At 44.9% G+C, this 114,027-nt stretch overlaps 3 protein-coding genes and 1 pseudogene across 8 annotated transcripts in view; all 4 read left to right on the forward strand.

The window, feature by feature from the left end:
- The first annotated feature begins 1,026 nt into the window (after positions 1-1,026).
- C2CD2 (C2 calcium dependent domain containing 2) lies at positions 1,027-37,409 on the forward strand. Of its 2 annotated transcripts, XM_027887395.1 has the most exons (15): positions 1,027-1,393; positions 3,321-3,419; positions 12,734-12,853; positions 13,243-13,344; positions 16,452-16,574; positions 16,805-16,925; positions 20,128-20,236; positions 22,958-23,019; positions 24,542-24,681; positions 24,937-25,108; positions 25,829-25,942; positions 27,850-27,977; positions 29,071-29,389; positions 31,115-31,151; positions 34,027-34,136. In XM_027887395.1, exons 1-14 carry the CDS (start codon positions 1,100-1,102, stop codon positions 31,138-31,140), a joined length of 1,929 nt encoding a protein of 642 aa, XP_027743196.1. In that variant the 5' UTR covers positions 1,027-1,099; the 3' UTR covers positions 31,141-31,151; positions 34,027-34,136. The 2 variants fall into 2 exon arrangements, with proteins under 2 accessions (XP_027743196.1, XP_027743195.1); XM_027887394.1 differs by lacking the exon at positions 31,115-31,151 and having other exon boundaries at positions 1,029-1,393; positions 34,027-37,409.
- Positions 37,410-42,946: 5,537 nt separating this feature from the next.
- PRDM15 (PR/SET domain 15) lies at positions 42,947-78,075 on the forward strand. 5 transcript variants are annotated; one of them, XM_027887388.1, is made up of 25 exons: positions 42,947-43,015; positions 47,276-47,321; positions 50,571-50,664; positions 54,742-54,895; positions 55,679-55,931; positions 57,020-57,142; positions 59,471-59,569; positions 60,360-60,584; positions 61,607-61,742; positions 62,848-63,029; positions 63,639-63,733; positions 64,621-64,708; positions 66,187-66,354; positions 67,588-67,682; positions 68,748-68,879; positions 69,318-69,452; positions 71,437-71,600; positions 72,307-72,386; positions 73,004-73,123; positions 73,829-73,960; positions 74,473-74,556; positions 74,738-74,913; positions 75,940-76,020; positions 76,359-76,571; positions 77,065-78,075. In XM_027887388.1, exons 2-25 carry the CDS (start codon positions 47,285-47,287, stop codon positions 77,542-77,544), a joined length of 3,546 nt encoding a protein of 1,181 aa, XP_027743189.1. In that variant the 5' UTR covers positions 42,947-43,015; positions 47,276-47,284; the 3' UTR covers positions 77,545-78,075. The 5 variants fall into 5 exon arrangements, with proteins under 5 accessions (XP_027743189.1, XP_027743191.1, XP_027743190.1 ...); XM_027887390.1 differs by having other exon boundaries at positions 74,741-74,913; XM_027887389.1 differs by having other exon boundaries at positions 62,851-63,029; positions 77,065-77,544.
- A 5,290-nt stretch (positions 78,076-83,365) lies between these two features.
- Positions 83,366-102,808, forward strand: LOC114059200 (annotated as a pseudogene).
- A 6,728-nt stretch (positions 102,809-109,536) lies between these two features.
- The window catches only part of RIPK4 (receptor interacting serine/threonine kinase 4), a 23,018-nt gene continuing 18,527 nt past the window's right edge, over positions 109,537-114,027 (forward strand). Inside the window, exon 1 of the mRNA XM_027887405.1 lies at positions 109,537-109,941. Within this exon, the coding sequence (XP_027743206.1) occupies positions 109,760-109,941 (182 nt within the window). The 5' untranslated portion in view covers positions 109,537-109,759. The remainder of the gene's footprint in view (positions 109,942-114,027) is intronic.

Consider the following 114,027-nt stretch of genomic DNA (forward strand, 5'->3'; position numbering starts at 1 on the left):
AGACCCATCTGTAGCCAACTCCTTGTGCCCACAAGTGGTATCAGAAGGGTTATTTATGTGTACAAAGATGAGCAGGGCTGTTCACATGGCTTTTCATTCCCATTTATTGCTTAGCGTGCAAACGGCACCACTCAGTGACACCCAACGCAAGGGGAAACCTTTTGCTGCACAAAAAAAACCAACAAAAAATATTGTATTTGACACCTGTGTCTTCACTCTCCCTACCGAAACTCCCCCTTTTGGCCCATCCTTGGGAGCACTCTTCTTGTCCTGTTCTGCCCAGGTTTTGGAGACAATCACCGGCCCAGGGAACACCAGCACCTGCCCCCTGCCCACCCCGAGCCCCTCTTACCCCAGAGCACCAGGAGCCCACCTAGAGCCCCTCTACCCCCGGGGCATCAGGAGCCCACCCAGAGTCCCTCTGTCCCCCTGGGGCACCAGGCATCCAATTTGAGGGCACGAGGCATCCATCCTGAACCCTTCTTACACTCGGGGTACCAGGCACCCACCCCGAACCCCTCTTATTCCCGCATCGCCAGGCGCCCACTCCGAGCCCCTCTACCCCCGGGGCATCAGGAGCCCACCCCAAGACTCTTAACCCCAGGGCACTGGGCGCCCACTCTGAGCCCCTCTACCCCCATCTACCTCCGAGCACCAGGCGTCCACCACGAACCCCTCTTACACCCAGGGTACCAGGAGCTCGCCCCAAGACCCTTTTATCCCCCGGGGCACCAGGAGCCCACCACGAGCCCCTCTACCCCCCTCTACCCGCGGGGGGAACCAGACACCCATCACCGCGACCCCATCACCACCCCCTCGTCCCCTCCCCGCAGGCACCGCCTGCGCCGGTCGGGGCCATCCCCGCGGCCGTGTCTGTGCCCGTGGCCGTGTCCGGGCTCCCCCCACGCCGCCCCGGGGCGGGGACTGCGCCGTGGGCGGGCGGGGCAGGCGGCGCGTCCCGGGGCATCCGATCCATCCGCTCCGCTCCGCTCGGGCGGTCCCTTCGCCGCCCGCGGGTCGAGCCCAGCGCGGGGCTGCGGCCGCCGCCGAGCGCTCCGCGGAGAAAGCTCCGGAGCCGCGGCCCCCATTATGCTCAGCCATGGCGTGGCTGCCGGGCGGGCTGGCCGAGCTGCGCTGGGGCGCGCTGGTCGCCCTGTTCGTGGCGGCGCTGGCCACGCTGGCCGTGTACCTGGTGCAGTACGCGCTGCTGGCGCTGCGGAGCCGCCGCCGCCGCCCGCCGCCTCTGCCGGCTCCCGCCGCTCCCGCTCCGCGGGACGAGCTGCTGGACGAGGGCGGCTCGGTGCTGGCCTGGGCGCTGTCGCGGGGCAGCTGGAGGCGGCAGTGGCGCCGGGCCTGGGTGGCCGCGCTGCGGGCCGAGGCGGCGGAGCGGGCGGTGAGTGCCGGGGATGCAGGTGAGGGAGGGATGGGAGAAGGGGAGGGGGGGGATGCCCGGCCGGGATGCTGCGGGCGGCGCCCCGCGCTCGCCGGGATGGGGGGGGTAGGGGGTGGGGGACGCGGCTCCGGGCTGTCCCCGCTCCTAGGGACGCCGCGATTTGCTCCGGGGATAAACCAGGGTGTTGCCGGCGTGCTCCTGCCCCTCCGTGTGTCTGTGTATTTACACGTGTGCGTTTGGTGGTTGCTCGGCGGGGGTTTGCAGGAAGGAGCCGGGCAGAGGCACGGGATGGGCGCACGCGTGGGAGCTGGGGAGGATGGGGGAGAAAGGGAAGCCGCGACCCCCGCAGCCCCTGGCAGGGGTTCCCACCGCCGATAACATTGTTCGGGCGTGGGGAGGAGGAAACAATGGAAACTTCCTGGCCTGGGCCTGCGGCCCGTCCTTCGGCAAATAATTCCCAGAGCTGGGCTTCCCCCGTGTTGCCTCAGGCCCTGCTCAATCCGTGTGTGTGTGTGTAGTGTAACTCCAAAGGCTGGCGTCCCTCAGACCTGCTGGATGGTGGGATGCTCAGGGTTTGGTCAGTTTGCTTTTAGCCTGGGGCAGGTTGGGATGCACGAAACGTGGCATTCCTTCCCATCCCAACCTGCCCTTCCTGCAAAGGGCACAGCGTGGGATCCTCCTGCTCGTTGGTGTGTAGTGGCATGCCCGGGTCTAAGAGGTGAAGAGCTTAGGCGAGGCTGTGGCAACCTGATTTCCTTGTCCTGAGGACTGAACCCTTGTCATGTCAGTGGAAAATGCTGAGGCTAAACTACCTAGGAAGCGGCATGTCCCCAGGTCTCCAAATTTCCTCGCATCCCTCTCCCTGGGGGAGGCCTCTTAGACCTGGGAGGTTCCGTTCTTCTTGCACGTCAGGGCAGAAGGAAGAGTGGGGCACCATGTGTGAGTGAAAGATAAGGGATATAAATTTAACACTTTCCGAGTTAGGGCAGCGGGAGGAAAATACTTCGTCCGCCCTTTCAAATATGCGTGCTGAGAAAAACACGGGGCTGTGCTGAGAAAGGAAGGGTTTGCCCTGCGGGTTGCGGGAGAGAAGAGCCCAGACAGCTCGGGCACAGGTGCTGGGAACTGAAAGTGAACCGGGCACAAGTGGCAGCTTCCCGTCCCCGAGCAGGGACCGAAGCGGCTCCGACAGGGACACGCACACCCTTCCCCTGCCCGAGCGAGCAGCTGGAGCGCCGAGTTCCCCGCCGGGCACTGCAGCGTGGCCGTGCTCCCGCTGTCAGGCTCCCAAAACAATGTCAGCGGCGCTCGGCCCGTGAAATTCCTGCGTGCGAAAACAGGGCCGGGTGACGAGGGGAGCGGGGAGCAGGTGGGGAATGCAGCGCTGATGCTTCTCAAAGTATGACCTCACTGCCAAAACGCTGCCTTCCCCTCGCTGCCTTGTATGGAGGCTGGGTTGGCTGTCAGCGCTGCCTGCCGTCACAGACAGGGAGGACCGGGGAGGAGAAGCCTTCTTTCCTCACCTCTGCAAGATGATTATTTGGGGCTTCTTAGTTTTGGCACAGCCTAGTGCGGCCGTGTTATTGGGCCAAAGCAAACAGGCCTTTTTAAACTGCAGCACTGATAAAATTCTTACTCAAGAGGAGCAGTTTCGCTGTTGCTTTTGCCCTGCACTGTGCTGTGCACCTTGGCGTTCTGCTGCGAAGATGAGTTATGATTAGGCCCGTGGTTATGTCCTAAGTATATGTTTTCAAGCTCTACCCTATATTATGTAGTGAGGTGTCGTGCAATTAATACATGGAAGTTTTGACATACATTTGCAATTCCAGGAACTTGACTGGCAGTGCATTTTTTATCACTTGTTTTCAAGCAATGGCTTCGTCACCTAATGATGGATGGTTCTTTTTTTTTTTTCCTTCTTTCTCAGGATTCTCAGCTGCTCACGTTTGAGGAAGATGACCCACCAGAACCACTTGAGCTGGCAGTTAAAGAAGTAATTAGTGTTGTAAAGTCAGCTGAAGAGAAGGTAAACTTTGGATTCCTTGTGTTCCATTGTACTTTGGGGCAGGAAACGTTAACTTTTATTAGCGTCAGTGGGAGCTTTATTTGTCAGTACTCCTGTACCCTTGACCCACGTTTGCTGAGGCTGGTAAGAGGCTGCCTCTCTTAATAAACCTCTGCATTGATTCACTTCTTTTGCAAGTCATGAGCAGAAGGTGCTCCAGGGCTTCTACCAAACGAACAATTACCAGGGTTATGCCAAATTTATGGGTACGCCCTCCATGAGCTAATAGAGCAGAGCCCTCTCCCCCACCTACACAGTCCTTGGGATGGCTCCCCACCCTGTTGTTGAAGAGTGGGGAGAGGACTCCACAAAGAAAGAAAGGGACATTTCTCCTGTGGGATAGGAAAACATCTTTGCCTGCCTCTTGTTGTTTGTGTGGCTGATGACAGGTTTGCTTCATAAGTGGGAGCTGGGTAAGGATCACTGGAAGAGGTGCAAAGTCCTGGGGGTGAAGTCTTGGCTGTGCTCAATCCTGTGAGAAGCAAGTGATTTCCTTCTTCCTCTGCCACTGCACATACTGGGAGGTGTTTTAGTGCCTGTGAAATTAAAACAAGGCAGAGTGTGGCTCTTAAAACAGGGCAAAAATGCATTAAAAGGAAAAAAAAGATCTATGTATGATTATTATTATTCTGCTTTTTTGTCCTAGTGGCTGTAAGTGCTGCTTACATCCGAGCTTGTGCTCAGCTTTAGGCACCTGCATCAAATTAGCCTGCAGCTTTTCTTTTAGTTGTGCTCTGTTATTTTGCTTTGCTTGTCTGATTTAGATGTTAAGCAGCTCTACTATGATTCCTCTGAAAACTATGCATGCTTATCTGCCTGATACACAACTCAGAGGCACACCCTGACTGGTGGCAGCTGGGGGATTGTGAACTTGTAAAGTTGTTTGTGCACTTGTTTTCTCTCTTTTTATTTGGTGGATTGTTTTTTGTTTGGTTGGTTTTTTTCCCTCACAGAAATGGGGGTGGAGAGACTGGATTTAGTGGGGCTGTAGAGGTGGCACAAGTGTTAACTCTGTGCCACTGGAAGACACCACGATGGGGAACTGTAAGGAGAGGGGGCTGCTAGGTAAAGCCAGCACCAGATCTGCTGCAAATAAAAACTGGCAGATAACAGCACAAGAAACTGTTGTCTTGCAGGCCAACATTTCTAAAACATTGCTGGAAATTGGGCAGGGCTGCAAATGTGTGTGCATGGGAGAAGGCCAGGAGGAGGTCTGGGCCTTCTGGCTGCCCTTGGGCAGTGAGAGCATCATTATCTCCAGGCTGAAACTGGTGCCTGTGTGCCAGAACCAAGGCACAATGCTGCAGTCCTGGATTCCCCTGAAGTCTTGTCATACCCAGGGAACGTTCTGCTGCAGTCCTCAGCTGACCTGGGTGTTGTTACCCTGTAGGTTCTGACAGCCATAGCAGGGTGTTAAGTCTTTTTTCCCCTGCTGTGGTGAAGTTTGGGCAGCAGGAAGGAGCAGGGGCTGACTCTGTGGCAGCCTGAATGCAGGGAACTTCCCTCTCTCTCTCACTACCTGTGGCTTTGGAATCCTCCGCCCTCCCTCGTGCAGTCTCTGGTCCTTCTCTCTGACCTTTGGTTGAACCATCTGAGCATGTTAATCGAGCTGTTGCACTGCAGGCAGCAATCTGATGAGGTTTCGAAGCAGCTTATATTTAAGCACATTTAAAAATTTATTCGACTAAACCAGGTTTGCTTTCATCCTCTGGGTTGTTCTGAACTGTTCCAAAAAACCCATTTCTATAGCCTTGTGCACAGCTGCTGGAAGAATTTCTCTAAAATATTCTTACTCCTTCAGTTAAGGTTGCAACCTCAGTATTTATTTGAATTTCAGTGTACAATAACCTTAGAGTGGCACTCTGGTACCTACTTTCCCTTCTCCCTTAAATGCATGCCTTTCTCCAAACACCTCAGGAGTTCTCTTACATGATAATTGTCTCTTACATATTCCTCAGGTAATATCAGGGTCCAAGGGGGTTTTCTTGTGGTGTTTTCTTCCCCTCCCCTTGCTCTTCAAGCTCTCGGTATTTGCATGTGAAATTGAAACATCTCTTTGCAGTTTGTCCAAACTGAAGCTTCTGGTACGTGTTTGTAAGTTCTCTACTGGTGCGACTGGCTCTGGATGCAGTTTGTGACCACGTGCTGTGTGTTTGCCAGTGTTGTAGCATCCCACAGAGCTCTGCACTTGCCTGAGGCATCAGCTCACACAAGACTCTCTTCCTGCAACCTGTTCAGCGTGCTGCTTGACTTGTGATCTGTACGGCAGGAGCGTGTGGGTGCCCTGGCTCGGCAGCCGGGGTTTGATTTACTGCGTGTCGTTTCAAATGTGGCTTTGGCCTTGCATCAGAAGGGCCGTGGCCACCCAAGGAAGCAGAGGATTGAGGGTGAGGGGTCAAAATAGCAGTAAACATGGGATGTGCAATGCTCTCATGCAGCTGTGTGCTGATAGAGGCTTCTATCAGGTGGGTGGTCCTCTTGTATGCTGGGCCGTGGAGCACAGCCAGGTGATGAGCCTGGGAAGTCTTACTCAAAAAAAAAAAAAAAACAGCCAGGCAGGCTGTAATTATTATATTACTCCTGCCAGCCCTGTTTATGACCAGGACGTGGGCTGACCCCCGCAGTCCTTAGGTATGTACCCACCGTCCCGGCCTTGAAGAAGCTGAAACTCCGTGGTGAAACTGCGTGTGCTGCACAGTGAAATGCTGCAGACATGGCTGGAATGCTGCTGCCTCTCAGCTTGGCCAAAGCTGTTGTGGTGGGAACAGAGCTGCTCTGTGGCTGAAGGTTACACCACGCTGCTCCTCGATAAAGCCTCTGTTTATGTGTCGCCTTCACTCCCAGTTTTGGGCCGGAGCCTAAACATATAGAATGAAGCGTCCTGTTTTTCATTGTGTGGTATTGGCTGTTTTGTTTTGATAAAGTAAACATTAGGAATATTCTTAGCTGTTTCTGCCAGCCTTTCCATGAGTGCAGTCTGTTTTCAGAGGATTTGAACTTCTCAACAGTGACAGCGACAAAAAAGGCAACAAAAAGGAAGATTCACTTGCTGGGGACTTGGCACAGAGGGTTTGGATGGAGCAGGCAACCACAGAATTCTCCTTTCTTTTTCTGCTTCGTGCTTAAATGGAAAGGGGTAAATTTTCTTCAGAGTGCCATTCCTTTAATGAGTGATAATAAGTTGCTATATTGTCTTTTACCTTCAGTTTTGCTTGAAAAGCTGTCCCAGAGCTTTGCTGCTTTAATGACTGGATGTTTTGTTGTTTTGGGTTTTTTTTTACAAACCTAGGTGGAATTATGGCCCATGCAGCTTTTATATATATATTTTTTTTTAAGTTTCTGTAGTAGTATAACCTTTTATCCTTACTGTGTTTATTCTTCTTCCATGGTTCTTGCTGTCAGTAAATGTATTATGAAGGAATTATATTTCCTTCCAGCTTTTGTTTAACTTTGCTGCATAAGCTGCTTCTTAAGTCTCCTTTCACGATGTTGTCCTGGTTCATAAGTCTCTCCATTCTCAGCAGCAGCTCCAACTAAATCCTTGTTCTTGAACTTGGTGACTGAAGTGACACAGGTGAGGTCTCACTGTGCAAGGAGACAGCTTCTTTTAGTCCCTGAAAGTACTTTCTTGAGGGGTTTTAGGCTCCAATCTGCCTCTCCTGTGGCTTCTTCACACTGTGACGTCTGATTTGTTGCATCCAGGTCTCTCTCCCTGTGGTGTTCTCCCAGTGATAAGATGCCCTCTGTATGAGGAGTAGTTGTTAATTCTTACACAAACACACACGCTACATATTTTGTATTGCATTTCTTTCCTGCATTTCAAGGTTTTTTGGCTCTGCTGTGCGATGTCCTGGTTTTTCTTTATGTTGCCACTTCCCAGCTTACTTTCCTCAGCGTCACACTTCCTTTCAGGTTTCTCCTGAGGGATTTTGGATGTTAGCTATGCGATAGGTTTGATCTGCAGGCTCCTTTGTAAATTGTTTCTAGCTTTCACCTCCCTGCTTGCCGTCCTCTCCCTTTGAAAAAAAAACCATCCCCATTCCCCTTAACGTGGGAATGACAGACAAAACAACACGGTGATCCAAGATAATTCAGAACTGGGTGTCTTGTCCGAGGAGTACATCAGGGTGGGGGCTTGTTTGCTTCCCTGGAGATGACACTGGTTTTGGCACTGTCGGGTAGCCTGTCCTGTCTTCCAGTTGCTACTGCAGGTGTGTGTGGGCCTCCTGAAGGCTCGTGCCACATCTCCTGGCTTGGCACAGGGATCAGGGATGCCTCAGCACCCCCACACAGGTACTTTCTGTCTCTGCAATTGAATTGCTCTCCAAGCTACTGTAGCACAAACTGGCAAACCTCTCTGTTGTCTCCTGCTGGCCCCCCTGTCTTCAGCTGTGCTGTCCCTCAGGTGGTTTGTGAAGGCTTGCACATCAGCAAGGCTGAACCAGCAGGTCTGTTTCTGTTATTTATTTATTTATTTATTTATTTATTTATTTCCCCCCTTCTGAAGTGTAAGGACTGCTCGCTGTCCTTGCGCTGTTTGATACTCACTTAACTTGATAGGTGGATTGAAAATTCTTCCTGACCCGTTTCCTTGTACTCCCTGCTTGTTTGTTTTACCCCCTCTCCCCTTCCCTCCCCCCCCCATACTTGAATCTGTGTGTGTCGGTCTCAAAGGAGTGGATAAATTCACGTTTTATCAGTTTCTACCTTGTTTTTGTGGCTGAGATGGAAGCTCTCTCTCCTGCGCTCGTTCCATCACTCACCCTGCCTTCACCGTGGTGCTTACCACCGGCTGGGAAAACTTACTTGAGGTTGTCTCATTGCATTTGCAGGCAGATTCACTTTGATACCAGCTCCTAAAAATCCACACCCACCCGTGCCTGGGCTAGACACTGCATTTGTCTCCTCTCCTTCATTTGATCTGTGTCACTTGGTAAACTGGGTAACGAGGGGTTGGTGAAGAGGCTGGAGAAACCCCTCCCCTCAAGAATTTAAGGCATTGGCTCTGGTAAACAAAGGAGATCATGTAATTCTTCTTCTGAACAGCTGAGTGTTAGTGGCTATCAAAAGGCACAAGTTTCTGACTGGAAAAATTATCTTGTGGTGAGGTTTTAAGCCAGGCACACGAACTCCGTGTGGCCGCTGAGAAGATAAGTTTTCCGTGCCAAAAAAGAGCCTTCCGTGAGTAGCACTCCGGGAGAAATTTGGGAAATTGTGAGGATCCTAAATCTGATCCCCTGCAGCTGAGATCAAGGCAGCTTTCACTCTGTGGTTGCCTCATGGTGAATACTAATTTGCCTGTGAAAATGTTAAATATTTGTGCTACTTACATACTACTGAGTAACCTCGAGTAACCTGTTCTTTCTGCAAATAAACACCACGTGCTGTAAAACTGATTTCCTTCCAGAAAACAATCAAGAAAGGCAATCGAGGCCTGTACTGCCCTGGGGTTTTACACACACATGTGATGTGGTCAGGGCCTGGGGAAGGTGAAGAACATCTTCCCCATCAGAGCTGTCAGAACTTCCCCCTGAAGTCACAGCCCTTCAGCTCAGGGAGGGAACCTGCTGCTGTCCTCAGAGAGGGGAGGGAGGAGGAGTAATAAAGAGGGAACGTGTAAGATTGTCAGGGTGCCAATGCCAAAGCTGAAACCTCAAGGTGTGAGGAACAGGGGCAGTGTGATGCTTCTTGAGATGCAGCAGCATCTGTTGCTACTTCAGGAAGGAATAAAAACTGAGATTTTTGCAGCTCTGTCCAGAGGAACTGCAAAGGGAATATGTTGAGATACAAAGGGGGAGGGCAAAGCAAGGGGAAGGGTTTTAATAGCTGTGAGTACACAAGTTTGGAAACTTGAGTGTCTAAGAAAAATAGTCTTGCTCCAACTGCAGTGCTTTTTCAGGCTCCTTTGTTCCTGCACTTGTTTATCTGGAAGAGAATTGGTTTCAGGATAATTGCACTAACAATTTTAGATACGTGTAAGCAAGTTGTGTCACAGCACCTGCAGGTCACTGGGGGACAAAGCCCAGCTGGGCTGAGGAGTTTTGCCACCGCAGCTCACCCCCAGCATGGGCCAGTGTGGCCAGGGAGGGAGAGGGGAGGCTGGGGAGTGGTGAGGAGGCAGCAGGAATAACCCTGGCACGGGGGTGATCATATGCCAGGAGTCAGCTGGGTGTGGGAAGGGATGGCAGAGGACTGAGGAGGAGCAGAGGGAGATCCCCAAAGCTCATGGAGAGACCTTGGCTGGTGATGGGGTGTTTGTGCCAGGGGAGGTGCTGGAGGGGGAAAATACCTTGGCCTTGGTTTATTTGTGCTTCTGTTTTACTTCCTTAGAAGATCTGTCTTGCCCAGATGGAGGACCACAAAAGAGAGCTGGGAGGTGACCCCTCTGGGAGTCCAGAATTAGCTGGTCCCAGCTTAATTTTTAAAAAGCAGTTTCTTATAAAATATGGAAGGTTTTCTAGACTCTAAAACACGAAGTGCTGATGACTGGGGATGTCCCTGGTAAGTGTGGTGGGAGAGAGAGATGAGGTACATAAATGAGGTTGAAGGGCAACTCTCTTCCCATTCAGGTTCCTCTGTTTTCTTGTGGATGTCTATCCGTCCTCTTTCTCTCCCCTGTTGACCGGAAAGGGATGCTTTGCCTGATCCTCCCTTCTCCAGCTCTTCATCTGTGCAGAGAAAATGAGTTTGAGGGAGCAGGTTGGATTGGGATATGGGGAGGGAGAAGGAACATAGCACAGAAAGCTTCCCTATTTGTCTTTGTGTGACTGTCCTGGGGAAATTGGCCTTTATGTTTCTGCTCTGGTCTATCAAAGTCATCTACACTTCTAAAGGAATGTCACTTAACGAGGGAAACAGCAGTTGTGGTCTCTTTAATCAACTTCTCACCACTTGTGGCAGGATCTTAAATGGAAACAGAATCACTTTCTCTTCAAATTCTAGCCCAGAATTCTGCTGCTCTCAGTGTTCTGACCCCTTAATCCATCCTGATCCCAGAACAAAGGGATTCACCTGATATAAAGATATATTATTTTCCATTTACAAACATGGAACCCACTCCTTTTTCTGATTGGATTAAAAAAAATAACACTTCTATACCTGAAGACCACAGTTATTTTACTAAAAGTGAGGGCAGAAGGGGAGTAGGACTTAACAGATGTCTTGGCAGAAAAATAAAAGTACAAACCCTACTGGTTTGGGCTTTGAAGCTAAAGGTAAAAACATTTTTAAAAAATAATTTAGCATCTCTTGACGAAGTGTAGAAAGAAGAATGAAAGTTTCTGCACTCTGTTTCCCTGCTTTACTTGGAATTAAACATTATTAAGAAACAAGTGGCACATAAACTCTCTGGCCACACTTCTTTGTTATTTTTAAAGCATTAATCAACCTCATACCTGGCAATCTGGGCTCCTAGACATACAGAAATTCCAGATGACTGGCTCTGCATCACATGTGCACCGAGTCCAACTTGTTTTGAATGCACTGAACTTCCCGTGGATGTGTGGATGAAATGTGCATGGATGATAAACCACTGCATTTAGGACAGGCAGGTGTTGGCAGCTTTTGCATCAGGCCTGTCCTTTTTGCTCATCTGCCCTCTAAAAAGAGGGAAGAACCTGTTTATTTTTGAAGTCTTCCAAGAGCCAGTCATGTCAGTCCACCATGAGTGGAGTGATTCTGTGTTTCAACTGAGCTACAAGTGAAATAAGCAGTTGAGCTCTTTGTTCTTGTTAGCTATTAAAAATGCCTTAAAATCCTTTATGTTTTACCTTAATAATGGATGTTCATGTTGATTGTGTGGGATTAATGCCAGAAATCACTTCTGAAGGCATTTAGACTTTGGGAAAGGGGAGAGGTGGGGGAAAACTGATTTGTCCACTTCTAATTTGCAGAAGACAAACACGAAAAGGCGAATCTTGTTGCTCGTGGGTGTGGTTGGGATTTTTATTTGTCATCTTTGCCCCACCCCCCCTGCTCCTTTGTGATTAAGTCTCTACCTTAATGGATGTGCTCTGAAACCCTTGCTAATGCTCTGGCCGTCCTTAAAACGTCCCCTGGAGAGCCCAGGGAGATGAAATATATTTAAGGAGAGGCCGACAAGGATCTTCCAGAAGGAACGTGATTCACTCTAAAGCCTTCAGCTCCAATTCCAGTGCCCACAAGCGGAGCAGGGAGTGCACAAACACAGTTTAAGAGCGTCGTGCAGAGTTTCCATCAGACGAATCTCGCGGCGAGTTAATTTGTCTGCGCATTGCATTGACCTGATTACCTTTGCCTGAGTCAGTCTGAGGAGGGCTCAGCTGTCCTTTCCAGTGGAGCTGTGGGGACAGTAACCACAGAGGAGGGACAGCGACAAGCAGATGTCTCCAGCCAGCAGGTCTGGTTGCAAAGTGAACGTGTCTCTGTGGTGTAATGAATGTTTTCTGACTTCTGTCCTCGGGGGCTTTCCCTGTGCCGCCAGGCGCTTTCCTGCACGCTTCAGGAATTTTTCCTGGCAGCTCCAGCACCCCAGTCAGTTTGCAGCAGGAGAGGGAGGGGAAAACTATTCGGTGTTTGTAAACTCAGTGTGATAACAAGTTAAATTGCTGCTCATAAAAGTGAGGGAGTGGACTCAACAAAGCCTGTCGCAGTCAAGTGGCATACAGAGTCTTCCCAGATGCTTAGTTTTGTCACCAGATATCAGGACCTTTCTTGGTTTGGCCAAAGGCTTGAAGGCTCCTTTTTCTTCCCATTCCCCTGGGAAATGGAATTACTCAGGCAAAATCCTCTTCTGTAGCAGAAGGGTTATGCCAAAGTTTCACATGTGTAGGATACCACTAAACTAAAGATTGTTTGGTAAAACCAGCTGCCCTGTGTCAGACTACTTAGTTCTGAGCAGAAGAGGAAGAAGAACAAACATCTTTGTCTCCCCTTCTGCAAAATTGCCTCTTTGAGCTTTTAGTATCTAGATATATGAAACTGAAAGGAGTCAGGTGAGGAGTTACTTTTGAATTAGGTAATAATACAAAAGAAATTTTGAGAAACACCATAATTTGCAGGCCTTAAATTTCATGTGCAGAACTGAACCCTTGAACTACTTTTTTTTTTGGAAGAATGTACAGAAGGAGGTGGGAACATTCGCGAAACTGATGAGGAATTTCCCACCTGTGGAATTTAGCATAATTCTGATAACTTAAAGCCCTTCCTTAGTTCCTTTCTTACTTTTCACCAAACCTTCTGAAGACTAACTTGTTTCTCTCTTCCTTTGTTTCCCCTCACCCTTTTTACTTCTCTAGGTGATTTCTTGCAACGTTGTGGGAGATTCTGTAAGGTTTGTTGTCGCTGTCTCTGACCCTTCGCCCACAGCTGCCGAGCCTCGGTCCTACAGTGTGAAACTGTCTCCACTTCACTTGCAGGTAAAGGGTTCCTCTCTCTTCTCTCTGTTTTGTTCCATTTCATCCTGCAGCCGTTTGCAAACTGCATATTCACTTTGTGTTAACTCTGGTAAAACACTTAGTAACGTTACGCTTTCCCTCTGGGGCAAGTGGTGGATTCATAAATTATGCCGCCTCTTCAGGAGACTGTGGATAAATAACGGGTTGGGTCGAGTAGCTGGATGTATAGAACAATTCCCTTTTTTGACTGGCATACACTCTCAGAGATTAAGCACCTTCTGCCTTCTTGGATGGTTGCTTTGAAGTTACTTATAACATTCTTCCTTTGTCAAGCCTCAGTATGGGGCTCGGCCCACAGTTTCTCTACAGAACACCAGAACACTCTCCAATAACTGCTTTCTTATCCACAGCTCCAGCTCTCTGTGAAAGACAAAGGAGAAGATGTCAAAGTTGAGTGGTTCCTCATTAACACCAATGAAATCAACTTTGAAATCCAGCCAGCAGTGCAGGAGGTCAGTCAGTAAGTTTTATTTGCTGTAATGGTGGAGAAGATGGCTCTCCATCCCTTAGGTCCAAAACACAGTGTAAAGCCTCTGCCATGGCTTGGTCACCAAACCCCTCCATCCCTGAAATCTGGGATCATCTACAGAGATTACTGAGCCATTAGGGATAAATCAAGTCTGTGTTTGATGGATAAATAACTTGGCAAACATTTTTCGTCCAAATTCAGAAGTGTGAAAAATGTCTGTTCAAAAATACCTTCTCTCAGAGCACTTCTGAAATAATTAAAAAAAAACCCAATTGTAATGGTATCCCCATCAAAGCAATTGCAAAGTTGCTCCTTCCTTAGTTTAAACCACTTTTGAAATCTGGCAACGATAGTTCAGAAATAGCTGTGAAAAAATTCAGCTGTTTAAGGAAATGATGGACAATCTGAAAATATTTTGATGCTTTGAGAATTGCACCTTATCTTTGTACATAAACAACTGATTCGTTGGGGATTGTTTTACTGGGACATCCCCTGAATGAGTTTCTTCATGACTGAGATTCTCTTCTTGCCTTTGACCCTTCACAGTTATATTTTTTTGGCATAAATGTGGTGACTTAAGCCCATCTTACAACGGAGGGTGAAGACTTGCTTGTGTTTTGTGAAGTTGCTTTTCAGGCTGAAGGCCTCGTTAAAAAATAAGTTTATTGTGGAGCTGCTTCTAAAGACCTGCACTGAATGCCCTCATTTATTACCACAGCTCTTGTACACAAGTATGTGAAGCTCATAACTAAAGACAGACGAGTCTTTTGAAGTGTGCTTTAATGTGGATTTTACTGTGCACACGTAGCAGTGTAAATGACCTTCACGTGCTGGAGTGACAATGCTGATTATCCACATATTGAACAGTCACTAAATTATTCCTGACAAACACAGATGACTCTACAGTCACTGGACTTCACAACTGGCTTTTTGAGAGGTACCCAAGTCCAGCGTTGCAGAGTTGCAGCTTGTTATGCTTTGCCCACGTTTTTAGAATGAGCCTGTTAAGTTCTTAATAGTTAAGGGATTTATTTTCCCTTTGAGGTTTCTATTAGCACTTAGGGAAGAGGGGAGGCAATAAACAAAGATCTAGAAGCTATGAGCAACCTACACCTCAGAAATTGCTTCAGCTCCTAAACTCGAGCGTCAGCTTTTGTGTCCTGTTTTTTTCCCCTCTTTTGGAAGCAAGGCCGTGTGTACAAATAAATACCTGTAATTACTCGTGATTATCTACACGGTGGTTTTGTCATCACACAAGCCTGGCATAACAGCCCCATTTTCTGCTGATAATGGCTGGGTGAACCTGAGTGGTGTTTGGCAACCCGGCTGACTCGTAGGGCTTGGGTCTGCCTGGGGTGACTTCATGTGGTGGTGTGCCCCAAGCTGGCTGTGGTGACTGGCTGTAAACCCCCCCCAGCCCACGTCAAACCCAAAGTGGAAACCTGCTGGCTTCATCATTTTGGGGTGGCAGTTAAGCCATTATGGGTTGCCTTGTCGAGGGTGTCGTGGTGGAGCATTTACTTTCTGAAGAAGGATGGCTAAAAATGAGGTTGGGCTGACAGGAGGCTCTTTAATTGATCTCCTTTCCAAGTAACTATGGAAACAACAGGAAATACCTGTGGGTAGAAGTCCAGTGACTGTGTTTGTTGTTGTTTCTTTTAAATAACAAAAGTCAGAGAAGGTTGATGGCAAAGCAAGTGGCAACTGGGATTTTAGAATTCGATTTGTTCATCAAGCAGTGTTAAGGTAAAGGCAGGGGAGGGAAATTACCTCCAAAACAGTGAAGGCTAACCACAATTTATCTGCTTATCTAAATAACTTAAGTAATGAAATTGCTTTAAACAGCCTAATTTACTTAAATCTTTTTTAAAGTAGACAAGTATTATCTGCAAGTTGCAGAGGTGCCTCTTTCCTTGGCGGTTGTTTGAGGGAGCACAGTGTGAGCACAGCAGAGTTTCTGTGGGACTGGCCAATGCTGTTGTGTGTTTTGAACCTCTCCTCGAAGGCCAGTTGGGTAAGAGGGCAGTAAAACAGGAATTCTGTACACGGCATTCCTGGGATTTTTATGAAACACCCTAAATGTTTCTGTAACACTTGGGTAATTGGGGAAGGGCTGTTACTCCAAATCTGTTTGGCCTCTTGTGTAACCTCACAACAGTAAAGTCTCCCAGTGTGGTATCAGATGGGGAAAGATGGATGGGTCCTCTGTTTTTAGGTCAGATATTTGTCTCCTACTTCAGTCTTTAGAGAAGAAACTTCACTGAGATTTCTCCTGTGCTGCCTTCAGAGCTGTTGGGTGTCAGACTGTCCCTTCTGGGAAAGCTTAATTTAAAAATCTGCTCCCTGTAGGTAACTGAGCAGAAGAAAATTCCTGAGGAGCATGCTATGGGAAGCAGGCACTCTCCAGGAACACAGAAAGGGCAGGGGCAGGTCACTGTCTTTATACACCTTCGAATTATTCATGTGAAGCTGCGTGTGTGAGCAAAAGCTGTGGTCTGTTCTGATCCCTCAGAGATTGTGGTGCTAAGCACAGACAGCCATGAGATCTTTGAGTGGGCAAACTCCCTACCTGTCCTTGCAGTGCACCTTTCAGCAAGGTTGAAGACTTACAGGAGATGCTATAATATTTTTTTTTTTTTTTGTCAGTGCAGCACAGGATTAGTTTCTCCTCAGCTGCTGCAGGCTGGCATAACTCCCATTAAATCTGTGGAACGGTGCCGATCTGCTTATCTGATGACCTGATCTGCTCCCTCAGTGGAGTGCAGAGCAGCACAAAATCTTTAAAACACCCATCCTAAGATAAAAGCTGTTAGTGAAACTTCTGGTTTTGTGGCTAGTAGTCTTTCTAACTCTCAGAACAGCATGTGACCTTTTTAACTGTTTAATTCTAGTTTTCCTTTAATGCATAGTATAGAAATTTAAGTAGTTCTTTGCATGATCTCCTGTTAAATTCTGTTGCTGCCAACAGAAACCGCGTCCCCCTCTGACAAAGTTAACGTTTGATAGCTTCGGTGGCTTAGATACACCAAATTTAATCCTGCCTTAGCTTCTCCCGAGTTCTGAGAAGCCTGATGGTTTGTTTCCTCCCAGGGACAGACAGCAGGGACATGTGCAATACCTGAAACGCTCAGAGACGTCTTGAAGCACCTCTTTAGCTCAGCTTCTCCATCCGTGGTGTTGAGTGTGAGGCCTGCAGATACAAAGGAGGTTCAGGTAAGCCTCACTCCTACCAAAATCCCTTGAGAAGCCTCCCTCTGCTCAGTGTTTTTATTACATATTCACGACTCACAAATGAGTGGGTTTAACACCCTTTGGGTGATCAGAAACAACCGGCGGGGATTCTTTGAAACAAGGGCATTACACCTCGCCTCTAAATCAGTGTGACACAGGTCTGTGGTGTCCTGACGTGCACAGCCCCTCTTGTTCTGCTTACCCTTTTGCAGAATGTACAGAACACAAGCCTTCTCCCTCAGGGCGCCAGTCCTCCCAAACCTCCAAGGGCTCACGAGCTCAAGCTGCTGGTGAAGAACATCGCGGTAAACCCGGCCCATCACCGTGCTGCAGGTAACGCGGCCCACCGGGTGCTGCTCGTGTTCAGGCGGGGTTGGGTTGTGATTGTGGGTTTGTTTTTTGGTTTTTTTTGTTTTTTTTTTTTTTTTTATCCTTTTGGGCGAAATAATTTGGAAGTTCTGGGTTACAACCTTCTCTCAAAAGAAATTGCTTTGCTCCGAGAAACAGACTTCATGGAATCGCGGAACGGTTTGGGTTGGAAGGGACCTTAAAGATCATCCAGTTCCAACCCCCCCTGCCATGGGCAGGGACACCTCCCCCTGGGCCAAACCCCACCCAACCTGACCTGGAGCGAGGCATCCACAGCTTCCCTGGGCAGCCTGTGCCAGTTCTGGCTTAGTTGCTGGTGCAGGTTTTGGTTTGTGCTGTTGGCAGTGACATTGGTTTGATTCAGCGTTATCTTATTTTTACAGCTGCTTTTCTTTACTTCTGAGCAATTTGCTGGTTTATCTGAAACTCTCCTCCTCTGTGTAAACTCTTCAAAGGTGATCTTTTGTTGTCAGGATTTCTCTCCCTAAGGAAGTACCTCTGGGGGTAGGAGTGGCAGTTCCTCTTGCAAGTGGAGACTGAAGCCAGAAGGGAGGTCACTGCCTAGTTGAAGTCTCTGTGTTGGTTTTGGAAGGAAGCACCGAGAAGTATTCAGACTTCTCCAAGTGCAGTCAGGCCTCCGTTGCTGATTGAGGCAGAGCAGGAACATTTCAGGTTTTGTCATCAGAAACACAAAATTGAGGCTCTGTTATTCGCAGTCACTGAACAGTTCTGTAACAGTCTTTTTAATGGAAGCTTGTGGCTGCTAAATTAGGCAGGGCACAAGTTTTGGATAAATATATCCTACTTGCTGTACTCCTTTTTTTCAGTGAGATGTAATAGGTTTCTGCCCTAGACTCTTGCATAATGCTGCTTTGCTCATCCTGGTTGGAAGTGATTCCCCTAAAATTTTCTGCAGGCTGTTTTTTTTCTTTAAAAAAACAAATTATTTTTAAAGCAGTTCTGGAACTCTGTGCTGTGAAATGTCCTCTATAAATAATACTGTGCTGGAAACTGCAACCTGGTCTAGTGGCAAGTGTCCCTGCCAGTGGCAGGGGGGTTGGAACAAGATGATCTTTAAGATCCCTTCCAACCCAAACCGTTCTACGATTCGATGATTTGTTATTACTGTGCAATTTTGTAGTGCAAATTAAGCTTTCCAAAAGAGCAGATCATTTTGACTGCATTTAAAAGTCATGAGATGAGATACCTTTATGTGCCTGCAGTTCATAGAACAGAAGACTGACCTTATGAGAAACCTCTCTGCACCTTCCCTGAAAATGAGAGGAAGAGTGGACAATTACTGTGCTCTATTCTGGGAACACAGATGTTGGGAGGCAAAATCCCCATTTACTATTGTCAGAGGAGATGGAGGGAATTTTGCTGGTTCCCTAGCAACTCTGGGAGTGCAAACATTTGGAACTGAGTATGAGAAACAAAACTTCACAGCGTGGTTTAACTGGCACACTTGAAATCCAGTGGAAATACTGCACAGCTGGAAAGGTGCTGTCTGCTGGATGTAGCTTGCTGCCTTTTAATTATTGTACCCTTCCCTTTTCCTGGCCTTATCTTGCCATAATTAATTATCCTGTTGGAACTCTGAGACCCCATAAGAGTGTGCAGTATTTCAGGCCAGCCTGCACAGAGGGTTGGAGAGCGGCAGTTTGTCTGTCTTGACCATTTATCATCCATGATAATTATCATAAACCATGGATGATTTATCATAAACCATAGATGCTAACATGGTTTACAGGAGCTTGTGGCTCTCCTGTTGATGTGTTAGTTCAACTGGTGAATAACCAGTAGCAGAGCTGCTCTCTGCTTATGGGCTGTGCCCATTTTTATCTCCTTGGTTTGTGTATCATAAACAAAGATTACCCTAGATTTTGGACTGCATGGTCCACAGGGGATCATCCGGGGCAAAAGTGATTTCTGCTGTTAAGGAAGAAGTTGCTGGTTGTTCCCAGCAGGGTGTGCAGGGCAGAAATGCTGCAGTCCCCTGTTGGGTACGGTGGGTCAGGGGCTGTGGTTGTGGTTTCAGGCAGGTGTTTCTGCCCTGGGCTGCTGAGCACAGGACAGGCTGCAGGGACATATGGCTGGGTGAGCAGAAACCACCCCAGGTTCATTAACTCAGGCTCAGCTCACTGGGAAAGCAGCTCAACTACTTACTCCAGGGTCAGCCTGGATTCCCAAATAAGCTGTGTGTACACGGTGCTTTGTCTCCTCTAATAACCTTGCCAGGCCCAAGCTGCCTCTGTGCCTGAGATAGGGATGATCCACAGCCCTGAGTCATCAGCAGAGGATAACTGAGAGCTGATGATAGTAAATATAAACCAGTAAATATTCCGGAGAACTTGGAGGCAGCATCTTTTGTTTGCTTTGCACGCAGTCAGTACTGAGCTTTTTTTTTTTTTTGGTCACTTTCCTTGATGTTTTGGAACTCTGGGTCTGAAATTTTTTTCCCAGGGCTGTGAAAGCCTTACAAAAGAAATTGTTTTAAGAGGAACACATTTTGCAAACTGTTTTCCCCTTGGAGCAGCAATGTAACTACTCTAATATACCAATTTGCCACACTATCAAATTTCAAGATCAAGGCAGAGATAAGTCTGCAGCAATACTTCAAAATGCCACGAACTTGTTAAAAACCACAGTCCACAGAGCCATTGTGAATTAGCACTGCTGTCATCAGTTACTTGCCAGCAGAAAAAGCTTGTTTCCTTGTCCAAATAAACGGCTGTGACTGTGGTCAGTAGGGACTTTGAAAACTTCTGGGTTTCTTAAAGCAGCAGGAAGCAACTTTGCTCCCTCCCTGCCTCGCACCCACACCGCCACCTCCTCACTGTGCTGTCTCCCCATCCTTTTTGATCTCTTTGTGCCTTCCCTTTCTTGCTTCTTGCCAGAATTTAAATTGGGTTGTCGTGTTTCACGCTGTGTGGAGCAGCGCACAAGACACTGGTGATGCAATGCTGACCTTTGCCATCAATGTTGTCACTGTTTATTTACAAACCAAGGGAGGGAATTTATTCTGTGGGAGGGTGAGAAGGTGTTTGCAACAGTCTGCTCTGAAGTGCAGGATGCAGTGAAAGGGGTTCTTTGCTTACTTTTGGGCAAGTGGCCTCCTGCTGATGGAGTATTAATGACTGGGTATTGGTTTTTCTTGCCCTCACAGGCAGCACAGACCTTGTGTGTATAGCTCAGCTGAATGACCCTATGCAGAAGTTTTCCAGCTCTGTAGCCAAAAATGCTGCACGTCCCTTTTGGAAGGAAGAGTTTATCTTGTAAGTAACTTACCTACTGAGAATACTTTTGCACTAGAGCATCTTTTTTTACTTGAACTGTATGAGGGAAGAGTGGCATTTTGAAATGGGTCCAGTTGGGTGGCCTCAGAGAAATCTGGAGCTGGTGGGGACTTCAGGATATCTTATTACTCTCTGCATGGACACGAGATCAAGTAGGTCTCTAGATCATCCGTGGTAGATATCAGATTCTAGTAAATGACAGCAGTAACAGGCATAATAAATCACACTGTGCTTTCATACAGTGCCAAAACAAAGTGTCAGCAAGGTTTTGAAGTCACTTTACCGTGAAAACTGCATTTGAGGGAATGTAATGTCTCTCCATTCCCTCCCCTGAGTGGACAGAGTAAACGTGCAGAAACAACTGACCATCTCAAAGAACGGTGGCTGTGACTAAAAAAGGAGCGTAAAACCTACAAGGGTTTTTTTTATTCCTGTAGAGCAGAAATGGGACTTTTGGGCAGCCTACACGGTGTTCTGTGATTCACACAGCTGCTGTAAACAAGACCAAAAGGGAGCAGTTCTAAAGCTATTTTCACTTTCAAACAGCAGAGCAAAAATACCTGGTAGCTTCTGTATGTGTGAGTTTAGGAAGGGGGAATCACTGATGGCGGGGCAGGTCAGAGGATGTTCCTTTAGCAGCTTTAAGCACATGCACAGTCAGGCAGAAGCAGCTTTCAACGGGAATTGTGTACAGGTGCTGCCACGCAACATACTGCAGACACTGCTTTCTTATTTTTTCTACCAGATTATTAAGGTGAGAGGCACTTCACGTGCAGTAGAGTCTCTCTGGTTCTTTCTGTATCTTCCCTCTTCCATCTCAGTTCCATTCCTCTTTACACATATATAAAAAATACATATTTTTTTTTACATGAGAGTAACGCTGCGTGGTTCTGTGTGACGTTTTCCTTCACTGTCCAGTCACAGCCTGGCATCCACTGGATCTGTTCCTTCTCCTGCAAAGCAGAGATGTAGTTACAAGGAACTGAACCCGTGCCTGTCTGTGCTCTCTTCCTGGAGGAGTGATGTGCTTCCCCTCACCTTTGATCAGTCATCACAAGTTGCACAGGGCTTGGAGAACATGTGCAGGGGGTGATCAGAAGTCTAACTACAGTTAGCAAAGAAACACTGATATTGTAGAACAACACTGGAAGGCCTCCACCTTTTCGTGTGGCCTGATGGGAGGTGTGTGCACCTGGTTCCTGCTGTTCAGTGGAAAACCAGCCAGGAAGCTTTATCCCTTCAAGCACCAATTTGTAAGGCCTGATTTTATAGTTATGAGGAGCTTTTGAGGAAAGCCACAGGTCAGGCAACCTTCTTCTGTGACACTGTGCTGTGTTGCCACCGAGACCTAAGGATTTAACATGATGTGAATCACTTCAGCCATCTGTTGGTGGAACAACACCCGTGCTCGATGCTGCAGGGCAGGCAGGTTCCCAGCAGTTTTGGACAGGAAGTTTATAAGAATAATACCCTTTCCAACTGAAAGTGCAGGCAGAGGGCAGGCAGGATGTGATTAACTTGACTGGAATTTGGCCTTGACACTAGGGATAATGCTGGGGTTTCCACACTGCTTTTCAGAAGTGGATGAGGTAAGCCTGGGGGGACTTTTACAGATGAGTGATTAGGATTTTGGCAGGATTTTTTCTGAACTTCATTCAAGTTCATGGGCACACACCTCTGCCCTCTTCTTTCTTCACAGCCCAAAATATCCACCACTCTGAGGACCAGTGTACTGAACACCATGCCAGGCTCTGCTTTAGCTTTGTGGCAGAAGCACCAATAGTACCACCAAAGTGCTTCCTTTCAAGTTTTGGAGGTGCAGGAGAGGGTGGTATTGGCAGGGAAAAGCTTAAAATCTGCTGCATAGATGGTGTCCCACAGCATCTAATGGAGGTGGGATGTTGGCAACCAAAAAAGACAAAGCAAAATAAAATACATATATGCCCTTGGGGTTTTTGGCAGAACACCCACTGTGAAGGTTATAAAACAAAGTTTTATTGGAGGGTTCCTCAGTAGGTACCCAGTTTGCTTCATTGTCTCAGTTAGAGGAAAGGTTTTGTATTTGTTGTCTGGTCCATCTTGTGAAGTATCACATATGCCTGTAATTCTGTGAAGAGTTCACACTGGTTCTGTCACACAGAAATCAATTCTTGCAACTTCCTTGAGCCTTATTTTGGAAAACTGATACTGACTCTTCTCACTTAAAACTGTAGTTACTTCTATTTTCTTGCATCTATCTTGTTTTTGCAGGACACTTTCCTGCTTTGACAAGGGCACCCCACATCTTTGAATGGGTTTTTGAAAGAACCTGTTCCAGCATCTTGACTTACAAATTTGATCCTTCAGGGGTTAAAAAAAAGGCACTTCTTAGTGCTGTGGTGTAATTGTCAGACCAGGGACCAGCATCAGCCTGGAGGGCAGTGTTTGTCAGCTGCTGGGGAGAAGAAGAGCCTCTGAAATTTTAGGAAATTGGACCTGTACCCCAGTGGGGAGGGGAACCATGGTTTTCTGACTGTGATCCCTTTAGGGAGGGTTACCTGTGTGACCAGCAGCCTGGCAGTGCCACCTCCCTCGTCAGCAAGGTGCACTGCTTGGCTTGGAGAGGGCTGAGAAAAGACGGGGAACAGGCAAAAAAAAACTAAGTAGGGAGGAAAATCTGCTTCCCTGCAAAGACCTAACATGGTTTTGTTTACTTCACAGTGAACTAAGTGCCAAATCAAAAGCATTGGAGCTGCAAATAGTAGAAGATGGAAAGACGGATAGTAAGTATTAAGACTGAATTGCTTGGCATGATCAGCTTGTGAGCTTTGCTGGCTGTTGACAAGTCCCCTCTTAGTTCTGGGTGGCCAAACAAGAAACTCTTAAGATCCATCAGTAATCGTGGATGGAAGAGGGAATACACTGATCAGGTGCCTCTGTCCTGCTCTGGGTTAAGGTTACAGAGAATCTTTGAGTTTCTTTCTGGATTTTCAACATACTGAGTCTTCCCTGTACTGTTATCCCGTATTTTTCAGCCTTCTAAACTTCTAACAGATCCACTGTGAGCCTTTTTGGTTTCAAGTTAAGCTTTTGAGGCCTTTCTGTGGCTGAAGGAGAATCTTGAGTGTTAATCCTAAATCCTTCCTTTTCAAGCCCCAGAGGCTGCCTAACATTATCAGGTATAAATCACACTCGTTCTGATTATATTGGATTAAATGTAAAACGGGGCTGAAGCCTTTTTGCTACTTGATTCTGCTGTTGCAGAATTATTTTTAATAATCTATTTTAATAATCTAGATATACAGACAATATATCTTGCATAAGATCTGCAGTTATTGGAGGGATTGGCAAGTTAAATGTAGGCACAAGCTTGAAAAAAATTTCTCTGATATGGGTGCAATTTTTTTACTTTTAACAAAAATGTGGAATCTAGAGAGAGTCAACAATTGTATATTGTTTCTTGCACAAAGTTTAGTCTTGCCTGTACCTAAGCATCTTTAACAGTGGGTCTTGCAAGCACCACCAGTAATGTTCCACATCCTACTGAGGGTGTGACTATCAGCCTGTTTTCCTGAAGAAAAAGGTCCCAGTGGATTGCAATGACATCTGTCTTCCTGCCCTTCTCCCCCCTCCATACCAGCCTAGCTGTTGTTCTTCCCAAAATTTGAATAGGAGACTCAAAGTAGAATCACATTAATGGGCAGGGAGCTGAGTAATGGGAATATAATGTAGTTCTCTACTTGTCTTTGAATTTCACAGAAAAACTAGGATTTCATCTCTGAAATCACGCAGCACTTTTGCTAATAGTTTGCTCCAATCTAGTGGAGCTGAAAAAAGTCAGGAGAGGAACGAGAGAATTGCTGATCTGGCACTGAAGTTCAAATTGAGAAAGACAATGATGCACCAGTTTACCAGGAATCCAGGGTGTTCTCTGAAATGAAAGACGCAGGTAGCTGGTTATAGGGATGGCTCAAGGACCTAATAGGAATATTTCTAGTTGTTTTCTTATTCCCTGAACATTCTGCATATACAGGGAAGAATAATGGCCAGAAATAGCAGTAAATATTAGTAAATAGTAGTATTTCATGTCTCCATTCTTTCCTGTTGCACAGTGCTAGGCCAGGCTGAGGAATAGTCATAAAAAGGGAAGAAAACTGTGAAAAGTGCCAGGTTTCTGCCCCGTGGTATAGAACCAGTTTCTGCAATCAACTGCCTGTGCTCTTCCTCCCCTTTTCCCATCTTCTCCCCCTTAGGTACACTGACAGCTTAGGTGTGCGCTGATTTTGTTGATTTTATTTGTTCCAGGTCCTTTATCCGGGAAGGTGACTGTACCTCTGGACTTGTTCAGGAAACAACCCTCTGGCCAGCAAAGCTTTACCCTGAACAGTGAAGCCAGTGAGGGCAGTTCAGAGCCGGGGCCTGGGCTGGGATCCATCAGTGCAGAGGTACTGCTGGGTTTGGATGGGTTTGGGGTGGATCTTTAGCCTCTGGAAGTACATAGAAGTGCTTATCTTGTGCTTGTGGCTGAGTCAGAGTTAGCACACACTGATTGTACAGTGTTTGTGTCTTACCAGAAGAATGAGCTCTTGAGCTTGGCTCTTGAGCACCAGCAAAAAAATTAAAAGAAGCACTAGGCAGAAATATTGTCCTTCTTGCTTGGCTGTGCTTCTAAGGTGACACTTTTTTTTTGGTCTCCTTAGTTCTCATTTATAGAACCCAGTGAACTGAAGACAAGGCAAGTCTCTTCCCCAGTGCTGGCCACCAAGATAGAAAAGGATCGCACTGTGATGCCCTGTGGGACTGTGGTCACTACTGTCACTGCTGTGAGAACCAAACCTCGCCTGGAAGGGAGGGCATCTCCCCTCAGCACAGGTGAGGGCGCCCAGTTCTTCCTGTGCTCACCCACAGGGTTATCCACAGGCACCAGGAGAAGTGTTGTGGGGTGGGGTGTAAGGAGAGAGTTCTCTGATGTGTTGGAGTGGGGTTGCTGTTTGTGTCCTCTAGAGTCAGGTTTTTAATTTTCACAGAGCCTTGTTCTTCCAAGAGGGACAGTTAATGCTTCTTTTAATGCACACTGTAAAGCTTCACAGTAGTGTGATAATGCAGAAGACCTGGATTTTGGAGGATGGTTTCTCACATGGCAAACGTATCAGACTCTCAGGGTGTTTGCTGAGGACAGACCATCCTGTGCCTTCTAACCTTGACTGCATTATCATCTCTAATGCATCCTTTTCAGCATGTTTTTTAGGAGCAGGTTTTCCAATTCTTCTTGAGATAGATATGAAAGTAAAACCTGTCAACAGTCTTGATATGAAGTCTCACAAAGATGAGCATTATGTTGTTAAAGCAGATCTTTTACCTAAGTGGGTGTTGTCTAGCATATTACAGTAGAAGCTTTAAAAACAATAAATTCCTGCACTTCACAGGTGTTTTGGGGGTCAGGTTACCGTAGAACATGTGCTGAGAATTTGTATTAAACAGCTCTCTCAAACGCTTTATGTTTTGAACAGGCTCAACAGGTATAATAAATTCTTATTAATGTCGTAAAAAATGTCTCGAATGGTTCAAATAACCAAAAAACTTGGTCCTCAGATTCTCCTGTGAAAACTCCAGTTAAAGTAAAGGTGACTGAAAAGGATTTCTCTGTTGAAGCTCTCCATTCTCATGGTGCTCCAGTCAGCAAAACTTTGTCATCTTCAGACACAGGTAATTGAAATATTCAAAGCTGCTAATGAGGACATGTCTCTCTCTGCTGCACATGGGGATTAATGTGATCCTGTTAAAATAACAGCCAACCCATATGGCTGCTGCCTGTCAACAGCACTGAGATGTTTATGTTACAAAGCACTGTGGTTAAGGGATAGGGCAGTCTTGCAGTAAAAGTCTGGTTTTAATTGGCAATTTAAATTACTGGGTTTGAACAAATAACAATGAGCTGTGGTTTGGAGAGGGGAGGTGACTGCAGAAAAGCCAGGCTGTGTTTTCTCTTACTTTTTAGTGAAAAATTCCTCCTTTCATAAAGGCATGGGGGATGCTCCACAAAAGCAAAGCCCTGTGACAAGAACCTCTAAGGCCATTGTGGACTCCCCTCTGAAGAGAAGACAGAGGTTGGACTGGCATAAGGAAGACTGAATTCTCTTCCTAGCCCTGCTCCTGGGCTTTTTTGGGGGGCTAATGCAAATACCCAACCTTGCTGTGTCTGCTTGTCCACCTTCCTAAGTCACCTGGCATGCAGGTGCCTGCACAGTGGCATTGATAATAACTTCAACCATTTGGGAAATGTTGAGGTAGTGCAAGACTTCTGAGTTGACTCCCTTAAGTGTTTATGATATTAAAGATACAAAACACTTACTGGAAAACTCATCTGAGGGCAGCTTAGACCCTATTGGCACAGACAGTGTTTTTAATGGGAGTGCAGGGGAATTTCTGTGAAATGTTTATACAGTACAGCAGGAAGAATTACTCATTAGAAAGGAAAGGTTAAGCCAAATGAAAGAAATACAAAGAAGCTCTTGGTATGGCGGTAATTTGGGTAACAGTAATTATAAACATCATGGCAAAACTGCAACGAGCACTCTGAAAAAGGTGCTGTGTCTGTGCCATAGTTCTAAGTGATGACAGCAGTGAGAATTAACAAGTGCCTGGATGGTCTCAGCTCATCCTGGGGGCTTTGCAGAGGCTGGGGAGATGGAAAAGTAAAAGTTTGTGATGAGTGTGCAGACATGCACATCCCTTGGGCACACATATACTCTTAAATTCCAGGCCTCGTCTTTTTATTGCATTAATGTCACAGTAACAAAAGACACTGCTCAATTTAATTAACACTGGTGCTATTTGTTTTGGTTTTGTTTTCTGTTGAAACTCTTAGCAGAAAAGCTCACCTTTAAATGTGGGGATTTTTGTCTTGCTGACTTCTTTAGCCTGATTTGTTCCTAAGCTTGATGAATTTTGATCAGTGTGCATTTGCTGTGCCCAAAGTACTCTGTGTTACTAGATGCCAGTGTTGGCCATGCTTAAAAATAAACGTGTTTGTCACTAAAGAGCTTTTTATAAAGAAGGTTTTATATTCCTGTGCAATGTTTGGAGGGGAAAAAGGGGGAGGAGGGAATGCACTTTATAGGCTTTGGAGGCAGCTGATGAAGAGCAGAGAGACTGACTCCAATTTGGAAATGCTGAGCAAGGATGTCTGGAAAAAGAGCAAGATAGCAACCTGAGGAAGCAGCATCATGTGCCAGCTTTGCACCTTGTCAGAGCTGTGGTTCTTCGTGACTGTGATACCTGATACTCTCCCCACTGTCATCTCAGTGTAGCAGTGCATTGGAATAATTTGATGTGTTGTCTAGGCTTCCAGAAAAACTCCTTTGTGCTCAGGGAAGGGGTTTGTAAGTGCAGCTTCAGTACCTTTTTTCCAAAGAAAGGGTTGCAGGAGGGAAAGACAAGACCCAGTGACCGTGTGGTGAACGGGAGGATGTTTTGGTGTGCCTGGTGTTTATACCCATTTCTGCCAATTTCTATGAATTTTAAGTCAAGAACAAACTCTGCCTCTCTTTGCCCTGTTTTTTTTTTTTTCCTGTTTTTCCTTTCTTCCCTCTGAAATAATCCTTTCTTTCCAGAGCTGCTGGTACTGAATGGCACCGATCCTGTGGCAGAAGCAGCCATTCGGCAGCTGAGCGAGTCTGCAAAGCAGAAGCTGAAGTCTCCTAGAAAGAAAAGCACCATTATCATATCAGGGGTGTCCAAGGTAGAGCAGAAAACAACGCTTACATTTTTATGTTAGAAAAAGCCTTTGCTCCACCGTCTGTGGCATTAACATGGGCTCTGCTGTCTCTGCAGAATCCAGGTCTGCGTGCCAGGTTGTTCCTGTAACTGTTTCAAGTTGAGCCAAATCGGGGTTTTTGATTGTTAGTTTTGACAGCCTCACTAAAATGCAAGGTGTACGTGGATGGGAGTGGGATGATTAGGGATTTGGGAAAACAAATATGGGTGAGAACAGAAGATAATCAGTCCTTCTCTGTGTTTCACCCACGTAGGGAAGATGCACAGAAAAAGAAAAATGAGAGATTTCTCTATTTTTTTTTTTTTGTTCAAAGCTGTTAAAACAAAACCCTCTGGAAAACCTCCTGGGCTCTGTTCCAGAGAGAGGGCAAACAGAAGACTGGTTTTCACATGGCATATAGCATTCCTCCAGACTTTCTTCATCCACAGCCTCACTGTCCTATCTGATGCCTGCTGCCTGCCTGTAGTCCTTTCCCTGCAGGTTGCTCCATGGATTTGTGCTGTCAAGTGTTGCTGTTGGGCACAGGACCCCTAAAGGGCTCTGAGTGAAAGCCAAATCACTGGGCATGGATCCCCTCATCATCACTGTGCTGTGATGAGGGGGAAAATGGGGATCAGCAGCCACAGTGCCAGATGTATCTGCATGGTAAATGATGGCACTGGGACTGCCTGGATTTGGGTTTAGCTGATACAGCTGACAAATCCTTCTGTAAGGTGAAATGCTTTGATGTTTCTTTTCTTAAAAGGACCAAAATGTGTATGCTGATACTTCATTAGAGCAGCACATGCAGGAAGGAGTCTTACTGTTTGTAGTGGGTCCAGGGATAGGTGGGAGGCACGTACTTCATATATTTTTTTCATTTATTTGGCCTTAATAACATGAATAAAACTTGGTTACGTGCTTCTTTCCTTTAGTAAAACTAAGGAAGCTTTAAGGGTCTTTCTGATAGTCCTGAACAATGCAAGTGCAAAGAGGAGAAAATAGCTTTTGCAGGGAGGCTTGTTTTCCTCCAGCAGGATGGCTTGAGTCAGTGTTGTCTCTTATTCCCACTGGGCAGACCTCTTTATCTCAGGACAGTGAAGCTTCACTCATGATGGACTATGCTGCAGCCATGGACAGCTCCTGTCCCAAAGAAGCAGATCCACCCCCTGTGGAGGAAGCTGTTGCAAAACCCACCCCTGTTGAAAAGCTGCCATTGGATCCCTCAGAAACAACAGTACCTGACACTGGCCCAGGGCAGAGCACCCACAAGGCCTGGGGCTTGGAGAACGGCAGCCAGCAGTGGGACACCAGCACCCTCTTAGACCAGACCTCTGAATCGATATCTGGGAGCTCGCTGAGCGTTTCAGAAAGCGGGAGCATGAAAAAATCCAAAGGTACGTGATCCTTACCTTCCACCTCGGTGACTGGCTGCTTTCTCTGCATAATTGGCAGAGTCAGGCAATGCTGTAGTAGCTCATCCTTTCTTGCTGTTTTGGTTTTTTTTGGTTTTTTTTTTTTTTTTCCTTAAACTCCTTGTGATTGTGGTGTTGGTTGAAGCTGTCTCACCAGCAGCACAGAGGGTGCAGTCCACTGCTCTTGGAGCCAGCTCAGGCTCTCTTACACTGCCCTCAGTCAGAAAACAGAAGGGCAGCCCTGTTACTAACATGAAAATGGCAGGGCTCTCAGTTGCTTTTTATACGTTCCTTCTCCTCTTTCACGCCCCTGTGCTCAGGGCTCCCCTGCCCTCGCTAGACTGTGTGTTCAGGAAGCAGCTGAAGCAGAAACTGCCCTGTGAACAGTTTCCTCCTTTCTCACTGATTCTATGAATACGAAGTTTGCTAAAGAAAATGGAATAAAAGGTAAATTTAGTAAGTAAATAAAGCATCAGATCATTTTGCTTAGGTAGTTACACACCTGAATAGCTGCAGTTCGAAAGTGTCTTAGGATTCTTGTGTTTCCTTGATAAATCCATCAACCTCTGAGCACTGGTTTGTGGCCATGTGGTATCAGGACTATTAGGATGTCTGACACAAGGGCCAGTGCAGAGGACACACCAGTCTCATGGGCTGCACCTTGAAACTGAAAAAAAATCCTGTGTTTTTCACCCACATCCACCCCCTTTTATTGTTATTTTCTATTCTTTCCTTGCCCAGAGATCCTTACTACAAAACCTCGCTATTTCACTTGATTATCACAAACCCATCCCCCCCACTCCACGCAGGGCAGACACTGGAGCCCTTTGTCAGGGCCCTCCCTTGGAGCCTCGAGTTTCTCTGGCCTTCCCACAGCTGTATTGCTCCACATGAGAGATCAGGGTGGCACAGCAACAATCCCTGTCAATAGATAGTCAGGCACTGGGAAGTTTTGGGTGTGTTTGGGGTGGGAGTAAGGGGCTAGTTGTGAAGGGACTTGTCTCATTTTGGAGCCTGGAAGAGTTTAAGAAGCTGTGGGAGAGATTGCAAAACCTCTGGACTCTTCTTTAACATGTTATTCTGAAACAAGCAACTGCAAGTTTGCATGTGAGCTGTTGTCTAGTTCTGTTTTTTCCCTGTGGTGCATGTTACGAAGAGATCAGCCTTCTAAGGATCCTTTTCACACAATGCAGTGTAAGGCTGCTAAAAACTGCAAAGTATTTCTAATTTGAGAGAGTTGTATCATCTTAAAATAATACTTTAGGAAAACTGGCTCAAATCCTTTTCTTTATACACAGATGTCTTTGTGGAAGTCTTGAATCTCTGCTTTGTCACAGCTGAGTAGCTTTTATGGAGTGAGATAGGAAAACATTCCCACCCCCCTGCCTTCAGCTAGCTGTGAACAGTTCAAGGTTTCTGTTTGTCAAGTGCTTTCCCTTAAAAAAACCAAAAAACAAAAAACAAAAAACCAAAAAACCCACACAAAACAAAACAAAAACCCCACAAACATATAAAACCCCAAACACAACAACAAATAACCCAAACAAAACTGAAAGCCAACAAAACTCCTGCTTTAAAAAGCCTTATATCTGTATTAATGTCTTAAGGTTAGCACTGGTGGTTTTTTTTACTCTTGCATTTTTTTTATTTTTTTTTTTTACCTTTCTGACTTCCTTTTTCTTACCCATTCCCTTTTATAAACTTAAGAGGACTACTATGCCAGCCAGAATTAATTACCCACACAGTAAGTTGGTTTTGTGTATTTTTTTCCCCCCTAAGAAATTGTAGCTTTACAATGGGACGCTCATTGTAAAAACTGAAGCAAAACATAGTTTGGCACCTGTTTTCTTCTTCCCCCGTCCACTTCTTTCCTCCTTCCAAAATTACCTTCCCGTGCTCAAGTGTCTCAGCAGATTAGTCTGCTGCAGCAAATTATTCTCCTGGTGGTCGTGCTGTTCAGGTGGGTCACACAGAAATCTTGGAGGGGTGCTCTGCATTCCTAATCTCTCTCCATCTTGCCCATTCCTGTAACATCTGATAATCAGTCAAAGTCTCTGCTCATGCAAACCTCGTGTGACCCCATGACTGGATATACACAGGCAAAATACTTATTTTAAAACCTGCTGCTTACAGTTTTCCAGGTAAAGCTTTTCTACCCTAACTTGCAGAGCTACCAGGGCCTCAGCAGGTATCTGCAGAACCACCTGTATAAAAGCTGTTTTGGAAGTTGGGAAGGAATGGAAAGCGATCTCTGTTCATATCCTTGTAGATGTGGAAGGAAATCTTCCTTGATTAACAGAAATGGCACTCAGGAGTGATCATAGCCCCACAGGCATTTTCAGGACACCCTAAACTAGTGCAGAGGAGTCCAGCCAGCTGGTACAGTATGCTCTCTGCTCATCTCCTGGTGTAAGGGGCAGGGCTGGCATATGGATCCTGTTGGACTCGAGAAGTGAGCATGCAAACAGCACGAGCGTTGCCAAGCTGGGGATGTGCCCTGCCCTGCCCTGCCCTGCCCTGCCTCCCTGGCAGGGCTGCATGTCTCCACAGCAGCTGGAGCCGCTGCCAGGCAGCACACACCAAACTGGTGCGGACTGATGGGGATTTGTGGCAAGCTTCCAGACAGCCATGACCTCAGCACCTCCAAAAAAACACAGGGAGCTTTCACGCTGGGGGGGGCTGCTGCTTGTGCTGAGCCTCGGGGAAGCGCTGCCCACGATTTTTCAGCTGCAGTGAGTCGTCCCAGGCCACCCATTTTCGCAGCATTCTCGGTTCGGTTCTGAGACCCGGTACGGAAAATCAGTCTGAATCGTAGAATGGATAGGACTAAATATCTGCTTATGGATAAGCCTTTCTGTCCTGCCCCTGCTGGCACAGCTTCAGCTGCAGCTGCCAGGGCTGCTGGGCAGAACAGCTGCCTGCTCAAACAAGAGCGGCACAGCAGCGAGGCCTCGTGCATCCCCCCCCAGCCTTGGCATATTAAACACGACTGTCAGTGTCCTGGGGTTGAACACTGTTTCTTTTATGCTGCTGACAGCAGCTTGAAGTGGTACTGCCTCGCCAAAAAGATCGGTCAGAGGGTGATGGGAGGGCAGTCAAGACTCAAATGCACGAGTTCCAGTTGCTTTCGGCTGATTTCTGCTTCATCCCTGCGAGAAGCGTCTCGGCAGCCGGCAGGCAAAAAACACGCTGGAATATCCTCCCAGATGCTGAGCTCTTAAAGTAATAAACCCAAGCACATGTTTGCAAGTGCTCTGGTCTGAACAAAGCAACGTTTGGCTGCGTGCAGCGGAGCTGCCGTGAAATACCTGTTCTGCAGCTGTCGCCGTGCAAAGTGACACGGGGCCCATGCCTGGTCCTTGGGGGACAGACACGCAATTCTATCTGTGGCACAGCACTGCATGAAAGAAGTGGTCTGTGTGTTGCTTTTTGTGTCCATCTGCAACGGGAGGAAAAGCAGATTCAGGACCGTGCAGCGACAGGAATTAATAGCTGAGAAAGAATGAGGAAACCTGGTAGTGGTGCCGGGAACAAGGTGTGGAAGCTTTGCCAGGGAGAGATGACTGTCCTCACGTACTGGTCTGACTGCCAGAGGGCTCCTGTGTTGGCTTGCTACCTGGGTCCTCCTTTGTTCAAATTGGCTTCTGCCACCTGGGGCAATGCCAGCACCCAGTTCTGCACCAAACTTTTAATGTCCCCACACCAGGTCGAGTGTTGCTGGTAGCCCGGAGCAGTGTCCCTGCCAGCTGCAGCCTTGCAGGTCAGGCACATGTGCACACATGGAAAAAAAGGAAGGTGGAATTTGGCAGAACGGCTGCAAAAAAAACACAGTCCAGGCTTGCAAAGAGAGGAGTACTGGTAGCTGGTGCTGGCAACACGAGTCCCTGGTGAGGTGACAGCTGCAGTTGCCTTGGCTGCATGCTGGGTTTGACATGGGATCAAGGGAAGGAATACAGCAAAATACAGCAACTTAATTTGCCGCAGAAGGGATTTTGGGCGGATTGCTGAACCTGTTGGAAGCAGATGTAATATTATTTTTAATCTGCTTGAAGTGAGTTGCTATTCCTAACAGGATTTTAAAATAGCAAATGCTTCATGAGTGTTGCTGTGGGTGGTGCTGTCGAATTCGTGTGGAACACCTGCTGCCTGGCTCCTATGAGCCCACTGCACACAGGTTCACTGCCAGGTGCTCTTCTCTTTCACCTCAAATTAAAATGCCACCTTCGTGTGGTGCATCACGGGCTGATCTTTTCCTCCTTTGATCTCTGAAACAACAAAGAGTAGTAACATTACCTCCTCTGTCTCATTCTTTTTATAAAATACTTTCTCCCCTTTATTGGCTGGGAGGATTGGCCCTGCCTCTTGGACACGTGAGAACCCAGTGTACAACCCACACCAGTGGCTGTGCATGTGTGTTATGACCACTAATGCAGCTTTGAGAAGAGCATTTGAAGCTAAGGATGTGTAAGGAGGGAAACTTCCACAAGATGTGTGGATTGACTTTAGAAGCCGAAATCAAAGGTCAGCTTTGTTTAGTGGGGCTGCCATTGAAGCTGAGCTTCAAGGTGGGGAAAGCAGCCTGTTCTTTCTGAGGTGTCCCCTTTTCTCCCTTCCCACAGGTGGGATCCTGAAAAAAAGCGCGAAGCTCTTTTTCCGCCGGCAGCACCACCAGAAGGATCCAGGAATGAGCCAATCCCACAACGACCTCGTGTACCTGCAGCAGCCCCTGTCAGAGGAGACCCGCAAGAAGGGAGGCACCCTCTCACGGATCCTGAGCAGGAAGCTCCTTTCCAGGAACAAAAGCAAGAGCAAACTGAACGGTGCTCCGGGAGAGCCGTACATATAAGAGCGGACCCTCTCTGCTGGGATACTTGCACATCAGTTGAGCATTTTGTTTACAGAGCAGTGCTAGAGAATACAAATAATGGCTGATGGCTTGCATAAAAGGATGTTCACTAATACAGTGGTCTTTTTTCGTTTGTTTTTCCAAAAGACGCTTTTTCTCTCTGATGATGAAGTTGCTCCTCCGAATACGAGCAGTGCTACATTAATCATGAAGGCTTTGGAGAACCATGTGGTTTATTGTGGAAGATGAGGGAGGATGGGGAATGGTGCAGGTGGGGACCAAGAAGGCCGCTGGTATCCTGGAGTGCATCAGGAGGAGCACTGCCAGCAGGCCCAGGAAGGTGATCCTGCCCCTCTGCTCAGCCCTAACGAGGCACATCTGCAGTGCTGTGTCCAGTTCTGGGCTCCTCAGGACAGGAGGCACGTGGAGCTCTTGGGGCAGATCCAGAGGAAGATGCAAAGATGCTGAAGGGATGGAGCATCTCTGGGAGCAGGGAAGGCTGAGGGAGCTGGGACTGTTCAGCCTCCAGAGGACACGCTGAGAGGGGACCTCCCCCAGGTCTGTGGGGTCTGCAGGGAGGGGGCAGAGGATGGACCAGGCTCTGCTCGGGGGGGCCCAGCAATGGCACAAGAGGAACAGGCAGGAACTGATGCCCAGCAAGTTCCACCTGGACACAAGGAAGAGTTTCTTTGCTTTGTAGTGATCCAGCACCGAACAGATCACCCAGAGAGGGTGTGGAGTCTTCCTCACTGGGGATATTCCAGAACCACCTGGACACAATCCTGTGCCATGTGCTCTGGGATGACCCTGCTTGAGCAGGGAGGTGGGACCAGATGACCCACTGTGGTCCCTTCCATCCTGACCCACTCTGTGGGGAGGACCCACGTGTGAGCACCCGGTTTTACGTTAACAGGGAGCTCAGAACTGAAACATCGACCCTGGGTTGCATGACTGAACTACTGCAGAGAGAGAAGACACCACTGTGCTCCCTCACTGCAGCCTGCAATAGTAGCAACGCAGGGCTCAACTGATTTTTCTAGTCAGGCTGAAAGGGAAAAAAAAAAAAAAAAAAAAAAAAGAGACCCAGATCCAGTTTTATTGTAATGTGGAAACGGGTAAGTTTTCAGAAGCAGAAGGAAAATGCTGATTCAGATATCCTACTGTAATAACTGTAGCCTGCTGTAATAACTGCTCGGTCCATGTAGGTGGAGAGATGCCTTTGATATTAGCCATAAATCAATAAATTATGCAAATATCTGTACTAGCATATTGTTCAATGTTCTGTGCAGAATTTATGCTTAACAAAACAACCTTTTTTTTTTTAAAGTCTACTTGAGTCTACTGGCAAACAACACATTTACCAAGTCTTATGTATAGCTTTCCTTCCCTGTGTGAGAAGCTGCATTGCTGATGCAAAAACCTGTCTTAGGCGCTCTAACTCCTTCTCCCAAGTACTTGTTAGACAAGTATATTAACCATCGTATCAAATGCAAAGCTAGGAGCAATAAATGGTAAATAGAGCATAGTTAACCCTACAGTGCTTTTTATTAGACAGCTTGTTTTACTCGCCAAACACCGAGATCTTAGAAAACACAGCTGTGAAGAAAGCTTTTGAAACAATAATAACCATTCCCTTAGCTCACTTTCAGTTTCTAGGTCTGCCAGTGTTGTCATGTGATTGGTGAGTGGTTGGTCAGATGAATTTTTTTAACTTTTTCTCCTTGTTAAATATTGCAGCCGGCTCTTTTAAATTAAAATGATGGAAGTAAAATCATAAAGGTTCTTGTTTTGGCTATCAAGAGTAAAATGTCAGTCTTTCATAGGTGCCATCTTTCGTGTTTACCTGTACTTTTCCATCATCTACATTCCTGCTGAGGACAAAGGACCAAGCCTGTTCTCTTCAGCCAAGAAAAACATCCATTCATTCCACCTAAATTACTGAAATGAATGGATGATAGATTGGTGCCTACTTTGCCAGTAGTGATTTTCCCCCTGGCCCCTTTCCTCCCCTTAAGCTGTCCCAACTCTTTGGCAGATATTTGGGCTTTCGATTTAAACGATTCATCAAAAATAGAAAGTCACAGAAGAACAGAAACACGTTTTAAATCTTCTGATGGACTCAAGATTCTATGGCAACATACTTATACAATGAATATCAAAGTAGAGGGGGTTTGGTTTCTTTTTGACCAGAAAAATATTGGAGGAAATGAGCTGTCAGAATCCTTTAACTGTGTAAAAATACTGTTTACGTGTAACCTCCAGAAATCACTGTGGTAGTACAGCAGACCAGACTATCAAATAGTTGTATGTTTAAGGATGCTGCTTATCATGAAAACACTTGAAGGCATTTTAATGTTCTGTATTTTGAAAATTGGTTACAAATGAATCTTCTAGAGCTGTAATGTGCTTAGAAATCCCAGTTCAGTAATACAGGCGTGTCCAGCTTGAATGTGCTTGAACGCTTTTGTTTATTGTTAATTTAATACAGAGTGGGTTTCTTCATTTCCATCATACAGTGGTTCATAGTATGAGCAGTAAAACCCCTGATGTCCTGTTCTCTAAACATCCATTTTTTTCCCCTTGATTTTATTTGGAGCTCTCTGCATGACAGGGCAGGATGGGGATCAAGTCCCTGCCAGGTTTAACTGCTCGGTCTTGTTTGCTGAAGGAGAAAGCCACAAATCAAAGTGAAACTGAGCTCCGTGGGTAGCAACACCCTTACACTAAAGACAAAGACCTGTGGAACTGGGAATGCAGGAGCAGTGACACTACTTCAAGTCTTGCTGAAGTTGCTGAACTGGGATTTTCATTCACAGAAGCTTTAGCCTGTACTGTAGAACGGGGTGGAAATAACACCCAGTAACTTGCAGAATACAGGAGTAGGGTTTGCTCCTAGCTTACCCTAAAGAATAGTTACACGCAGAAGAAGTGATTTTTTTGGTTCCTCTTAAGGCCTTGGTGATCGCCTAAATGCTTGTCTTGGTGGTGGGAACCAAGAACATTCTATACTATGAAGTGTGTGGAGGTCTGAGCTCGCATGTGTGGAAAGACAATGAATTCTTAAGATGAGGAAAGCGAGGCATTTGGGGTAAAAAGGGAATCTTGGGTTTTTTACTTGCCTTCACTCCTCAGGAAAATGAACATGGTTTGGTTTGATGAGCTGGCTGGTTCTATCTATATCTGGCTGGTGTGTTCCTCACCTCTTCCCACTCCCCTGCAAATAACTTACAGCCTGCTGTAAAAAGAAACTGAGGTACTAAACACAAAGGGACAACTGAGTTGCTCAGTCTTGACAACCCCAAAGGCCCAGAATTTTTGTCCCTTTTCTCATACTTCTGTGTTTCTGTATGTTCTGTACAGCAAAGAAGGCATGGTATTTATTTTATGAGGACCAAGAGATGAAGGCTTGCTTTTCCTTTCTGAGGAATTTTTCTGCCCATAGTTGAACCTGTGTTTGTGGTTTGTTTTGCTTTATGATGTTTCGGCTTTGCCTCGAGGGAGACAACCTACATCCTTCCTAACCAAGGTTTGCCTTGGCTTTAGTGTGAATTTTGACCAAGTAAATAGTACAAGACTTAAATTTCTCTTTGTAGATTAAAGCAATAAAACTGCCTAATATCAACAATACAAGCTAGGCAACTTTTTTAAAGTGACTGATAGCACTTTCAGAGTCACTTTGAAGAGGAGGGGGGCCTTCATCCCTAGGTCATTGCTGTTTCATACCCCATTCACCCCAGGAAGAACTCCTAACAATATATGAAATTTGTGAATCTGAGGTGTCAGGAGGGAAGAGGAGCGCCAGAGTGTAAAAAAAGTTCATTTTAAAAGCAAATCACCTTTGGCAAACTTCTGCAGCTTAATGGACAGGTCATACACCATGCAGGCGTAAATACTGGGCTTTATTCTTGTGCTGTCAGATTTTCCTTGCTCTTTCTTTGGGAGAGAGGCTGGGACTCCAGGACATATAGTCCTAGTTACTGTCTTGCTCTTGAGAGGACTTGGCTTCCAGCACTGCTTTTTTTTTTTTGAGGAATTTGCCAGGCAATGACACCAGTTCTGGGGATCAGTGAAATTTTACAGCCTTTCCTGGTGCTGCATCTCCCCCCTGGTTCTGGGTGGTTTTCAAGTGAAAGCTTTTCTGCTGCGTATTTCTTGTAAAGTTTTGTTGTTCTTGATGTGCAGAGTATCATAGGAAAAAGCAGAAGTCGACCACATAAAATGCTACCAAACGTGGATGGGGGAAGCAAAATAAGAATTTTGCTCTTCTATCACCTTTTTCAGCTCTGGTAGCTCTTGGTTGCAAGGAGCAAGAGCTCTATCCAAGGTGAGAGCTGCCTGGGTTTTTCCCTTCAGGTTACTGCAGGTTTTGAGTTGCAGAGCTGAAGTTTGAGACAAGTGTTTATCCTGGTACAGAATTAAGTATGCCATAGCTCCAGGCTAAGACATTCCTGCTGTGAGTGGGAACAGCTGACCTCGTGCTCTGACCTCCACAGGATCTAAGTGGATTTATTCGTGTGTTTAAACTCAGCATATGCTTCTGTACATCGCTAAGCCACAGCCTTGGCGACAAACAGCTCCAGATTAATTATATAACAAGGGTGATTGCTTTAAGTTAAGGGTGAATAATACCACTTCACTCAGGATATCCAAACTGCTACTATGCAAGGTGCTGGCACGGTGTGAAAATAACTGGGAAGGTTGGATCTGGAGTCTTTCCAGTACTATAACTCTGTATTTCCCAATAATGTATTCTGCTCTGATATTCCGGGGGAGGGTAAAACATTTTTTTTTTTCAAGCATCAAGTTGTGATAGTCACTTCTTCTGTGGTGTTTGCTTTGTTTTTTCATTTCTTTGTGTACACAAATTTAAGTTGGTGCAATTAAGAAATATACGATGTACAGATTTATTATATCATTAAAACAAAAACTGAGAAGAGGATTTTTTTAAAAGAAGTAACTGCTGCTGTACATAAAATAAAAGCCTATTGTCTCTGTGTGGTGTGCTGTCCTACATACCCAGTCAGCCAAGCATAACAGATGGTTTTCTACTCTCCTTCACTCATTTGACCTGTTGCTCAACACACTTCCATTTACCTGTTTGTTCAGGAGCACTGTGGGTTGTTTCTGATAACCCTGGCCTATCAGGTGGCCCCTTGTTGCCTGAGAAAATCACTTGAAACATGGATTAGGTGGGAATTTAATGGCAAGAAGGAATTGTGGAACTCGTTGTGGTTACTCATTATTCTTTCTCTCGGTTATTATGTTGTAATACCCTGAATTGGGGGGCAAAGGGGAAGGAGTGTTAAGGCCTTGAACCTGTGGAGAAGACGCCAGTGCTAAAACAGAACAGCCTGGGAATAAGGTTCTCTTGCAATTATATTATTTAAAAAGTTATGTCATAAACCAATGCTGCCGCAAAGCCCTACCAGACTGAGTGAGGGGGTGGGGGAGGGGACACCAAACGTAAAACAACAAAACACACAAGCAACCAAAAAAATAATAGGCATTCACATGAAAATAGCCACAATAGTGTTTCTATTTCCCTTCCAAAAGTGAGTGCCGTCTCTTCTTTCATAAGGAAATATTATGTTTCCTTACTGGGGGTTACTGTTCACATTTACATGCCTTTTTATTTAATTGCTTTGCTGAAAGTTCCTAAAAGTCTCCCCACTTTTTCCTTCTCCTTCGTGCTCTAATCAGAGGTGAGGTTTTATACTTTGTGTGATGCCATTTCTGCACATTAGGAAAAGTGACAAGGCCTATCAGAGGGAGAGCAGGAATGGATGTGGCACAAAGTCTGGCACCACACCCTCCCCTTAAGCTCATCATTCTGAAACAAAGAGTGTAAGGGATCTTCATTTTTTTATCTCTCTATCCAAGCCAGCCTGGTGTAAGGTGCAAGTTCACAGTCTGATGTTAACTCTGGGAAAAAAAAAAAAAAATTAAAAATCATTTTAGAGCTGCAGGATCCAGAGTCACATTCTAAACATACAGATAACTTACTCTGAATTATTTTATACTTACTCCAACAAAGTGAATGGACTGCAAGTAGGATGACCACCCTTGTGTGCTGGATGCTGGAGAAAACCAGGCAGAGGTCCAGTGTGCACTGAGATGTACAGGGAAAATAAATTAAAGCAGACTATGCAAAGCTAAAGGCCCGTCAGCTTTGGTCTTTGAAAAAGCAAATGACGTGTTCATGCAGTTAGATCCTTGAAAAAACTCCCCTTACTGCTCCTCTGCTCACTGCAAACTTCTGGTGAGTCATTTTGAATGAATAAATGGTTCTCCCCCCCAAAATTAACACTGTCTTGCCAAGAACAATGTTTTTAAAATTCAAATGCTGCATTATTTCAGTTTAACCAAGCACCAACAAGAAGACAGTCCCAATATGGCCAGTGTCCTGGGGATGCATCAGGAGGAGCACTGCCAGCAGGTCACGGAGGAGATCCTGCCCCTCTGCTCAGCCCTAACGAGGCACATCTGCAGTGCTGTGTCCAGTTCTGGGCTCCTCAGGACAGGAGGGACATGGAGCTCTTGGGGCAGGTCCAGAGGAAGATGCAAAGATGCTGCAGGGATGGAGCATCTCTGGGAGCAGGAAAGGCTGAGGGAGCTGGGCCTGTTCATCCTCCAGAGGACACACTGAGAGGGGACCTCCCCCAGGGCTGTGGGGTCTGCAGGGAGGGGGCAGAGGATGGACCAGGCTCTGCTCGGGGGGGCCCAGCAATGGCACAAGAGGAACGGGCAGGAACTGATGCCCAGCAAGTTCCACCTGGACACAAGGAAGAGTTTCTTTGCTGTGCAGTGACCCAGTACCGAACAGATCACCCAGAGGGGATGTGAAATCTCCCTCAATGGGGATATTCCAGAACCACCTGGACACAATCCTGTGCCATGTGCTCTGGGATGACCCTGCTTGAGCAGGGAGGTGGGACCAGATGACCCCACTGCGGTCCCTTCCAACCTGACACATCCTGTGATTCTGTGAATACTCTCTACACATCCCTTTTGAAACTGGGCACCTGTGCAGAAGGGTTAATGAGATTGGTGAGAAGCAAGAAAGACCCCAGACCTTGCCAACTGTTAAAAGATGTAGCCAGGTGTGAGAAAAGCACGGGCAGGGCAGAGCTGGTGCTTGCTTTCCATCACCTTTAAATCTGAAGCAGTGCTCTGACTGTGAACACTGGCCAGTCACACCATGGTGGCACGGCTGCATAAGGCTTTGGGGGGGACTCTGATGCAGGCAACACTTCTTGCAAAAGCTAAAATTGGGACACCTTCCTTGAATACAAAAAGCCTGAGTAGTTCTTGCCGTGGCCACCGCCTCTGAGGGTGTTCTTGGCTACACAGAAACACTTCACATGGGGAGTGGTGAAGTTCCCTCAACTGAAAGTTTAAGCCCCCTGTGGGAAGAAGGGCATTCTTTTAGTTTCCTGGGTACCAAGCCTCTTTGGTGGCCCATTATATAAAATTATAGGCATTGCTGGTTAGATTTCTGAGGCGATGTGTCTCTGCAGTGTCTGCTGTCAGGCACAGCAGGGCTGGGCCCTGACAGACCCTGCTAACAACAAACTGACGAGACTTAAGAATCATAGAATCAATTAGGTTGGAAAAGACCTCTGAGATCATTTAGTCCAACACTACCATGTCAGCTAGAAACTGAGTGCCATGCCCAGTCTTTCCTTAAACACCTCCAGGGATGGTGACTCCACCACCTCCCTGGGCAGCCCATTCCAATGTTTAATAACCCGTTCTGTGAAGAAATTCTTCCTAATGTCCAACCTAAACTTCCCCTGGCGTAGCTTGAGGCTGTGTCCTCTCATCCTGGAGCACTGAACTTGGGATACAGAGGCACAGGAGCTCAGGTACATGGCCAGGGCTTGGCTTTGGAAACACAAGGCACGTCCAGAGAAGGGCAAGGAAGCTGGTGAAGGGTCTGGAGCACAAGCCTGATGACGAGTGGCTGAGGGAGCTGGGGGTGTTTAGCCTGGAGAAAAGGAGACTCAGGGGGGACTTTCTTGCTCTCTACAACTTCCTGACAGGAGGTTGTGGCCAGGTGGAGGTCGTGCCCTTCTCATAAGCAACCAGCAACAGGATGAAAGGAAATAGTCTTAAACTGCACCAGGGGAGATTTAGGTTGGACATAAGGAAAAATTTCTTCACATAAAGGGTGATTAGACATTAGAATGGACCGTCCAGGGAGGTGCTGGAGTCCTCATCCCTGGAGAGACTGGACATGTTACTCAGTGCCCTGGTCCAGTTGAGCACGGTGGCGCTGGGTCACAGGCTGGACCCGATGACTTCAGAGGCCTTTTCCAACCTGCGACTGCTTCCGTGACCCCGTTCGAACGCTCCGGGACGCCTCCATCCAGCGGTGCCCAGCGGGAGGAGAAGAGAAACCCAGCCGGTGCAGAGCGGGTGCTGTGCCGCCCTCAGCGCAGCCCGGGGAGCTGCGGGGTCTCGCGTGCGCTGATCCAGCGGGAAGGGCTGCGGGTGGCGGAGGTGAGGCACCACCCGGTGGGCACGGACAGGGATGAGGGGCAGGGACAAGGATAAGCACAGGGATAGGGATAAGCGCAGGGATAGGGACAAGGGCAAGGATAGGGACGGCGACAGCGCCGCCGCCCAGCCCCCCCCCCGCACTACACTTCCCGCCCTGCTCCGCGCCGCGGCCCCGCCGCCTTCCGCTGGCGCGTGGTTTCCGGAGCGGATCGGAACCCGGAGCGCGGATCCGATCCGGGCTCTGGCCATTCCCGGGGCAGGTAACGCCGGTCCCCCCCGCGCTCCTCCCGCCCGCGCCCCGCGCCCTCCCCCGGGGCTCCCCCCGGCCGGGACCCTCCCTCGCCCGGCCCCGCCGCGGCCCCTCCCGCCGCCCCCCCCCAGCGCCGCGCCGAGCGGCGGGGCCGGGGCGGGCGCGGCGGCGGCTCCGAAGCCGCTCCCGGGGCGGCGGCGGCGGCTGCGGCCCCGCCGCCCTCCTCCTTTTCCTCCCCGTCCTCGTCCTCCTCCGCCGCCGCCGCCTCCTCCAGGCCGCCTGTTCTTTGTTACAGCGGCCGGGAGGGCGGTAGCGAAGGGGGCGAGGCGGGTCCGAGGCAAAACCCGGCGGAGCCGCTCCCGGATCGCGGGCCCCGGGCGGGCTCCGGGAGGGGGTGGAGGCGGCGCGGTCCCGGCGGGGCCGGCGGGGCGGGGGTGGGTGGGTTGTCCGCGGGGGATCGGCCCGCGCAGGGAGGGAGGGGATCCGGCGGGGCCGCGGGGATGCGGGGCCGGGCGCGGGGAAAAGCGCCTTGGCTTGGCCGCGGGGGGTCGGGAATGGATTTGGGGGGGGGGGGGGGGGGGGAATTCCATGTGTGATCCAAAGGGAAGTGGGGGAAGAGGAGGAGGAGGCGGCAGGTGTAGGGATGCTGATCCTGCCCCGGTGGGAGAAGGTGGCGGCGGCGGGAGCCTTAAGAGAGACAAAAGGGAGGGAAAGCCGCGGACTGCGGCGCTCCGCACACGTGAATTCTCTGCAGTACGCTCGTTTTCATTAAACTTTGCGTGTACTTCGTGCACTGGGAAGGGCAGGTGGCGCCGACTCCCAGCCGGTGTGTGACTCCGTGCCCCCCACCCCCCCAGACTGGTGCAGGGATCACCCCCCCTGCTCCTCGGTAAGAACTGATAGAATGGCCGTAATTTTGGGGGGAATACGAGGCGTCTCTGTAGTTTTGCCAGATGCGCCGCGATTACTTTGAGCAGTGGCATGAATTAAGTTTGACTGCCTCGTGAGGAAAGCTGCATTTTTTAAGTGGGTTCGTGCACACGCAGCACCACCCACTTGTGCTTTCAAGTTATTTATTCACACTTTACTAGAAGCCCATTCTAAAGCAATGGAAAAATTAAGAAAGGGAAGCTTTAATTTTACCTGGTTGGTCATTAAGTTCAAACACAGATTTTTAAGCACTGGATTTAATATTTTAAGTTACTCTGGCTTATTTTTTTTTTTAAATCCCTTTGCAAGATCGGGATTACTCAACTTACCACTGGAGCCTGATTTCTTCGTTCAGCAGTTTATTAGGGGAAAGTGTGCTTTTACATCAGTTCTTACATTTTTTAATCCTTTATGGCATGAGTGGTCCCCTTACGGTAATTCACATGTCATGCTCTGCAGTCAGGTACCTGTGATGCTGCAGCGTCTTCATTTGGGTTCCTTCGAGTTCCAGATATGTTTGGAGGCCTGTGTGGCAGCTGGAATTTTTGTGCATAGCTGTGTGCTCTATTCTCGGGCACAAAGTCACTCATTTATTTATACAATCAAAAAGAAATGTGATTTTCTGCTCTTTTACTGTCGTCAGAATTAGGCCTTGTACCTGGTCTTACTTCTTCTGTGTAGCTTTTCACCTGATTATTCACCGCTAATGATCGCTCTCTGTTTCATATTAAAAAATACTTGGAATTCCAAGAAGCTTTGATTATCTCTGCAAGGCAAGAGCAGAATTACGAGCAGTGGGATGAGTGACTTAATTGAGTATTTTTCTGGTACAAATGCTTGAAAAGAAAAAAAAAAAAAATCAGATGTGGCCCAGAGCAACAGCAGGAAGAGGGTAAAAAAATTCTGAAGCCTGTCTTCAGTGCCATCATGTGAGCCCACGTGGAACATCGTGACTCTGTTTACCAGCTGGAGCGGGTGGCACGGTGTCGTTTATCTCAAAAACTCCTGGGGAAATACATGTGAGATTCGGGAGGAGTTTTGAAGCCTATGGGTGAGGAGTGTGAGTCTGTAAAGCAGAATTTTGAAGCAGATGAGTGGTGTTTATTTCAGAGCACAGTGGGTCGTTGTGCCGGGCGCGGGAGCGGTGGGTGAGGGATCAGAAATCAAAAACAAAAATCTTTGCTGCAGAGGTGAAAACTGTGCTAATGCAGGTGATGACTGAGGTGTGGTGTCCTTACCCAATGCGTGAGGATCCTCTGAGGGACCTTCACGCTTTCTCCCCATCACCTTGAACAACACTGATGCTACTGTGATTTCTCCGCCCCTTTGTTGCTATTCTCATCCGACGGGCCCTGGAACAAGACTGATGTTGCTGCTCCTGTAAAAACATGTGTCCTCAATCTGCTGTTTGTCAAGGATGCGACACAGGAACATCTTGGAAGGGGAATGCCTTTGCTGAGCAGGTCACACAGCAGCATTGCTGGTGTGGCTGCACTGCATCCCTGAACCGTTGACCGAGGACACTATTTGTTAATTCAGCCATATTTAGGATTAAAGTCTTGTCAGGACGTCAGCTATCTAAAAATAGCACACCTTTGTACACCTCTTGAAACAGTGCAAAGCATCCGCATAAAGTCGTGGTTAAAAAGCAAAACAAACCCATATTTTACATCAGCTTGCAATGCACTCTCTGTGGCTGCTTTGAACTGTTGTACTTTGGATTTCCCTAAATACCTGTTGCATCGTTCGCTGTGCTTTCAGGGTAAGAGCTTTTGGGGAAATTTCCTGAATTTGCTGATGTGCCCAGCACCAGCCTTTGTTTGTATAGATATTTGTTATGTTATATGAGTTTAGTCCCCAAAAGCTGTAGCCAAAAAAGGCCCAGCTTGTGCCACAGAGAGGCAGTGTTGGCCCCTTCCCAGAGTAGCGGGTGTTAGGAGGGATCCTGCTGTTGGCAGGTGAAGTTGGGCAGGGCAGAGCTTGGGACAGATCGTGTGGCAAAGTCAGTCTGCCCATACTCCAAATTTCCAAAATTCCCCTTAGGCTGTCGCCCAGGTAGCTGAGCAGTGGGATCCCTCCTGAGCCGTGACCGGGTGTCCCTTTGTGTTCCCATCAGTTGTGGTGGCTTTCCACCCGGTGCCTCTCTGTGTGGGGATGGAGCCCTTTGCCAACTGGGAGTTGTTTATGGGTAGTTTATTGGTGAAGGAACCTGTTTGCTGGTTCTGGTGGAGGCTGGAGGTGGAGCAGGGTGTGGGTGCAGCTGAAATCAGACATTGCTCCCAGGATTTGGCACAAGTGTGGAATCCCTCCTGAAGCAGTGAAAGGGATTGTGTGGGACTTGTGCTGAGAAGTACCTGTGCAGAAGTAGCTGCTGCTCTGGGCTCCAGCCTGAGGCAGATTTCCACAGCCCAGCCAGGCACAGCACGTGGAGCATCAACCTTCAAGAGGAAACTCCTAATGGAGAGTCCTGCTCCTGCCCTGATCCTGAGTAATGACTGTTCTTGTGCATATCTTTGGCTTGGCTTTTGTTGCAGTAGTTACAAATGCTTTATCTATTTTCAAACAGGGCTCTGCTAGTTTGGTGTGTCCTGTTTCCTCTCCCCTTGTGCTCCTCCCTCTCACAAGCTCTCTCCTTCCTATTCTCTTCTTGACCAATATACTTTCTGTTTCTGCAGCCTGATCTCTCTTAGACCTGGGTCATGATCTTCGTGTTGCTTTGCCCCTCACTGGGTTATTGGGAAAATTGCTTATTTGAAGAGGAGAGCCTTTTCATGGTTAGAAAAGGGAGAGCTATCTACTGTTGTGATCTTAGCCATAAATCATCAGACTTTTTGCCATAATTTAATCATTGAGGAGCAATAGATAGTCTTCATGCAAGTCCTTAATACAGGCTGACAAAAATGAAGTGAATGTAGATTATCCTTATTTAACTGTGAAAGCAAATTGGTGAGTTACCATTTCATGGAAGGCTGGTGACAGAGATGGGATTTGTTTTCCCAGGTTTTCTGATGCTCATTACCACAGTATACCTCAGCTTTTAGAACAAATCTGTGGCTTTACCTGCAGTTTTTAGGTTTTTGGGGTTATTGTGTTTATTAAATAAGTAATCTGCCTTTCAGAGATTATTTTTTTCAGCTACTGTTCAGGGAAATGTTGCACTGGGCCTTGTTTCTGCAGTCACTGGGGGTTTTAACAACTTTAATTTCTTTAACTTTCCATTGGTACTCCTGTAGGGACGTTAATGTGTTTGGGTGTGCACTGGGCCAGTCAGCATCGATGTTTACATAATATGGAAAGTAAAAGTCATTCGGAACTAACTTCATCTTTTGTGTTTTGGCAGGTTTAAAAAATGGCAGAAGATGGCAGTGATGAGATTATGTTTATTTGTAAGTATCAGGAAAAAGATCTGACTCTCACGTTGTGTGGCTTGTCTACTCAGACTGTTTGAAATTAAGGCTAAAACAGACTAAGATTTTATATTTAGAAAAATATTTTATTGAAGGAAGCTCAAACAGCTTATGGAGGAATAGAGAGGAGGGTGTGTAATTTAAGCATACACATTCTGATGCTGTTGGCAAACACACAAGGAAACCTCTGAATGTTGAGTGAGCAGAACAGCTTTTTCATGGCTGGAGTAAGTGAGATTGAAGGCCTAACACCAGTGTAAGCCTTTGTTTATCCAGCCAGCTTTAGCAACCAGGGGTGTCTGTGGGGAGCTCTGACCTCTGGCCCAACCTGAAGATCTGCACCTCCACAGGAGGGGGAGGCAGGCTCATTATTCTTTCAGAACAAGCCCGGTTTGAGATGCACCGACTGCTCTGACGAGTCTCACTCACAGCATTCACTGCCTGTGCTTCGTGTTTCTGCCCTCTGGGTCACCCTGTGTGCCAGGCTGGGCTCTGTGGCCTGGGATCTGGGATTGTGGGATCGTGGTGCATGAGGGAAGTCTGCAGCAGTGGTGTGCCAGGGAGTGTGGTGGGCAGTGCCCCCATCCTTGGTGGAGCTTGGCCAGCAGCTTGTTTCCCAGTGGCACATTAGCCCTGCAGCCTTACCTTTGTCACCAGCCTGGACGTGCAGGGTCTGGTGTCACCGTGGAAACAAATTAAGAGATGCGGAGTCCACTCACCTGCTTGTGTGAGCAGAGAGGGCCCTGATGTTGTGGATCCAATCAGGGCAGACCAGAATGTGTCCTTGGGTTTTGGATCCACGGCATTTTACCCCTGATGGCTCCACAGGTGCACTTTAAGCTTATGGCAACTATATCAGAAAGTTCCACTTTTCCCTCCACCGCAGATTCCTTCAAAAACAGTGTTGATTGTTGGCGTTTTTACTGAGTTGTAGGTACCAGTAGTGAAGTTACCTTGTCTTCCCCTTCATAAAAAGATCCTGGTGGATAGCAGCAAGAATGGAGATGTGACGCCATTCCTTAATTGCACAGATAGAAGGTGTCACACGCACGATTTTCGTCTTTCCTCTGAAGTCTGTGGTCTTTGGATGTCTCGAGTTTTCTTGTGCTCTCTCTAATTGGCTTTTCCCATGGGATGTGGGGGCTGCTCATGTTCTGAAAAATTAGAGTTGTTACCAGTGATACTGTGCACTCCCAGAACTAACAACCTTGAGTACGTATTTCATAGACAAGAGAGTTTTGGAATACTTTTTTATAGAAGTCTGTGAATACAGTCCCCCCTGAGGTATTTTGTGCTTATTCCCATGCTAATGTTTGTGTTTCTCCTGTGGCTGTGATCTCTTGAAAGGGTCGCATATAGTAAGGGCAGCAGCTTTGGGGGAATGGCTGCTGTAAGGTATCCCTTGGATATTGAGACATGCCACACAATGCCAGTGTCATATTCCCCTGGATTTGGTCATTCCTCTGCAAAGGAGCGAGAGGAATGTGTGGTTTATTCCTGCTTGTAGTTGTGGACAGTGCTGTCTGAACCCCTACAGTGGCTTATCTTTGCAGGAGTGAGGAGTGCCTTGATGCAATCAGGAGACAGAAAAAACACAAAGTTCCCTTTGACAGCAAAGCCTGTGTGAGAAGCTGCTGCTCCGGCTATTCCTTCCTGTCCTCGTTGGTTGTGACAGCCCTTTGTGGGTGATAATCCAGTTCTTTTCAGCAGTCTGGTTTACACATTCCTCTGTGGCTCCTCTCTGCTTTGGGAAATCTGCATTTAGCCCGGGTTATTTCGGGAATATTAAGCGCAGTGTGAGCTACAGGCTCACCCAGAGGAGTGGGGATGGTGGGACAGTAAACAGGACAGCTGTAGGCTGAGTTTGGATGCTGGTGCTGTGTGGATGGCACTTCCCCACGGATCCTTTCCTCTGACACAACTGTCTGGTGCTGTACAGCCAGCCAGACTGGGAAATTAATTCAGCTGAAAAATAAACTGATGGGAAAAGCTGGTTGTCTCGTTCCTTGGTTCACCAGAAGGCAGCACAAACAGGAGGCAGCGGCCAGGCTTGGGGGTTGAATCAGTCAGTACTGCTGTTTGTCAAATCTGTGTGAATTTTCACTGCTAAGCTGTTTTTGTTGCCAGAAGAAGAAACAGCGTGGAGCTATGTACTGCAGTTTGGGATCCCTTGTTTTAGAAGAAGTCCTTTTATTCACTGGGACAAATACCTGGGGGGGACAAGTTTCCAGTTAGGAGCTCAGAGTGGCTTTACCAGAGGGGACATACCTTGGAATGACATGGCTTTTGTCCTGTCTCTGCCCAAACGAGGTGTAGTGATCCTCTTCTTTGCATCCTTCCTGGGGTTACCTGACTTGCCCTTTTTAAGTGTGGAGCTCAGATGGAAATGGCACTGCAGGAATATAACCCCTGTGTGATGATCTCCTCTGAAGCTGTGTCAGCAGCTGACCAGGCAGGGCAGTTTGGCAGCTATTTTTTCACAGTGAAGCAATGTATATGCATTTGGAATCCTGTTAAGTTAGCTTATTTTAGAAAGCCTCAAATTATCCTGGTCTGAAAATGGTTCCTTAGGAACCACTCAGTTCTGGGTAATTTACAGCCACTTAAACTAAAAGTTAATTTAGGTAAACTGACAGTGAACTAAGTGTATTGTGCAGCCAGATGACTTGTCTGGAAAGGCACCAGGAGGTATCTTGGAGGTCTGTCTCCCTGCTCTGTGGGTGAGAAGTGTTTGTGGGCCAGGCATAGCTCTGGGCAGAGCTGGGCTCCCAAAACATGCTTGTGCTGAGGCCTGTGCCAGTTCTGGTACTGATTTATGCCTCCTGTCACTGAAAACATCACATTAGCCAGGCTTTTTCTGAAAAACCAGGTTGTGGGGAAGGTAGTAATGTGATTTTCATTATCTGCTACATGTTACAGCGCTTTATCTGAAGAATAATGCCATCTTTAAGCAGAATATTTACTGTGGATGTAAGGCAATTATTTTCCCTCTGAGAGAGGATTTAAACAATTGTCTTCTGATAGCACTGATCGCAGTGTGTGTTATCTCACCTATGCAGGTGCCAGCTATCAACTCGATGTTCAATTATTCATGTTCTTTTAAGCAATATAAATAAACATCTGCCTCTCTGTGTATGTATTTTGCCTGGTGCCAGGTTTGGCTTGGAAGAAGGAGGCAACTGCCTCACAAAAGTGTCTTATCAGCCTTTTCTCTCTGCTTCCTTGCAGGGTGTGAGGACTGTGGGCAGTACCATGATTCAGAGTGTCCTGAGCTGGGCCCAGTGGTGACAGTCAAAGACTCCTTTGTCTTGAGCAGGGCAAGGTAAGGAATGTTTGAGTTAGTCCTGCCCAACCCAACACCCCCGTCCGTCCTTTAAAACATATTTGATGTCTAATGGGTGTCGCTGACAGCTGGAAAGAGAAGTCCCAGTGGGCCACAGGAATTTATGGAAAGCACATGGCCTTGATTAAATAGAAAAATTGATGCACACACTTGAGTGCTGTACTGAACTGAAGCCAAAGAAATAACTTGCCGCTCATCAGGATTTGGTTTCTCTGCAGAGGTTTCTGGCAAAAAGTCAGGTAGTGCCAGATGGGGTGATGACTTCTGTCTTGGTTGAGTACCTGCCACTTTTTCCCCTCCTCAGATGCACTGTATTAGTTTCAGAGAAGTGCGTGAGGATTTCTCATTCATGCTGTATCCTCCTGCTTGGTCTGAACTCCACGTAGAAGCAAAACAAGTTGTTCTCATTATTATGGGTCTTTAGGAATGATTAGGGGTAATAGTTCTGTCAGAAAATCTGTGACAGCACAGCAGAAACGCTCATGTTTGCCAAAAGAAACAAATAGACTAAATCTAGTTGGGAGCAAACAACACTGAGTAGGGATTTTTACAGAGAAAGACAATCAGGCGTTGTCAGCAGAATTCATATTAAGATGTAAAATGTAAGGCTCAGGAGAGGAACCAGCTATTGTGAAGATGTAGTGCAAATCCAGAAAGGGAAGAGGGTTCAGATGGAGTTCAGATGGATTATATAATGTGCTCAAGGCTTCTGTGTTTCTTCCTGGGGGAGTCACAGGCAGAAAACATGGGCACGTGGGCAGCAAGTCTGGCACCTGCTGGCTATGTAGGCTGTAGTGTGTATTCCCAGGATCATTTTGTAACAAAATACTGGATGTGCTGGATGTGCCGTGTGGGGCAGGATGCTCCTGGTGTCCCCACCCTGTGCACTGGCAGCACCAGTGCAGGAGCTGTCACTGGCTTTCTGGGCCTTCCCAGAAGAGGAACTGCCCTGCAGCACCTGCCAGGCAACACCTTCCCGTGCCTGGAATAGCCTGCCATGGACAATCTCCTGCAGAAGATGTTAATGGTTCACAGCCCTGACACTGGAGGTGCTTTGTTCTGGGGGGTAATTTCAAAATAGGAGCAACAGAAGCTGGGGATGGAGGTGCTTTTCTTATGCACAGAATCTGGGCAGTGCAGTAGATCTCCAGCCTGCACTACACAGATTGAGTGACAAGTTAAACTCTTGTGTCTTACCTTTTATCTGTTTTCTTTTTCCTTGCAATTTAATGCCCTTACTTATTTGTACGGTGGAAAATTACCATAGTGTCCAGAATTTCCAGCTGTGAATGTTTGCAATCGTGGTGCTTTGCACTGGTTTTCAGTGTTTCCTTTTTGACATTCAAATGCCAACTTTTCCTTAGTGGAAGTTTGGGCTGCTGGACAGTAGATTTGAAAGGAGAATTTAAAAACTGCCTGTATGATAGAAAAATGCATTTATTTTCCTGAGGAGTTTACAGCTGAAATCAGGTAAGATAAGAAAAGGAAAACAAAAATGTACAGGCAGCCTTTATTTTACATCTGGGAACAGTAGCTGAGAGAGTGAGTTGTCTGAGGTTGAGGGCAAGTTTAACCACAAAGTGGATATGACTCTCTTAAAAAACAGTCTAGTTGTTTAACCACAATTGTTGTTTCCTCTGTCCTAATGAAGAGATAAAATGAATAAACCATAAAGATTATAAAGGAAGTGTTGGGAAACATCTCCTGAACTTCACTGTCCCTAACATTGCTTATTCTATGTTTAAAACTGAAAACGTTTGTTTTTTTTTTTCAGTTAATTTGCTTATCACTATGATTTCTTTTTGTATTTCTCTTCGTCCAGACACTGAAGCAGTTCTGCCAGCGTCAACTTTTGTAGTCTGTAGCCTGTCTGATTATTTTGAGCTTTTCATCCGTTAGACCTGAAAAAACAGAGTTGTATTTGGGGTCTGTAAAAGCAATATGGTGGTTCCAGTCATATGATTTTTGGGGGGGGAAGATGTTCTCTGTGTATTCTATGTAGTAACAATTTTTATTGCACAGAAGCACTTGTGATCAGTGTGTCAGTGTTTGTAATCAGGGATCTACAAGGCAGATGGGAAACTTCCAGGGCTTTCATCTTAAGGGCTTTGATCTGCATTAGTCTATAAAGTGTTAATTTGGGGAGGGATATAGTTTATTTTTTAAAGTAATCATGATCATAACCAAAGATCCATAGGATAATTCATTTGGAAAGAGGCCTCAGGATGTTCCAGTCAAAACTAACATCCACGCTGAACCGCTAATTTGTTTAATTTTTATGCATTTTTTTTGTCCCTTCTACTCTTACCATAAGCCCATTTTTGATGTTTTTCCTGTACTAGGAGCCTGAAAGAGGAGGCAGTAAATCATTAGGATCCCCTGAGCGCGGAGCAGAGGGGAACAATCACTTGCCTCAATCTGTAGGCTGCTCCTCCAATTCATCCAGGCTGTGTTTGGCCCCCTTTGCTGCTGGGACACGACCTCATGACCACCTTGCTGCCCACCCCCCCCCCCACACCCCCAGGGTCTTTCTCCCTGGTGACAGTGCTGGCCGAGGTTCTTCCTTCCCAGGTGCAGGACTTTGCATTTGTCCCTGGAATTATACCTGGTTCATGGCAGTGTATCCAGGCTACCCATGTCCCTCTGGATAGTCCTGCCCTCACATGTATGGACTGTGAAAGTGCACTCCCTTCTCCCTTCTGGGTTGTTAAGGATTGTTCAACAGTACAGGTTCGCAGCACAGCACTCTGTGGTGTCCCAGTTGTTGTGGCCTCCAGGTAAAGAACCACTGATCATGACCCTCTAAGCCTGACCACCCAGTGAGTTATTTCCTCTAGTAGTTGTGTACCCATCCAAGACCATAACATTCCAACTGGGATACAGAGAGAATTGTTGAAGGCCTAAAAAAAGTCATTTCCCTTAAGCTGAAGGGAAGTGGCATCTATTGCTCTTCCCTCATCCACAAAGCCGGTCATTTTATCCTGGAAAACAAACAGTTTGTCAGGGATGAGTTGCCCTTATTCAATCCATGGGGACTCTTTTCGGTCGCCTTCTCCTCATGTGACCATAAATGCCTCTCAGAAGGTCTTGTTCCATGATTTTCCCAGGGGCTCAAGTGAGGCCAGTCAGCCTGTAGTTCCCTTTGGAATATAATTCTTTTTTGAAGATGGGTGTAAACATCTGTCTTTCTTCAGTCATAATCGTGGAATGGTTTGGGTTGGAAGTGGCTTTAAACATCATCCAGTTCCCTCACCATGGTCAGGGATGCCATTCACTAGACCAGGTTTCTCCAAACCCCATCCAACCTGTCCTTGAACACCTCCAGGGATGGGGAATCCACAGGTTCTCTGGACAGCCATTCCAATGCCTCACTTCTCTTGAAGTAAAGAATTTCTTCCTAATATCTAATCTAAATCACTCCTCATTTAGTTTAAAACCATCGCCCCTTGTCCTGTCACTATCCACCTATGCAAAAAGTGACTCTCTCTCTTTTTCATAAGCCCACTTTAAATACTGAAAGGCCACAAGGAGATCTCCCTGGAACCTTCCCTTCTCCAGGCTGGAACAACCCCAGTTCTCTCAGCCTTTCCTCACAGCAGATCATCCTTGTGGCCTCCTCTGGACCCACTCCAACAGGTCCGCATCTTTCCTGATGGATGCAGCACTGCAGGTGGGGTCTCGTGAGGGCAGAGTAGAGGGGGAGTCATCAGACACCTCCCCTGATGCCCATGATCTTTCCAAGACAATTGAGTGTAGTCTCAGTGTGGTATTGGACTACTTTGCAGGGATTCTCAGGTGCAGCCAGTCCAGGTAGATTCCTGGGCTTACATGGACTGGGCTTTCTCAGGTAATCACTGATTTGTCCCTCTTCCACTGCTGGTAGTTGTTCTCCTCTATTTATAAATCCTCCCAGAGCTTAGGGTGTGTTGATCAGAAAACTTTGCTGTTACCAGGGACTGGAGAAATACACGCTGACTTCTTTCTTTCCTGGGTTCCTGCAGTGTTGTCCCATGTGTAACTATTTTTTTTTTTCTTAATTCTCTCTTCAATTTTTAGGTCATCTCTGCCTCCTAATTTGGAGATAAGACAACTGGAAGATGGGACTGAAGGAGTGTTTGCTCTGACCCAGCTGGTGAAACGCACCCAGTTTGGCCCATTTGAATGCAAGAGGGTTCTCAAGCTGGAAAAAGACACAGATTTTCCCCTGAAGGTGAGACACAGCACATGTCTCAAAGCAAGAACAAACCCTCAGTTTTGCCTGTGAGGACTTGATGCCATCTAAAACTATGGAAAAAAGTGTATGTAGGGGGATTATTTGGAACATCTTTTAGGTCTGCTCTGTAATGGATGAGTTAAGAACCATTCTCTGGGCAAGGTACAGAAGAACCAAACTAGTGGCTCGTTCTGTGTTTGAAGTGTTATAAGAGATACTGTCAGCAAAACTGGCTGTCTTTCACCTTGTGCATGTGATGATACAAGAGGGACAACAACTATGGCAGTTAATGAGTCTCTTCAATTTGATTGTTTAGCAAAATAAGGTGGTTTTTTTTTCTGCCTTGCATTTGTTTTATTCCTCTCTTGACGAGTCTTGGCAGGAAAAATGCTGCACTAAAAATGGAATTCAGTCTTAGTTTTCACTAATACCTAAGTGAGAAGTGAGAATGTGACTTAGGCTGATGGGTGTTTCACAGCGTGTTTCGCTCCATCCTCCTGTTTCCAGCCGTTTCTTGAGACACTGGTGGTGGCTGTAGCAAGAATTCTTAGGATAGGAAGTCAGTTTGTTCCCATCCTGCCCCTGGTAGTCTGTCTCAGACTTACCCATCCAAAGGTGTGACTGATAAATGGAACACCCCTGATGGCAGGAGGTGAGGCTTGCCTTGTCCCTGGCGTGGGCTGAAAAGAAGCTGCTGCAAAAGCAGAAAATAAAAATCTTCCTTAGCTCTGTGTGTTATTTATCGGGGGGGTTTTATTACATGCACGTTTTCCTTGGTAGGTGTTCCAGAAGGATGGGCCCCTGGTGTATTTTGACACCACAAACGAGGACGATTGCAACTGGATGATGATGGTGCGGCCAGCCACCGAGTACGAGCATCAAAACTTAACTGCCTTCCAGCAGGACAATGACATTTACTTCACCACCTGCCAGGACATCCCACCAGGGACTGAGCTGCGAGTGTGGTATGCAGCTTTTTACGCCAAAAAAATGGAAAAGCCAATGCTGAAGCAGGTCCCTAGTGTTGCCAATGGTATGTGTGGGGGCCTTTCTTCCTTCCTAAGGGCCCGGTGCTGACAGGGACTGACAGTCCCTTGCTGTTGTAGTTGACAGGGCTGTTTATCCAGTAGGCTCTGCCCCCTGAGTCAGGCTAACCTGCATACAGGGGTGCCCTGCAAGGAGAAAGCACGGATGCTTCACCATGGTACAGCCAAGTTTTTGAAAACAAAAGGCCTAGTTGGTGACTGAGCCTCTTCAGAGGGAACAAACTGGATAAATAGTTCTTAACTAAAGAATTGGTGGTTGCGTTTCTGTTTTTCTGGGTAGAAGGGCAAAGGAACTCGAGTATCAGTGAAGTCTAAAATTTGTGCAGATTTTCTAAGGAAGCCATTCCTCTTCAGCTGCAGTGAAAGTGTTTTGGTTTTGCACAAAACTGTTACACGGTTCTGAAAAAACTACATTTATCTTAAGACACGGGACCCACTAGAATGAGATCCACATGAACTGTTTGTGCGTTGGAAAGAAAGGCAGCAGATTTTTTCAGAATCTGAATTGGAATTGCCAGAAGTCTGTTGTTCCTCTGTCCCTTAGTTTGCAAGGGCATTTTCCTACTTCTCTGGAGTTGGGAGTGTTCCCTGAACGGTATTACTGCTTATGCTGAGTATAATTTGGGGTGACAGATGCTTGGGGGAGAGGCCGTTGCCCTCAGCTTTATGGCTGAATCTTGATCATAAGCAGAATCTCAAGTGCTACAGCTGAATTATTGCAGTTAACAGGTTTTTCTGAGTTACTTTTTTGGTTGGTATTGAGAGGTTTCGTCTTTTTCCTCTTTAGTTTAACCTGTTCATGTATTATTGCATGGGTATGGGTATTTAAAAATATTGTTTAAGCGTGTCCTGCTCTCTCTGTTCAGCACTTTGGCTGTACACTCCAAAATATTAAAGGCACACTGCATTAGATTCAGATATAAGAATGTCCTGGTTAAAATTTGACATGAGAATGTTATTTGCAGGCCTGTTACAGAGTGAAACTTTTTTGACTATGGTTACTGCTCTCAGCACAGAGCAAGAGAATCAAAAGGTCTGGAAAGTAAAGAAGATGAACTCTTTTTCCTCTTCACAGATATGTGCTTGGCAGCAATGGAATCTGATAAAGAGGCAAATAAGGTCTCTTCAAAACCTTCTTCTGCTGTCTTACCCCATAAAAAAACGAAAAAATCCGGTATATCAGCAGCTGATCCAGCAGGTAGGCAAAATTACAGTGTTTTTAAGGAGGTAGAAAACAGGTCTACAGAGCTCTTAGGTCTAACAGTTCTATGTGTATATATATGTGTATATAAGGTTATATATCTTACAGCAAATATTAATTTAGAGAGAATTTGAAAGTCTGGGTTTTTCTTTTAATTTTCATGGGCACAGTGCTTAAAATACCTATGCAGGTTAAAAAGAAACAGAGAGGCCAAGCCTTTAGGCAGGTGATTTTTATGAAAAACAGAACTGCTCCTGACTTTGGAGGTGGTTGGTGTTGGGGTGAGGGCAGTCCTAAAGAAAATCTTCAGGCTCTCTGTGCAAAGTGTAACAGTTCAAATGATCAGGTTCTAGAAGGAAAAATGAGACTGTTGGTAGGTGTAAGAACAGTTTGGAAATTACAAAAATACTGGCCATCCCCAAATTACAATAATACCAGAAGCTTATTAATGTTGAGATTGTTCTGGATTACAGGAACTCAAATTTAAATAAACCTATAAGCAATACAGATACTGTTGGGAAAGAACATGTGGCTGAGGAAATAGTAAAGTCAGAATATGTAGTGTGGAGATCAGGATCAAAGAAAACCATTCTGGACCTGTTCTTTAAAAGGTCTCTTCTCTAAATTTTGCTTATTAATACTAAAAGTAGCCAGGAGGAGAGTTGTTATAGATGTATACAAAGCAATTCATCAGAAGATCCAATTGTTCCTCTTGGATACTGTCACAGCTAAAATGGGAAGTTGACTGGGGAGTTGTCTTTGAGCTTGGCATTATTGATTTTTCTGGGGGTAAATCATGAAGAATTTGAACAGCCCCTCCCAACATCCTTCATCCTCCTGTCTGAAAGTCCCAACTTCAACAGGAACAAAACGCTGCCTGTTTGTATTTTGAGAACCCTAAAGCGTTCCCACTGATGGTGCTTCCGAACCAAAATATTCTCCTTTTGATTCTGACTGTTTGCCTCAAGTCGTACAAAGCAGTTGCCAGCTGACAGATCTGTGGCTCCAAGTAAACCACGCTGCCCTGCAGCCGCCCTGGAAGCCTGAGGAAGTGGGAACTTAAACAGGACCTGACTCTTCCTGATAAACCAGAGCACAGCTAGGGTTTCTGGGCTTACTGCTTGAGGCAGCTGAGGGGGAAGGGAGGCGCAGAGTCAGGGAAAATTAAGTTAGGCAGAATCTTGGGGTTTAGGTTTGCTGGTTTTATCCTCCTGGACGGATCTCTCAAGAAGTTCTTTACGTACCCTGTGAAGAAGGAATTTCTGTTGCTGCATTGCCTAGTAATTTCTCATTTATTTATTTATTTATTTGTTACAGCATGGATGAGATCACACCCCTGTAGTGCAGAGTGTTGACCATAACTTGTAGCAGGGAACGGCCTCTGCCTCAGAGAATCTGTTATTTTGGTTTAAGAATCAACACTGAAAAGGAGGAAGAACTTTATTGTCCCATCACAGATGGGGTCCTCAGGCAGGGAGAGATGAACTGACCTGCTAATGATCATCCAGGAAATCTGTGGCAGAAACTGAAGCACAGTTTGAATTCCCTGTGCTGCCATTCACTTACCCAAATTTCAGTGTCATCCTCCTCCTCTGAGGGAGTCTTGTACACTGTGGAATATTCAGCTTTGTGCGAGCCAAAAAAAATCTCTGAATTGGTCCAGATTTATTGGATCCTCTTGACAAATTCAGACACATTATTCAAGGACTAGAATACAATGGACTCTGAACAGAGTAACCATTTTCCTCTTTTCTTCTTTTTCATTCCGGTTCCATTTTCCCCCTAATTTCTTCTTTATTTTCGCCATCTGTCCTGATCTTGAAAAAACATTAAATTAAAACATTAATATGGTGGTTTCATAGCACATTTGATTAATGGAACTGCTCAAACCCGGATTTGCATTGTCCTCACCCACGCTTCCATTAATCCAAATGTTCTTACTCTGCAATGCTCTTCACAGAGAGCAAGGAGGCTTCTCCTGCTTCTCTCCTCAGCTGACCTAAAAAAAGCACTGGTAACTCCAGTTTTAAAGGTGCTAAAAAGTGCATTATATGATGCCTTTTATAAACACAGTTCTTTAAAAAGTGATAAAGGAACCCTCAGGACTTTACAAGAGCACTCTCTCTCCTGGCATCATTTAGTATCTTCTGGTGTTTACAAATGTTCATGTTTGAAAAATCCTGAAGTGATCCCAGCTGCCCCCGTGGGCCTTTTAAATTGTAACCTGTGATACTCAGGGAGATACTGCAAGATAAACAAAGCTTCAGGGATTTACCACCTTCCCATTTCCAAGGCTTTTCAGTATTTCTTCTTGCTGTGATTTAGTGAACACTCCAGAAGGCAGTGGAACAGCAGAAGCAAAGCCCATCCAGTGGACGTGTAAAGTGTGTTCATTTGCTTTCCAAGAGCCTCAGCTGCTGACAGGTAAGAAGTGCTAGAAATTCATGAGAGAATACTGAGAACCATCAGCAGAATTCTGCTCTTCCACAGCTGTGGAGCTGTGGCAATCCACGATGGAGTAAGATAAAGGGTTTAGGTTTTGTGTTCCTTTGAGAAAAAGGGTAGCAGGGAAGGTAAAACTGATATTTTGGATCTGAGTGATCAGTCTGTGGTGATAAGTCTAAACATAAAACAAGTTTAATGTTGAATCTAGAAGAAATAAAACTGTTGTCTAGAGGATGACATGTGTCTGTCAGGAAAATCAAGGATGGGGAGCTGCATGTAAGGTCAGTGATGCCAGCTTATGCTTTGGAATATTTTCTGTCTGGTATTTATGGCACATATTTAGTAAAGGTAATGAAATACTTTTTTTTTTTCCTGCATTTTGTTTGCAGCTATATTATGCAGTTTTTTAAAATAAAATATTTAGAAGCTCTGACCATTCAATGAATTGTTCTTGAAGAGGGGGCTTAGGCCCCTAAATAACTTGGGCATTTGGAAAAACATATCTGTTATTAGTAAGAACAACCTTTCTAGATATCACAACAGTGATATCTAACAAATCCCCTAAAAAAATCAGTCCTTTTAATTGTGTCAGTGTTTAATAAATGATATGCTTTTATTTAGGAAGGTATTGGGACTACTTCTGAAATATTTTGAAGTGAGTCTCTGGAAAGAGAGATGGACCTGATAGATGGGCTTCAGCTGGATCTGTTGGAATATTTCGTGACAGTTTCTTTCCTTCTTACTCTCTTACTCTTTGCCGTCCACCCAGAGCACTTGCTGAGTCACCTGGAACAAGCCAAAGGTGCCCCCCAACCCAGCCCAAATGATGCTGTGGCAGAGAAGGCAGCAGAGGCTCTCCCCACGGACCAGCCAGTGCCCAGTGATGCAGCCAGTGCCAGCACAGACTCCAGGAGAAAGGCCAGGAGGGGGAGAAAGGCCAAAACAGCAAAAGCAGAAGCACCTCTTGTCATTGATGAAGAGAAAGATCCTACAGGTGAAACAGAACTTAAGAAAATGAGAAAATGTTAAGCAATATATCCACTCATAACATCTGTACTGATGCCTTCTCAGCAAGGCCTAAAAGGTAGCACAGAGACAAGATGGAGGTTTTTAGATAGACCAGGAAAGCAGACAATGAACAGACTTTGTTAATTACCTCCAAGGGCCTTGTCTGTGCTGGATGTCGCAGGACCTGCATTTAGGTTGCCTTCATTCTCCTGTGGTGGTCTCAGAACAGGCTGGGGGATGAAGGGGTTGAGGGCAGCCCAACCGAGAAGGACTGATGGGTGAGAGGCTGGACATGAGCCAGCAAAGTGTGCTGACAGCTCAAAAAACAGCCATGTCCTGGGCTGCCCTCGAGGGAGGTGGTTCTGACCTTCTGCTCTGCCCTCATGAGACCCTTCCTGGGGTGCTGCATCCAGCTCTGGAGTCCTGAGCACCCAAAGGACATGGAGCTGTTGGATTGGGTCCAGGGGAGGCCTGCAGAGACCTCCCCTGTAAAGACAGGCTGAGAGACCTGGGGTTGTTCAGCCTGGAGAAGAGAAGGCTCCAGGGAGACCTGAGAGCCCCTTCCAGTGCCTAAAGGAGTCCTGTAAGAAAGATGGGAACAGACCTTTAAGCAGGGCCTGTGTGATAAGACAAGGGGAAAAGGCTTTAAACTAAAAGAAGGACGGTTTAGATTAAATATGAGGATGAAATTTTTTGCAGTGAGGATGGTGAAACACTGGCACAGGTTGCTCGAGAGAGGTGGTGGATGCTCATCCCTGGAAACATTCAAGGGCAGTTTGGACAGGGCTCTGAGCAACCTGGTCTAGTGAGAGATGTTCCTGCCCATGGCAGAGGGGTTGGACTAGATGACTTTTAAGGGTCCCTTCCAACCCACGCTGTTTTATGACTCTTTGAACATGTTTGTGGGCAATTAACTTGTCCATTGCCACATCTTACTACAAATTCTACATTTGAGGTTGTATTTCTATCTGTCCACATTAATGCTTTATTTTTATGGTGTGTTTGCAGTGGAACACGTGGCCGACGTTGTAACTGAGGTCCCTGCAGAAGAGGTAGCCCTGCCTCCACCTGCAGAGGAGAGGATTATGGATTTGGTTTTAGGAAAGATGCCTGGCACCACAAATAGCATCAGTTCAGTGACAAAGTAAGTGTTCTGGGATGCAGTATTTCCTCTTGGGTTTAATTAAGGTTGTGTAGCATGTAGCAGCTCTTGCTAGACTTCTGGGCCCCACAGATGCTCTTTTTTTTAATCAGCATAAAACTGTGTGATGATGCTGGTGCTGCTACTGCTGCTGCTGCTACAAGAGCTGACTTTTAAGTGCCACAAAGATGGCCTGTGCACCGGAAGATGGTGTGACATTGGTGGTAGAATTTTTGGAACATAAATGAGAATTTCATTTTCCATCACAGTGCTGCTTTTATTCAGTGTGATTCCAAAAGCCTCCTGCAGCTGCAAGGTGAAATACTACTCCCACTGAATGTTGGTGATAAGACAGGCAAAGAAATTTTTGCTGAAAAAAACAATTTGCTAACCATTATTATTGTTATTCAGTCTTGCTTGTCAACTCATGAATGACTTCATGTTGGTTTTGTGTGATACTTCAGATTTAGAGCAGTGGGAGGGGAAAACTTTGGTATAACAGAACCTCAGGGAGACTCTCAAGTATCATTTGATTAATTTGGGTTCTTTTGTGTCTTTTTGTCTTAGTAAAATTGACCTCTTGAATTTTTTTTTTTTTTTAATAATAAAACACTCGATTTTTCAAAATTAGCTAGTAATGGTATATATTGAAGTCCTTAGCAGACACAGAGCCATCAAAAATGCATTTCAGAGCGTGGTTGTGCTGGGGGATAGCACAGTGCTGCTGCTTGGCAATGCCCTTTGCCTGGGAACTGCCAAGGTTTCCAAGCTGAAACAGCGCTGGTGTTTTCAGAGGATGAGCAGAACAGATCCTTGCTGTTTACCTCTGAGGGGGGCCTGCAGAGAGAATCTGCTGCTGCTTTTTGCCTTGTTCGTGCTGGGTGACGATAATTTGGAATGAGACACACTCTGGCATCTGCTGCTTCCAGGGGGGTGGCCTGGGGGGAGGGCGGGCACCTTGGCATTGAGGAAGCTCCATCCAGGCTCCCTCCCTCCCTCCCTCCTGCCAGGAGCTGAGCATAACACTCCTCCAGCTTCTGCCAGCTGGTGGAACTCTCTTGCAACCTGTTGGGATACCTTTCAGTCCCTGCCTTTTTCTCTGATCCAGTAGGTTTGCTCATCACCAAAACACCATGTCCCTCAAAAGAAGTTTAATTCTCTCTAGTAGACACAGGATGCGGCGGAAGCTGATAAAGCAGCTTGGGGAGCACAAGCGGGTCTATCAGTGCAGTATCTGCAGTAAGATCTTCCAGAACAGCAGCAACCTCAGCAGGCACATCCGTTCTCACGGTGGGTTTGCTCTTTGCCTCACCTGGGGATTCGTTTTTGTCTCTTGTGGCCTCCACCTTTGAGTAAAATAGCTGGGCTGCTTTTATATATTGGGATATGTGGCTATAGGAGAGCTGTTTTTCCTTTTTTTTATTTCTTTTAGCTCTCTCTAGGAAACTCTTTTAGTTATGCAGACCAAAGCATGAGAAGGTAACAGCTGAAAGTTGAAGTTAGAGTATTTGAAATTTGAATTGAGTACATCTTTTAAACAAGGGCAAGGATGCACTGTTTATTCCAAAACTATTCTTGCCTTAAAATATCTACATATATATATCAACCCCACCCTCACAAGCACAAGGGTAACATAGCTGTGTAAATGTCAGCTGAGTGCTTTTTAGCTTGTGATCTGCAGTTCCAGGGGTCTGTGTCCTGTTCTAAGGGCTCAGCGAAAAATAATCACCGAAAAAGGGTGGGGGAGCTAAACCAAATTGTTGGAAATGGTTAAAATCCACTATTTAGATCTCCTGAATTACTGTTTTTCATCACTAGCCTGTTTGTTTGCAGTTTGCTTTGGAGTTGGTTATAATCAATCACTGACTACTTTCCTTTTATCTTGATTGATCCCCTCAGGTGACAAACTGTTTAAATGTGAGGAATGTTCAAAGCTGTTCAGCAGGAAGGAGAGCTTGAAGCAGCACGTTTCATACAAGCACAGTAGAAACGAAGTGAGTGGAAATGACTCTGGAAATGACTCTTGGGCTCTTGCTGAGGTCGGGTGGGAAGGTACAGGGATATTCCAGGTGCCAGCTGGGCAGCTTGGATCGGTTCCATGTGGGCAGGGATCCCGTGGGAGTGAGACAAGACTGATAGGGGAGAGGTAACATCTTCTGCCTGATGAATTTGCAAAGTGTGGACGTGCTTTTGAGCACATAGAAGGCCTTTTCCATATCCGAATTTCCCGTAGAAAGTTGCTTTCAGGCATCGGTTACAGCAAGGCAAGCTGGAGTTAGCTAGACCTGCATGCCGTAGAGGTGAGATCTGACTTGAGTTTATGGCACTAAATAGGACTGTTCCAGTCTTGTTTGCCTGTGCTTTTCATTTATCACCACCTGTGGTGTCCTTTAATGTGTGAACTGTGGGCAAAGAGTGTGAACTCTGCCTGTTGGTGAGGGGCCTTTTTGGTGCTGCTGCCACAGGAATATTAATAACACACCCGTAGTGGCACCTTATTAGTGAATATTCCCATTTCTGCTTGCCATCAAGGTCCTTAGCTCTCGGATTACTGCCATCTGTTCTGGAGGATGAGTCAGATCACATCTTATTTCCCAGACATTCTGTCTCTGTGTTGGACTTGGGGGAGTTATCAGGAAGGCTGTAACAAGCACACAGCTGGTATATGGTCTTTTTTTTTTTTTAATAGCTCAGATGTAGGAACATGGCAGGATGACACAGCATCAGAGTTTTGCATCAATGGGTATTTAAATGTCCTCTTGAAGGAGTAAAAATTGGAAAAGACAGAAAGCAGAAAAAGTAGTCGAGATTCAGAATTTCTCTGTCAGACATGACTTGGCTTTTTCCCCGACTTAAACTCTACCTTGTTTGCAATCCTCAGGTTGACAGTGAGTACAGGTACAAATGCAACACCTGTGAAAAGGCCTTTCGGGTAGAGAGTGCACTGGAATTCCATAACTGCAGGACAGGTGAGAATGGATAACTGTTCCACTTCCTCTGGCATCTCTACTCCATTTGGGGGGGGATGTCCCCAGATCCATCTCAGCACAGAAACTACAGAAGGAGAGTAGGAATTTAGGTTTTTATCATTATCACAAGAAACAGACTGTCCTGTTTCCCTCAAAATAAAAAAGAAAGTTTTTTTAATAAGAAAAGTGTAACCAATAATCTGTAGAGCAACATGTCCAGTTAGGTATTGCTTTGTTTAGTATCTCCTACTCAGCTGTCTAATATCCTCACTGGTATTTCATTTGTATGTTCACAGATAACCCGTCACCATCTCTGTTTGATTTTCTTTCCTGAAACTAAGTTCCACCTCATTTCTCTGAAATGAAGGAACTGGAAAGGGGATCAGTACTACTGATAGTTGTAGTTTCCTACAATCTCACTTCTATTCAGCTTTTTCACGTTTTCTACTTGCAATAGTGTCTCTAGATGTTTTTTTCCGTAGTGTCACTAGAACCTGTCCTTTTCTCCCATAGCCATCCCTTGTGGTTACTCACATTATTTATGCTGTGTGATCCTATGCTTAGAAAACGACATCCTGGTTTACTTTTGTTGGACCCACCATAACTGTCAGTCCAGAATCCCCCCAGTAATAGTCCCTCAGAGCACCATTCAAAGCAGGGTTTCTCATTTCCTTTCAGAGGGTACAGCTTGTGTAAAACCTCAGCCTTGTGCAGAATGGAAAGTGATGCCAAGTAACCTCAGTATTCTGTTTATTCAAGGACAGCAGCTCATTTTCCCTCTGAGCTGACCAACACAAGCAGCAATTTCTCCTAGAATAGAATCACAGAATCATTAAGGTTGGGAAAGACCTCCAAGATCATCGAATCAAACCTTTGACTGAAAAGGTCAAGGTTTTCTCTATTCTTCAAGGCATCAAATTGTAACTTCTTTAGGATGGTTGCAGCACTGGCAGATTCCATTTACAGGACTATGTTTTTGTGTTCCAAGAAGAGTCTCAGCTACTGAGTACAAAACAAATTCCCCATAGGCCTGTTGTCATGTGATGGTACATTTTTGAGGTTTTATACTTTTTTCTGGAGTATTCTGTACTGGCTGGTGTCAGGAGCCAGTGCTGGCAGAAATATTCTGGTGCTGAGACACAGCTGTGATGCTGGGTTGCTCTGTGTTTAGCGATTTTACCAGCACTAAATATTCGAATCAGTTGCTGCAGAATCCACTCCAAACCTTCATTTTTAGTGTATGCTAGACCCCAGTGGAAACATCCCATGTGAGGAAGTTACAATCCTAGATTCCATGCTCAGGTCAGCATCATACATATTTATTACCTTTGAAAAAAAATAAATTTCAAGAAACACTCATGCTTCTGCATTTCCCTCCTCAACCCATACAATGATGAACAAAAGAACTGCCTGCCTCACAAGCATGCAAAACCTCTTCCCATCTGTAAAGAGCTCTGCATGGTTTCTCTTGCTTACAGATGACAAGACTTTCCAGTGTGAGATGTGTTTCAGATTCTTTTCCACAAACAGCAACCTTTCAAAACACAAGAAAAAGCATGGGGATAAGAAGTTTGCCTGTGAAATCTGCAATAAGATGTTCTACAGGAGGGATATCATGCTAGACCATCAAAGAAGACACTTGGGAGGTAAGTTTACTGCAGATCAACCTAATTATTACTCTCAAAACAGCAGTAGAGGTGAGAAAGTTAGGGAAATGATTGTGTGCATTAGATTCTTCTGGATGGTAGCTGTCATTTTATTGTCAGTTACCTGATCCAGAGTAGCAAGTTCCAGCAAAATGTGACATTTATTAAAAATAATAGTCATGGATCCTGCAGGGGAGTTGCCTAATTCTGTGAAAAACTTGCTAGGAGATGCACCTGTATTTTTTTTTTCAGCCTCATGTGATTGAATCCAGTGCTTCTAACAGTCATATGAAAGCTGCTTGTCTTACTATGCAGTAGTTTAGACTAGCTGATTTTAATTATGATTTGAATTCTCTTCTTCCTTTTTTAAAAAAAGATGTGTGGTAGCTTGAAAATCTGAAGGCAGAGAATTAACTTGCCATGTACAACTGGAAGTGACTACTATATAAATATGGTATCAGTGGGATGCTGTGGGGTGTTATCTTTCAAACACCTGAGAATAAATAAGAATGAGATTATGAGAGTTTACTGTTCAAAATCTCAAGCATCTAAGGATGTTGGAGGTACTGAAAGACTGGAAAAACTTCACAGATTGCTAAACATGGATTAAAATGCCTTTAGTGATCTAGATGATAAAACCAAAGGTGATTTAAAAAGAACAGCCAGACTGTCTGACTTTGTGTTTTTGGCATAGGTGATTGTCACTGGCTCTTTTTGTGGTTCAGGCCTTTGTGTCAAGAACCAGAGGAGAGACAGAGGACAAGGGACTGAATGACAATGACCAAGTGTCTCATTTTTAGCTGTCACAGGAGAGCTGGAGCCCTCTGTCCTCTTGAAAGGAGCAGGGAAAGAGTTCTGAAATCCTCACTGAACATTAAAACTGATGCTGAATTGTTGCCTCTCTTCTTAGAGACTCTCCCTTCTCTCCCTCTTCTTAGTGAAAATATTTGAAGTACCAAGGCCTCTAGATCTGCCTGTTTCCTGGTGTTGACAACAAATATCTCTTTCCAGACACTTTGCAGTTGGTGTAATAGGACTGCTTTTGTATTCTTAAGACAGTTTTAATTTAGAAATCACCCTTTTGTTATCAATTAAATCCTGCATCAAGGCCCTTCCCAGTGTTTCATTCACTCTTCTCCCCCGAGTACTCACCTGAGAGGGCATGCAAATTGGAGTGGAAAACCATGGTTTACTTTTTTGCTTTGTCTTTTTGATGGGGCCTGTTCTGTGAAGGGGTGAGGCGTGTGAAAAGAGAAGACTTTGAGCACAGCACGGAGAACATGGTTCGCTACAAGAAGGAGCCTTCGGGGTGCCCCGTGTGTGGGAAGGTGGGTGTGTGTGCCAGCTCTGCACTGTAGCTCCAAGGATGTCACAGTTCAGTCTAGAGAAGAGAAGGCTGAGATACAAACATCTCCCAGGTGGGTGTCAGGGGATGGGGCCAGGCTCTCCTCAGTGGTGCCCAGCGACAGGATGAGGAACGGCGACCGTAAATTAAAACAAAAGAAGTTCCACCTCAACATGAGGAAGAACTTCTTTCCACTGAGAGTGGCAGAGCACTGGAACAGGCTGCCCAGGCAGTTTGTGGAGTTCCAGACAAGACATTACTCTTTAAACAGCCGTAGCTCCATCGTATCCAAGCCCACTGTGATGGTGGGAGCTGTTAGGACAGAGAAAAGAACAAAAACTGAAGTTCAGGCAAGACCTTTTTTCGGGACACGCAGCACAATGTAGAGTGTCACACGTGGCCACTGTGTGTGTCATTGAAAACTCATGGTTTATGTTATTTAAAGTGGAGTTTTTCTGCCAGAATGTAAACAGCTGGAGTTGACTCTGTGCATTGGGAATCACTTTCCGTTGTTGCATTTGGGTGTTCAGCGCTCATGAGCTTAACTTGCTGTTGTCACAGAGAGTTTTAACTAGTGATTTTATAAATGTTTAATGGTTCATGGTGCAAAATGCACCTGAGCAACTCTTAAGCTGGTGTGTAGACCCTCTGGTTTTGATGCTTTGGATGCGTTACATACCAATCAAGGTAGATCTTGTGCATATATCTTTTTATAGACAAGTGGAACATTCATGATTCAAAAGACACTCTAAATGTTTCTAATTCTACCCTGTGTAATTCTGCTGCAGTGTTTTTAGAAGTCCATCTCTGATGAATGGCCAGTTTCAGTCAGTTCCTTGGAACTTTGCCCCTGGATTTTGCCATGCCAGCAGTTTCTAAGGTAGCCTGCTGGCTGGCTAACAGGACATCCTACATGTTTCTGGCCAGAATGAATCAAAAAGACAGTAAATATATTCTGTGCTCTGCATTGGATAAATTACAAAGAACTGTAGCCCTGCTGGACATGGTCCAAAACCGCTTAATTCCTTCCTTCCTTCTTTGCTTTTAGGTATTTTCATGTAGGAGCAACATGAACAAACACCTTCTAACACATGGAGACAAGAAATACACTTGTGAAATCTGTGGACGTAAATTTTTCAGGGTGGATGTGTTGAGAGATCATATTCATGTCCATTTTAAGGTATTGTGTTAATATTTAATTAGAAAAGGCAGATTGTTTTGACATAACTAGGTTATCACTGAACTGTAAGGGGATTGAACTGAAAGGGAATTGTATCACTCAGTGGTTCTCATAAAGATGCTTTTACAGATGTAATAATGTACCAGTTGAGTCTCTTTACATTAAGGTTCCTTTTATACACACAAACAATTAGCACTATTTGTTTGAATAAAAAAAATTAATATTGTTTGTTTGAATAAACAGTTATTCCTTGTGTAGTCGTGGACAGAGGAACTTTGTTGACCTGGATTGAATGAAGCAGGAGGATATTTTAAATAAATAATATTGCAACAATTGTTAATGCAACGGCATTGCCTGCATGGCAGCAAAAGGTGAACAGGTCTTTACCTTTTGAAGAATAAGTTTAATCTATTAAATGTTCTTTCCCACTCTTCACAGGACATAGCCCTCATGGATGATCACCAGAGAGAAGCGTTCATTGGTAAAATTGGAATCTCATCAGAGGAAAATGATGACAACTCTGATGAAAGTGCAGATTCTGAGCCTCACAAGTATAGCTGCAAAAGGTGCCAGGTAGCTTTAAATACTTTTTGTTTTGGGATGGGGATGGGAGAGTGGAGATGTCTATAAATCATTCAGAACTTTGAATAACATTAAGGGTTTTCAAAGAGAAAAAAGTCCACAGGTCTGCAGCGCTTGTTACCTCTAATCTGTGATGTTATTCCATAAGACTTTAGGTGGTGTTCTGTAAGGTGGACCCCTAACACTTAAAAGAGAAATACAGATATATTCACTTACCTGTGGAAGGGAACAAGCAACACTGGAGGAAGAATCACTAAAGGAACATTCAGATCAATAAGGAACATTCAGATCTTTTACTACCTTTCGATTACGCACAAATTAAAATCATTACAGCATTTCTGAATGATACAGTCCACAGATTAATTGATTTCTGAGAACAGATGGTCCTCTAGTGGATATCCAGTTTGGGGGATCAGGACTGCTGCTTATGTTCAGTGTGGCTGCTTGTTCTTGGGCTGCTCTGTGACTGTCAGGATGGCATTGGGATTACTGCTGGAATGTAGTTTACCCAGTTGTCAGCTGAGAGAGGAAAGACTTTTGAAACCTTTTGCTGCATGGCTTTTGCCATTTGGTAAAGAAATAACGGGGTCCTTAAGGCCCATTTGGATTCTGTGCCCTGACTGTGCTGGGGCAGGTGGGATGCAAAAAAAAAAAAGTGAGAAAAAAAAGCAAAACTGGCCAAATTGACATAGGAACAGGTGAGTTTTGGTAGTTAAGCCACTGACTTGACCCCTGGAAATCAGAGCTTATTTCACAGTGTCCACTTAATGTGGTGCAAGTTCTTACCTTATCATCATTTTATAACCTGGGAATAATAATCCTTGAGTTTTCTGTTCTCATCTGCGAACTGGCATAAAGTGAAAACTGATTTGAAGCTTATGCCAGTAAACATAAGAAGGTGTGGTGTCACAGCAGTTAATCACGTGGCTGCTTTCAGCATGCTAATTTTCCTGCCTGACACCTCATGGGTACATAAACTGCATAAAATTGTGTGCTTCCAAGTGAGGGCAGTTGGGCCTCTTCAGATCAGAAGGCTCTTTTTGGAAACTGGGGGTTTTTTTGGCACTCTTGCAGGTGTTTGTGAAGTAAAGAGTCGTGTAAGGGAACAGCTGTGGAAAGTGAGATTTGCTGTGAGGAGATGGGGAGGCACTTTTGGGAAACAGAGCAGCCAAAGGGAGAACAACATACAAAAGAGTCTTGGTGAAATCCCTCTTCTGAGATCTTAAGAATCTCTGTGTTTTTTTCTTATCCCAAAGTACTTCTTCACCAGTCAGAAATACCCTGACTAGTTTCAAAACTGAAACAAGAGATCATGTCATTGTGGCACTTTGCCCTGATGTTCTGGAGCGTGTCTGGATATGCTGGATCATTTTGGATATGCAGGGTTATGTTGCCCAGGGAGCTCAGTAGTGGAGCAGCTGTCTGTCACAGCTTTAGCACTTCCAGGAGGTGAGCTGGAGTCACTGCCCTGCAGTGCCTAGAAATTCCAACTCTTCTGAAGCCAGTGCCAAAGCTGACTGTGCCAACTAGAGCTTTCCATGCCCTTAGAGCCCAGCAGACATTTCTTCCACCTGTGGCATCCTCACTTTGACAGCTGGTGGAGGTTAAACATAGGTCTCTTCAAGGCTGTTCCTCAGTGCACAACTAATTCGGGGTCCTCTTCTTGTGCAGTGTAAGAAAGTGGAGACACCATCTCGAGCAGGATTTCCAAACGAACCGATGTCCTGTAGCAGCGTGCCTGTAATGGCCAAAGGGGTTCAGGCCTAAATCCAGCTTTCACAGATTTTTCATCTAGTGATACACACGGTATTGGAGTGATACACAGGATATTTAAGTGATACACAGGGTATTGAAGTTATACAGAGGATATTCACATTGACTCACCCCAACTCGAGATCCTGGCAATGCGCTCCCAGCCTATTGCTGCCCCTGAGGACTTTTTCCCCCTTTCATTCACTATTGGTTCTTTCCCCAGCTGACTTTTGGCAGAGGGAAGGAGTACCTGAAGCACATCATGGACGTGCACAAGGAGAAGGGCTACGGCTGCAGCATCTGCAACCGGCGCTTTGCCCTGAAGGCGACGTACCACGCGCACATGGTCATCCACCGGGAGAACCTGCCTGACCCCAAGGTGCAGAAGTAAGACATGTGGCACTGATAAGAGGAACCATCTTCTTGGAGTGACAGTGGCTCTGCCCCCTGGTGCTTTTAGAGAACCAGTGACAGGACTGGAGGGAATGCTCTGAAGTTGTGCCAGGGGAGGGTCAGGCTGGATCTCAGGGAAAGGTTCTTCCCCCACGGGGTGGTTGGGCACTGACCAGGCTGCCCAGGGCAGTGGGCACAGCACCAAGGCTGCCAGAGCTCCAGGAGCGTTTGGATGATGCTCTCAGGCACATGGTGTGACTCTTGGGGATGGTCCTATGCAGGGCTAAGGGTTGGACTCTGATCCTTGTGGGTCCCTTCCAGCTCAGCATACTCTGTGTAATTGGGCTGTACTAAAAATATCTGAAACAGTATAATGGGTGTTAAAAAATGTTTATTAAAAGCTTGAAGTAAATATCACTGGTGATTGAGTTCACACAGATGAAGCCTCACAGTTTGGACTTTGCAAATTATAAATCAGTGATTTTAATAAGCATTTTTTTAAAACTATTTTTTGAGCCAGGCTGCTCCAAACTTGCAGTCAACTTAGGGGTTTCTTAAGGTTCATTTTAAAAAATTTAAGCTTCAAGGAACTTTTATAGTAATTAGTATTAGCAAACGAAATAGAATTGCTGACAGAGATGCCTGAAAATCACTTCTGTCTCAAGAAGAGAATCGCAGTTTTTGGTCTCTTTGGTTTCAGATACATCCACCCATGTGAAATCTGTGGAAGGATTTTTAACAGCATAGGAAATCTGGAAAGACATAAGCTTATACATACAGGTAAAAATGTTGTGTTTCTTTATAATTATCAATACAAAAAAGAAATTTCTATTGCCAGTGCCTGCCTTTCTTTTTTTTTTCTTTTTTTAGCTGGAGGAAAAAACTTATGGGTTTTTACTGTAAGATACAATCAGATAAATGTTATATTTTTGCTTTTAGGGTAGACTCGTTTTCTAAAGCAGGTAATATTAATGAGATTTGATCTGGGCACACAGTCAAAATTCCTAGATAATATGATGTTGCAGGATTCACCTAATTCTGTGTTCTGTACTTCCCCAGATTCTTATCCATGCCACCTTCTCACCATTACACAGGCTGAAAACTGCTACTGCAAAATCATTTTTAAAAGCTCATTACTATTTCATGCTACTCAGTATTTTCCTACCTCAGGCTTTACCTCTTGTTTTTTCCAGATCTTACACAAAAAAACAGCTTTCCTCTCTCTCCAAAGTCTTCTAATTTAGTTTGGGCGACAATATGCATGAAAGGTGTGGTTGACAGCACAGGGGGGCTGTTGCCCTCTTTAGTCACCACTTTAGTCAATTTTTTTAGGAGATGCACATTTTTCATTGACATTTTTTTGTTTGTTTATGTTGTCTTTTAAATTTATTTTTAAGGTGTAAAAAGTCATGCTTGTGAGCAATGTGGCAAATCATTTGCTAGGAAAGACATGTTAAAAGAACATATGCGGGTCCATGATAATATCCGAGAATACTTGTGTGCAGAGTGTGGCAAAGGTATGTCTGATGCCTTGTTTTCCATTAATTGTGATACTGAATAGCAGGTGGATATCTGAATTTAGACTTCTTCCATTCTTAAGAGTATTTGGGAAGGTCTGGGAGTGCTGTAAATCCTGCATCTTTGAGAGGTAGAAACTTTGTTAATCAGGGGCCTTAGGGTTACATAAACTACCCCTAATTTAATAGAGTTTAGTTTTATGGCCTGTAAGAAAACAGTGATTTTTACAACACACTTGGCTAGGTTCTAATGCATTTGCAGCACAGAAGTGAATGCAGGTTGATTTTTTTTCATTCTAGACTTGTTTTCGGGATTAAGAAATGGAATGATTTCTCTCTATAAGAGCCTTAAATGTCAAAGTTGCTCTGACTTTTTTAATTGCTCATGTTATAACTTGGAAAAATCTGACCTGGTATTTTAGTGGAAGGCAGTAGTAAGCCTGACACCTCTAATGATGCTTTGTCTTTGCTTGTCCCTGCTGTTTTGCTTCTTCCTCGGTGGTTACTCAGATGTTTTACAGAGCTTTTTCCTGAAATTAAAATAATAATGGTAATGTGCATTGCTACATAAACAATTAAAAACGTGCAATTGTGGACTTGTGGCAAATATAAGCTTAGAGCTCTTGGGTAACAACATGATCATCCTGAGTTCTCTGAAGGTGGGAGCAGTGGAGTGACTGTCTTGCTGTACCTTTTGTCTCACAGGGATGAAGACAAAACACGCTCTTCGTCACCACATGAAACTTCACAAAGGAATTAAGGAATATGAGTGCAAGGAATGCCACCGAAAGTTTGCACAGAAGGTCAATATGCTGAAGCATTACAAAAGACACACAGGTGAGAGCTCTAAAAGTGGCACTGAATCAGTTAAATACTTCCCAGTAGAGAACTCTTACCCAGAACAGTCAGAGAGCATGAGGAAAACTAATAAAATAAGTATTTTTTGCTTTTTGAAAAGTGAGGTATTGTCCTACTCTCAGCTGACATCACCCATTCTACAGCTGGAGAGATACAGTTTAGTTGGTTTCAAGCTTTACTTTTTTTGAGAGTGGTTGGTTTGGTCTAGGATAGGTGCAGTGTATACCACAGCCCAGAGCGCTGGCTTTGTTTTAAGTTAGTTTTTGGGTTCCCATTTCCCAAAATTTTACCTCCCACATCGGTTTCTCTTGGATTTATTTTCTGCCAAATATAGTGCCATGGCTTAGATGAAATTGGGTGGTGAAGCTGGGCTTCTTCTACTTGTTAGACTGTGTTTTTTATGGTTTTTTTAATGTTAGTAATATGAGACTCTGGATTGTCCCGCATACCTTAGGCTCCTTTCACAGATGCTAAATGTGCTCTTCGTGCAGGAATCAAAGATTTCATGTGTGAGCTCTGTGGCAAGACGTTCAGCGAGAGAAACACAATGGAGACCCACAAGCTCATTCATACAGGTAAACCCTCTAAAAAACAGTGTCCAGCAGCAGTATCTTAATTCTGTTCTTAGGCTTGCTTTAGTCCTGCCAGTCTTGGAGCTGCTGTTGCACCTCCTGTTACCAAACGCGAATCGTTCCTCTTGCCGAGGTGGTGACAGTACGATACTCATCTCTTGGGTTTCCTTCCATCTGCCACCAGTAGGAAAACAGTGGACGTGTTCAGTGTGTGATAAGAAGTATGTCACCGATTACATGCTGCAGAAGCACATCCAGCTCACTCACGATAAGGTGGAAGCCCAGAGCTGTCAGCTGTGTGGGACAAAGGTTTCCACGAGAGCCTCCATGAGTCGGCACATGAGGCGTAAACATCCAGAGGTGAGTTAGTTTGGCAGGTGGATTGTTTTTTTTTAGGAAAGTTTATGGCCTTCAGTGACTTGAATTAATTTTTTTTCCTTTTTTCTGCTTTTTGGGAGACAGCTTTAGGCAGCGTCTGTGAAACATGCTCTTAACTGAATCAGCCCTTTGACTGTGTTACATGTTTCGGTAGTAAACAGGTCTGATTGCCAGTCCCTGAAAATGAAGTTCTTCTGATTATTTAAACCCCTTTTTCTTTCTCTGCCTCAGCTTAAAATGTGTGTTTTTTCATGTTTTGTCTTCATCCATTAGCGAGTATAATGGATTCTTTTTTCCCCCATTGTGTTCCCTGTGTTCAGAAGTGATCTGAAAGAAGTGGTGAATAGAGAGGTGGTGGCAGCATCTGCTGATGATACAAAATTATTCTCAGTATTAAAGATGAATGCTGACTGGAGAGAATCTGGATTAGAGGGATGTTTTGTCTGACCCCAACGGGGTTTTTTCTGTGTTGTAATTTTCTGAATAGCTGTTGTGTTTCTCCTCAGCATTTCTTGTTTAGGTTTGACTGAGGCTTGTCTGTTCCCTTTGAGGCTTTTTTTTTAAACTGCCAATTTATCATTATTGTTGCTTTGCTGCTTTATCATGATGACTGTGAAGGAAGTCGATTTGAGGATTAAAAATGCTCTATTCTTTGATGAGCTGACATGTAGAGATTCAGCTGAAAATAATGAAGTAGGACACAGTATTTTTTTTCAGACACATTGTTTTCTGTATAATTCATCACTTCTCAGTGGGTTGTGTTGTGTCTAGAATGTGAAAATAAACACACTCTTCTACCGGTGTCCTTAAACTTTGCTGGTTTTCAGTGAGAATGAGAAGACTTTATACCAAAGGATTATTTAGAAAAAAGCCATGGTTAACTCCTTCACATTAAATGGTACATGTACAGTGTTAGATTTACATCGTTTTGGCTTAGTGACAGGATTTACTGGGGAGATGCTGTATTGTTTGACTGCAGCTCACCAGCTGATACCTGTCTGTCTACAGATCCTTTCAGTGAGGATTGATGATTTAGAGCAGCTGCCAGAGACAACAACCATTGATGCCTCTTCGATTGGGATTGTTCAGGTAAATTCCAGGCCCACTGGAGGGTGAGGTGGGGACATTTTTGGTACAGAACATAGCTGAGCACAGGCTGTGGGTGAGGAATGTGCTTTCTCAGAGCCAGCCCAAGGGTAACATGTCCAAACAGCTGCAGGTTCTTGATCTGTTTGGTTGTGTAACAGGGGTGCTGGTAAAACAGAAATAATTACAGGGTGAGGTCTCCCTCCCCCAAATCAGGTTTTTCTAAAGTTTATTTCTTCATTTGAGAAATGACGGTAAAACAGCTTCAGGTGATAGGCTCTTACTTGGAACTTCACTAAGCAAAAGGACTTGATGTTTTGTTTGGAATTGTGTTGCTCCAGCCGGAATTAGCCTTGGAACAGGGAGAATTACCAGAAGGGAAACAGCACATAAAAGCTCCTAAACGTGGCCAGAAACGAAAACAAAAGTCTGGTGAGGAGGAGGAAGCTCAAGTGCCTGAGGACCCTGCCTTCAGTGAATACACAGAGAAGGAAGGTGAATTCACAGGGAATGTTGGAGATGAGACTAATTCAGCTGTACAGAGCATCCAGCAGGTGAGCTCCAGGAGCAGGGTGATGGATTGCAGGCATTGCTTGGAGGGATAACCCTTCAGTTTTGGCTAATTGCAAACACAAAAGTGTGAGTGGAACATCTGGAGCTGATTTGATAAACTGTGATAGTACAAAGATGGATAGGGACTTTAAAAAAACAAAGGGTTGGACCGGTAAGCTCCTTATGTTTGTTTTCATTTCCTTTGGTGTTACCATCTCCTTGTTTGCCAGGTACCACTAACTGGCTGATTAAAGAATGAGGTTGAAAGCAAGAAACTCAATTTGGCTGCTTGTTTTGGATGTTGCATGTCCCCCTCTCCCATTACCATCATACTGCTAAAAATGGAAGTTGTTCTATTCCAAGTTTTCTATGTCCCCCTCTGCATGTGACTTCTCCTGATGGCAGTTAGCAACATGTGAGCCCATCAGGTGGTCTTTCTTGACCATAGTCAGGTGCAAGGTCTAAGGTCGAGGTCACCTTTGTGTTTCCCCTCAGGTGGTGGTGACCCTCGGCGACCCAAACGTCACAGCCCCTTCCAGCTCTGTGGGGCTCACAAACATCACCGTCACCCCCATCACGACAGCAGCTGGGACCCAGTTCACAAACCTCCAGCCGGTGGCCGTGGGCCACCTGACTGCCCCGGAGCGCCAGCTGCAGCTGGACAACTCCATCCTCACCGTCACCTTCGACACCGTCAGCGGCTCCGCGATGCTGCACAACCGCCAGAGCGACGTTCAGATCCAGCCCCAGCCAGAGGCAGCCAACCCCCAGTCCGTGGCCCACTTTATAAACCTGACCACCCTGGTGAACTCCATTGCTCCTCTGGGGAACCAGATTTCGGAACAGCACCCCCTGACGTGGAGGTCGGTGCCTCAGACTGATGTCCTGCAGCCCCAGGCACCGGCGACACAACAGCAGCCGGGGCAGCAGCCGGTTCAGACAGAGCAGCAGCAGCAGCAGATGTACAGCTACTAATTTATAACTTTTGGGAAGTTTTGAAAATGGACCTTACTCAGAGACAAAAAAAAAAAAAAAAAAAAAAATTGGAGAATTTCTAATAGGATTGTTTGCTGGATACCAAACAGAGACGGGAAAATGTTTATGCAGTGAGGTGTGAGGTAAAATTGGCGCAGCAACACCCTGCAGCACCCCTGATCTGAGGTTCTCATGCTGTCTCTCTAGACCTTGCACTGTCTTAACAACAAAAAAAAAGAAAAAAAAAAAAAAAAAAAAAGAAAAAAATCTCAAAATCTCACCACAAATTCAGCATCCCCTTGCACTTGTGCAGTAAGATTGAGATTTGACAGGTGCATCATTATACACCTTAACCAAAGCAGGGAGATCCTAAATATTGCGGCACTTGTGATGTACAAAACCCTTTCAGCCATACCATGTCACTTCTCTCCAGTCTGGAAGTGAAATATGAAGACCTTGTTCACAGTGAGTGGAATGTACTTGTGGTCAGCTGGTAGAGACTGAAATGTGAAGACACAAACGGGCAAAACAGTAATTGTCTTTGTTTCTTATCTTCTTTAGGTCTTGTATCTTAACAGCATTGGTAAACTAGGTGGAATTTGGGGCTTTGGGGTGGGCATGAGTGTGGTGTGGAAGAAAATATACCAATTTTACAAAGTATTTCCATTTTAGTCGTGGGAAAAACCCTGTACCCATCACACAGTGTTAGTGCTACTTGAATCAGACAGCTGGTCTGATGGTAAAGCAACTTTTATGGTCTTCTAGTCAAGTTTGAATCCAACCAATTACAAACTGAAAAAAAAAAAAAAAAAGAATGTGATACAGTTTTCTGTAATTTTTCAAACCTGCTCTTTCAATCTTGCTTTTAGCTAATAGGCCTGAAGAGCAATCAGTCCCCTTTGATCAAGTTCAGGATGTGAATTTTTTTCAACTAGACTTATTTCATCGTGTAATAAACATTTGAGAAAGCATTTTTTTTATATATATATACATATACATATATATATATATAGCCTTTGTACTTTACTGTGTGTTCCTGGTGAATATTTGTGTGAAAAACACTGTTGCCAATACGATTAATTGATTTTTTTTCATCCCCATGTTGCCTTTTCTCACAGAAATAACGTGTGGATTCCGTTCCCTTCTGTTTCCAGAAGTATTTCCAAAATCCATGGCCACACACACACAGAGGGTTGTGTGAAATGCAGGAAAAGGGAATGTCTGAAGCATGTTCTGTGTGCTGCCACATGGAGTCAGTGTGCCCCAGTGTATAAACGGGCAAGGTTTGCATGACTGTTGGGGATACAAACAGTGGGTTGGGTCAAAGACGTCTTTGCTGACACTTCACTCTCATTCTGTTCTCCATACATTGATGTGCAGTCCGGACTTTTGCATGTCAAGAAGATAGTATTGTTCCCACAGGAAAAAAAAAAATGAGAGAGCTGATAGCAAAAAGGAATAAACTAAAAAAAAAAAAAAATTATATATATATAATATATATAATATGTTGCTGCCTGGAATCCTGAAAGACAAATCTGTCCTTCCAGCTCAAGAACAAGGCCTTTTTGGGGCAGCTGACTGAACCACAGAACCTTGCTGGAGGTTCTTGCTGAGGATAAAGCAGCTGCTGTGCTCGACAGTGAGAATGGATTGATGGTTGTAAAAATCCTGTCTGTGCCTATCACAGTTACGAAAATGTTCTTTGTATTAGCAAAAATACAAATAGGAACGACTTCAGCTTTGAAAGTCTCTATTAACATGGACTACTTGACCCCTAAAGGATGCCTTATGATCTCTGCAACGAATCCTTCCAAAGTATAAATGTCTGGATATTAAAATTAACCTCCAGTGGGGTTTTTCTGTGCCATAGCAGCATCCAGAGCCTTGCTGTGCCAGGCTCTGTGTAAAGCTGCAGGACATGGATGAGAAAGGGGTATCTGGTGACAGATTTTGTGTGTCAGAGAAGCAGTACTAACTTTTCTGTAAATGTCAACAAGTCTATAAAATGTCTGCATGGGGGAGACCTGTATTTGATGGGAAAGAGAATTTTTCATTCCCTACCCCCTTTTGTCTTCCTCAGATACTTTTCACACAGTATCCTGTAATTTTTTAGACTCCCAATATCCCAAGAAGCAGAGTTCCTGGATTATTTCATCACTGGCTTGAGCTAATTAAGTGTCTCCTCAGCTGTCTTGTCCACAGATACTTCCCTTTCACACCAAACCTGCTGGGCAAGAGGAAGCCAGGTTTTATTTACAAAATATGCTGTTTATGTACTTTAAACTTCTTTTTTTTTCCCCCGTGTTTGGTGCCTAATTGGTAAAGGCATGTTATCTTTTGGCAGGGTACTCTAGAGAGAGGGGGAAAAAAAAAGGGAAGGAAGGCAAATGGAGAGATCCTAGATCAAGTTGTTGTGGTAAATAAAGATGGCTAACATCTAAAAAGATACATATATATATATATATGTACACACAGATGGAGGGGTTACAGTGCTGCATATAGAATTTCTACAACAAAGTTTCGTTTAGACATGCAAATAGTGATTAAGGTTTTAACTGGGGGGGAAAAAAGAGGGGTTTTGCCTTAGCAGAGTCCATCTGCTCCATGTTAATACTACTGACAGGAGCACTGATGACTGCATTGAATCAACCTGCATCATTTTAACACATAATTTCCTGTTTGATAAGAACTGCACATGGAGGTAATGGACCACTGAGAGACCTCTCTGGCTTTACAAAACCTCTTTACCCTGATGTGGTGCCCTGGTTTTCTGTACTCTTGTGGGGCCTGGCCTGCCACCCACACTACCTGGCCTTCATATTCCCATCCAGGCAGGTGGGATCTTGCCTTTATGGGAGGCATTGATTCCAGCTGATTTCAGAAGGAATGATCACGCAGTGAGTGCTGTGGTCACGTAGAAATATCCCTCACTTGTCTCTCAGTATCCTCAAAATCGTAGAATTGGAAGGCACCTCAAAAGATGATCTGGTCCAGCCTTTTTTGGGGAAAGGGAGCTTGGATGAGGTTGCAGATTCATAGAATCATCATTATCTAGCAACCTATCCAAGTGCATCTTTACAAATCTCCAGTGACAGGGACTCCACCACATCCCTGGGCAGGTTGTTCCAGTGGATGGTTGTTCTTACTTAGAAATTATCTTTATTCAGGAAGGAGAAATATAAGCACTGGGAGGGCTTTGGCTGTGTCAGGCAATAGAAAGTTTTCTACAAGCTGATCTTCCCAGAGCACTCCTTTGAGACAGGAGAGTGACTTTCCCTTGCTATGGTACCTCATCATCTCTCAGCATGAGTTTATTATTACTATTGTTAATCAGCATCCCTACAAGAACACAACTGTGTCTTGGGTGTGCTGCACCACGAAAAAAAATGTCAAAAACACCCCAAATTCTTGTGTTTGCTTTTGTCTCAAATGATTTTGTTTGGAGAGGTTGGAAATTGCTGCCTTTTCAGGCAGAGCTTACCTGGGGCAAGCAGTGGCCCTTGCCCACCTGCTCTCCCAACCCAGCGCTTTTCAGGTGAATACCAAAGTTGTACCGATGCTGTTTCCAAACTGCGCAGGAAATAGAAGCTCCTTAAGGGATGTGCAATCCAAATTTCCTTCCCCCATTCGTTACCTGCCTCTTCAGCTGTAGGACGTGAAGGTTATTGTTTTTCAGCCACGGGTGTTGGGAGATTTCTGCATAACAGCTGTTCAGTCGCAAACTGGAATTACTTGGAGCCAAAGGAGTGATGTTGTGTAGTGTTCTGTGTATTGTCATTGTTTGCTGATGAGACTGTTTAATTGAATGCTGTCTGTGGCACACGGGCTCTGAAGTAAAAGAGCATCAAGGTACAGAACCCTTTCTCTACCAGTGTTATTCTTTCCTCTTCCTTCATTAAGGCATCAAACATTTTTTCTTCAAATCATGGAGATTCGTGTCAAAAGCATTAAGCCCAATCATCACCTCACAGAACTTTGTGGATCCCACAGTATACAGAAACATGAGGTAGAAACATGTTCTAAAATTTTTATTCTATAGCTTAGTAGTAACAGAAACCAGAGGAGATTGAACCTTCCTTGGCTGTGCTACGTGGTGAGTTCTCTCAGGAAAAATGCCTGTATAAAGTGCTATTACACTCTCTAAATCTAATCTTTTTTTTTTTTTTTAGCTGTGCCACTATGAAAAGTGAGTCTTTTGGCACAAACCTACCAGTCAGTCTCCTTTCAGTCTAACCAGCTACATTTCTGTATCATTTTATTGTTCCAGGGGTTGTTTGAAGTTAACAGCCAGGAAGCAGTTGGATTTATTTCAAGAACTGAGTTTCCTGCCAGTTTGTCAGAGTGATTTGCTGGTGTTCTGCATACTATAAAGATGTCTCAGTTTCTCATCTTGAAAACTAGGAATGGAATCAATACCATACATCCAAATGACAGTTATATGCAAACTATAGGTGCTACATGGAAATGCATGGGGTAAATAGCTTTGTTAGCATTCTTTGGGAACTGTTCAGCAGTGAGATTTCCTTGGTGCTGTTTAAAGTAATAATAATGTCACTCCTCCTGATTCCTTTTGGCCTGACATTTATTATTGGTTTGGGTATACCTGCTGGAAAGTCTTTAAAATCTTGTACTTTTGGCTGCCTTTTCATGGTGGCTGTAATCTGATGTAAAGGGAGAAGGAAAAATATAGGAGGAGGAAAGTGCTCATCCACACCACGATGCACAGTGAAGATCTGCTTGAAAAGTGGTTTTTTGGAGATGTCACTGAGGTTTGTGTTCACATAGCGGCTTTTCACTACAGCACACCCAAAGTGTCATGGTGGCAATGGGACAAAGGGGACAAAAGTATTTCTGTCGTGGTTTTTGTCAGCTCAGTGATTTTCTCCGGTGCTGAGATGCTGCCCTAAAATGATTTGAGAAAGCCCTTCTGGATCTGTTCTCCCTCCTGGGTGCTGAAAGGCTGTTCTGGGTGTGTGCTGCTGCTGGGTCAATTCTGGCAGGATTGAGCATATGCAGCCCCTGCAATATAATCACAGAATGGTTTGGGTTGGAAGGGACCTTAAAGATCATCCAGTGCCACCCCCTGCCATGGGCAGGGACACCTTCCACTAGCCCAGGTTGCTCCAAGCCCCGTCCAACCTGGCCTTGAACACTTCCAGGGATCCAGGGGCAGCCACAGCTTCTCTGGGCAACCTGTGCCAGGGCCCCACCACCCTCACAAGGAAGAATTTCTTTCTACTAATCAATCTAACCCTACTCTCTTTCAGTTTAAAGCCATTCCCCCTTGTCCTGACACTGCATGTGACGTGGAAGGGACACTGAGGGTGAGACTTATCCAGGGGACTTCAGTGTCACCCCCGAGTCAGGACTTCATCATCATTTGCAGTGAAATGCTCTTGTCTTTCTGCCTTATCCATGAGCACTGTTGACCAGGCACAGTGCCTGATTAGTTGCTAACATTTCAGAAAAGCTGATTATTGGGTGCAATGACTGCAGAGCAGCTGATATCAAAAGCAATTAAAAATACCGAGTTTGGGGATTTATTTCAACTAAAGCTAAGTTTTTCAGTTCTAATTTTTTTTTTTTTTGCTGTCAGTTGAGTGCTCTCCTGTACTGTTCTGTTTCCTTGCAGATTTTGATTCTAAGAAGCTTTCAAGGTCTCCTGGAAATGTAAAAAAGGCTAAAAAAACCCAAAAAATAATTTAAAAAAAGGTGTAATAGTGGCAGAATGAGGAGTTAAAATTAGGAGAAACTAATGGTGCTCATTTTCTACAGATTTCCACCCTTTTCCTGCCCACCTGAACCTGAGGTTCTTGCCACGATGGTATCCCAGGGAAGGAGGCTGCACATGCTCTGGCTCGTTTGCCAGAATTCCTCGCGTAGGGATTGACGCGCTGGGTGTTGTTACTGAGAGCAAACACCAGCAAAGCTCTGCCAGCCTTCCCCTCCAGCCATGTGCTCGTTCCTGTATCTCCTCCTCCCAGCACAGCTGGCTGTGTTCACAGAGCTCAGTAACCTTGGTGTCTCCAGGACTCGGATCTCTCCCGTTTGGTGAACAAAAAATCACGGGGTCATTTAGAGTGGAAAAGGCCTCCAAGATCATCGAGTCCAGCCTGTGACTGAACACCACCTTGTCACTGAGTGCCACATTCATTTGTTTCTTGAACACCTCCAGGGAAGGTGACTCCACCTGGGCAGCCCATTCCAATTCCTGACAACCCCTTCCACGAAGAAATTCCTCCTGATGACCAGTGTGAACCTCCCCTGGCGCAGCTTGAAGGCATTTCCTCTTTTCCTGTTGCTGGTTATCACAGAACCATAGAATGGTTTGGGATGGAAGTGGCTTTAAAGATCATCCAGTTACAACCCCCTGCCATGGGCAGGGACACCTTCCACTAGCCCAGGTTGCTCCAAGCCCCGTCCAACCTGGCCTTGGACACTTTCAGGGACAGGGCAGCCACAGCTTCTCTGGGCAACCTGTGCCAGGGCCTCACCACCCTCACAGGAAAGCCTTTCTTCCTAATATTCAATCTAAACCTCCTCTCATTCAGTTTGAACCCATTCCCCCCCTGTCCTGTCACTCCAGTTCCCGATGAACAGTCCCTCTCCAGCTTTCCCTGTATGCCCCTTCAGTCCCTGGAAGTTGCTGTGAGGTCTCCACACAACCTTCTCTTCTCCAGGCCCCAGTTTTCTCAGCCTCAAGAAATGGATTCAAAACTGTGGAGAAAGAGGGACCTGAGAGGCAACAAAGAACATTGGAAGTATAGTTAAAAAAACACATGCTCAGCCTGCTGCGCTGCGCTGTATGATGAGCTGTGGTGGCTGCAGGACTGTGAACTAATTAGTGAGTATTGCATTCAGACACTTTTTTTTCCTAGCAGAATCCATGTCCTGTTACTTGCAGGAGGGGAAAGTGTCCCTGTGTGTTCAGTTTATACCATAAATTAAAACCCAAGGTTTGAATTCACACGCTCGGTGCGTTATGTGCAGCAACATGCAGAAACCAAGGAGTGAGATGATCAGTGATAAGGGAATGAGGAAGGCCCACGTTTCACTGCTTTTGGAAGAGCAGAAGCGAGGTTGCAGGCAGTGTTTTGTCAAGAGTGACTGTCCTTTCTCATGCACAGAATAGAGCTACATGATACCAGTGTTGTCAAGGGGGTGACACTGGAATAAAGGGTTGCTTTACAATCAAAAAACCCACCTAAAAAATCAAATCAGCTCATTAAAGGAAAGGGCGAGGAAGTCCCAACCCTTTCTGTGCTGAGGAGAGGTAGATAAAAAAGGAATGGCTCTCAATCTGCTATGCTGGCTGGTAGATTAAAAAAATAAATAAATTACCTGCATGCTCATGCTCCTTTTCCCTTCTCTCCACACCCATGCTCGTGTAAAGACTTCAGTCTGAGCTTTCAGAGGAGTGAATACCTTTCTCTGACAGATGGACAGATGGCACTTGCACCCAAGGGCCCTGGTTAGGTTATAAAATTCCAAGTTGCTACATTGCAAATATAGATACATAGGCTGGGGGGATTTGGGCAGGAGCAGGTTGTTTTTGGGGCTCTCTGTGTGTCTCTAAAGGCAAAGAATAGTGACTTTATTGCCCTCCTGTGAAGTCCACGCTGACGCAAACAGAAGGGTTTTGCTGAAGAGACTGGAACCAGTGACAAAGCACCATTTTTTTTAAGATCAAAAAAGAAGAGCTTAGATTGCATAATCAAAGGGAAAAAATGAGAAACTTTGTCCTGAAGGCAAATGCGCCTACTTCTCGTTCACTCTCCTCCCTTTTTCACTACTTTTTTTCCCATGAAATACATGCAAATCCCAACATGCACTAAGTTTTCCTCCAGGCATGATATACTTGTGTGGTTATTTAGTTAAGAAGTGGGATGAATAGAGATATGAATGTTCCCTGCAGAAGGATCTTGGAAAAGAGTGTTCTATTTACTGCTCATCCACTCACCCCTGAAAGCATTTGTAGTTAGTATAGGGATATTTGTCATTCTAATTATACAAAATAGACATTTCCTTCTTAATTTACTTTGTCTTCTCATAGCACAGCCAGAATTTCTGAATCTACCTACCGGAAAAAAATGTCTTGAAATTAAGTGTAAGCATTTTATCAAAATGAAGAGAGGCTTAAGAAGTAATTCAAGTGGAGCAAGAACTTGCTGTTATCAATTAATGCTCGCAAGAAATCACAAATTCTGGTTGCACAGGACACTTATCAGTCTGGAAGGAGCAAATGAATGTGTGTGGTCTGCGCTTGGCTACAGATCCTTCCAGGTCTCCACTGCCACCTGTACACTCTCTCTTTCAAAGGCGTTCTGTGTGAAGGATGTTGAAAATGGTGGGTTTAGACAACACTAAAAATGGAAGGATTGGAGGGTGAGTGGGCAGGTGGGGTGTAGAGGCAAGGAAAGGGGGATGTGGGTGGTTTGGGTGGGATTTAGAGACAAGGTGGGGCTGTGCTGTTATGGGTGGGAGGATTTCAAGTCCCCTCCCAGTTTTCCCTCCGCTGGTTTTTGCCTCTCAGTTTGCCCCTTGGGACATTATGGATGCTGGTGTTGGTCAATTAGAATAATTACAACTTGGAAATATTTTGTTCCAGTAGTATTAATGCCATGGCTGGGATAACTTTAATATAAAGTTCCCTGACCGTGGATTATTTAATTTGCAGCATAAACACTACTCTTCTTGCCTTTCCTTCTGTCTTTAGGGATGCCAGGATTTCCTGCTCCAGGTCAGGGAGCTGGAGCACTGGTGGAAGGAAAAGGTTGGTTGTAGCAGTTTAGATTAAACTGTTACCATGTGGGAAGAGTCCCCACTTGGAACACAAGACCATCAGTCCTCTCAGAAGCTTCACAGTAATTAACTTTCTGGTAGGGAAATACTTCCAGATCCGTATTTTTAGTAGCTGGGAGTATAAAGATGCTGCCAGTTATGCTGATGGTGTCAGTGCTTAACACCATGGAGTTGGCACAGCGATTCCTGCTCAATCTTCCACTTTCACACATGGGTTTTTTTTTTAACCTGGCATTATGTCAGTGCCCAACTTTTTTAATCCACAGGATCAGCACCAGGGAAGACAGAGTCAGGCTTTTACACTGATGCTTTAGGCTATTGGACAGAGTTTGTCTTCCAGATTTTTATGGGCTGATGAGAAAGTGAAGAAGCTCCTCCCAGCTGCTTGTTGCCATCCTCCTTCCCAAGTCTGCTGCTGACTGAGCTGCGCCAGCTGATCTGCTTGGAGGCTCTTTAAACTCTTAGAACTAATCCAAGAGTGCTGGGAATAAAGTGAGTTAGGGAGTGGTTCTCTGAGCAGCTGAACTGGCAGATCTTGGAAGCTGGTAACGCAGGGAAGAGCAGGGAGGTGGAAAACCACAGAGAACGGGCCAGTAGGTGGTTTGTGTTTTTTTTAATAAAGTTTGCAGTTGTTGTATCTGTTCAGAGTCAGGAAAAAACTGTGGGACTATTTCTCCTTGGTTTATACTCCTGCTGCCTCCTTTATATTGATACAAACATGCATCCAGTTGAGCAGAAAACTGATTTATCTGCCCATCATTCCCCCCAACACTCAGCTTTCACTTGGACCCATTTTCTAATCAATTTAGTGGCTGGCTGTGCCAATTCCAGAGCTGGAGCTTAAGAACAAGAAAGGGTGAGTGGAACCAGCCCTGTTCAGTGAGAGCCCACGCTGATGTCAGGCTAAAGTGACTGGAATTACACTCCTGGTAGTGGTTGCTTTGGCTTTCCGTGTGGAAAGAGGTTTTACAGTCCTGCCATGGAGTTAAATTACAATAAAGGCACTCTCAGCAGATGCTTGGGATGGTGATCATAAGACTCTTATTGTGCGGTTGGAATGAAAATGTTACAACTTGTGGCTTCTGTCAAGGGGTAAATGTTTGCAAAATATGACCTGAGATTCTTAAAAAAAAAAAAAAAAAGATATCCATTAATTAAAAAAAAAAAATAAATAAAATGTTCGTGTCTTTGAGGAGACTGTAATCCTAATTTTACAAGAGGAATTTACAGAAATGCAATGTGATAGCTAAAACTTCTCTGCGCTCCTGAGAATTTGGGAGCTCTGGATTGATCCTGCCACGCGAACGGAAAGAAAGCTGCTGTGTAGGGAAACGCACGGAGGAGTTTTGTAATCACGTGGAGGAAAAACTCGGACTGGCACCCACAGCACCACCTGGAAACAGCAGGTCGTTTATATCTCACCTGTCACACGGATTATGTTGCAGCTTGGGAGATTATTCCTAGCCTGGGAGATAATTCCAACTTCAGTTTTCCTGGAAAATGATGTTGGCTTCAGTTTACCTGCACCTCTTCTTTGATAAGCCCTTAGTCGAGGGCTTTTACCTGCTTTTTGCTTCACTCCTGATTATCTTGGTTTGGGTTTGTTGTTGTTTTTTTTTTTTTAATTGACTGCTGTTACTTACATGGAAAGAGACTGGAGAGGTGATGTCATGAGAATTTCTGCTGAGGGGTTTTTTTTAATAGGATTTTTAAGATTAGGGCCTCAGCACGTGCAGATTTTAGAAGATTATTTTTGAATGGCAGAGTTCTCCGCTTTCAGGGAACTGGTCTGCTAAGTAATTTTAAGTTTAAAGCAGGATTTGTATGAATCTTTATAGAAAAACGGAAGCCTTTACTGTTTGTATGATATTTGCCTTATTTGGGTACATACACTGGTGTATTTATGACAGGTATTGGGTTTTACACTTTTTATATAAATAGCATTAAATGCACTCAAAAGGAAACCAAAAAAATCCGATTCTGCAGAAAATTACAGGCAGTCTCTGTGGATGTAATAGCCATAATACACCAGACTTTTTAATATAGCTGGTTTGGCTCTTGTGTATCCTGCTCTTTATTCTTAACACTGTAATCAAGTGTAATTACAGGTGTAGACACTTTAATTAAAGGTGAATGAGTTTTAATTAAAGGTGAAAAAAGTAGAATCGGACCAACATTAACAATGTCTCTGTGACCTAAGATGGAGACTGTCACAGCATATACCTAAGAAAATACATATTTTTACAATTCTTTTGTTTCTGCAGAATCTACTTTTGCAGAAGTGCCTTTCTGCAAAAAGGAACAAAGCACTGTGGTATTGCTGCCGTTGTGAGGCAGCGAAAAATCTGTTTGCCACTGACATTTTCAAGCTTCATCTAGTGCATTATCAGTAGATAGCAATATCCAGCTTCTCTGCTAAGGTTATTCACAGAAGTTACTACACATGTAAGTACTGTGGGCATTCTCAGTGCTGTGGCACAGCTGCAGATTTCATGTGTTTCCTGCAGATTTCTGCTTTTCGTGCAGATTTCAGTGCTCCGTTAAATGCCACTTCTTTCCTGTGTCTTAAGAGCAAGGTTGGTGGAGAAGTTGTGAATTTTGGGATGAAAGATCCCAGAACTCTGACAACACACGTCCATTTTCGCAGTTACCACTGAAGGAGTCTCATGTTTGGAGAACAGACGTAGCTGGCATCAGTTCCCAAGGACTTTGGAGGAGATTTTTTTGCTGTTGGGAGAATTGTGATGCAAGTGGAATACTTGATATCGGCTTTTTTCCCCCCTCTTTCCCTACTTTACCTCAGCGTTCTCCAGATTTGACTCACAATTGGGTGGTTTTGCTCACTCTGAACACTGTGTTCCGCTATCTTTGCAAGCAACCACAAAAATGTAAACCACTGGAACAGATCACCCAGGGAGGGTGTGGAGTCTCCCTCATGGGAGATATTCCAGAACCATCTGGACACAACCCTGTGCCATGTGCTCTGGGATGGCCCTGCTGGAGCGGGGAGGTGGGACCAGATGACCCCACTGTGGTCCCTTCCAACCTCACCCATCCCAGGATTCTGTGACATTTGCATAAAATTTGCTACCTGGAATTCAAATTTTCTGCCTTTTTGAGGCGACTAAAACAATCTTTTCGACAAAGGTGCAACTTCTCTTGTGTTTCAAGAGCATATATGAAAGCTTTTAACAGACCCAGTTTAAAGATAAATAAATGAACTTTATAGTTCATTTAGCCAGGTCCAGAGTCTTTATTGTTTGTCTGAAGAAAGGCAACAGAATATCTGATGCTTCCTTGGTCAATTGCAAATGTTTGGGATTTTTTTCTGTGATGTAACAGAAATCAGACATTTGCAACAAGCTGTTTATATAAGTTTAATGTCCAAATGTGGCTGAGATTGGTTTCAGCTAAAAATGATTTTTATCTTGACCCCTTTTTGGTGTCCTGTGTTAGATAAAATCATTTTTCCATTCTGTTTTGACTGCGCTATTTCTGTATCAAGTAAACCAAGGCAATAGCAGTTGCTATCCTTTTTTTAACAACATTAATATAAATACTGATGCCTATAATTATTTTTTTTTCTGCATCTTGAAGGTGTTTATTCCTGATGAAAAGTGGCTTCATGTTGATATGGCATTATGGGGAAGCACTATCTGTCACTCCTGGCCTCAGAACCTCAGCTCATATTTATGGCTACTGAGCATTTACCTTTGCATCCACAAGTGTGATGACATTTTCTTACCATCTCCTTTGGTGTAACTGTTGAGCAAGATAGTTCTCAGAAAAAGAAACAGGTGCAGGAAAATTTTTTATCTGGTCTACAGTAATTTTTTCATGTTGTATGAGTTTTTCTGTTTCAGTTAAGTGGTATAATTGAAAACAAAATATTGATGAAGAAGAAACAACTGAATTGAGCTACTGGGAAGCTGTAAAACCAAACAAATTTTTCAAACTTCATATGATTACTAATGGTGAGCTATGAATCTAAACAACAAATTTGTTCTTCAGAGGTCTTTGGTCCTTTTTTTTCCCTTATGTCAATCTAAGCCTTTCAAAGGTTCGTGAGTTATCAACCTTAAATCCCATTTCTCTCTTATCCATAATTTTTTCATATTAAAAGTTGTGATAAAATTAATGACATAAAATACCTTTTTTAGGTTAAGAACAGACACTAATGAGGATGAAAATACAATTCCATGCAAGGGAATGTCAGATTGGTGGTGCTTTGGGTGGTCTCCCTCACGTGCATCACATCCTTGAACTGGAACCAGTGTGATATTTAATTAAATACACTGCAGTGATGGAGAGAAATTACTTTTGTTTTCTGGTGGTGGTTGTAGTCCAGGCTTTGCTTTGCTAACCTGCACCTTACTAGGTCTAAATTCATTTCCAGTTTCCTCTTAACATTTAAGCTTAGAGATTGCTTTTGCCAATGGACATATAGAAGGTGAGTCCCTCCTCATCTGTGTGTTATTCCTGGAAAGCATGACTAGAAATATCCATCTGGCTCTTGTGGCTCTGACTTTAACAAATCTGCTTTCACATAATGCATACCTCTCTTTTCATTACTTATTCCTTGCATCAAATAAGGAATGACATAAAAATCTGGGAGTGAATATAGAGAGAGTTAGTTCTGTTGTTTAGTCAGTCTGTGAGAAACTCTATCTCTGTAAATAAAGGCTTTTATTTACTAGTGGATTACACATGCAGTACCCCATTCCATCTTTTTAAAGCTGTAAGCCTAAATATATAATACAGAACATTATTTATGACAACTTTGCATAGTTTGATTACAAACTGTTGTTACAAACGTTATGTCTCATACCTTACAAGAATCATATTTCTTACATATTTCTTGCATATTTCTTTTTGTTATTAATACTCTTTAATACCTACCAACATCAGTCTTTGCTCACATACTGCCAGGACTGGGCTATTTATTCTAAAAATTGAGAGGTTCAGAAAAAGTTCAAAGCCCTCAGAATTTTACTTTGCTGCATCTGTCAGTGAGAACAGCCTCTGCTTGAAAAACATGCTTAAAAATCACTTAATTGGTTTCATGTTCCATTTTTCATTTATGTAAGTGGGCAGTCTTGGCTGATGGAACCCTGGAGTCCGTAGCATTCTGCTAAATATCTTCATACATGTTTTTTCAAGTTCAAACTATGTTGTGAATTTTATTAATTAAAAGAATGTTTCCCAACCTAGTAGGCAGGCTCCACCAGACCCAGGAGGTGGGGTAGGGCACACTGTGAAAGAGGAGAATTTTGAGGGCAGGGAAAACTGCTTACCTTTCCCACCCTCCTGCAAATATGTTCCCACAGTTATGAATATAATTCCCTTTGAAAATCACCCATAGAGCTTCCCCTTGACACTTGTGGTACCTCTTACTGTGTCGGATTCAGTTTCCCCAAAGGTAAAGCTTCCGACTCAGGCAACAGCCCCAAAACCTTCTCTCTCCTATTTACATGTAAAGAATGTTCAAGAAAGCTCCAGTGAAATACTCAAAAGTTTTGGTGCCAACAACTTAAAATGGGTTTGAGCCCCTTATGGTTGCTCTGATTAAGAAGTGAAGTGGTTTTCGATCCGTCTGGCTAGATATTTTAGTTGATTCACTTTATTTATGCCTATATGCTTACATATACACAAGACCTTTGGATTTCTCAGATCCTGTTTCAAGCCCTTCAGAGGAAATAAGGGCTTGTCTCCCTTAGGGAGCTGTTGTGAAATACACTGGAATATGAATTTAAAATGCAGGGTTTGCCTGGATTAACTCCTTGTGTGAATGCAGAATGCCTGGCAGCTTAGTTTAATCCACTCTGCGAAGATTAGGATGATTTAAACCAGATAATCCAAAATAAATGGAGGTTTTTTCATTTATATGTTTTTCTTTAAAAACAAAAAGACTGCTGTTTGCACTTTAATCAGCTGCGCATTATCAGCATGGCAATGTCAGCCTAAGGAGATTCAGCTGCTTCCCGTTTCCCTTCCCCAGTGTCTGATTTGGTTGAGAGCCAGATCAGCTCCATGTCCCAGATTCAGTGTGTGGCCTTACAAAATTTGTGCCAGCACAGGAGAGAGGTTAAGGGTTAAATTATTGGGAACTGAGTGGAACACGGAATTTGGACTGATGCAGTCGATGCGTCTGAATGACACTTTGTGCCACTTGAAGAAAATGCAATATGAGTCTACTTTCACTTTGTGGATTTTTTTGTGGAGTGAGGCAGAGGCTAATTAAGGTTTAGTCCCCTCATGCCACATAAGTACTGACTACTGCAGTGCAGCATCCTGACTCTTAATTCAGCTTAATCATTGTGCAGCCTTCCCATTTCTGTTGGAATTACCTGCACTGCCCTCACGGCCTTCCCGTGAGCAGGAGCAGGGAGAAGTGGAGAGAGGGGAGAAGGGTAAAAAAATGTGCCAAAGACATAAATCAGCAGAAGCACATTAACAGGCACATCCCTGCCACAGAGAATGGGGACTATTCACCCAATTAGTCTAGACAGATTTTTCGGCCATGAGATGGCAGGTGAAAATCCAGGGCCTGGTTTGTGTTGTGGATACTGCAGAATGTTCTACGTTTTTGTAGTTGATGTAATTGTGTCTGTGTTGGAGGGAGTTAATTAAATGTTACTGCAATATTTACCGGTGCCTGTTCGGTTTCTAAAAACACTTAATTCCATATTCCTGTCAGTTGATTTCCTGCCAGAACTGCCTTGTCTTCTCCATGCTTTTATTTTGGTTTAAGGTTACCTTCAGTAACCCAGCATGGTTTTATAAGCATGTTGCTCTTCATGTGTACGGTACCAAGGAATAAGCTGATACAAATCAAAAGAAACTTGTTTATTGTCACTGGAAAGGTACTTCATATTTAAAAAAAAAAAAAACCAAAAAACAAACTATTTTAAAAAGTATTTCACTGGAGTGTTTCTTACAAAATTCACTTAGTGCTACATGGTACATGAGAACTTGTGAGAGATCTTCAGATTTTTTTAAATTTATCTAAAATAATTGCAAAAGCAGTTCTATTTTAGAGCACCATGATTTAAATAGAACAGTTCCTATCATCCATAGGCAACTCTCAACTTAGACTAATTGGGAGTTGAATGCCCTCAACTCCCAATTAGTCCAAGCTGAGAACTGCCAGTACTAAACGAGGTTGAGTTTCCTCATGAGTCTGCTTGTGGTTTACAGTTCATATACCATTCAGACTTTTCACTTGTATTCTATCAGGCAGGATCAGGGTTGTCTCCCTCATAATAAATTTCAAGGTGATCTTACTCTTCTTCCTGTTCACCTGATCCCTTCAAATCAAGGGAAGCACAGCTTTCGCCATCCTAATTTTTCCCAGCTCTGTGGTAAGAAAGAGCATTTTTAAGGCCTTCTTTATACTGGTAGCTACCTCTTGTGTTAAAATTATTGCCGTGGCTTCAAAGCTGGTGTTCTGCCCTTGGCTGTATTGGAGAAGCCACATTCCATCGACAGTCTTTCATAGCAGACGCCTTGGTTGGTTGAGTAAGGGCTAAACTATGGGCTGTATTTGCTGTGCGTGCAGTTCAGCCTCAGACCCACCGAGTGTAGGAGCAGAACCTCTCCAGAAGAAAAGCCTTTCTGCTGAATTAATATGAGGCGATCTGTGGGACTCTGGCCCTGGAACAGATCATTCTGGGCTTGCTTTAAACAGATCAGCTTGGCTTTGTTTTGTAAAATGTGTCAACAAAGTCCACATCTGTCTGGAACCTTCTTGGTGAACCCCCCAGATACCTGTCTCTGCATTTCTTATGGTAAAGTTTATGTGTTCAAGTTGCTTTTTGGGTTAGCTGTCAGTGACAAAATCCCATCAGTGGATGCAAGGCAACATAAATTTGTTCATTTTCCCTCTTGAGATCAGCTGGACTATTTTTTGGCTGGGAAACTCACTCCAGTGGCCTAATAGTGTAGAATCTCTAGTCCTTAGAGGAACAAAATTCACACATCATTGTGATCATAGCTTTAGAAAGTAAAGTTCATTAGAACAGGTGAAGGGGCCCCATCAGTTATAACAGGAGGTTATAACTGATATAACAAGGTGCAAGTCACAAGTTAGGAAAGCCATTTAAATAGGGTATTTTCAAATACTGTGGCCTGTTGAGATTCTGGAGCTTGTCTATCACTGGGGAACTGAGAAGACCCTTTTCTGAGATCAAAGTGTAACAGATCCTGCCTCAGCACAAAAAAAACAGGTCCTGGATTTTACAGGGTCTGCTGTAGTCTGTGTTCTTGACATTCAGGGTGGTGGCATCCATTTTAAAGGGACACGTAAATCATGGTGTCCAGGCATGAAAGACAATTTTCCTTTCACCCCCCCCCCACCCTAACAGGCAAAGACAAGCCAGTGAGGTCTCACCTCTGCATGGAAGCAGCTGTCATGGCACTGAGTGGATAGAAAGTCTTTTCCAGGGACCCTCGGTAAATAATTGGGTTGAATTCCTGAGGGTACGGGGAAGAGTGGGCTGCTCTGCGTGGGGCAAACGGGGAGGGAAGGGTCACAATCAGGCAGGGACATCACTAACAGGGTGCAGTTTCCTCACAGGGCCTGAGAAAGACAAACAGAGAAGGTCTGGTGCTGCTACCCAAGGCCAACCACAGCCCACTGACCACCAGCGAAGTCCACTGTGACAACACAGGGCTGAGGTCAAGCCAGGAAGTCCAGATAGAAAGTCAGAGGTTCAGTCTGTTGTCCTGTATGTCACATTTTGAATCTGGGGTTAAAGAGATGGAAATCTTCACGTTGCACTAGAAGGATGATCAGTCCTCCAGCTTCTGGCTGAGACATGAACAGCTTGACCTTTTTTTTTTTTGTGGTCCCTCCATCAGAAGTGTAATGTCCTCTGTAGAGATGACAGAAACACTGAGGATCCTGTTTCCTCATTGTAGGCAGGGTGAGGTTTTAGGATTTCCTCTGTCTTTTAACAAGGGGTTTAGAGTTCTGTACCTTTAGTATGTTAATCTGTAGCTCAGAACTCTGCACCAGGAATACCAGCCTATATTCTACCCATTGCAGTGGACGTGGGTTGTCATCAAGGCTTTCACGTTCTTGTTCTGCTTGCAGAGATGTCCTGATGAATAGCAGAAGGGGAACACACGATGCACCTACTGGGTTAAATGAACTAGGCAAATCCTCTTTGTAAAATGAATTTTGTGCATTAATTTCTGAGACTAAAAGGTATCCAACGAGTCATTGAGTTTGATTCACTTGGTTATTCTTATCATCAAGAACATTTTATCTTTCCCTGCCTCTTGGTCTTGAATTTGATTTTAGTCCTCTTGATTCTTTAGAGCCTTTGATTGGGTCTAGGCTGTCACTTCACCTTTCTAAAAAGGTAGCTTTCTGCACAGCTTTTGCCTGTGTAAGGTAGGTGAGAGACACTTGTGGCTGCTTCTTTTTGCATGATAGGAAGTTTACTCCTGAAAGTAGTTTTTTAGCGCTATTTACACCTAAACATAAATCCACTCGGGATTTTGCCCTTGTGACATGTCAACTGCCAGAGCTTTCTACTTCTGCTGTTGAAGATTGCACTGTGTCCTCAGCACCAGAGGGTTCCTGAGCTCAAGAGATCTGAGGACAGAGCTTTTTATATGCAAAGACAGTTTGGTGGATCGCTGATTGCTTGCGGTTAACCACCGTGCGAATGTAAATGCGAAGACAGAAAGTGTGAAGATAAAACAAAAAAGGAGGTCAGCAGGCAGAGTTCTTGGAGATGTGCAGCTGTCAGGTACTCACCACTCCATCATCCTGGTTCTCCAGAGACTGGGAAGATGGAGAGGGGACCTCATCAATGTCTGCATATACATATATATATAACAGTAATACATAACTATGTAATAATCTTTTCTCTTTCTACAGAAGAAAGAGGAAAGTAGTCATGTGCAGTTTTTTAAATAGTTTGTTTGGTTTAGATTGTTTTGGTGTATTTCAAGGAAGATGTAGGCTATTGGAGCACTTAGGAACCTCCGAACAAGAAAAGGATGTGTCATCTCCTATTTGTGGAGGAAATGTTCTCCAGTAACATCATGATTTTTGATCATGCAAGGAGACAAGTTTCAGAAAACAGTGAGTGGGTATGCTCATATTTCTGTTTATATTTGTAAGGTTCAAGGTGCTTTTGGATAACATGAGTGTGTGATTTAATAAATATTTCTATTTTTCATATAAGTCAATTGAAGGAAAGCAGGGTTTGCTCCAGGAAGACCACTGTTTTCGTGCAGCACAGAAGTTCTCTTGGCTTTGCATGTTTGGTGAACTGGAATAAGGAAGGTGAGCAACAGAACACCCTTAGGTCTGTGTTTCAGCAGAAAAGCTCTTCCCTTGGCACTGCCTCTCTTCCCTTGGTGGCCACGGCACAGTGTGACATTCCACTGATGCTGAGAAACCGCCCACAGATGGGAAAGGCTGTTGATTATTGAAGAAAGAGTCCCCCTGAGAGCCAGACTTGGATTAAAAGAAATCTCTGCAAGTAAACCCAATGAGCATTTAACTACTTTCAAGTCAAAAAGCAATTTTTTTTTCCTTTCCAGCTTTGCTCTTCCAGTCAGCGTTTTCTACACCAGAACACTCCCTACCTCAACCAACTGTGTGTTGATATGCTAAAAAGGAAGGGAGAGGTGGTGGGTTTGTTCTGGTTTTAAGTGCTTGGAATATATTTAGGATTTGTGGATGTTTTGGTGATGGAAATTAAGTGCATTAATTGACAGAAGATCTCAAATTTCAAGCTGTTGGCGTTTTGAACAGCTTGTTGTTCTGTTTAAGATAAAATTGAGTTACTGATAAAAAAATGGTTTCATTAAGCCTAAATTAAATTGGTAATGGAAAAGCATATTGAAACTGTCGCAGTGCTGTATTAGTTTATTAATGCAACTGGCAGCTATAGGTTATTAATTAATAAATCTTCATAAGTTATTTGCATCGCCACAGAGGAGTTTCTGTTTAAATTCAGAAAAAAAAAAAAACATTTGCTTGCCAGACCTGTCAGAAATGAAAGGCTGCTATGAGATCACATAAGGACACATGGCAAGTCAGAGCTCTTTAAAATAAAACCTACTTTTTTCAAGGTCACCTTGTACAGAATGGGTCAGATAAACCTCAGAGTTGTAAGTATTGTTACAGCAGCTGAGAGAGCTGGGGATGTTCAGCCTGGAGAAGACTCCAGGGAGACCTTAGAGACCTTTCCAGTGCCTAAAGGGGCTCCAAGAGAGCTGGAGAGGAACTTTAGACAAGGGCCTGGAGGGGTAGGGCAAGGGGGAACGGCCTTAAGATGAAGGAGGGCAGGTTTAGATCAGATAATAGGAAGAAATATTTACTGTGAGGGTGGTGAGGCCCTGGCACAGGCTGCCCAGAGAGGTTGTGGACTCCCCATTCCTAGAAGTGTTCAAAGCCAGACTGGAAGAAGCTCAGAGCAACCTGGTCTAGTGAAAGGTTTCCCTGCCCATGGCAGGGGTGTTGGAATGAGATGATCTGTAAGGTCCCTTCCAACCCAGACCATTCTACGATTCTATGGTTAAGAAAATTAGTATATATAAAATTAGGGCAACTGCGTTACAAATGCTGGAAATGCAGGACTTCATCCCCTGGAAATTCCATTCCTTGTGCCTTCAAATCAGAAAGTCTAAGGGGCTCTTCTACTTTGTAGTAGCTGTTTACCTGCTTCCACGACTCGAGGCTTGGTTAGAGCCAAAGGTGTGCTTTAACTGGGGCTGCAGCTCTGCTCACCTTGCAGTGCATAATCAGCCTCACTCAAACAGTGCAGTCCTTCCTTGACCTAACCACAATCTCCCTCGGGTCCCCCAGAGGTTCCCACAACAGCTATGACTTGCTGGGAAAGAATCCCACAGCATCTAAGCACGAGGAAACCTGTGATATTGCTGTCGGACACACAGGAAACGCAGAAGCCGAGAGGCGGGTGGGTCTCCCGCTTTGGGAATAGGAATGTTCGAGCCACGGAGCCAGACCTGGGAATATTTAGGTTGTATAAACATACAGGCAGCTTTGTGCAGACTTGCTCAGTGGGGGTAGATTCTGCTTTCTAGTTGCATTCTTAAGGAAACACGGTTTTTCACTGACTGCAAGTCAATGCACGGATGCTGAGCAACTCTGCATTTCATCAGATGCTTCTTGTGAGCTACCAGCTCCAACCAGGCCTGTATTTAAATGGTTGTATAGCTGGCGTGCATCTAGCTGATATATCTTAATTTTCATATTTTATGCTAGAAAATAGAGAATTGTTTTTGTTTTGTTGACTAGATTTTTTTTTTATTTCCTTCTCTCAAGGTGCTTTTGAAAAGAAACTGGAAATAAATCCAAATTAAGGGTTTTTAAAAATTTTATTAACTAATGAAGCTGTTTAAACATGCTGTTAGGTTTCTTCTGTTTTTTTTTTTTTTTAACTAAAGCATGACACATTAAGGTAGATTTGATACATCAAATAAAGCCCATGGCTAACTGAACTATTTCCTTCTGGTCACTCTGGCTGCACTTAAACCCCTGTGAACTGTGCAGTGTGTCTGGCTGTCCTTGTCCCCTGATAATTCTGCCTGTGTTCTGCTTGCACAGCCAGGGAAAATCAGAAGGTGGCCTGGACTAGGAGCAAGGATTATGTGAACCTGTGTCATGGCCCAGCAAACCACAGCGAACCAGCTGCCCTGTGAACTTGGCTGGGGGAGCTGGGACACATCCTGGGGTCCAGCTGCTCAGGCACTACACAAATCCCTTCAGATATTAAAGCCAGTTATGTCCCTGGCTCATGATTCAGCTTTCTCTACAAATCCTGGCAGCACACACACATCTATCTGCATGTCGGTGCAGACTGCCGGTGCAGACATGACGCTCTCACACTCCTACCCCGGTGCGTTGTGTAACAGCTCTCTGATAGATATTGAAATTCTCTTTTAAAGAGCCTGCTTACCTACAAGAAATTACTCTGAAACGAGTTGTGATGCGAATGCAAATGCTGGAGATATTCTGAAATCGCTCCCTACGTGGATATATTTACGTGCCAACAAGTTGTTGGATACTCCCTGAGACTGATGAGATTCACTGATGCGATTTCGCAGATTAAGATATTCCAGACCAGTTTTCCATATGAATTTAGGGAGTTAATAAAAAAAAAAAAAAAAAAAGAAAAAGTAAACCAAAAATTTCTGGCCTAGGATAAACTACAAGGAAAAGTGCCTATGCAGGCAGTGATTCCAGAATAGTTACAGAGCCTTATATTTGCTGCTTTTTTTTTTTTTTTTTTTTTTTTTTTTTTTTTTTTTTTTTTTTTTTTTTTTTTTTTTTTTTTTTTTTTTTTTTTTTTTTTTTTTGAGAAAACATTAGAACTTCAACTGCACGTTTTTCCCTGGACATTTGTATAACACTGGGCTGATTACAAAATAATGCATGGCATCAAATTCAAATAAAACAGGTTTTGCCTAAATTCAAACCTTCTTCATGGAGGCTCTTCCTGCTGCAGGAATCCATCCGGTTGCTGATTCATCCGCACACAGCAGCATTTGTTCAGCATTAAGTTGTTACAGCCCTTCCTGCCCGTCTGCCAGAGGTTCTCCCATTTCCAGAGCTGTCAGAGAGCAAAGCTGTGTCTCAGCCACTGCAGCTCAAAGTCTGGCAGCTGAGCAAGCACCGAGCATGGTTATGCCCTAAGCAAATACACCCGAATGTGAAACGGGGAGGTGGAGGGCAGGCACTCGCACTTTTTCTGCCACTTTTCTTTTAAGAGTAGTAATACCTTGAACTCTCAAAGTAGATTTGCCAGAGCCCCTCTGTCAGAACGCCTCCAGACAACATCCACCCTTTAGAAACCCTCCCAAAGCGCCACGGGCAAAACAATAATCACCCTTTTTGTGAGGGCCCAGAGAGTGAAACACGATCCTCTAGGTCTGTTTCACTTCTCATCTGTTTCCTAGAGGTAATCTGAAATGCTCTGAATTGACCATTATCTCACTGCACCCTTTATTGTATCCGCGTTCCATTCTGATCTCATTCTTTATATTTTATTCCCAACTGTATTAAAGCATCATCATTTTAATATGATATTTTAATTTTTTTTTTGTCTTATGTCAGAGTAAACAATACAGAACTGAAGAGAGGGGTTTTTTTCTCTATTATCCTTTCCAGTTAACCATGTTACCTGTGCCCTTTGTGGCATGGTGGGCACAAGGGCCTTCTCACTGAAAAGCTCTCCACTGTCCCCTCTGTGACAGCAGATGAGAAAACTCGAGGCTCATGGCATGGTGATGTGGTAGACCAAGCTCCATATATAAGCACTGGCAAATTATGTTTAAACTTGCCTGAGAACTTGAGAGGCTTGGCCCTTGGATGCTGGAAATGGGGTAAAACATTTAAGCACTTTTGAGTTCACTTTGTGGGTGGACAGAAGGAAATAATGGGAATTTCTAGGCCAGACAGGATGAAGTGACTGCTTGACAATGGACAAGAAGAACTTTCTCTACGTGAACATAAAGAAAGGGTGATAATTGTGGAAAAATTACCCAGATCTGGGCACGGTGTGGATGTGTGGGAAGAAAGAGGGAATGGAAAATGAAATTCAGAGCACATCAAAGAGATGTCTGCACTATCCCCTTTTCACAGGTGGAAAAACTGAGGTAGAGAAGCAATTTACACACATTCCGCTTTCACTTGTTATTGTCAGAGCCAAAAATTTCTACCTCCCAGTCCTAAACATTAACCACAAGGCTACTCCTCTGTACTATTATATCTGTTATTTGTTTTGCCTTGTTTTCAGCTTTAAGAGCACCTCTGATCTGCATAAACATGTCGAAACACACAGTGATTCAGGTGCCTACAGCTGTGATGTTGAAGGATGTGGTTTTATTTCACGGACTTCACTAACTCTGGAGGCAGCACTGCATGAGAGTGCATGTGGGGAGCGTATTAAAGAGCAGGATAAAACATATTTCTATAAATGAGACCAAAGTTTCAAATTTACATGGGTTTAGCTTCACGTCGATTAATGAAACGTTTTATTTTTTTTGCATAAAATCAAGTATTTATTTGCACACATTTCCAGGACCCTTGTAATTATTATGCAAATGCCTGATTCCCCCTCACCTATAGGTTTTGAGTGCTTACTTTAGGTCCAGCACTGATGGCCAACGCAGAGGATTTCCACTGGGGTTCCTCCACCAGACAAGTTCGGACAACCACAAATTGGAAACATTTTAGGAAGATGACTTCAAAAAGGTTTTCAGCTATTTTAGTGTGGTTTTCCCTTTTTCAACAAAGCATTCATTTTTGTCATATATACTTGCAAGCCTTCCATGACAGTCTTTTTTTTTTTTTTTTTTTTCCAAGAATAATGGCATTCTGAAATATAAAGACCACATCTTCCAGAAATGTTTATCCTGGAGTTATTCATTGGCCTAACATCTTCAAAAAGTTCATGATCTCAGCAATCATTCTCATTTCAGGTGTGCTACCAGTTGATTCTTGTTCAGATCATAAAGTATTTTTTTCTAAAACATTTTGTTTAAGAGATGCAAATATTTAATTAAAAGCTCTCTTAAGTTTGATTCCATTTCAGGCATTTCGAGTGTGAAACAATTTACTACTGAAGTTTCACTATGGTGAAGGAAAACCTACGCTAAAGATGGCCAAACCAAGGAAACAAAAAGGTCTTTTTGCTTTTATTGCTTTTACCACTGTGGAAATCTTGTAGCCTTGACTGTTGGAAGAAAGTTTTTAACCCTGCAAGTGTGTATCCACCCAAAGAGAGTATGTAAATACAGGAACAGCTTCTGCAGTACAAACGAGACAGGACACTTTGGGACAAAAGAATCCAACAAATAAAATATTATTATAAATAGGTGCCTCTTATTTTCTGTTATGTGATATGTATTTGATAAAAGCTATTTATTGGAACCCTCATGCAGGTGTTCCTTCACACAGAGTGTCTTTTGTTTGAGTGCCTCGTAGTACGCAGCAATCTAATTCAACTTTTAATTGCTGACATTATCAGTTTTGGCAATCTAATGAGATATTATTCTTATTTTCTGCTGTAAGTGCTATGTTTGTAACTTATATTTTCATTATTTTCGATTTTATTCCCTCAGATATAAAGACGACAGTGAAGGCCATCAGAATTTGGATGTAACTGCCGTGGGTTGGGGTCAGGAACTCCAGGTGGTAACAAGGAAGTCTTGACCAAGTCAAAACAGTTTTGGAAGAGAAGAGGGGACGCTTGAATGGGCTTCAGTCACAGTGATCAGCTACTGGAGCAAATGTTCTGGTGGAAACAGGGACTTCTCTGCCAGAGCCAGTTTGGGCTGAACTTCAGGCTGTTTTGGAACCTGTTGTACTTCCACTGAAGTTGATGAAGCAACACCAACCAACACGAGGGAAAACCCCGGTAGGAACAGATCTGGGCTGGGAATTCAGAGAGATTTCGACAAAAACAGCTTTTAATGGACTTTTACTCTAAATAAATCAATTTTTTTTTTTTTTTTTTTTTTTTTACTCTCTGATGGGCATTTACTTTTTTAAACTAAATATATTTTAAAGTTTTCACTGTTATCCTTGTCAAATCTTGTCACAACACTTTGTTTTCTCAGCTTTCCTGTTAAATTACTCTGATATGCTTAGAGAATATATGCAAGATAAACACAACATTATGCACATAAAGTACTTTAATTTATAGCCATTTATATTCCTACAGATGATATTTCATTTTGGAGAAGAAACTTGTAAGGTTTTTTATATTCACATAGCATATATATGTGTGTATTTATTTATTTACAAAATACAGCCCATGGGGAAAGTGTCAAGCCAATGCACAAGACAAACAGTTTGAACTGGGAGGTAAAACACCCCATTTTTTATTAGTCCACTATGTTATTTATCAGATAACAGCTTGTGAGATGTATATGAGGAAATTACAATTTTGGCAAGTTTCTTAGCTTTACTTAGCGACTTTCACATTATTTCAAGAGTTATTAGAGAGTCTTTCTTTTAGAGTGGATTTTTAAGCTGCAGTCTATCCTTAAATGAACAGATTTAAATTAAAAACAATGTTTGTGTCTAAATAAAACAGTTAAAGATGTTCACAGAGCTGACTTTAGGATTTATATACCATTTACATACATGTGCTCACCGCTGCTTCAGCCTCACAACCTACTCCAGGTTATCTGCGATGTTTAGCAATCCTGGCCGGAGAGAGCAAAGGCATTTAAAAGCCCTGTCTCAAATATAGTCAGATTAAAAGGGTAAAAATCTCCTTCCACCGTGTTGTTGCCTCAAAAGCTCCTGATCTGCAGGCAGGTGAGACCTTTTTTGTGCCTGGGTTTTAATCTTATTAAATATGCTGGGCCCTAAATTGTGGCGATTCAGGTGACGTTCCAAGGGCAGCTGAGCCACTTGAGCAGTGGGGGCAGCCAGACAGATGTGGGTGGCAGCCTGATTTTAATCTTCCTTGGTGCAGGAACCAGAGAGCCAGCATTTTTTAATACTTTACCAGCGCAGGGAAAACTGACTCACGTTTCTCTGGGCAATGAATAGGTCCCACTGTAGCCTCTGGGATTTCCCCTTGCTAAATATCAAAGGCCTGCAACAAACAACCGAGGTGTTAATGCTTCCCAAAGAAAGAGTCTTTTATAATGGAAAGTATTAGTCAACCAGAACACAGAGGAGTCCTTCCCAGGCCTTTTACAACAGCTTAACAGAAGTCTCTAATCCAATATCCAACAATTTACTGCCCATGCCAGCCTGATCGGGAGGTTGCTGCCTCCAGTGCAAGCTGCAGTTGCAGGTACCAAGGTTAATTGGCACCAAGGCCAGTCAGGGTTTCACACGGCAGATTTAGACACGGCATTTATAGATTTGTACCCGAGATGTGGCTCTGCACGAGCCGGGCAAGAACGTGACCTGCAAGTCCCCAGATTCCCACAGCTTCGCGTGAGACTATTAAATACATTTTGGAAGGCAAAAATCAGCTGTAGGGGCAGATCCGATGGGATAAGAACTTATTAGTGGAGACCTATATTTGAAAATCATATTTTAAAATAATTTCACTCAGTTATGCTGCTTAATGACACGCTAGAGCTTTATTCTGCTATTGCTTAGGTACCTGTTTCACTTTATTACTATTATTCACAGAGTTTGCATTCACACACAAGGGCTTTGCAGAGCAAAAAAGTTACATCCTTTTTTTCTTTTTTTTTCCCCCCCAATAATCTATTTTAGAATTTGCAGCCTTGTATACAGTTTATATGCAGAGGCTTTGCTAACACACCTACAAGGCAACAGCAGTTAGAAATTATGATTTACAAGGGAGGTTTTTTTCCGGTGTTTTTTAAGATTTCATGTCAAGATTTTTAATTTATGTTAAGACTGTCACCACTCCAAGATGCTGGTTTGCACGTAGGAAGATGAAATATTAATTTGAAAGCATTTTGGTGAGAAGAGGCTTTTTTTCTTTTTTTTTCCTGATGTTGATACCAAATTTTAATTTTTTTTTTTTTCATGCCGGTTATTTGTACTAAAACAACTGCGCGTAAACCTGTTCGGGTTCGAAAACTAGAATTTTTGTTTCTGCCTAATTTTCGAAGTGATTCTGAAGCTGTTTCCCACACACACACACACACACACACAGCAAGGGCTGCTGAGTGCGATCCCACGGACACAAAACTTCCATTCGGTACCTCCCGGGAGAAAGCGGCTCCGCGAGAAGCGAGGTGCTATTTGCAGGGAATTTGCGGGATCCAGCCTGAAAAACAACTTCAGGTTGAGGTGGCCGTGAGTCACGAAGGGGACTCGTTCTCATGGAGCCGGATCATCAGATAAGAAGGGACCTGGCGCGGCTCCAGCGGCGCTGCAAAAACCAGCGCGATAATAATAATAATATTATTAATAATAATAATAACCCGAGCGCGGCTCTGGCACGGGATCTCCGCGGATTTCGGGGCGGCCAGACCAGCTCTTGGCTCTGCGGAGACGACCCTGCCGAAGAAGAGCCCCTTTGATAGTGACCCCGGAGATGGTGCCCCTGCAGCGCAGGCGACAGCGGGGATGGGGGAAACAAACCCAAAAAAAAAAAACCAAAAAAAAAATGTACCTGAAAAATGACGGCGTCTGCCAAGAAGGCAGAGCAAGACCCAGCTTGAGGAAATCGTGCAGAACGCCTTCCCTGTTCTCTGAGACGGAGAATTTAGAACTAGGCATTCTTTCGCCCGGTACCGCGAAAAACCAGCCGTGTTTAGTCATTTGCTGCTAACGCAAATGTGGTTAATCTTTGAGGGGTTTTTTTAATTAGGTTTTTTTTTTTTTTTTTTCACTTTGCACGGGCTCTCTACGGTCATAAACAGAGCTGATAACAAGATATATGTAAAAATTTGTTTAATACTTCACAATTAGGTTGCCGAATGCAGGGTTTTATTATTTTCCTTACAAAGGAAGAATGCTAGCAAGTGTAGTTCATTAGTTTCTAAGAAAGCAGAGGTGAAAAAGAACAGTATTTGTCTCTGGGGAAAAAAAAAATCTCAAAGCTGGATCAGTGCTATTATTTTGAAAAGGCTTTAAAGTTTAGTGTCTGGGAGAGGAGTGGTTGCCCTGATATGGTTTTTAGCATGTAATTCCGTGAAATAAGACAAGTTAAAAGCAATCTGCAAAGCCTCCCTAAAGCCCCAAACCAGTAATTTTCTTACTAGATCACATCAAGTACAGAGTGTGTTCTGTTACTGTCTACAGTAAGGAGCTTATGAGATCTCCATCAAATGATGATGTGCCTCAGTTCTCTGTCTCTAAAGAAGAGTTCTCAGATTTACAAGGAAGCCACAAGATTTTTATTAACTTGTGTTCTCATTTGCTCACAGCTATTATAGTCACAAGAACTAAAAGCACTCTGCTGAAGGCCCAATCATGGTCCCCCAAGCTGCCTTTTAATTAATGGCTTAACCTTTGTATGTCCAAATCAATTTATAAAGGAACTGACTCTTGGGGGACTGAGCAGGCAGAGCTGCCATTACCTTAAGCTCTGAAGAAGCAAAAATTCATCCGTGTGCCTGGCTGCCTGGAGGAGTCCAGCTGGAATGTCATTGACCAGTAGGATTATCTACACTGCTTTTCAAAATTTTCTTCAGTGGACAAGGTGGTTTTAAGATTTCCCACCCTCTTCCTACCTCTCATTCCCGTCCCCACACCACACTCCTGAGTTGTCCGTGAGGGTGTTCTTTAAATGAGATCAGCAGGGAACTCCAGCATCTCCTACAACGTGCAATTGCGTCCCTTTCATCACCTTCCTCCGAGGTAGTTTCCTTCCAGCCTACAACCCTCCCTTGCTGTTGACATTCAGGAGCACCTGGTAAGCCAGGCCAGCTTTCTGGTCTGTCTGAAAAATTCACCAAGGGAGTGGTTTTCTTGAGTGAGATCATTGGGCTGATTCAGTTACTGTTCAACCACGTGAATGCAAGGGCAACCTCACGAACAGCAGCACGACACAAGAAGGGGATGGCAGAGCTCCCTCAGGGACAGGGTAGCAGTGGATGGATTTTTGTTCAGCAGTTTTGGAAAATTACAACTTCCAAATTAATGCTTTTTTATTTCAGCTTTAAGGCTATTTACCTAGTTGCCAGCCACTGCTCACAAAACACAGATGCAAAATAATTTAGCTCTGACACAGAGGACAAAGGCACCCTTTGACCTGCTGAAGCACCAGGTTGGTTGAGTTCATACATGCCAAGCAACCCTTTAGAAGGATTTCAGTCTAAAAAGAAAAGGCTGAAGCATTGGATTAAATCCTGTTCTCCGAAAGGACTGAGAAATACTGCAAGGCAATGAAACAGAGTGAGAAGAGAGTTTCTTTGTGATGTTGCTGCTAACATACATGCACAGGAGAGAAGGTTGTCAGTCTTGCCACAAAAAGTTAAATTGGATTGGTTTCATATGATTTGTTCTCAATAAACCTAGTACTGACTGTTGTTTGTCAGCCTGGCTAACTAATAGTATTTTATTTATTTGGTTGGTTGGTTGGTTTTGTTATCAGGGATCAAGGAATTCACTTGCTACCTTCTTTTTCTGCCTCTGGAAGACAAGCTCTTCTGGTGCCCTTCTCCAACCTTCTTACACTTCATCAGCTAAAAGTGCAGAGCCTAGGCAGCCAGTTCTCTGAGCACCCTAACTGTGAATTTTGTTTAAGCCTAGCCCATTTGAAAGCACTTAAATAACTGAAATCCCCTCATATGAACTCTTTCCATATTCTGTCATGAGTTCTGACTCCTTTTTTGACGGAGTTTGTTGAAATAATTCTCAAATCACTGTGCAAGTAGAACTTACACAGTCTGTTTTTTGATTAAATTTAGCTGCCAACTAAGTGCAAGCTGGGTTTCATCTAGTTCAGTTTTACAACTTTCATCATCTTCCCAATGAAAGAGGAGTTTGAATAACAATGTTCATTGGAGAAATAAAGTCTTTGGCATGCTATTTGTAACAGAGTCATGCACAGAGAAGTGTCCAAGGCCCTGGTTCTCCAAATCAGTTTAATTAGAGTTCTTTGAGAGCATGGCACTCTCTCCAGGCCGATCCAGTGAGACCTGAAGCCCCAAATAAAATCAAGGAACAAGTCAGGATGATAGCCTGAAGGAGGAGGCCGTATAGAAGTGATCTATGGACTTGTCTCTCCACACAGCTATTTCTTATTCCTGATTTATTTATACATTGATGTTCTCATTCAGAGTAAGCCATTGTTTAGTTTAATCCACAGTAAATTAAGCAGGAAGAAGTCCATGTGGAATAAAGCCCTGAGAACAGACTTGATGTCCCGTGTCTTTTGAAAGTAATTAAATGTCTCTGTAGATTCTTTTTTAAATGGAGCTTTTCAAAGAACTGCTATTATCCTGGCTTTAAAACACATTGTCCTCTATCTATTGCCTAACCTGCCAGATTAAGTGACACACACTCACTGCCGAGAACAATCACCTCGAGTCTGATATTCAGTGTAACGAACAAACACAAGCTTTATTAACCTTTAGACCTGTGATAGGTGTGAAGGTCATGATGCAGATGGGAATAGCCCCTGTACCTTCGTGTTACACACCAGAAGTTGCAGGCTCCTTCCTTCCAGCTGCAGCATCTCAGTGACACAATGAGACCCTGTGTCCACTGGTCTGAGGCCACCTGAGGCTGAACATGACTTAGAGTGTGCCCAGGTGAGCAAGAAGGCCAGTGGCATCCTGGCCTGCATCAAAAATAGTGTCACACCTCACGTGCTGTGTCCAGTTTTGGGTGCCTCAGTTCAGGAAAGGCATTGAGGTGCTGGAGCAGGTCCAGAGAATAACAAAGGAGACAGGGAAAGGTCTGGAGAGTCAGTCCTATGACGAGCAGCTGAGGGAGCTGGGGTTGCTTATCCTGGGCAAAAGGATGCTCAGGGGAGACCTGATCACTCTCTACAATTACTTGGGAGGAGGTTGTAGCCAAGTGGGGGGTCAGGTTCTTCTCCCAGGCAATGAGCGATAGGACGAGAGAAAATGGCCTCAAGCTGCACCAGGGGATGCTCAGTTTGGACATCAGAAAGAATTTCTTCATGGAAGGGGTGGTCAGGCCTTGGAAGGGACTGCCCAGGGAGGTGGTGGAGTCCCCACACCTGGAGGTGTTCAGGAACAGCTGGATGTGGCACTCAGTGCTCTGGCCCCACAGGTAAGGTGGAGAACGGTCACATCACAGGTTGGGCTTGATGATCTCGGAGGTTGTTCTCCAACCTAACTGATTCTATGATTCTGAGTCCACCGGTACCTGCAATTAGATCCACAAAAGGATCCAGGCACTGCAATCTGCCACTGGGATCGTCAAAGCTTCTCAACCCAGGGGCAGCTGAAACCCAAAGACGTGTCAGTTCTCAGCACCACTTTCCCAGAAGCCTAAAAACTGTTGCTTCAGAGCTTGCCCGGACAGACACCAGCCTTGGTGGACAGACACCACCCTCAGCCACGCGGTGCAGACTCCCGGAGTCCCGCAGAGCCGGGCGGGAAGCGCAGGAGAAGGGATGGAGAGACGGGGTTCCCTGAGCAAGGGAAGAAAAAAAGGCAGGAGTACAGCGGCTGGTGCTCCCCTGGCCTTTATTTAACAGCTTATTTGTCACGGTTCAACCATCGCTTTTGCCCGAGGAGCTCCGGACACGAACTTTGCCCGGGGGCAAGCTGCAACCCGGGAACTGCCGCACTCCCCCGGCTCCCGGCGGACAAGAGAGGCCTCTGGAAAACCCACCCACTCGCCCGGCCCAGGAAGTGACGCCGGGCCAGTCCCCCTGGCACACACCTGACTCACCTGACTCACCTGGGCGAGCGGACGGGAGGGAGGGAAGGAGGGAGGGAGCGGCGGCGGCTGCGCTCGCTCGGCGGAGCCGGGCGGTGTCCGGGCACGGCGGCAGCGATGGCCAAGGACGGCGGCTCCCCGTGGGCCATGGGACTGCTGAAAACCTTCGAGGAGAGCGAGTTCAGCAGCTGGGAGAAGATCGGCTCGGGGGGGTTCGGGCAGGTGTACAAGGTGCGGCACCTCCACTGGAAGACCTGGCTCGCCATCAAGTGTTCGCCCAGCCTCCATGTGGATGAGAAGTAAGTCCCACAGGACGAGGGGGATGGCGAGGGGGGACACGGACGGTGATTTTCCCACAGGGGCATCCCAGAGCTCTCAGTTGCCCCACAGCTCCCTGCGGTTGCCCTTGCGTGGATGTGCAGCTTGGGGAGGGGGGGGGAGCCACGGGGTGACTGAGGGCTCCCCATCCGCAGCCCTGCCCGCTTCAGAGCCCTCTCCTCCGACAGCAGCAGATAGGATTAAATATTCCTTATGCCTTGCCTGTTCCCTCGGAGCCACTCGGAAAGCACTTCTGCCCTGCCCAGGTTGTGCGTGTGTTGGCTTGTGCTAAAGCTGCGGCTCCGAAGGTCGTGGCAACCAGTCCGGAACGGGAAACGCTGAATGGGATCCAGGGGCTTCTCAGTGGGATCCCTGCCCCGAGCAGAGCAGTCCTTCAGCTCGCAGGTGTGTTAGCTGTGACTCCTGCGTGGCAGTGGCAGGTTTAGGGTGGGGGGCGTTGGGGTGTGGGTGCTGTAGCCGCGGGCTTGGTGTCTCTTGGGACTGGGTGCTGAAAGGAGACGTGCTGGGAAATGTGTTCACCACGTTCAGCTCAGGGCCAGCGCCTCTCCCTGTGCCTGTGTGCCCAGGGTGAGCCCTCCCTGGGCTGTGGTGCGGGGCAGGTGAAGGTACCACACAATGGGAACCCCTTCCAGCGCCCCTGCCCTCTGTGAGTAGTTGTGGTCTGTGGTGGAGGACGATGGGCTGTGCTCATGCTGTGTATGGGATCATAAAATGGTTTGGGTTCGAAGGGACCTTAAAGATCATGCAGTTCCAGCACCCTGCCATGGGCAGGGACACCTCCCACTAGCCCAGGTTGCTCAGAGCCCCATCCAACCTCGAACACTTCCAGGGATGGGGGCCTATGGAGTGCAGCTCTCCAGGCTGTCAGAAGCACCTTTAGAAACATCCTTCTGTTTTAGGGACAGGGGTGATTTCCAGCAGTCAGCATCTGTGCAGAAGGAGGAGAGTAGGGTCCAGTTGCATTCGTGGAGCTTTTCCAGCTCCACCTTGATCTTTGGGATCTCCACCAACTCGCAGACTGATTCTGCAGTTCATTTTTTGAGCCGTGGGGTTGTTTTGGTCACAAAAGGTTTTTCCCGTTGGGGTCCCTGCAGGAGGAGGGAGATAAGCTGCCCCAAGATTGAAAATGTTTGTAAGCCCGTCTTCTACAAGAGTCCTGGGGTAGTGGGGCATCTTTTGCATTATCTGAATTGTTGACTTTGCTATAGGCATGATTTATATAGTATAGTAAATGAAATTAAATGTTCTTTTTAAGAAAGGGGAGAGTTTAATATATATGCATAGGGTAACTGCCCGTGAATTAAATGAAAAAGACCTCAAAGTTGCAGAGGGTGTTTTGTTGGGTTAACCTGGAAGGCCCCCTACCATTAAAACTTCAAAGTAGATTTCAGGCTTGATGGTCATTGAGGCCTAATCAAAACAGCACTGTTAATTTTTCAGTTAGGACTAAAACATGTCTTAAAAATAAGCCAGAACGTTTGTTACACTTTTAGTTTTCAGAACACATCTGGAAATGTACTCCAAAAGTTAGTTTTTATTGTGAGTCAAAGGATGCTGTCACCTATTTTAATGTGAACAATTAATTTTGAGAGTTGCTACCACAACTGTATATTAATATATACTGTGTGCAGTAGGGAACCATCTGTCCCTCAGTGGCTATGAGGTGTGTACATAGTGGAAGACCGTACAAACATCCACTGCAATAAGCAAAAATGCCCTGAGAATTTGGGAACTTTGAGGGCGTGGGGCTCCTGCAGCTTCTGAATCATTTCAATTAACCAGTTCTTGAACCACTGATTTATTTTACTGTAGGAATTTGTGCTTCAGATGCTTGAGGGGGAGCATTGATTAGAAATTGGAGGGTTCCTGGCCTTTGAAACAGCTGCCCTTACAAAATAAAGCTTAGCTAAATTTTTTTGTTGTTGTTGTTGCTGTTATTAGTTGTCCTTTGTTTTTTGGGCTGCTCTACCAACTCCCCTTTCGGGAGTTGGTTCCACTGAGACTTTTCACCCAAAACGGTTCTAATAAACTTGTGCTATTCAAATGGTGGGGTGGGGGGCACAGACAGAATCAAACACTACCTTTTTAGTCCGCAGGTCAGAACAAGCCTGTGTAATTAGAATGTTAATCCGGGAGATTAACTCGACTAGCTGTTACTTGGAACCCTGTGAAGGGCTAGAAGAACTGCCAGTGGTATCAGAACTATTAACTGGAAAACACGGAGGCTTTTTCTGATGTACTTACTTGGTACCACATTAAAACCCCGTTTGTAATGGCTTGGTGGCGGTAACGCTCTGTAGTCTCCCTCGCTGTGCTTCTGCAGACAGTAAAGAGATTTGGAGTAATTCCCTTGGCAATTATCGCATCACAGAGCCAAGTGGCCTCCAGCAGAAGAAAAACTGAATGTAGAGCCAGAAGTGCTTTTACCTCTGAGCCCAAGCCCTCTCAGACAATCCAGCCAAATTCCGTTCCTAACACCTTATTTGCTCCCACTTTTCCCCGGTCCCCTGAGACTGCATTTCCCAAATATGACTCAGGGTGCTCTCAGGATGGGGAGGTTCAATGAAAAGAGTGTGACAGAGAAAAGGTGGAGGAGCCTCTCTCCCCCAGGACTCACAGTGGAAAGAGCAAAGTCACTTCTCTTTACCTGGCGTGGGCCAGGATGGAAGTGTGGTCCGGAGAAAAAGGGTGGGAATCTTGGAGAGGGTCCTTTGTGGGTTTCTTACATCTGGACATAAACTGTGCAGACTGTAACGGGGTGTGAACGAGGCAACATTTCCTGGAGAGGGCTCCTCGGCCGTGGGGGTGACCGCAGGGTTGTGGAGTTGGAAAGGTTTGTCTTCACTGGGGGGAAAAAAAAATGAGCAAAGCCCCGTGTGTAGCTCCTTCTGCATATCCCGGATTTGGGAGTGGAGCAGGACTTAGAAGTTTAGGGGGTTTTAGAAATGCCTTGCTGTTAGCGGCATCTGTGTTTATTTAGGTGATGAAGGTGAATAAACATCTCTTCTGGCGGCCTCTGGATGTGTAGGTAGAAACGAACACTCTCCTTGTGCTGCTTAAGGAGTAGAGGTGAGCCTGGCTCTCCAGTTTAACCTGTAATCCTCTGGTGCCAGGGCTGTGCTACAGAGGTCTGTTAGCAGGGCTGAGATCTGTTAACCTGAAAGAAGAGATTTGCTTCTTTTTTTCTTTTTTTTTTTTTTTTCCCCAACATATTCTGCCCAGACCATGCAGCGGTTTTTCTTGTGTTCTCTTATTTATATTTTTCTCTGAGGGTCAGCAATGTGCAGGTCGTTAAAGATGTTCCCTGCAGAGCAGAGGACACTGTATGCCCTTAAAACATCTGCCACCACGCAGATGGAAAGAGTTCCTGAAGAAATTCGGAGGTGTTAATAATTTTGTGGACCACCATCTGCACCAGCAGCAGGTTTTGCATTCCTGACTCCTCTGGGCAGGGAGAAGCTTGGCTGCTCTGCCTCTGGAGCTGTTTCAAACAGATGGCCCCATGACAGGTTTTCAGGGCCTTTTTCTGAGTTTCTCTGGAGCAACTTTTGCTGCTCTGTCTCAGACTCCATTAGGGAAATGTGGTGGCAGTGGTGGGGGAATATAAAACTGCAAGGACTGCCTTGTGAGTTTAAAGCCGTGTTTTTGTAACAGTGTTATCTCTAGGGCATAAAGATTGGATACACACAAATGCAGATACAGTCGTAATTCCTGCTGTTCTTGTGGCAGGGTTTGTGGTGCAAAGGCTGGGCCCTGGGGAGCGAGGCAGTGGGCAAGAGCAAGTCCCTTGTCTGTCCTGCAGAATCCAAAGAATGCAGCCCTGTCTCTTCGGGGTCTGACTTTGAGTGGAAGCAGACAGCTCTTCTGAGGTTGTCAGAGGTCTCCCGTTCATGTAATATTTGTGATTGCTTTGAAAATGGCTGTTCTGTTATTGACTTCTCTGACAGAGATTTACATGAGTTCAGCTGTCCTGTATGCAAGTTTTCCTTTTTTCCTTTTTTTCCTTCTTTTCATTTTTCTACTTTCCCCCTGTTTTTCATGTTTCT

This window comes from Empidonax traillii, unplaced genomic scaffold (assembly GCF_003031625.1).
Source record: "Empidonax traillii isolate 1590-97213 ecotype Southwest subspecies unplaced genomic scaffold, ASM303162v1 scaffold208:size1045274, whole genome shotgun sequence".
NCBI classification, from domain to species: domain Eukaryota; kingdom Metazoa; phylum Chordata; class Aves; order Passeriformes; family Tyrannidae; genus Empidonax; species Empidonax traillii.

Coding starts and splice junctions, on each gene's coding strand:
- C2CD2 (XM_027887394.1), top strand. CDS start 1,100: ATGGCGTGGCTGCCGGGCGGGCTGGCCGAGCTGCGCTGGGGCGCGCTG. Junction 3,420..12,733: donor TAAAGTCAGCTGAAGAGAAG/GTAAACTTTGGA, acceptor TTACTTCTCTAG/GTGATTTCTTGCAACGTTGT. Junction 24,682..24,936: donor TGGGATCCATCAGTGCAGAG/GTACTGCTGGGT, acceptor TGGTCTCCTTAG/TTCTCATTTATAGAACCCAG.
- PRDM15 (XM_027887388.1), top strand. CDS start 47,285: ATGGCAGAAGATGGCAGTGATGAGATTATGTTTATTT. Junction 50,665..54,741: donor TTTGTCTTGAGCAGGGCAAG/GTAAGGAATGTT, acceptor TTCAATTTTTAG/GTCATCTCTGCCTCCTAATT. Junction 60,585..61,606: donor TGAAGAGAAAGATCCTACAG/GTGAAACAGAAC, acceptor GTGTGTTTGCAG/TGGAACACGTGGCCGACGTT.